The 110,330-nt window shown below is 51.1% G+C and overlaps 5 protein-coding genes and 1 long non-coding RNA gene across 32 annotated transcripts in view; 4 read left to right on the top strand and 2 right to left on the bottom strand.

Annotated features, from left to right (window-relative positions):
- The first annotated feature begins 2,167 nt into the window (after window positions 1–2,167).
- On the top strand, window positions 2,168–46,223 carry NMT1 (N-myristoyltransferase 1). Its single transcript, XM_008012364.3, has 12 exons — window positions 2,168–2,335; window positions 21,300–21,408; window positions 26,182–26,326; window positions 33,899–34,017; window positions 36,430–36,521; window positions 37,342–37,458; window positions 38,582–38,752; window positions 39,599–39,707; window positions 42,613–42,783; window positions 43,373–43,540; window positions 44,525–44,662; window positions 45,843–46,223. The coding sequence occupies exons 1-12, from the start codon at window positions 2,205–2,207 to the stop codon at window positions 45,861–45,863; spliced, it is 1,491 nt and encodes a 496-aa protein (XP_008010555.2). The 5' UTR covers window positions 2,168–2,204; the 3' UTR covers window positions 45,864–46,223.
- A 5,883-nt stretch (window positions 46,224–52,106) lies between these two features.
- Window positions 52,107–73,955, bottom strand: PLCD3 (phospholipase C delta 3). Of its 2 annotated transcripts, none has more exons than XM_008012361.3 (15): window positions 73,664–73,955; window positions 61,990–62,151; window positions 61,681–61,909; window positions 61,125–61,254; window positions 59,642–59,870; window positions 59,130–59,331; window positions 58,832–58,976; window positions 57,156–57,308; window positions 55,811–55,990; window positions 55,553–55,703; window positions 54,690–54,806; window positions 53,884–54,050; window positions 53,564–53,699; window positions 53,307–53,456; window positions 52,107–53,215 (listed from the first exon to the last, which is right to left on the bottom strand). In XM_008012361.3, the coding sequence occupies exons 1-15, from the start codon at window positions 73,812–73,814 to the stop codon at window positions 52,881–52,883; spliced, it is 2,637 nt and encodes an 878-aa protein (XP_008010552.3). In that variant the 5' UTR covers window positions 73,815–73,955; the 3' UTR covers window positions 52,107–52,880. The 2 variants fall into 2 exon arrangements, with proteins under 2 accessions (XP_008010552.3, XP_008010554.3); XM_008012363.3 differs by having other exon boundaries at window positions 52,107–53,148; window positions 73,664–73,954.
- A 61-nt stretch (window positions 73,956–74,016) lies between these two features.
- On the top strand, window positions 74,017–85,099 carry ACBD4 (acyl-CoA binding domain containing 4). 21 transcript variants are annotated; one of them, XM_008012347.3, is made up of 12 exons: window positions 74,017–74,057; window positions 74,426–74,596; window positions 76,799–76,929; window positions 77,088–77,212; window positions 77,476–77,596; window positions 77,668–77,752; window positions 78,001–78,121; window positions 78,331–78,417; window positions 78,722–78,792; window positions 78,884–78,949; window positions 79,985–80,115; window positions 84,360–85,099. In XM_008012347.3, the coding sequence occupies exons 4-12, from the start codon at window positions 77,125–77,127 to the stop codon at window positions 84,538–84,540; spliced, it is 951 nt and encodes a 316-aa protein (XP_008010538.1). In that variant the 5' UTR covers window positions 74,017–74,057; window positions 74,426–74,596; window positions 76,799–76,929; window positions 77,088–77,124; the 3' UTR covers window positions 84,541–85,099. The 21 variants fall into 21 exon arrangements, with proteins under 21 accessions (XP_008010538.1, XP_008010540.1, XP_072861321.1 ...); XM_008012349.2 differs by lacking the exon at window positions 74,426–74,596 and having other exon boundaries at window positions 74,040–74,057; XM_037993510.2 differs by lacking the exon at window positions 74,017–74,057 and having other exon boundaries at window positions 74,078–74,596.
- Window positions 85,100–89,006: 3,907 nt separating this feature from the next.
- Window positions 89,007–93,033, top strand: HEXIM1 (HEXIM P-TEFb complex subunit 1). The gene has a single exon (XM_008012343.3). The coding sequence runs from the start codon at window positions 90,101–90,103 to the stop codon at window positions 91,175–91,177; it is 1,077 nt and encodes a 358-aa protein (XP_008010534.1). The 5' UTR covers window positions 89,007–90,100; the 3' UTR covers window positions 91,178–93,033.
- Window positions 93,034–102,701: 9,668 nt separating this feature from the next.
- Window positions 102,702–110,330, top strand: part of HEXIM2 (HEXIM P-TEFb complex subunit 2) — a 10,435-nt gene continuing 2,806 nt past the window's right edge. Inside the window, exons 1-3 of one of the 6 annotated variants that reach the window (XM_008012338.3) lie at window positions 103,254–103,474; window positions 104,360–104,467; window positions 105,280–105,389. In XM_008012338.3, the coding sequence (XP_008010529.2) occupies window positions 105,324–105,389 (66 nt within the window). In that variant the 5' untranslated portion in view covers window positions 103,254–103,474; window positions 104,360–104,467; window positions 105,280–105,323. Of the gene's footprint in view, window positions 103,475–104,359; window positions 104,560–105,276; window positions 105,390–110,330 lie in introns of all 6 variants that reach the window. The other 5 variants (XM_008012339.3, XM_008012340.3, XM_008012335.3 and 2 more) reach the window with 5 other exon arrangements.
- Window positions 103,504–104,061, bottom strand: LOC103243293 (uncharacterized). The gene is made up of 2 exons (XR_501059.3): window positions 103,992–104,061; window positions 103,504–103,710 (listed from the first exon to the last, which is right to left on the bottom strand). It is a non-coding gene; the product is annotated as an uncharacterized lncRNA (long non-coding RNA).

Here is a 110,330-nt window from a genome sequence, read left to right as displayed (position 1 = left end):
GAACAGCAGTCTTGGACCCCAGAGAGTTGAGTGTGATGACAGTTCTCAGACTGAGTGGGCATCTTTGACTGCCTTCCAAAGTCAAATATAGATGACAGGATTATCTGCCGCTTTGGATCATAATTACTTATGTTTATGCCACTGATATATAAACAGAGTTGACTATATTTAGTTCTGTGTTTTATTTGTGTTTTCTTTCCCTGAGTCAGGTGGAAACTGTTTCTTACCGCCCTGCCATTCTTCCCATGTTGAGATCTTTCCCAAAGGCAAAGATCATTTCCCTTTTTGGCCATGGAGCGCTCTGATGGTAAGAATTAGTCCTCTCATCACCCACCACACTCAACCCAAATAGGAAATTTCAACGAATGGGAAACCATGTCTTTGGGTGCTCTTCTCGGGATTCAGGTGAGATTACTCAATCACAAGAGTGAGACTCAGGGACTGAAACATTCAATCAAGGGTAAAAACAGATTAAAATGTTGCAGTTACCTTTTTTCCCCTGACATAGAATACACACTGGAGTCACAGTTACGTTTTAGTAACCGATTTCCTTGAGTGAATAGTGTATCAGAAAATGGGACTTTTATGGTGGCAAAGAATTCAGAGGGTCTAGGGGCACACAGATCCGGATTTGTATACCAATCTACCACTTAACCAGCTATGTGATTGTGCAATTTACCAACCTCTCAGGGCCACATTTTTCCATCGTCAAAAAGGTGAATATGGCTAGGCATGGTGGCTCACTCCTCTAATCCCAGCACTTTGGGAGGCCGAAGTGGGCAGATCACGAGGTCAGGAGTTCAAGACCAGCCTAACTAACATGGTGAAACCCTGTCTCTACTAAAATTACAAAAATTAGGTGTGGTGGCGTGCACCTTTAATCCCAGCTGCTCAGGAGGTAGAGGCAAGAGAATTGCTTGAACCCGGGAGGCGGAGGTTGCAGTGAGCCGAGATTGCACCACTGCACTCCAGCTTGGGCGTCACAGCGAGACTCTGTCTCAAAATAAAACAAAACAAAAAAGGTGAATAATAATAATAGGACCTATATTGTAGACTTGTTGAGAGGATTAAATGAGATAAGGTACGAAAGGCCTTACTACAGAATCTGGCATATCAGTACTTATTAAAGAAAGAGTCGATGTGGGCTGGGTGCCCTGGCTCACGTCTGTAATCCCAGCACTTTGAGGGGTTGGGGTAGGAAGATACCCCAGGAGTACCCCAGGAGTTCGAGACCAGCCTGGGCAACAAGGCGAGACCCTCGTCTCTACAAAAAATACAAAAATTAGCCGGGTGTCGTGGCTCACGCCTGTAGTCCTAGGTACTCGGGAGCCTGAGGTGGGAGGATAGCTTGATTACAGTGAAGTGTGATCTTGAGCCACTGCACTCCAGCCTGGGCGACAGACGGCAACCCTATTTAAAAAAAAAAAAAAAGGTCGTTGTGGAAGATTCTTGTGGGGAATTAAAGGGACCATGTGTGCGCGAAAGAGCTTGGCGAAGATCAGTACCTGGAGGCCAAGATGCGGCGAGCCCTGCCTCCCTAGCAGTAGGGTCTCCTGGCTTAGGGTCAGTGCATCGCACACAAAAATCCACTGCCTCTCATGAGACCTTGAACTGCCAATGACCGGGGGTTGCCCAGACTCCCGAGTGAGGAAGGCGGCCAGGAGTCAACTCGGCTTCTTGCAGAAAAGCCCACTCCAAGAAGGCCTGGGGCATTCTGGCTCCAGGCGGGTCACACCCGCTGGCCTCAGGCCCTTTCACTGACCCGGGAAAGGTAACGGTCCTTAACGGCAGTCAATAACGGCTCCCAGCGGCCCAGGCACTGGCCAGGGCAGGCTGAAATCAAACCTTGGATTTTGGAACCTCCACACCTGAAACCCTAAACCAGCATCGAACTACAACTCCCAGCATGCCAGGCGGCCGCCCGGTTCCGAAGGGTCGGTCCCACCAACCTTGCGCCCCTTCTTTCCTCAAAGCGTGGCCGAATGCCTAGGCTTCCGGGTATTAGTGGCCCCGCCCCTTGACCCGACCGGAGCCGTCCCTGGTGATTCCTGGGTATTGCAGTCAGTTTCCTGGGAAAGAGTCGCTCCTAGTGGCAGCTCCCCTCGCCAGAAAAACTACAAAACCCAGAATGCAGCGCAAATCCCCCTTGTCCAATAGGAACCCCCCATGTAGCGGGGCGCGGGGCCCCGCTCTCGCAACTCAAGATGGCGGACGAGAGTGAGACAGCAGTGAAGCCGCTGGCATCTCCGCTGCTGCAGATGATGGAAGGGAACGGGAACGGTCATGAGCACTGCAGCGATTGCGAGAATGAGGAGGACAACAGCTACAACCGGGGGTAACGAAATCCTCGGAGTCCAATTCCCGTCCAGCCTCCCACAACCTGGGTCTCTGGGGTGCGGGGAAGTCACCGGGAGCTTAGTCTAGCACCACCCTCATATTCTTATTGGCTAAGTCACTAGGATCCTGCCTGGCGATTGGTTACTACCTTTGTCATTTACCAAGGGTGGGTGCTCTGGATATTAAGGGCCGGAGACGTTCAGTACTTTTATTATGTAAAAGTTCTATGCTATGTTCCACTCGTGTGCTTCAGGCCAGTCCTGGGAAAAGAGCATGTTGGACGATGGTTTTCGATGGTACAACACAGGACAGTCTAGTAACAGTACAGTTCAAAGGGAACGTTACTTATAGACGTGTTGTTTGAGCAACGTGACTAGCAATAAACGAATAATAAAACATTTCGCAGCAGTTCACCCTCAGTGGGGAAATTCATCAGACTATACAAACTGTATATATAATTATATTGTAAAATATCACTACGAGAGAATCCCAAAATATAAACGCACCTTATAAACCCTATGTAATTAACGATATGACAATGCTTTGATTTACATAGTTTCCATTGCTCCAGTCATAAGTATCCTGAACAATATATTAATATAATTAGATCTTCGAACATCTTTGCCTTGTTAACTTTGCAGAGTAGCCCCAGGCTTCAAGAAATGAGCGATGTTGCTTCTTGGAGAGTATTTGGAATCCTCGGGCTCCATACTGCCTATCCTGTACTTTAGGGTCTTACCATTAGTTACTATTTGTTCCTAGGGATGAAGAAACGTACCAGGCATTTGAATGTTGAATTCTTTTTCCAAAATAGTTTTTACTTCTGTAAGCCACAGCTTATCCATCTTTCTTCACATGGTTAGTGCCTGGCACTGGCACTCACGCTCTCTCTCCCTATCTTCCTGTCTATATTTGTAGATGTATTTTTAAACTGAAAGTCGTGAGAGATTTTTGGGTGTATAACTTGCTGAGTTTGAGGTAGTCTGAATTTCATAGCAGCTTGTTATTTGCAGTATTGGTGGTAGTCCAGATATAAAGGTAGAAGATTGAGGTCTTTGTAGAAACTTAAAAAAAAAGAAAAAATCTGCTACCTTATATAGAGGGGAGAACAAAGTATTACAGTCATGCGCTGCCCAAGGATTGTGTAGAAGAGATGGTCCCACAAAATTATAGTACATATTTTTATTGTATCCTTTCTATGTTTAGGTATGCTTAGATACACAAATACTTACCATTGTGTTATAGTTGCCTGCAGTACTCAGTAACATGCGGTAGCCTATTGCTCCTAGGCTACAAACCTGTATAGCGTGTTACTGTAATGTATACTGTTTAGCCTAGGCACTTAGTAGGCTATACCATCTAGGTTTGTGTAAGTACACCCTATGATGTCTGCAAGACAAAAATCACCTAACCATGCATTTCCCAGCACATATCCCTGACGTTCAGTGAAGGATGACTGTATTTAAGTGGTTTATAACCTGCTTGTAGTGAATCTTAGGTTAAAAGATCTACCTAGCTTTTATGTTCTTCAACCAGCATTAAAAATCACAGGAAGGGCTGGGCGCAGTGGCTCATGCCTGTAATCCCAGCACTTTGGGAGGCAGGGGGGGGAAGATCACGAGGTCAGGAGATCGAGACCATCCTGGCTAACACTGTGAAACCCCGTCTCTACTAAAAATACAAAAAATTTAGCCGCGCGTGGTGGTGGGTGTCTGTGGTCTCAGCTACTCAGGAGGCTGAGGCAGGAGTATGGCGTGAACCCAGGAGGCAGAGCTTGCAGTGAGCTGAGATCACGCCACTGCACTCCAGCCTGGGCTACAGAGCGAGACTCTGTCTCAAAAGAAAAAAAAAAAAAATCACAGGAAGAATGTAGAGGAATAGGAAGGTTGCCAAATTTAGTTTTTATTGCTATAACTCACAACAGATCTAATGTAATAAAAGTCTTGTTTTGAAGTTTGATGTTCCTAAAAATGGAAGAGCTGAGAAAGAGGAAGTAGGAATAGGAAGAAGGGAAAGTGAAGCTCTCCTGAGTAGAGATCTGAATCACAGATGAGAGTTGGTGAATGTGAAAGTCATTCCAGAAGTGAAAGTGTGGCATTTTCTTTGCTCTTGTTATAGTTGCTTTTATTTTTCTCTTCTTAACTGTTGTCCTGACCAGTGTCCTTAGGTTTGGGCCCTGTAATCTGTGAATCACTTTGCAAAACTGTGTGCCGGAAAGTTATTTTATTGGCCTGGTGTGGTAGCTCACATCTGTAATCCCAGCACTTTGGGAGGCTGAGGCAGGCGGATCACTTGAGGTCAGGAGTTTGAGACCAGCCTGACCAACATGGTGAAACCCCCTCTCCACTAAAAATACAAAGTTTAGCTGGACGTGGTGGTGCACTCCTGTAGTCCCAGCTACTCGGGAGGCTGAAGCAGGAGAATCGCTTGAACCTGGGAGGTGGAGGCTGCAGTGAACTGAGATTGCACCACTGCACTCCAGCCTGGGCAACAGAGCAAGAACCTGTCTCAAAAAAAAAGGGTGGTGTGCAGTGGCTCATGCCTGTAATCCCATCACTTTGGGAGGCTGAGACGGGTGGATCATGAGGTCAAGAGATTGAGACGATCCTGGCCAACATGGTGAAATCCAGTCTCTATTAATAATAGAAAAATTAGCTGGGCATGGTGGTGCATACCTGTAGCCCCGGCTACTCTGGAGGCTGAAGCAGGAGAATCGCCTGAATCTGGGAGGCAGAGGTTGCAGTGAGCTGAGATCGCGCCACTGCACACCAGCTTGGCAACAAAGCAAGACTCCATCTCCCAAAAAAAAAAAAAAACAAAAAAAAAAAAACAAATAAAATTATTTTATTTGTAGCAGAAATAAGTAATAACCTTAAAAAAACGTTGACAGTTTGCAGTGGTGTTTCTGTGCATGGTTATGGTCTGGGTGAAAAAATTATGTTTATTAGCATCCCAAATCTAAAGGTCTGTGAAAATGAGTTTGGAGGGAGCCAGTGAAAAACCAAGGGCCTAGTCTGGAGGAGAGAGTCTAATTCTGGCACTAAGAATCCGGGGGAGAGTCAACATTTTTACATGAACTTTAAGAGGAAATGGTTTTGGGGAGAAGCAGCAATTTGGGAAAATGTAGCACGGCACAGTGGAAAAGCATGGACTTTGGAATCATTTAAATCTGGTCTCAGGCTAGGCGCGGTGGCTCACGCCTGTAATCCAAGCACTTTGGGAGGCTGAGGTGGGCAGATCACTTGTGGTCAGGAGTTTGAGACCAGCCTGGTCAGCATAGTGAAACCTCATCTGTACTAAAAATACAAAAATTAGCTGGGCGTAGTGGCAGGCATCTGTAATCCCAGCTACTCGGGAGGCTGAGGCAGGATAATCGCTTGAAATCAGGGGGCAGAGTTTGCAGTGAGCTGAGATCTCTCCACTGCACTCCAGCCTGGGCGACAGAGCAAGCCTCTGATCTGAAAATCTCATCTCAAAGCTTGGCTCTGACACTTAATAGTCCTGTGACCTTGGGAAAGGTACTTAACTCAGAGTTATAGGGATTAAATGAGATAACATCTGGAATGCACTCCTCTTCCTCCCTCCTCCTCTTTCTTCACATCTTCCCTAACCTCCTAGCTTGTCCCTCTGCTCTTATCACGTGCTGTATTGTAGCTTTTATCATAACAATAAATGTAACTACATATTTGGTAATGTTTCTTAATGTGTCTGGTACCTGTCTCATCTGACAGTAAGGTGCATGTAAACAGGATTGTGTCTTCAAAATGCCTAGCACTTAGTGGGCATTAGTGAATATTTGCTGTATGAATGAATGGCAGATATTAAAATACCTAGCTTAATATTAGTGGAGTTTTATCTCCCCTCACCAAGTGAGAGGATGTCAGATTTTTCTTACATACACGTTTTCTCTCCCCAAATAATTCTCATTGTAAGCCTTACTACAATTTTTATGAAATACCTACAGAGGCTGGGCGCGGTGGCTCACGCCTGTAATCCCAGAACTTTGGGAGGCCAAGGCGGGTGGATCACGAGGTCAGGAGATCAAGACCATCCTGGCTAACACAGTGAAACCCCTTCTCTACTAAAAATACAAAAAATTAGCTGGGCATGATGGCGGGTGCCTGTAGTCCCAGCTAGTCGGGAGACTGAGGCAGGAGAGTGGCGTGAACCCGGGAGGCAGAGCTTATAGTGAGCCGAGATTGTGCCACTGTACTCCAGCCTGGGTGACAGAGTGAGACTCCATCTCAAAAAAAAAAAAAAAAGGAAATACCTACAGAAATCAAGAAGCTCCAATTTGTTGTGGAAGCTTTCCACTGTGTTTTGCTTCTTGAAATGTTTTTTGTCTTTACTTAATATTTAAAATCTTCTCAAAAATCATGTAAGAGTTGACAGAAGTTTTCCTTTCAATGCTAGAGAGTCTAAAATGTGTAATATACAATAAAGGTTAATCATAGTTCAAGCTAACCTTTATTCTCTTAGGCCCTTTTTTTTTTTTCCTTTTTTTGAGACGGAGTCTCGCTCTGTTGCCCAGGCTGGAGTGCAGTGGCATGATCTCTGCTCACTGCAAACTCTGCCTGCCGGGTACACACCATTCTCCTGCCTCAGTCTCCCAAGTAGCTGAGACTACAGGTGCCTGCCACCACGCCTGGCTAATTTTTTTGTACTTTTAGTAGAGATGGCGTTTCATCGAGTTAGTCAGGATGGTCTCAATCTCCTGACCTTGTGATCTGCCCACCTTGGCCTCCCAAAGTGCTGGTATTACAGGCATGGGCCACCACGCCCGGCCATTTAAAAAAAATTTTTTTTTTTAAAGAGACTGTGTCTCACTATGTTGCCCAGGCTAGTCTCAAACTCCTGGGTTCAAGTGATCCTCCTGCTTTAGCCTCCCAAAGTGCTGAGATTGTAAGCATGAGCCACCACACCCAGCTTCCTGGGCTCTTTTTCAGGAACTAAAGTCACAGTGCTCTATGCTAATAAAATGAGCTAAATTCATGTACTGGATTCATGGGAAATGCAGTTGTATTATTTCCTTTTTTTTTTTTGGAGACAGAGTCTCACTCTGTTGCCCAGGCTGGAGTGCCGTGGCATGATCTCGGCTCACTGCAACCTCTGCCTCCCAGGTTCAAGAAATTCTCCTGCCTCAGCCTCCTGAGTAGCTGGGACTACAGGAGCACACTGCCACGCCCAGCTAATTATTCGTATTTTAGTAGAGACGAGGTTTCACCATGTTGCCCAGGCTGGTCTCGAACTCCTGAGCTCAGGCAGTCTGCCTGTCTTAGCCTCCCAAAGTGCTAGGATTACAGGTGTAAGCCACCACGCCCAGCCAGTTGTATTAATTTCTTATGTCTCTTTGTATATGAGTTTAATTCTTGATTTTTCTAGTCTTGTGTTTCCTCCATAATTAAATCAGCATAAACATTTGATGAATATAAAACTTCATGTAGTTGTGTGTAGTGACTCACGCCTGTAACCTCAGCACATTGGGAGGCTGAGGCGGAAAAATCACTTGAGCCCAGGAGTTCGAGACAAGCCTGGGCAACATGGTGAGACCCCATCTCTATAAATAAAAACAACCCCAAACCCTTCATGTATACAATACGTATATATGTATACATGCATACATATGTAATGTGTATGGATGCATCTCTTCAGTTTTTCTATTTAAAAAATTTTTAATTTAATTTTTTTTTTTTTTTTTTGAGATGGAGTCTCACTCTGTTGCCCAGGCTGGAGTGCAGTGGCATGATCTCGGTTCACTGCAAGCTCTGCCTCCTGGGTTCATGCCATTCTCCTGCCTCAGCCTCCTGAGTAGCTGGGACTACAGGTGCCCGCCACCACGCCCAACTAATTTTTTGTATTTTTAATAGAAACAGAGTTTCACCATGTTAACCAGGATGGTCTTGGTCTCCTGACCTCATGATCTGCCCGCCTCGGCCTCTCAAAGTTCTGGGATTACAGGCGTGAGCCACTGCGCCCGGCCTAATTTTTAAATTATTATTATTACTTTGGAAGCAGGGCCTTGCTCTGTTGCCCAGTACAATGCTGTCATCATGGCTTACTGCGGCCTTTGACCTGGACTCTAGCAGTCCTCCCACCTCAGCCTCCCAAGTAGCTAGGACTGTAGACATGCACCATCATCCCTGGCTAATTTTCTTTTTAAAAATTTTCTGTAGAGATGGGGTTGCACTATTTAGCCGAGGCTGGTCTCAAACTACTGGCCTCAAGTGATGCTCCTACCTTGGCCTCCCAAACGGCTGGGATCGTGGGCATAAGCTCCTGCGCCCAGCCAGTTTTGTTTGTTTTTTACTGCACTCAATTTCCCCCAGTTACATGCCTAGCATAATTATCCTGAACAATTTAGAGGACAGTCAGACTAAGATAATCTTTATGCAGCATCCCCCTGTACTTCGTGATTCATCTATATGGTTTAATTTGATTTTTTTTTTTTTTAATGAGAGTCTTTCCAAGAAGTATTGCCAAAGAATAAATCTCATCAGTTGGCAGATTTTAATGTGGGGATAATAAGTGAAGTTTGTCTGAGTGTTTTGGAACAAAAAAGAACTTTTAGACTATTATGTTCCAGGAGTCTTTCAGAATTTATTTTGCAATGTCTTCAGTATCATTGAGATCCTGGTAAGCATGGGTCAAGAGCCCTCTGACAAGAGGTGTCTCATCTCCATCCAGCTCTCTTACTCCTTGGGACAGGTTAACATGGATTCTTTATAAGTTCTCCTCACTTCCTGGTTACGAGATATTATCCCTTATGAAAACTTAGGAGGAAAGAAAACTCTTTCTGAAAATACATTCCTTAATGCTAGCCTTACTTGCTTTTGTTTTTTTCTTCAGCTTCTCCAAGAGTCCTTCTTTCCATATTTATTTGATGGTTTATAGCTGCAGCTAGCTCTTGGAAAGAAGAAATCTTTTTAGTTCCTTTTTAATTTCTCCCTTCAACTTTTGGTTTTTCAAAACTAGATCAAAGCAGAATGGAAAGAGAAACCTCATCACTGATATCAAATAAGTGTTCTAATTTTGTTTCCCAATTAAGTGGCAATTAAAAAGAAACTAATCAAGAGCTGCTTCAAAGAGAAGAGACTGGAAAGCAGAAGAAATGGAAAGTAAATGAGAGCCTATTTCAGGGACTCGCTGCTCATGGCAAAGCAGTTTTGCTGATTTTTCACATTGTTCAACTAATATGCTCACACTAAAATTCTCCAGCTTTACTGAGTTGGCAGTTAACCCTTTCCCTATAGAGCCCATAGATTCATGAGCCATACATTTAGTAACTTCAGGAAGATGCTGCTTTAACTCTTTCTCTTTAGCTTTTTATCTGAAATCTACCCTTCAAGCCTCTCTTCTCATTCCTCAAAGATGTCGTCCTTGTGATTGTTACATTTAAGGGACACAAAATATGGTGTTCTCTATTGAGAGCGCCAAAAATACTAAACCAGAATTCCTCCACAGCCTGAAAAATGTCCCAGCACTTTGAGAGGCTGAGGTGGGTAGATCACTTGAGGTCAGGAGTTCAAGACCAGCTGGGCCAACATGGCAAAACCCCATCTGTAGTAAAAATACAAAAATTAGCTGGGCGTGGTGGCGTGGCCCTGTAGTGCCAGCTACATGGGAGGCTGAGATGGGAGAATCACTTGAACCTGGGAGGCAGAGGTAGCAGTGAGCCCATATAGCACCACTGCACTTCAGTCTGGGCGAGAGAGAGAGACTCCATCTCAAAAAAATAGACAAAAAAAAAAAACAACTTTCTAGAACTGCTCTGAGAGGCAACTGAGGAGTCACTATGGTTAAGTGTTTAGTAAAAGTTACTATTATCGCTATGTAGTGGGCGTTGTGCTAAGCCCTTTACGTGGATTATATCCTCCATGATTTCACTTATGAAGACTTTAGGGTTTTTGTTTGTTTGTTTATTTCTTTTTTTGAGACAGAGTCTCAAAAAATGGTCTCTGAACAGCATTTGATTTTACCTTGGAGTTGCAAAGTCAAAGTCTTAACTTGCCAAACAAACTCAATGTGGAATTTACACATTTGTCTCATTCCAGTTTTTTTTTTTTTTTTTTTTGAGACGGAGTCTCGCTCTGTCGCCCAGGCTGGAGTGCAGTGGCCAGATCTCAGCTCACTGCAAGCTCCGCCTCCCGGGTTTACGCCATTCTCCTGCCTCAGCCTCCCGAGTAGCTGGGACTACAGGCGCCCGCCACCTCGCCCGGCTAGTTTTTTTGTATTTTTTAGTAGAGACGGGGTTTCACCGGGTTAGCCAGGATGGTCTCGATCTCCTGACCTCGTGATCCAGCAGTTTAGTATAGCAGAGCTTTTGTGACCTCTGAAAAACAGTTATCGTCCATGACAAGAATTGGCTTGTTCACCCTCAGTACTCTCAAAAAAAGACTGTGTCACCCAAGCTGGAGTGTAGTGGCATGATCTTAACTTACTGCAACCTCCGCTTTCCAAGTTGAAGCAATTCTTGTGTCTTAATCTCCCAAGTAGCTGGGATCACAGACATGCACCACTGTACCCGGCTAACTTTTGTAGTTTTAGTAGAGACGGGATTTCACCATCTTGGCCAGGCTGGTCTTGAACTCCTGACCTTGTGATCCATCTGCCTTCACCTCCCAAAGTGCTGGCATTACAGGCGTGAGCCATCATGCCTGGCCAGACTTTTTTTTTTATTTATTTATTTATTTATTTATTTATTTATTTATTTATTTCAGACAGAGTCTTGCTCTGTTGCCCAGGCTGGAGTGCAGTGGTGTGATCTCAGCTCACCACAACCTCCACCTTCCAGGTTCTAGCAATTCTCCTGCCTCAGCCTCCTGGGTAGCTGGGACTACAGGCGTGCGCCACCCTGCCCAGCTAATTTTTGTATTTTTAGTAGAGACGGAGTTTCACTATGTTGGCCAGGCTGGTCTTGGAACTCCTAACCTCATGATCTGCCTGCCTCAGCCTCTCAAAGTGCTGGCATTACAGGCATGAGCCACCACCATGCCCAGCCAGACTTTAGTTTTTTTTTTTTTTTTTTTTTTTTGAGGCGGAGTCTTGCTCTGTCGCCCAGGCTGGAGTGCAGTGGCACTGTCTCGGCTCACTGCAAGCTCCACCTCCTGGGTTCACGCCATTCTCCTGCCTCAGCCTCCCGAGTAGCTGGGACTACAGGCGCCTGCCACCACGCCCGGCTAATTTTTTTGTATTTTTAGTAGAGATGGGGCTTCACCGTGTTAGCCAGGATGGTCTCGATCTCCTGACCTCATGATCCACCCATCTCGGCCTCCCAAAGTGCTGGGATTACAGGCTTGAGCCACCGCGCCCGGCCGTCAGACTTTAGTTTTTATAGTGAGGCTTGAGATTTGCATCTCCGCTGGTCTCTTTGACACCTCAGAGGATCCATTCTAAACTTGCTAGATTTCTTTCCCCTGCTGAATTAACTTCTGCATCTTGAATCTGCAGCAGTGTGAATCCTATCTTTGGATCCATTTAACAGCCTATGGATGTTCCCAAACTTGGGAACCAGTTTGTCTCTCCATGATAGACAAATATTTTTTTCAGAAGTCATTCTAATCGCGCCACTGCACTCCAGCCTGGGCAACAAAGTGAGACGCCGTCTCAAAAAAAAAAAAAAGAAGTCATTCTAGTGGGTGAGATTTCTGCCAGCATTGAGCCACTGCTCAAAACATTCTTGATAATGGTCTCTGAACAGCATTTGATTTTACCTTGGAGTTGCAAAGTCAAAGTCTTAACTTGCCAAACAGACTCAATGTGGAATTTACACATTTGTCTCATTCCAGTTTTAAGCAGTTTAGTGTAGCAGAGTTTTTGTGACCTCTGAAAAGCAGTTATCATGCATGATAAGAATTAGCTCGTTCACCCTCAGTACTCTGGCTTACTATCCCAGGGAAGGCCGAGGGTGGCAGCGAAAGTGGTCTTTTGTGATCCCTTCTTATAACCTGCTGTTCTTTTCACAGACCTCCCAGGGTACCTTTTTGTGTGTGTGTGTGAGATGGAGTCTCACTCTGTCACTCAGGCTGGAGTGTGGTGGCGTGATCTCGGCTCACTGCAACCTCTGCCTCCTGGGTTCAAACGATTCTCCCGCCTCAGCCTCCCAAGTAGCTGGGATTACAGGCACCCGCCACCATGCCCAGCTAATTTTTGTATTTTTTAGTAGAGACGGGGTTTCGCTATGTTGGCCAGGCTTGTCTTGAGCTCCAGACCTTAGGTGATCCACCCGCCTTGGCCTCCCAAAGTGCTGGGATTACAGGCATGAGCCACTGTGCCCAGCCCCAGGGTACCTTGATGGCAGTACTAAAGTGTTTTTATTTTTCCCATCATTTGGGATTCACACGCAGTTTTTGATATGACTAATTGGTGGGAATGTGCAGAGTCGGGGGCAGAAGTACAGGGACTAGACAGCTGATACTGATTCATGCCATGTCGTTTCCTTCTGGGCATCTTTGCCATTTCTTTCACCTCTCTTTGGGCTTTCTGAGTACTAATAGGATTACTAGTGAACTTACCATACTTCAAGAGTTAATTGATTTGCAAAAGGATTTCCTGATGTCTAAAAGTAGAATCAAAAGGATATTAGAGGTTAGGGTTTATTTTAACAAGTTTCTCTGGAAAATTTGTATTTCAGCCCAAAAAAATTCACTTTTTTTTTTTTTGAGACAAGGTTTCACTCTGTCACCCCGGTCGTAGTGCCGTGGTGCAGTCCTCCTACGTCAACCTCCCAGGTGACCGGGACTACAGGCTAATTTTTTGGTCTCTGTATATAGAGACAAGGTCTCACTATATTGCACAGGCTGGTCTCCAACTCCTGTCTTTTTTTTTCAGAGGTAGAAAACACGTGGCGATTGGTCCAAGTGCAGTGGTGTCTACGACTAATTTGTCATAACCAGTTATAGATTTCTTTGTTCCTTTTCCACTCCCCCTGCTTCACTTGACTAGCATTTAAAAAATACAAGTAAAAAACAAGTGGCCATGAGATCTGAGAGCTACAGTGAAAAAAAAAAAAAGAAGTGGCCAAATTTGTGAATTTTATTTCCCAAACTTTTTTTTTCTTATGTTGTAAACCTGTGGTCTGTGTTTAAGACATTGAAACCATTAGAAATAGTTAGAGTGGAGCTTTTTTGTTTGTGTTTTATTTACTTATTAGAGATGGGGTCTCACTTTGTCACCCAGGGTGGAGTACAGTGGCTGTTCACAAGTGTGGTCGTGGTGCACTGCTACGTCATCAGACTCCTGGGCTCAAGAGATCCTCCCGCCTCAGCTTCCTGAGTACCTGGGACTACAAATTCACGCCACCACACCTGGCTGGACCTGTTTTAACTTTTCAAGGAGTAGGACAGAGCCTAAGAAGAGAGAAGACAATGAATAAGAAAATTAGGGCTAGACATGGTAGCTCACATCTGTAATCCCAGCATTTTGGGAAGCTGAGGCAGGTGGATAGCTTGAGCCCAGGAATTCAAGACCAGCCTGGGCAACATAGTGAAACCCTGTCTCTACAAAACGTATAAAAATTAGCCAAGTATGGTGGTGTACGCCCGTAGTCCCAGCTACTCAGGAGGCTGAGGTGAGACGATCGCTTGAACCTGGGAGGTTGAGGCTGCAGTGAGCCACGATTGTGCTACTGCACTCCAGCCTGGGTGACAGAGCAAGAACCTGTCAAAAAAAAAAAAAAATTCATTATATTTTTATTTGAGATGGAGTCTCACTCGGGCTGAGTGCAGTGGTGTGATCTTAGCTCACTGCAACCTCCCCCTCCCAGGTTCAAGTGATTCTCCTGCCTCAGCCTCCCAAGTAGCTGGGATTACAGGTGTGCACCACCACACCTGGCTAATGTTTCTATTTTTTTTTGGTAGAGATGGGGTTTCACCATGTTGGCCAGACTGGTCCCAAACTCCTGACCTCAGGTGATCCACCCACTTTGGCCTCGAAAAGTGCAGGGATTACAGGTGTGAGCCACTGCGCCTGGCCTATTTTTTTAAAATTAAAAAACAGAAAGTTGAGAATTTAAAATCTCAATTAGTAGCTCAAGAGCACAGCATTTCCATTGCTCTCATGGAATATTAACACAGCTGTCCTGTGCAAACAGTACTAAAGATGTTTTGCTGACCCTCTTTTGGGCTCTAGCTTTTCAAGGTCTTATTTTAGTCTATTATGCCTGTAAAGCATCAGTCAGGCATATAACTGTTGAACTGTTAACTGTGTGCTCAGCACAACTAGAGGTGCTGTTGGAAACAGCTGTATAAGATGTAGTCTGGCCGGGTGCAGTGACTCACGCCTGTAATCCCAGCGTTGTAGGAGGCTGAGGCAGATCACTTGAGGCCAGGAGTTCGAGACCAGCCTGGCCAACGTGGTGAAACTCTGTCTCTGCTAAAAATACAAAAATTAGCCGGGCATGGTAGCACATGCCTGAAATCCCAGCTTCTCAGGAGGCTGAGGAAGAGAATCACTTGAACCCAGGAGGCGGAGATTGCAGTGAGCCAAGATCACACCACTGCACGCCAGCCTGGGCAACAGAGCAAGACTCTGTCTCAAAAATAAAAAAGATGTAGTCCTTGTTCTTAGGAAATTTTTAACGTCATTGGGAAGCCAAGAAAGCAATATAGTATTATATGTAAAAGTGTTTTAGGAGATTATAGTTTTAAAACAGGCAGACATCAGAGAACTAGAGTAGTCAGAACTTTCTGGATAAAACATGGCTCACTTTCCTCATTACTTCTAATGCTTACTCCTCTCAAACACCAAAGCTGTGTTCTGTAGCCTAGTGTGAGGAAACAATATTCTCTTGGCTTTGGAGGATTCTCAAGTCAGTTCTTATAGGGAATGAAGCCATAGCCTTTGAGGGGAAATGGCCCCAAGTCTTTAGAGATTGATGGCTCCTCCCTAGATGCTAGTTGGTTAGTTGATAACCAATTTGCCTCACATTTCTGGGCTTTGGTTTCCTCATCTATAAACAACAAGTTAAGCCAGATGGTTCTGAGATTCCAGTGTTGGAGGCTCAGCTTCCCCTCCCCTGTGATAGAGCTTTTTCTTCCCAGGCATGCAGTTTTGAGCGGATTGCATCATCCAGTAAGACTGAGAGGAGGCCCTACATATGGACTTTCGCTGCTCGTGTTGTCTGGAAGTTCCTCTTCTCTTGCCATTCATCTGCCAGCTTGCCCTTACCTCCCACCCGCTCACATACCCAGCACTGCGTTCTATTTCTAGAAATAAGTACTGAAGTTCGTTTTCCATCTCCTCCCGAAGGTCTGAATTTATACAAGAGCGTCCTTAGGATGTCTTACATCTTTGAACTTGGAATATTTTGGCCTTCATTAAAAGATGACATTTCTTGATTGCTTTTCTGCTCTGTTCCTGGACCTTTTATTCTAATTCACCCTGTATTTGCTGGGTTGGTCATTGATGAATTGATCGACTTTAGAATATAAGTCGCATAATTTTTCTATGAACTGCCATCTCCCTTCTTGAGGAGGAGGCACTTCTGTCACTGCACCAAGGCAAACTTGACTTAATTCTCTACTCTTGTTTTGGAACCAAGTGAAACAAGTTGGACTTTGATTTGCTATGTTCTAAGATTCTGGTTCTGGCCAATCTCAGTTTGAATTAAGGTGAGTGAAGCTTAGATCTCTGAGAGAGTTCTGTTTCAGTGTGCTGAATCGTAGCATGTCCTAGGATTCCTACCCAGTGGTTGTGGACTTCAAATCTCTTTAAAAAGGATGCCAGCCAGACACGGTGGCTCATGCCTGTAATCCCAGCACTTTGGGACGCCAAGGCAGGAGGATTGCTTGAGCCCAGGAGTTCGAGCCCAGCCTAAAAGTAGCCAGGCATGGTGATGCAGGCCTGTAGTCGGAATTACTCAGGATGCTGAAGCAGGAGGATTGCTTGAGCCCAGGAGTTGGAGGCAGGAGTTGGAGGCCGCAGTGAGCCATGATCGTGCCACTGCACTCCAGCCTGGGTGACAAAGCAAGACCCTGTCTCAAAAATGAACAAACAGGCAGGTGCAGTGGCTCATGCCTGTAATCCCAGCATGTTGGGAGGCTGAGGTGGGTGGATCACTTGAGGTCAGGAGTCCAAGACCAGACTGGCCAACATGGTGAAACCCTGTCTCTACTAAAAATACAAAAATTAGCTGGGCCTGATGGTGGGTGCCTGTAATTGCAGCTACTAAGGAGGCCGAGGTGTGAGAATTGCTTGAACCTGGGAGGTGGAGGTTGCAGTGAGCCGAGATCACACCACTGCACAACAGCCTGGGCAACAGAGCGAGACTCAGTCTTTAAAAAAAATAAAAATGGCCGGGCGCAGTGGCTCACGCCTGTAATCCCTGCACTTTGGGAGGCCAAGGCTGGCAGATCATGAGGTCAGGAGTTCGAGACCAGCCTGGCCAACATGGTGAAACTTTGTCTCTACTAAAAGTACAAAAAATTAGCCGGGCATTGTGGTGCGTGCCTGTAGTCCCAGCTACTCGGAAGGCTGAGGCAGGAGAGTCACTGAACCCAGGAGGCAGAGGTTGCAGTTAGCTGAGAACACGCCACTGCACTCCAATCTGGCAACAGAGCAAGACTCTGTCTCAAAAAAAAAAAAAAAAAAAAGGCCAGGCATGGCACTCACAGCCTGTAATCTAATCTTAGCACTTTGGGAGGCCGAGGTGGGCAGATCACCTGAGGTCAGAAGTTCAAGACCAGCCTGACCAACACGGTGAAACTCCATCTCTACTAAAAATACAAAAATTAGCCAGGCGTGGTGTTGTGTGCCTGTAATCCCAGTTACCCAGAAGGCTGAGGCAGAAGAATCGTTGGAACCTGCGATGAGGAGGCCGCAGTGAGCTAAGATTGTGCTGTTGCACTCCAGCCTGGGTGACAAGGCGAGCCTCCATCTCAAAAACAAAAAACATGAATCAACAAACAAACAAAAAATGATGCCAGATTCCTGGAGAAGGATTAGCCTGGCTTCTGTGGGGTCCTCTAGTTTTGTTTTCCCTTAGTCCAAATTGAGGCCATTCTTCTGTGAAATGGCATTGGCTTGCTAGGATGCTTTTTGAAGTCCTACTTTCAAGGCCTCTGAGCTTGGTTTCCTATGAATAATTAAAATTATTATAATTACCATGAAAGCTAACTGTAGCAGACTCCTTGCAATTCTGGTTTTGCTGAATTGGTTGTCCTCTGTTTGGGGGTGTTGACTGTAAGACTATGTGAACTCATAGTGTGTCTTCATGGATGGGGCTCAATACTTGGTAGCTCAGTGAAAATGACTCATTAAAGGAAAAAAAAATGCAGCTAGAAGCAGTGGCTCACGCCTGTAATCCCAGCACTTTGGGAGACTGAGGCGGGTGAATCACCTGAGGTCAGGACTTTGAGACCAGACTGACCAACATGGTGAAACCCCGTCTCTACTAAAAATACAAAAATTAGCTGGGCGTGGTGGCACATGCTTGTAATCCCAACTACTTGGTAGGCTGCGGCAGGAGAATCCCTTGAACCTGGGAGGCGGAAGCTGTAATGAGCTGAGATTGTGCCATTGCACTCCAGCCTGGGCAACAAGAGTGAAACTGTGTCTCAAAACAACAACAACAACAACAAGACTTCCCTCTGTTAGCCATGTACTTGATATACAAGTTGAAACAGGATTGTTGCTTAGTGACTGGCTGCGTGTACAAATTCAAGCCAATATAAGGAAAATGAAATTTGCTCTCTGATTTTATTTTCAGTCTTGGAGATTTCTAGACATTTGTATTGGCAATGCATAAAGCAGAACAAGAGTTCAGCCCAAGATCCGTACACAAAAATTGGATTCATGAGGTGATAGCTACATGGAAGTATCTCCACACAATAGCAAGAACAAAGGCAGGAAGGTAGTTTTTACAGTGATTTTGCATATTTGTAAAGACTTTTAAAGTTGAAAGAAGTAATTTCTTCTATTTTCCCTGTGTGAAATTAATGTTTAGTAAGTATCCAGTTGGTTAATCTACAGCAGTTCTTCACCTTACCTTTTTGATTCTTTCTTTTGTAGAATTATAAAAAGTTACTCGTATGGTAATTCATATGCTGGGACCAGATAATTTGTTCCATAAGCTGATATGAATAAGAATTTATATTATAAATTGTATCCAACAGTGGTACACTGCTTTGTCTCCTAATGTCAGGCAGGGTTTTTTTGTTTGTTTGTTTGTTTTTTTGAAACAGAGTTTTTCTCTTGTTGCCCAGGCTGGAGTGCAGTGGTGCAATCTTGGCTCACCACAACCTCTACCTCCCAGGTACAAACGATTCTCCTGCCACAGCCTCCCGAGTAGCAGGGATTACAGGCATGTGCCACCACGCCTGGCTAATTTTATATTTTTGGTAGAGATGGGATTTCTCCGTGTTGGTCAGGCTGGTCTCAAACTCCTGATCTTAGGTGATCTGCCTGCCTCGGCCTCCCAAAGCGCTGGGATTACAGGCGTGAGCCACCGCACCTGGCCTATGAGCAAGTTTTTAAATCTGTTTTTTTTTTTTTTTGAGATGAAGTTTCGCTCTTTTTGCCCAGGCTGGAGTGCAATGGCGTGATCTCAGCTCACCGCAACCTCTGCCTCCCGGGTTCAAGCGATTCTCTTGCCTCAGCCTCTCGAGTAGCTGGGATTACAGGCATGCACCACCACGCCTGGCTAATTTTTGTGTTTTTAGTAGAGACGGGGTTTCTCCATGTTGGTCAGGCTGGTCTTGAACTCCCGACCTCGGGTGATCTACCCACCTCAGCCTCCCAAAGTGCTGGGATTACAGGCGTGAGCCACCGCGCCTGGCCAAGTTTTTAAATCTTATAATACTGCACATAATCCTGAGACTGATGTGAAAATATCTGGAGTAGGAAAACCACAGAGTTGTCCTAGGCTGCAGATGGTCCTGTGTGCGATAACAAAATTGAGTTATTAAGAAGAAGTTATCTTTAGGCCATAAATGACTCTATGGTTTCTGTTCTTTGCCATGGCTTTGGGGGTTTTGCTGAGCATCTGGTTTTAAGGAAGTTACGTTATTTCCCCTTTGAATGTTCTCAGTCTTCCTTCTATGTTAATGCCTTCTGGGTCTCATTAATATCATACCAAGTAGGTGCACTTGTATCTAGACTTCATTACCTTATGCTTGGACTAAAGGAACCTCCAGACTTAACTGGATCTCTCCCTGTCACAGTCTTTTTGCATCAGGGACATTGAGAGGCCTGGCCAGATGGAAGCTGTGGGAGGCAAGGGTGGACAGCCTAAGTGGGAACTGAGGGTGATGGGCCTAGGGAAAAATTGGGCTTGACACCTTCCAAGTTAAGAAGCTGCCGTCACTCTAGGATTTCAAGCATGAGAGAGACACATGGAAAGCCGTTTTCACAGAGGTAAGTCCCACAGCTATATAGAGTTCAGGTGATACAGAACGATTGTGAAGGCAGAGAGATCCAGAAAAGGCTGGAGGTAACTCCAGGGGTAAGGTCATGAAGTCTGGATGTGAGCCTTTCTCCCAGGAACAGGAAGAGATAGGAGAATCTGAAGACGTTCTATGATGGGAAATGGCAGCATGTGATTTCAGATCACTGTCTCCCTGTATATATGCATATATACAGTATCTCTCTGTGAGATGAGAGTAATATTTATAATAACTCCCAGGCATTTTGAGACTCTGAAGTCTTTCTGAATTATAAATGGTATTTACCATAATGTTAATGGAAAAATGTATTTTATGTTGTTTTAATTCTTGGGGTTTTGGGTGGTTTTTTTTTGTTTTTGTTTTTTGGTTTTTTTTTTTTTTTGAGACAGTGTCTGGCTCTATTGCCCAGGCTGGAGCATAGTTGTGTGATTTTGGCTCACTGCAGCCTCCTTCTCCCAGGCTTCAAGCCACCCTCTCAACTCAGCCTCCCAAGTAGTTGGGACTACAGGTGTGCACCACCACACCTGGCTAATTTTTGGATTTGTGGTAGAGATGGGGTTTCACCATGTTGCCCAGGCTGGTCTCAGACTCCTGAGCTCAAGTGATCTGCCTGCCTCGACCTCCCAAAGTGTTGGGATTGTGGGCATAACCCACCATGCCAGACCTTTCAATTCTTTGAGAATTGGTTATCTAGAATATACAGTTAAAATTATCCCTGCATTTAGCTGATCCTACAGATTAGGATTCACTGTACTCAGGTTGGACTCCTAATTTTGACTTTTCTTTTTTCTTTTTCCTTTGCTTTTTCTTTTTCTTTTTCTTTTTCTTTTTTTTTTGAGACGGAGTCTCGCTCTGTCGCCCACGCTGGAGTGCAGTGGCCGGATCTCAGCTCACTGCAAGCTCCACCTCCCAGGTTTACGCCATTCTCCTGCCTCAGCCTCCCGAGTAGCTGGGACTACAGGCGCCCGCCACCTCGCCCAGCTAGTTTTTTGTGTTTTTTTTTAGTAGAGATGGGGTTTCACCGTGTTAGCCAGGATGGTCTCAATCTCCTGACCTCGTGATCCGCCCGTCTCAGCCTCCCAGAGTGCTCCCTTTTCATACTGTGTGCTCCAGATCCAACTGGGGAAAATCATGAAACCTAATACATTTGGGAGGTGGAGGAAGGAAGGGCAACGCATTCCAGAAAGCCCACCACTGCCTTTTGGCTGTCATCCTTTTACATTCAGAGTTCAAGGAAGTATTGTGGTATGAATGCCTTGTTAACAATTATCATTTGCGTTTGGTGCCATTACCCTGGCAATCTAAAGAAAATAAGCAACATAAAAGCAAGAACGGAAAAGGCCCTTTCACACAAATAGGACATCCCTTGCCCTGCACTCCCTCCCTGAAAGCTGAGGGGGCGCGAGTCAGGAGGAGTGCTGGCGTCCTCCAAATGCCCTTTCTGGACCTGGGTTCTTCAGCCTGCTTCTGAAGCCAAAGGCTTGATTAAGGAAGGTCTGACTCCACAGAAAGCTCTTTGTCATGGGTAGCACAAAACAGATTTTTTTTTTTAAATCCTGCATCAGTATTTACTTTTTGTTGCAGTGGTTTGAGTCCAGCCAATGACACTGGAGCCAAAAAGAAGAAAAAGAAACAAAAAAAGAAGAAAGAAAAAGGCAGTGAGACAGATTCAACCCAGGATCAGCCTGTAAAGGTAACAAGGAGGCTCTGTTTTTTGTGACTGAGTCACTTTTTCACATGAGAGAGTTTTGAGGTGAATGTATAGGAACAACTTGGATTGACATTCTCCACTGGTATTACTTCAAGATGGAAGAGTTGGATCCCACTGCTGTCCTCTGCTGCCCTAGACCTAGGTGACGAAACTGCTCTCAGTACCCTAAAAGACACGGCAAGTCAGACACTGACTCCCAAGCATGGTGCCCATCAGAATGGACAGGTGCATACTGCATGTGCTGCTGTGCCAGTGCCCCGGGGAGCTACGTGTGACAGCTCCTGGTGCCTAGAGCAGTGGTTCTCTGTCTTAAGTCCCCACCGCTCTGACAATGAAAGGCCCCCCTTTCTTTTTGAGACAGGGTCTTACTCTGTTGCCCAAGCTAGAGTGCAGAGCATGATTATAGCTCACTACAGCCTCCACTCCTGGGCTCAAGTGATCCTCCCACCTCAGCCTCCCAAGTAGCTGGAACTGCAGGTGCATGCCACCACACCTGTCCAATTTTTTTTTTTTAATTTTTTGTAGAGATGGAGTCTCACTGTGTTACCCAAGCTGGGTCTTGAACTCCTGGGCTCAAGCAGTCCTCCTGCCTCAGCCTCCCAGAGTGCTGGGATTACAAGCATGAGCCACTGCATTCAGCCAGAGACCTCTTCTTAAGACCTTTATATATTTGCAAACATTCTCTTAATGCCATAGCCCTTATAATGAAAACCATGAGTCCCACAGAGTCTTTCTGAGTTCTACTCCATGAGAACCACTGGCCTAAGGCTTACAACCCGAGAGTGATGCACTGGCATGAAACCCAGAGATATGGGTAAGGATCGTTTTGTTTCTTAAATAAAACATCATTACAAAATAAAACAATTTCAGGTAAGTCTTGTCTTCCTCAAAGTAGCTGACAGGGGCAAGGGGACAACTCAAACATATTCATAATTCACCTTTTAAAACTGTCTCTGAGACCAGGCACGGTGGCTCATGCCTGTAATCCCAGCACTTTGGGAGGCCAAGGCGGGTGGATCACCTGAGGTCAGGAGTTCAAGACCAGCCTGGCCAACATGGTGAAACCCCATCTTTACTAAAAATACAAAAAATTAGCTGGGCGTGGTGGCAGGCGCCTATAATACCAGCTACTTGGGAGGCTGAGGCAGGAGAATCGCTTGAACCCAGGAGGCGGAGGTTGCAGTGAGCTGAGATCATGCCACTGCACTCCAGCCTGGGCAACACAGTGGGACTCTGCCTCAGAAAATAAAAATTAAGTGGCCAGTCACGGTGGCTCACACCTGTAATCCCAGCACGTTGGGAGGCCAGGGTGGGTGGATCACGAGGTCAGGAGTTTGAGACCAGCCTGGCCAACGTGGTGAAACCCCATCTCTACTAAAGATACAAAAAAAAAAAATTAGGCGTGGTGGCGCGTGCCTGTAATCCCAGCTACTCAAGAGGCTGAGGCAGGAGAATCGCTTGAACCCAGGAGGTAGAGGTTGCAGTGAGCCGAGATTGCACCATTACACTTCAGCCTGGGCAACAGGGCAAGATTCCATCTCAAATAAATAAATAAATAAATAAATAAAATTTTTAACAACAACAAAAAAAAGAACTGCCTCTGAAACAGTTTATAAGCCTCGTAAAAGTCCATTCTCATTCCGGTATACCCACGTTTTGCTTTCTGCCTCAAATGTTATGCTTCAACTTGAATCTACTACCTTATTGAGATATGACTTCAAGTAATTTTTTGCTATTTCAAATATAAAACCCACTATGAAAAAAATACCATTATTATTTAATATCATGTTGCACTTCATTTAAATTAGCTCCAAACCAACCATCACCATCCCTACAAGGTAGGTGGGGGTCTTCCCTTTTTTTTTTTTTTTTTTTTTGAGACGGAGTCTTGCTCTGTCGCCCAGGCTGGAGTGCAGTGGTGCGATCTCGGCTCACTACGAGCTCCACCTCCCGGGTTCATGCCATTCTCCTGCCTCAGCCTCCTGAGTAGCTGGGACTACAGGCGCCCGCCAACATGCCTGGCTAATATTTTGTGTTTTTAGTAGAGACGGGGTTTCACCGTGTTAGCCAGGATGGTCTCGATCGCCTGACCTCTTGATCTGCCCGCCTCGGCCTCCCAAAGTGCTGGGATTACAGGCATGAGCCACCGCGCCCAGCCTGGGTCTTCCCTTTTTATTTATTTAGTTTATTTTTGAGACTCTGTCGTTCAGGTTGGAGTGCAGCAGTACGAACATGGCTGACCGCAGCCTCATCCTCCTGGGCTCAAGCAGTCTTCCCACCTCAGCCTCCCAAGTAGCCGGGACTACAGGTGCACACCACAACACCCGGCTCATTTTTTGATTGTTTGTAGACACGGGGTCTCCCCACGTTGCCCAGGCTGATCTCTAACTCAGGCTCAAGAGATCTAGCTGCCATGGCCTCCTAAGTTGCTGGGATTACAGGAGTGAGCCACTATACATGGCCGATAATTTATTTAATAAACAGCAAGGGGAAGAAAATTAAAATGCCACCTCCCAGGACTAAGCAATATGAACATACTAGTTTATATTGTTGCTTTCCTTTATAACCTAAGTGAAAAATAGAAAAGTAAATAAAAGTATTAGAAGAAAGTGTATGTATTTTTATTAACTTAAGTCTGACATAAGACCCAGAAGCCATAAAACAGAAATTGACAAATATAAAACTTTGTAGAAGTCAAAAGATAAACAACAATCTGGGAAAATATTTGCAACATACATATTAGTTTAAAATGATTGAATAGGCAGTTCAAAAAGAAAAAAATGTTTAATCAGTGAATAAGATGGTTAAAGTCATAATGGAAGAAATGACCATTAAAGCGATAATTTTTTCTCTTAGATTGGTATAGATTAAGGCTTGGTAAACTTTTTTTTTTTTTTAATCGGGACAACGGTCTCACTATATTGCCCAGACTGGCCTTGAACTCCCGGGCTTAAGCAGTCCTCCTGCCTCAGCCTCCCAAAGTCCTGGGATTACAGGTGTGAGCCACCACGCTCAACTGAGGCTTGGTAAATATAACGGTGAGGGTCTGGAGCTACTCTCTTACACTGTTCATTGGATTATTGATAGTCTCATTTTAGAGAGCAAATTGATGATAAATAATTTCAAAAGTGCATACCTTTTGACCCAGCAAGCCTCTTTCTTAACTTCATCCTACAGAAATATATATCCCAGTGGGTAAAAATAGATGTATAAGAAAATTTATGCCGGGTGTGGTGGCCTATAATCCCAGCATTTTGGGAGGCTGAGGTGGGCAGATTGCTTGAGCCCAGGAGTTCGAGGCCAGCCTGGGCAACATATTGAGACCCCCATCTCAACAAAAAAACAAACAGAAAAATTATCTGGGCCTGGTGGCACATGCCTATAGTCCCAGCTACTCAAGAAGCTGAAGTGGGAGGATCTCTTCAGCCCATGAGGTTGAGGCCGCAGTGAGCCATCATTGTGCCACTGCACTCCAGCCTGGGCGACAGAGTGAGACCCTGTCTCGAAAAGAAATTCACTGCAACGTTGTTGTATTACTGAAGAACAAAATCACTAAAATGCCCATGAGTAGGGGGCTGGCTAAATATACTGTGGTCCATACATACAGTGGATACAGCAGATTTAGTTGGTAGAATGGGTAGGTCCATGTGTTTTCACCTGGAGAGGTCTCTAAGACATAGCTTTAAAGAGCAGTTTGTACGATAATATTATATGATCCACTTTTAGTTTTTGAAAAGTGTGTGTGCATTTGGAACTTGCATGCAAAAAAGTCTGGAATTATATTTGCCTCTTCTCACCTTCCCAAGTGAAGACTGTTGATGACAAGCATTATATTTGGGGGATGGGATTGTTGGATGTTTACTTTCTGTGTGTCTTACACATTTCTGCATTATTTGAAATTTATATTGAGCATGTATTACTTTTGCCTTCAAACAACATAAGACTAGTAAGGAGAGAAACCCTGCAGGCAGCACCCACCCATCATACAGCTCATTGTCAACCACTTTTTCTTCGGTTGTAATGACCTCTGGGATTAGGACAGAGGAACCAAACCCCTTTAAGTTGTACCTCGTAACTCTTTTTTTTTTTTTTTTTTTTGAGATGGAGTCTTGCTCTGTCACCCAGGCTGGAGTGCAGTGGCGCAATCTTGACTCACTGCAACATCTGCCTCCCAGGTTCAAGCAATTCTGTCTCAGCCTCCTGAGTAGCTGGGATTACAGGGACATGCCGCCATGCCTGGCTAATTTTTTGTATTTTAGTAGAGACAGGGGTTCACCGTGTTGCCAAGGCTGGTCTTGAACTACTGAGCTCAGGCAGTCCACCTCCCTCGGCCTCCCAAAGTGCTAGGATTACACCACCGCGCCCAGCACTCTTTTTTTTTTTTTTTTTGAGACAGAGTCTAGCTTTGTCACCCAGGCTGGAGTGCAATGGCACCATCTCAGCTTACTGCATCCTCCACCTACCAGTTTGAAGTAATTCTTCTGCCTCAGCCTCCCCAAATCGCTGGGATTACAGGTGCCTACCACCATACCTGGCTAATTTTTGTATTTTTAGTAGAGACAGGGTTTCACCATGTTGGTCGGGTGGGTCTTGAACTCCTAACCTCAAGTGATCCACCTGCCTTGGCCTCCCAAAGTGCTAGGATTACAGGCATGAGCCACTGCACCCAGCCCCCCTTAACTCTTGAACTCGTAATTAATCAAAAGTCATACTAATATAATGCGCCTTTTCTCTCCCCAACTTTGTCTTGTCCAGATGAACTCTTTGCCAGCAGAGAGGATCCAGGAAATACAGAAGGCCATTGAGCTGTTCTCAGTGGGTCAGGGACCTGCCAAAACCATGGAGGAGGCTAGCAAGCGAAGCTACCAGTTCTGGGATACGCAGCCCGTCCCCAAGCTGGGTATGTATATGCTCGCTTTCTTTGCCAGGTCGGGGTGATGGATTTGCCTTGGCTGTGCCTTCATGAGGGTTTCATGCTGAATTATTGTAGGGAGGGCAGTAGAGTCCTAGAATTCCTTGGTAGTTTTTCAGAGGGTGGTCTTTAAAAACGCAGCATAAAGGCCGGGCGCGGTGGCTCAAGCCTGTAATCCCAGCACTTTGGGAGGCCGAGACGGGCGGATCACGAGGTCAGGAGATTGAGACCAACCTGGCTAACACGGTGAAACCCTGTCCCTACTAAAAAATACAAAAAATTAGCCGGGCGTGGTGGTGGGCGCCTGTAGTCCCAGTCACTTAGGAGGCTGAGGCAGGAGAACGGCGTAAACCCAGGAGGCAGAGGTTGCAGTGAGCTGAGATCCGGCCATTGCACTCCAGCCCGGGCGACAGAGCGAGACTCCGTCTCAAAAAAAAAAAAAAGGGCAGCATAAAGACTATCATTCAGAGACCTTAGCATTTTATAGCAGCACACATTGAGAACAAATAATGATTCTTGCCAACAGCAGTGGCTCACACCTATAATCTCAGCACTTTGGGAGACTGAGGTGGGAGGATTGTTTGAGCCCAAAAGTTCGAGACTAGCCTGGGCAACATAGTGAGAACCTTGTTTCCACAAAAAGTGAAAAAAAAAAAAAAATGCACCTGTAGTCCCAGCTACTCAGGAGGCTGAGGTGGGAAGATTGCTTGAACCTGGGAAGTCAAGGCAGCAGTGAGCTGAGATCACACCACCGCACTCCAGCCTACATGACAGGAGTGAGACCCCCAACTCAAAAAATGAACAAACCAAAAAACCCCCCAAAAAACAGAACTGTTGGCACATGAAGAGTGGAAATGTCTGCCCAGAGGTCTTTTTTCCATTTAGGTTTATAGAGAGTTTGTCTTGTTTGTCTGGGCACATGTTTATTCCTGGAATGGGCAAAGTCCCCAGCCTCTTCCCCTTTGTCTCCTAGCCAATGCATGCTTACTAAATGCAAAGTGGTTTGAGATTTTGCTTGGCAGTGATGGTTCAACACTGGGAATATCATATATAGGTTTCATCAACACCCCTTAAAAAGCTATAATGAACTGCTAAAGGGGTAGAATAAGCAGATTGTCTAAAAGGATTTAGAAGGAACTGGATCCTGTTAGACGTGCCTGCCAAGACTGAGCCAAGCCAACCTTGATGGCTAACTTCAGGACTCAGCTGACAAAGTTTCTGAAGTGGTTGTATCATGATTCTGGAACCATTGGTGGCCTAGTTCCTGTTTTCTTTGTGACTGGGAAAGTAAGTATGTTGGAAAAAAAACATGTTCCAACACCAAATGTAAATGACTTTCAGCTCGTCCACATTACTACTTCTCTCCAGAAACACAATGAGACATGACTGGTGTGTTCAGTGCAGAGGAGGAGGTTAGGGCAGGGCCAGGCAGGGTAGGGCCAAAGACTGGTGAGGGGAAGAAGGCAGCTGTGCCCAAGGCGATTTGTCTGCTGCGGAGGTTGGGAGCAGCTACTCCATGAGGCCTGCAGACCTGCAGGATGGGCATTGCCTAATTGCTAGTAGAAATGCAGTTTGTCGAGCCCCCACCCCAAAGCTGCAGAATCAGAACTGCCAGAGGATTTCTGTCCACTTTGAAAGTTTGAGAAGCTCTGCTCTAGAGCAGATGCAGTTCTCAGAAGCTTCTTCACAACAGAAGCAAACTGAGTAGGTGCATCCTCACAGGTGAGGGAGAGCAGAGCACTGCCCGGGTGGACAAGAGGGGTGCCGATTCCCCCATCACCTTGTGTGTTTGGCTGCCCTCATCGGCCAGGTCCCAGGCCCACTGGCTAAGCCCTCCAGCAAGGCTTTGGGCCATAGGGTGGGGTCCCAGTGACCAGGTTCTCGCTGAGGAGCAGGAACGATGTAGAGAGCCACACATCTTATCTCCAAATGAAATCCCTGATGAGGTGTTATGTGGTGGCTGCCATATATCTTGCTGTGTTTTCAGATGGCATTTTGGAGTTTTGGTTTGATTTTATTTTTCCTGAGGAATTTGCAGATGAGTAACCTTGCTACATTCTTCACAGATAGTGTCTCCTGGTAAAGAGGCAGATTGAGGCCAGGCGCAGTGGCTCATGCCTGTAATCCCAGCACTTTGGGAGGCCGAGGCGGGCGGATCACCTGAGGTCAGGAGTTTGAGACCAGCCTGGCCAACATGGTAAAACCTTGTCTCTACTAAGAATACAAAAACTAGCTGGGCGTGGTGGCACGGGCCTGCGATCCCAGCTACTCGAGAGTCTGAGGCTGGAGAATTGCTTGAACCTGGGGAGACGGAGGTTGATGCAGTGAGCTGAGATCACACCACTACACTCCAGCCTGGGCAGCAGAGCAAGACTGCATCTCAAAAATAAATTTAAAAAAGAAAAAAAAAAAAAAAAAGAGGCAGATTGGGATTAATTTGCTTCTGTTCCTCTTCAGCCCAGCAATACTTTGTTTTCCTCTCACCTGTAAATGTAGAAAGTGCTTCAGTTTAGTTCTCAGAAAGCTCAAGAGAAAACCACACAGTTGCTCATACGGGCCCTGACACTTTGAGGAAGGAGGAACAAGGTCTGGGTTTATTTCTTCTGGTTTTGCCTCCTGTGCAGTGTGTGGTGTGGGACTCTGTGGAAGAGCGGTTGCCCTGAGCATCTGACTAGTCTGTCTTTGAGGTCCAGGGTCAGTCAAGCCCCAGTTAGGTTCCTTTGTGTCAGCCTGTAGAAAGTGCCACCTTGGCAGGCATGTTAGCCTGCATGGCTGAGGCATCACCCTAGTTCTGAGTTTTCTCAGGGGTGGTGTTACCTACAGCTTCTTGCCCTAATTTTTTTTCACTTAAATGGAGGACTAATGATTATAAATCTCATGCATTGTGTTTTTACAGCACTCCCCACCTTCTTGGGAGAGTTTTAATTAGATGGTATTCCACTAAAGAGACCTAGGAGTCTCTTTGTCTCTCTTATTTATTTATTTATTTATTTATTTATTTATTTATTTTTGAGACAGAGTCTCACTCACTCTGTCACCCAGGCTGGAGTGCAGTGGCGCGATCTCGGCTCACTGCAACCTCTGCCTTCCGGGTTCAAGCTATTCTCTGCCTCAGCCTCCCAAGTAGCTGGGATTATAGGCGCCCGCCACCACGCCTGGCTAATTTTTGTATATTTAGTAGATACGGTGTTTTACCATCTTGGCCAGGCTGGTCTTGAACTCCTGACCTCGTGATCCACCTGCCTCAGCCTCCCAAAGTGCTAGGATTACAGGCATGAGCCACTGTACCCAGCCCTCTTTTATTTTCTTGAGACAGGATCTCGTTCTGCTGCCCAGGCTGGAGTGCAGTGGCATGATATGGCTTTCTCCAGCCTTGATCTCCTGGGCTCAAGCAGTCCTCCTACCTTAGCCTCCTGAGTAGCTGGGACTACAGGTGCCTGCCACCATGCCTGGATAATTTTTAAATTTTTTGTGGAGATAGGGTTTGACTCTGTTGCCCAGGCTGGTCTCAAACTCTTAGGCTCAAGCTGTCCTCCTGTCTCAGCCTCCTAAAGTGCTGGGATTACAGGTGTGAGCCACTGCACCTGGCTGAGACCTGCAATTCTTTAGAAGCTTAAAATTATCCTAGGTTTTTTATTTTAAGCTTGGAAAGGCCTTCTTAGGCTGGGTGTCATGGCTCAATGCCTGTAATCCCAGCACTTTGGGAGGCCAAAGCAGGAGGATTGCTTGAGCCCAGCAGCTCAAGACCAGCCTGGACAACAGGGTAAGACCTCGTCTCTACAGAAAAATTTAAAAATTAGCCAGACAGACCGGACGCGGTGGCTCAAGCCTGTAATCCCAGCACTTTGGGAGGCCGAGACGAGTGGATCACGAGGTCAGGAGATCGAGACCATCCTGGCTAACATGGTGAAACTAAAAAAAATACAAAAAACTAGCCGGGCGAGGTGGCGGGCACCTGTAGTCCCAGCTACTTGGGAGGCTAAGGCAGGAGAATGGCATAAACCCGGGAGGCGGAGCTTGCAGAAGCTGAGATCTGGCCACTGCACTCCAGCCTGGGCGACAGAGCGAGACTCCGTCTCAAAAAAAATTAGCCAGACATGGTAGCACATGCCTGTGGTCCCAGTTTCTTAGGAGGCTGAGGTGGGGGGATCGCTTGAGTCCTGGAGGTCGAGGCTGGAGTGAACCATGATTGTGCCACTGCCCTCCAGCCTGGGTGACAGAGCGAGTCCCTGTCTCAAAGATGAAAAAATAAATAAAAATGAAAGGCCTTAGCAGAACTGTTGTAGTCTGTATAACAACTGTAAGAGCCCTCAGATGAACTTTTGATCCCCCCCTTCAGATCATGTCATTCTTCTTTTTAAAGTCACCCCTTTCCCACTCATGTCAATGGATGCAGTATCCTTTTCTGTCTTTGGTCAGTGTAATGCAGTGTGGCCACTCTGTTTTAAACAGTAACTGTCACAGGGGAGGATGTGCACTCACCTGGTTTCCATGGGTCCCAGAGGGAAGCTTCCCCTCTCTTTTCCCTCTCCCTGGTTTTTGTTTGGTTTAATGTTTTCATTAAAGCATCTCAGACATTCTCATTTATCTGAAGTCCTTCACAATTGCACCGCATTGCTTAGTTTGGGGTCTTTGATGTTTGATGTCACAGAAGGAATTTTGGGGGAAGAGTGTGCAGAAAGAAACCCATTGAAAGCTCAGGGTTTTCTTTAAACTTCCAGATTATTTTAAAGCAAGTTCAAAGTGTCATCCTTAGTCATTTATTTGTTCATGTCGGCCTTGAGAGAATTGGCTGCATTCTTGCTGTGCTCTGCAGAGCAGCCTTCCACCCCTGCTCAGCAGGAGGTACTCAAAGGCCGTCGTAAGGGAGAGGGCAGGCTGCTCCCCACAGAGCAGGACAAGCAGAGGCCGTGATGCTGGCACCAGACCAAGGACAGCACAGGAGCCTTGGGCTGCTTCTTGGCATCAAGGGCACTCCACAGTGGGAGTCTAGTAAAAGTGGCTGCTCCCTTCTCAGTGTTTCCTGTAGCTCTACTTTTTCACACCCACCCTGCCCCACGTAGTCCACCTGCAGCCTGACTGACTCCTAATTATCCTCGAGGTCTTGCCTTTACATATTTCCTCTGAGAGGTCTTTCCTGACACACACAGACACAGGTCCCGTAGCACCCTGTACTTCATTCTTACTGGCCCTTGCCATGCCGGGTGGGACGTGCCTCCTCGCTTGTCTCTTTGGTGTCCATGATGGTGAGGTCCGGTGTCTGTTGCATTTGCCAGCCCCTGCCACAGAACTGGCACATTCTAGGATTCAGTGAACACTTGGTGAAGGAGTGAGGGAATGGAAGTGCCTATTGCGTGTAGGACCTAGTAGCCAGCCGAAATGAGAAAATTTAGCCTTGAGGTTATTTTAGTACAGTAGGGAAGACCATCAGTATTCTTGGCCATGGAAATAATTAAGGGGGGGAAAAAAGGTTCTAAAGTATATAGGAAAAGGTATAAATTCAATACAAGTTGGGAAATCAGCACCTAGATAAGACTAGAGGGTCTGGCCCTCAGCTTTGTAGGCTCAAAAGTGTTTTTTTAATATACATAGCTGTCAGTTGGAAGCAGATTGACTTAAATTCACAAGAGCTACTTTATGAATAATCAAATGGTGGGTTTTGGCTGGGTGTGGTGGTTCATGCTATAATCCCAGCATTTTGGGAGGCCAAGGCAGGAGGATCACTTGAGTCTAGGAGTTCGAGACCAGCCTGGGCAACAGTAAGACCTCATCTCCCCTCTATGAAAAGTAAAATTAGCCAGGCGTGGTGGCACATGCTTGTAGTCCCAACCCCTGGAGAGGCTGAGATGGGTGGATCGTTTGGGCCTAGGAGGTTGAGGCTATAGTGAACCAGGGTTACGCCACTGCATTCCAGCCTGGGCAACAGCAAGACCCCGTCTCACCCGGTCATGAGCTTCCTGACTAGGGAAGAAAAATATGACCTCTCTCCCAAGCAAACCTGTTGGGAAGCCTGATTACCAATAGAGCAGGCTGCTTCCCTGCTGTGTGTCCCTGCCCTTTCCAGATCCTGACCCTCAGCACGTGGATAATGACTCATTTATTTACTTTTCCCCAGAAGATGGTATGTCTTGTGAGGACAGGGACTTGATCCTTTTTCCTGCTGTACACTAGGGGCTGCATGGTCACTGAGTCACTGGTGCATGGTTGGTGCTCAGTAATGTGTCTGATGAAGAGGGTGAGATGATCAGTGCTGGCGGTGGTGTCGTGCACTGTGGCCTCATGCAGCTCTTTCCACCACCCTTGCCCCACAGATTCATTCTGGGAAGGTCTAGAACTGCCTGTTACATGTTAGAATGAAATGTTTGGACTTTGGGAGGCCGAGGCGGGTGGATCACTTGAGGCCAGGGGTTTGAAACCAGCCTGGCCAACATGGTGAAACCCCATCTCTACTAAAAAAGAAAACCTCCAAAATTAGCCAGCGTGGTGGCGGGCACCTGCAATTCCAGCCACTTGGGAGGCTGAGGCAGGAGAATCTCTTGAACCAGGGAGGTAAAGGTTGCAATGAGCCAAGATCGCACCACTGCACTCCAACCTGGGCGACAGAATGAGACTCTGTCTCAAAAAAAAAAAAAAAAATTAGATCAGGAGTCTATAAGTCAGTAAAAGCATGAATTGAGTGCCTAGTCTATACTGAGGCCTTTGCTAAGAACACTTACTGAGTTGGTCCTTTTTGAAGACTCTTGTTTTCCAAAGTGCACTAAACATTGCATTCTTCCCAATGTAAACATGAGTGAACCCATTGTGGAACTGAAATCATCCCAAGGGTGAAAATTCAGTGTGAATCTCTCAGCATTTATGAGTCCGATTGAGCTCTGATAGGAATGAGGGCTGTGTCTTTGGAGCACTTCTGCAGAGGAGGGGCCTATGCTGCTCAGGGAGGGGATGTTGTGTCACGGTGACTTCCTGGCAGCACTGTGTAGACTTGGTGATTCAGCCCAAAGGCACTTGCAGGACTCTAAACACTGAGGGCCTGAGTTGGCAGGAGCAGTTAACTGGCTCACACTGCTGAAAGCCAAGGCTGGCAGGGCCACAATTGAGCCTGGCGCCTAGAAGCCATCATCTGGTTCAGAAATGGGCCCAGTACATTGTTGTTGCTGTTGACACAAAAGCAGCCTTGTTGTGACTCCTTACAAACCCATCCAGATTGATGGGCCTGGGCCAGGGCCCTGACAGCACTCTTTACACCAACCAGGAGGCAGGAAGCCAAATTACTAAAGATAAATGTTTGTCATTCAGTGACCCAAGGGAGATTTAAATGGATTTCCCAAACACGAACCACCTTGGATCCCAGTGATTGTCCTGAGGTTTTGCCATGAATTGGCCCTCAGTTAGGGGCTAAGGGTAGCTGGAAAGATGGTTTGCAGTTGCCAAGCACAGAATGTTCTTCAGATGGAGGGCTCCTAGGGACAGGAGGAATTTGCTCTGGTTGAGTTTTGAGCTGAGCCATTTACTGCCCTGAGGGGGCAAAGGGTGAGGCTCACAACTGTGTTCTTCTTTCAGGCGAAGTGGTGAACACCCATGGCCCCGTGGAGCCTGACAAGGACAATATCCGCCAGGAGCCCTACACCCTGCCTCAGGGCTTCACCTGGGATGCCTTGGACCTGGGCGACCGTGGTGTGGTGAGTGGGCCCTCAGAAAGTTACACCTACAGGTAGGAGCCACTTTCACAGTAAGCCCTGCAGTCTCACCAAGACCACGTCTCCTTGAGCTGTAGAGAGCTGAGCCAAGGAGGTCTGAACAGACCCCCTTCTGTAACTTCCTAGGGTAAGGCCAAGACTCCACATAAATAGCTCTTAGCTTTTCTGGCAGGTTGAAAGTTAACCTCTATAGCTCCCCAACGTGGATACCTGTTTTTCATTTATTCTTTTTTGTTCATTCATTTATTTCCTTGTTTTCTTTCTAGTCTGTCTCCTGACTAGAGCAGCTGGGGCTGCTAAATGAGGCCCTGTCCTCCCCTTTCCACCCCAGCCACCCAGAGCCACTTGTTTTGACCTGAGGGATTTATTTCCCTTGTAAAGAATGATGAAAATGTCGCCTGGCAAATCCCACCACTTTGAGAGTCCGAGGCAGGTGGACCATGAGGTCAGGAGTTTGAGACCAGTCTGACCAACATAATAAAAGCCCGTCTCTACTAGAAATACAAAAAATTAGCCAGGTGTGGTGGTGCACGCCTGTAATCCCAGCTACTCAGGAGGCTGAGGCAGGAGAATCATGTGAACCTGGGAGGGGGAGGTTGCAGTGAACTGAGATTGTACCACTGCACTCCAGCCCAGGCGACAGTGCGAGACTTTTTGTCTCAAAAAAAAAAAAAAAAAATTCTGTTGACATTTTCTTTTTTTTTTTTTTTGAGACGGAGTCTTGATCTATTGCCTGGGCTGGAGTGGCAGTGGCATCATCTCAGCTCACTGCAGTCTCCACCTCCTGGGTTCAAGCGATTCTCCTGCCTCAACCTTCCGAGTAGCTGGGATTACAAGTGAGTGCCACCACACCCAGCTAATTTTTATATTTTTAGAAGAGGCGGTCTTTCACCATGTTGGCCAGGCTGGTTTTGAACTCCTGACCTCAGATGATCCTCCCGCCTCGGCCTCCCAAAATGCTGGGATTACAGACATGAGCCACTGTGTCTGGCCTTTATTTATTTATTTATTTATTTATTTATTTTGAGACAGAGTCTGGTTCTGTTGCCCAGGCTGGAGTGCAGTGGCACAATCTTGGCTCACCCCAACCTCTGACTGCCGGGTTCAAGCGATTCTCCTGCCTCAGCCTCCCGAGTAGCTGAGATTACAACCATCTGTCACTGTGCCTGGCTAGTTTTTGTGTTTTTAGTAGAGACGGGGTTTCACTATGTTGACCAGTCTGGTCTCTAACTCTTGACCTCGTGATCTGCCCGTCTGGGCCTCCCAAAGTGCTGGGATTACAGGCGTGAGCCACTATGCCCAGCCTTTTTTTTTTTTTTTTTTTTTTTTTGATGTGCAGTCTTGCTGTCTTTCAGGCTGGAGTGCAATGGCACCATCTCGGCTCATGCAACCTCTGACTCCTGGGTTCAAGCAATTCTCCTGCCTCAGCCTCCCCTGTGGCTGGGATTACAGGCGTCTGCCACCACACCCAGCTAATTTTTTTATTTCTTAGTAGAGATGGGGTTTCATTTCATTGGCCAGGCTGGTCTCGAACTTCTGACCTCAGGTGATCTGCCCACCTTAGCCTCCCGAAGTGCCGGGATTACAGACTTGAGCCACCACACCCGGCCAACAGAATTTTTTAATACCAAAGTTGGGCCAGCAGATGGAGATAGCTGAGAAGGCAGAAAAAGGCCTTTGTGGCTAGGTGTGGTGGCTCACACCTGTAATCCCAACAATTTGGGAGTCTTAGGTGGGAAGATCGCTTGAGCCCAGGAGTTCAAAATCAATCAGCGTGGTCAATATAGTGAGACTGGCCCCCCTACAAAAGAAAAAATAATAATAATTAGCCTGGCATGGTAGTATGCACCAGTAGTCTCAGCTACCCAGGAGGCTGAAGTAGGAGGATCGCTTGAACCCAGGAGTTGGAGGCTGCAGTGAGCCATGATCACACCAATGCACTCTGGCCTGAGTAACAGAGTGAGACCATATCTCGAAGAGAAAGGAAAGAAAGGCCTTTGTTTGAGCCAGATGGTAAAAATCAGACAATGTGGGAAATAGCAGTGACTCTCCATGGAGTAATTTCTTGACTAGCTTTGAGAGTCATCCCTGCACAGCACTTCACAGAAGTCGAGACCAGTGGCTCTCCCCTGTGGATGGCGCAGAATGATGAAGTGGTTGGTTAGGTGGCATTCTCGGTCTGCCACTCTGCTACGTGATGGCTCCGTTTTCTACTCTAACTAGGGTGCCTGCTCCAAGAGTTCCTACCATGCCAGGGGGCAGAGGGATTTGTGAGACTCCACGTCGTTTTTGGTGGTTTGTTTCATCCTTCTGAAAAGCCTAGAGCCCCAGGGTATTGGAGTTGGTCTCCTTCCTGGCAGAATACCTCCAAGTGAGCTGCTTATTTCTTTACAGCTGAAAGAACTATACACCCTCCTGAATGAGAACTATGTGGAAGATGATGACAACATGTTCCGGTTTGATTATTCCCCAGAGTTTCTTTTGTGGTAAGTTGTAGGGGCTTTCTTGAGGTTCTTGAGGGCAAGGTGTAGAGCGGAACCACCACAGGGCACCAGAGTTTTCATCCCTGCCAGGGGCCAGCCTTTGAATGGCAAAGTAGTGTGTCATTTTTGAGTTCCTGCATCTGAAGGAGACTTGCTTTCACTGGCGCTTAGAATTGCAGCCTTGTTTAAGACAGTTGACTGGGTGAGGGAGACCTTCGTAGAGTTGGTACCCAGGGAAGAGGTGTTCATTGTCTGGTGACTTTATATAAGAAAGGAAAGCGCATGAGACCTACTAAGACTGAAAGAAAAGAAGGCACATTTTCTACCTAGTTCCTGAGCATGCTGAGCCATCCACCTGCCCAGGCCACGTTTAATATCCAGGAAGAGAGAGGCATGGGCCGAAATAGAAAGGGACTACCTGAAAGGGAAGGAATAATTTGCACCAGAAGGAGGGAGACGGAGACCAGAGCTCCAGGGTTGCCACAATCAGCTCTCAACCATGGGACCCACTGTCCTTTGAACCAAAGATGCCAGTCCCTTGGTTCAAGCTGTCAAAATGAACACACAGAAATTGGATCAGGCATGAAATCCTCAGTATGATAACCTTGGGTTGGATGAGTAACTAGGCCAAGTGGGATGAGTAGCCAGAAATGGTGATGGCTCGATTCTGTGTATCCAGGAGGGCTTGGCCCTAAAGAGAATTCAGCTATTAACCCCCAGGGAGGTGGTAGCACCAGGTCAAAACCAAATTTGACTGTGGAACCCAAACAGCTTGTCCAGCCTGCCGGCAAGCAGCACAACAACCCCAGCCTCTCTTTTCCAGGGCTCTCCGGCCACCCGGCTGGCTCCCCCAGTGGCACTGCGGGGTTCGAGTGGTCTCAAGTCGGAAATTGGTTGGGTTCATTAGCGCCATCCCAGCAAACATCCATATCTATGACACGTAAGCACCAGCACCTACCCCCAACCCCCACAACACCGCCATCCTGCTTGGTCTGGGAGGGAGGAGAAAAAGGCTGAACAATGTGCCCCATTAAAGAAAGAGGGACAGTCTCCGGAAGGGAGGACGCCCAGCTGCTGGGACTGCAGATTCATCTTAGGAACCACCTGTTCTGCTCAGAGTCCCAGTTGGCTCCCTTGTTCATGGCCCAGGTTGGAAGGAGCCCAGCCTGAGACCTGGTGTGCCTGCTCAGCAGAGGCTTGTTTTTATTATTTTTTAAATTTTATAGAGGCAAGGTCTTGCTATGTTGCCTGCGCTGGTCTCAAACTCCTGAGCTCAAGCGATCCACTCACCTCTCTCTCCCAAGAGTGCTGGGATTATAGGCGTGAGCCACCGTGCCTGGCCAGAGGCTTTTTTTAGTCTCACTGTGTTGCCCAGGTTGGAGTGCAGTGGTGCAAATCTTGGTTCACTGCAACCTCCACCTCCAGGGTTCAAACAATTCTCCTGCCTCAGCCTCCCAAGTAGCTGGGATTACAGGCATGCACCACCATACCTGGCTAATCAGAGGCTCATTTTTGAATGCCTGTACCAGTCACACATGGAAGCACTCGAACAGCAGCAGAAATGGGCCAGAGCCAGTGTGACCCAGATTCAGATAGTCCTTGGGGCCTGTGATCTCTGCTCTTCATTTTCCCTGGAAGTGTCCAAACCATCTGCCTGCCACAGTCTTCAGGGCTTATCAGCTGTGTTATTGAGGGAATCAGAACCTTGAAACCCTAGAATGGCCTTGACCTGCCCCACGGCTTCCCTGTGCTGCTTCCCTGCATGCTAACGGTGGGATTCCCCAGCCGACTCCTAGGGATTCGTCAGGGAGATGCTGGTGGTGCCTTCAAATAAAGGCGTTTGCTTGAGTCCCACCTTCCTTTGGAAATAGACTCTGTTGAAGTGAGGCAGGCTCCTGGCCTGGTGGAGCGTGGTGGGGAGTCCCAGTACTGAGTGCAGGTGGCAGCTAAAAGCACACCTGTGCTGCAGACCTGGTCCTTCCAGGTGTGGCTGCACGTGCTTGAGGGGATCACCATTCCCTTCCCTGTTAAAAACCTTGTCACCTGGATGTTTCCCCTCTTAGAGAGAAGAAGATGGTGGAGATCAACTTCCTGTGTGTCCACAAGAAGCTGCGTTCCAAGAGGGTGGCTCCAGTCCTGATCCGCGAGATTACCAGGCGGGTTCACCTGGAGGGCATCTTCCAAGCTGTTTACACTGCCGGGGTGGTACTACCAAAGCCCGTTGGCACCTGCAGGTAAACCTGTCTTCCTGTAAGTCCTTTAAAATACTGGTGTCTGCACTCTAGTTGAGGAGCATGGGCCACTGTGAGTCACAGCTCCGCCTTTAGCATCCCACCTCTGGAGTATCTGGTAAGGCGGGCACCTGATGCCTGCAGGAGCCAGATCGGGAGTGTGGAGAGGGCAGGAGGGTTGTAGGGATGGCAAACTGGCAAGTCTGTCCCTACCTTGTCTGGAGGGCTCTTGGTGTCTGCTGGCTGCTGCTATTTGGAGATGGTGGGGGTGGCACTGATGGTTTGTGTTTGTTTTTAGGGATGAGCTCAAATCTGGATTTTTATGGGAAATGTCCTAAAATTTTAAATGGTTGGCTCAATTTGTTTTGAATATTGTGTGCACCAAATAGAGCAAGTCTGCTATGTGATCTAAGGGCAACCTCTGCCTTAGAAAGTTGTTTGAAACAATTGAATAATCTCTCCCTAGAGAACTTTAAAAGTAAAAACACCAGGTGTGAAGGCAGAAGAGTAGGGAGGAGGGTGAGTGCCTCTGCCATCATCTTCTGGGCATGACTACAGCCCTTTTCCGTTGACTTGATTCTAGGAGTGAGGATTGCTCTCTCCAGACAACCGCTGTAGCAAAGGAATAGTTTTGGAAATGGAGCAAGAAAAATAGGGAGAAAGAAGATCTAGGAGGAGGTTTGGCAGCACTCACTGGGGGGAGGCTGGAGAGCAGGGTGACACCACTGGCTCCGGAGGCACCTGATGTGTGTCTCACGCCACCTGCTGGCCAGCTGGGGTCTCCCTGCCATTGTTCTTGTAATAGGGATTGGCCAGAACCCTGAGGACAGGACATTTGTGTCCCCACAGGTATTGGCATCGGTCCCTAAACCCACGGAAGCTGATTGAAGTGAAGTTCTCCCACCTGAGCAGAAATATGACCATGCAGCGCACCATGAAGCTCTACCGACTGCCAGAGGCCAGTGGTGCCCCGGGTGGTGGACAGAGAACAGAGAGAGGGCAAGGAGAGCCTGGCTGTCAGCAGGAGAGAAGGGCTCTGGGTGGAGAGGGGACTTTCTCCTACCAGAGGCCAGTGGTGCCCTGGGTGATGGGCAGGGGGCAGAGAGAGGGCAAGGAGAGCCTGGCTGTCAGCAGGAGAGAAGGGCTCTGGGTGGAGAGGGGCTTTCTCCTACCGGAAAAGTGAACCAGCCCATAGTCTTCAGATTTCCTGGACTTTCTATTTCTGTTATCTGCAGCAGGATTTTATTTTAGTTTAACTTTCTCAGTTCCTCTGAGCCTGTGCCTGGACTAGCTTCTCTGCCATCTGTTGAAAGGCTCAGAGAACACCTATTCTCTGTAATTTTAGCCTAAGTAAAGCTTAAATAGAATGATGAATCCACTTAGTGAACCTTCATACACATGGCAGCGTGTTCCAAAGCCCTGCGCAGATGCACTCGAGGGTCTGTGGCACCCCTCTGCCAGGCCAGGTGAGGGGTGACCTGAGCTTGTGAGGGAAGCCCTGATTTCTAATCCCAATTTCCCTACCCAGATTTGGCACTGAAGGACTGGGCAGCTTTAAAGTGAGCTGCTTTTCTCTTCTGGGTCTCAATTTTCCTAGTTTCCCAAAGAAACAAATGCTCCAACTGTGGCTGGCTTCAGGTAGGGAGTCTTTTTTTTTTTTGAGACAGGGTCTCACTCTGTTACCCAGGCTGGAGTGCAGTGGCAGTCACAGCTCACTGCAGCCTTGACCTCCCAGACTCAAGTGATTCTCCCACCTCAGCCTCCCAAGTAGCTGGGACTACAGGTGTTCGCCACCATGCCCAGCTAATTTTTGTTTCTATAGAAACGGGGTTTTGCTGCTGGGCACGGTGGCTCACGCCTGTAATCCCAGCACTTTGGGATGCTGAGGTGGGCAGATCACAAGGTCAGGAGAGCGAGACTATCCTGGCTAACACGGTGAAACCCCATCTCTAGTAAAAATACAAAAAATTAGCCGGTCATGGGGTGGCGGGCGCCTGTAGTCCCAGCTACTCAGGAGGCTGAGGCAGGAGAATGGCATGAACCCAGGTGGTGGAGCTTGTAGTGAGCCGAGAACGCACCACTGCACTCCAGCCTAGGCGACAGAGCGGGATTCCGTCTCAAAACAAAAGAAAACAAAAAAAGAAACAGGGTTTTGCCATATTGCCCAGGCTCATCTGAACTCCTGGGCTCAAGTGATCCACCCACCTCCAGCCTCTCAAAGTGCTGGGATTCCAGGCGTGAGCCACCTTGCCCATCCCAGTAGGGATTCTTAAAATTCCTTCTCAGGCCGGGCGGTGGCTCACGCCTGGAATCCCAGTACTTTGGGAGGCTGAGGCGGGCAGATCATGAGGTCAAGAGATTCACTGCCAACATGGTGAAACCCTGTCTCTACTAAAAACAAAAATTAGCTGGGTGTGGTACGTGCCTGTAGTCCCAGCTACTTGGGAGGCTGAGGCAGGAGAATCACTTGAACCTGGGAGGCAGAGGTTGCAGTGAGCCGAGATCGCACCACTGCACTCCAGCCCGGCGACAGAGCAAGACTCCGTCTCAAAAAAAAAAAAAAAAAAAAGGAAAATCCCTTCTTTTTCCTCGAAGTGCTTCTGGTTGGCCATCAGTCCACACAGTTACTGAGTTCCTGCTGACGTGAGGGCTGCCTGCCTGGACTTCTCAGCCTCTAAACAGGATTGATCACTCTGAAATCAGGCTAATCCACCCATGGATTGAGGTCATTAGTGTCCCATCTTGAGAGACTGCTGCAGTACCATTAGACACTGCCAAAAGCACAGGTTTGGGGGACTATGGTATGTGTCTTCTGCCTTCTGTTCTCATGACGAATCTGCCCTGCGTTCCAGGCCGGTGGGCAGGCAGGCAGAGAGCATTCTTAGAGTGCCACAGCAGCCAGAAGACTGCCTCACCCCTATCGGGGTGGAAACCCCAGCATGGCTGTGTTTTCAGTCCAGGATTTGAGGTATCATTATGGGAGCTGCCGTGTAGAATGAGGTCAGTGAGTGTTCCCTAGAGAGACGAGGATTTAGCAAGGAATTTTAGAGGCTGGAGGTTCTAGAACTGAAGTTTTAAAAGCAATTCCTGCACTGGGAAGCATTGTGTCAGGCACTGACTGAGGCCTGTAAACTGTGACACCACCCTGTTTGCAGATTGCCCCAAGCCCACCTTTGTGTATCTGAGCCTCTGGGAATGTTCTGCCAGCCCGGTATTTGCTCCACAGCATCATATGGTTTCATTCCACTGAAGCATTTTTCTAGCAAAAGCAGCTGCCGGGTGGGACGCTGACTGGGGATGAAATCCTGGGAGTATGCTGCTTTTCTTCTGCATTTAACTTGCAGCCATGGCTCTCTGGGAAGTACTGGTGTAACAGTGTCTGGGCGGGCAGACCCTGGCTAGGCCCTGGGGTCTGTGAAGTGCTCTAAGTCTAGCAGAGAGAGAGCAGTGAGTATGGGATGGCATCAGTCACAGTTCAGTGAGAAGCCTGTGAGGACCGCTGGGCCGCATGAGCAGAAGGTACAGCTAGAAAGGCCAACCTGGCCCAAGGGTAGAAAGTCTTGTGCTCTGGGGCGGGGAGTTTGAAACAAGGGTGAAGCATGAAGGGTTGTGTTTTCTTAGGAAGTCAGTCTGGGGCCATGTGGATGATTGACTGATGCAGCAGCCTGAGTCCTCCTGGACTAGGAGGGAAAGGGCCAGAAGATATGGAAGAGGCAGGCCCTGTGCCTGAGGAGAGATGCACGGGGGTGCAGGGAGCCTCCACATGACCAGGGATTCTCTCTTGAGGGCCTGATCTATCCTCACCATGGATAGACCCAGGGTGATCAGCTCATCTCACTCCATCTCTTCTGTCTTACTTCCAGACTCCCAAGACAGCTGGGCTGCGACCAATGGAAACAAAGGACATTCCAGTAGTGCACCAGCTCCTCACCAGGTACTTGAAGCAATTTCACCTTACGCCCGTCATGAGCCAGGAGGAGGTGGAGCACTGGTTCTACCCCCAGGAGAATATCATCGACACTTTCGTGGTGGAGGTGAGTCAGGGAGTGGTGTTCCAGGCCTCTAATGCATTTCCAGAGAGGCATCCCCCTGAGTGGCCGGGTTCCCAGGGCTTGAGTGTTGGCACCCTAGACTTCCTTGACCATCCGTGTTTGGTCCTCCCTAAAAACAAGGAGTTGGTGCTTGAATTTGCTGAAAAGATACCTTTGGATCTGGCTTGAGCCCTTCTCCCCCTCTGCCCCACTTTGATAACACAGAATAGAGAGAACTGAGCCCCGCTTAATCCTTCAGGAAAGCCTGCAATTCCCTGCCTGTCCCAACTTAACCCAGTGCTGACCAGACGTAGGAGACACAGTCTAGGGGGGATGTGAACTGCAAGAAGAGGTCCCTAGTGGTGCCCCTGCTGGGAAAGAGGTTTGGCAGTTTCAGTCTGCGATCACGGCTCTGTCCTCAAGTGCCCTGAGCCAACATCCCTCCTCCTCCCCACATGTCCTGTTGCAGTTTCCACCTGTTTATCTAGAGGGGCAGAGCTGCCTGAAGGCAGAGCGAAAGAAAACATTTTGTTCCTGGGCCACAGTGCTACTGTACATGCTTGACATTGCCTCTTTATTGCCTTCCCTTCAGAACTCAAACGGAGAGGTGACGGATTTCCTGAGCTTTTATACGCTGCCCTCCACCATCATGAACCATCCAACCCACAAGAGTCTCAAAGCTGCTTATTCTTTCTACAATGTTCACACCCAGACCCCTCTTCTAGACCTCATGAGCGATGCCCTTGTCCTCGCCAAAATGGTGAGGAGCAGACCAGGGGCTCTCTGGAGATGTGCGGGGAAGGGGCAGTGGAGCCATGGTGAGCACAGCTCTCAGGACGCAGCCTCCCATGGACTGGGAGGCTCCGAGTCCTCCTCACCTCCAGTTCTGCTTAGGCAGGGTTCCTACAGTTTTTAGCCAGAAACTCAAAACTCGGAAGGAGCAAGGAGCATCCGAAGTGAAGGCATTGAACTCCTCCTGATTCATTTCAGTGAGTTTCATTCTCACAGGAGGCACCACCAAGGAGCCTGAATAGCCAGGCCTGCCCTGGGAGGACACGGGTTCTCCTCACAGCTTTCCCAGCGTGGGAAAGGGGTGATTGCTCTCTGTCGTGGTGAGTCATCGGAGTGTCTGACTGCCAGCAGTGGGTGGAGAGCCCGTTGGTCAGTGCTTCGCTGTGGGTTCTGGTGACCTCCTGCACCCAGCCCAGCCTGCTGTGGGCAAGCTGGTCCCTGCCCTGTGAGAGCTTCTGCTCCAGTTGGTGAGGTTTAGGAAGCATCTTCACAGTCTCCAAGCGACACAGCAGGTGTCACATAACATGAGGTGCACTGAGGGCCTGAGAGTTGGGGTATACATGGAGTAAGGAAGCAACACAAACCCCAGGTAGCTGATGGGAGCCAGCTTCTCAGAGGAAGGGGCTCAGGACTTGGACTCCAGAGAGGACTGTGGAAATGACTAGAGTTTCAGGGAGGCATAACCAGGAATAGCAAGAGCCCCAGTCTGGACACTGAGTACCTATGTGTATACTCAGAGGGAGACTGGGCAGAGGCCAGGCTGGAGGGGGCGCCCAGAGTGTCCTGAGAACCGCCTGGAGAGCTGGGAGTAATGCGGAAGCAGCAGAGCTTCTGAGGGAACCTTGTTCTTGTGGCTGCCCACAGGACAGCTTTGAAATGGCAGCAAAGGGTTAGGAAGGAGGCCATCCCCACCTGTCCTCACCTGTTCTTGTTTCTCCCTGCTGCTTTGCAGAAAGGGTTTGATGTGTTCAATGCACTGGATCTCATGGAGAACAAAACCTTCCTGGAGAAGCTCAAGTTTGGCATAGGGGACGGCAACCTGCAGTATTACCTTTACAATTGGAAATGCCCCAGCATGGGGGCAGAGAAGGTGGGCACCATGCAGCCAGAGTCCAGGCTGCCCGACCCAGGGAATCAGTGTCTGCAGCAGAAACCGGGCCATGGGTTGGGGAGACAGCTGCAGTCTGGGTCCTTGTTACCTGGAGTTGAGCCTTTGAAAATGCCCTCCCTCCCATCCTGGCTTACACTGTGAAACCCCTTCTCTACTACAAAAAAAATACAAAAAAAATTAGCCGGGCGTGGTGGCGGGCACCTGTAGTCCTAGCTACTCTGGAGGCTGAGGCAGGAGAATGGCGTTAACCCGGGAGGCGGAGCTTGCAGTGAGCCGAGATTGCGCCACTTCACTCCAGCCTGGGCGACAGAGTGAGACTCCATCTGAAAAAAAAAAAAAGAAAAGAAAAGAAAATGCCCAGGCCGGGCGCGGTGGCTCAAGCCTGTAATCCCGGCACTTTGGGAGGCTGAGACGGGCGGATCACGAGGTCAGGAGATCGAGACCGTCCTGGCTAACACAGTGAAACCCCGTCTCTACTAAAAAATACAAAAAAATAGCCGGGCGAGGTGGTGGGCGCCTGTAGTCCCAGCTACTCGGGAGGCTGAGGCAGGAGAATGGCGCAAACCCGGGAGGCGGAGCTTGCAGTGAGCTGAGATCTGGCCACTGCACTCCAGCCTGGGCGACAGCGTGAGAGACGCCCTCTCAAAAAAAAAGAAAAGAAAAGAAAAGAAAATGCCCTCCCTCTGCCCTCTGCTGGCCAGACCAGCAGGTCAGCGTTCCCCTCTCAGCAACTGGTGTGAGGATGGCAGAGGGGACAGAGCCACACAGGAGCAGGAAGGCCTTCCCACCTGAGGGAACCGTGGAAGTTGAGTTGCCCACAATTTGCCAGGAGGGTAGGGCTGCGGGGTCTCTGAGGAGGTTTCCTCTCCCAAGCTGCTGCCCCCTTCCTGGCATGACACTTTCTTAGCCCTTCCTCCCCCAGCGCCACAGGGGACATGGGGGTGAGCTGGAGCGTGGACCAGTTTTGCCTGGGAGGTCTGATGGACATGTGAACCCTGGTGTGGAGGTTGAGCACGGGGCCAGCTGGGTGTGAGTCTGCTCCCACAGCACAAGCGGTGGACCCCAGGCCCAGCCAGTCGGAACTTCGGGGATGGGGGGTGTGGGAGAGTCTTTGGACCACTGTCGACTCAGCTCTGCCTCTCCCTGTTGGCTCTCCTAGGTTGGACTGGTGTTACAATAACCAGTCACCAGTGAGATTCTGGATAAAGCCACTGAAAATTCAAACCAGGAAATGGAACCCCACCACTGTTGGTCCAATTTTCACACATGTGAGAATCCCTGGCAAAGGGAGCAGAACTGAACCGGCTTTACCAAACCGCCAGCGAACTTGACAATTGTATTGCGATGGCGTGGGCTGCGTGACGTCACCTCCGGTCGTGTCTCTGGTCTCCGTGTTTTCCAATTAATTACATCTTCATGCAGCCGTGATCAAGGGAATGTAACTGCTGAAAACTAGCTCGTGATTGGCATATAATGGAGTTAACGGGTGAATAATAAAAGTATATATATATATTATATATATATAAATATTTTAAATATCTTTCATGTTCCAAATGTGCAAGAATGTTTGGTCTTTAATGAAAAGCTGAATCCAGATCATTCCTCAGAATGAGGACCCGAGGACAGTGGCAGACAGACGCGTTGGCACAGTCATGGTTTCCTCCAGAGGAGACATTGACTTATCTTGGGGAAAAAGAGGATCTGGAGAACCGCATCCAGCTCCCCTTCTGAATCAGCTGGGATGACTGGCTTTGAGAAGGAAGGGAAGGTGGAACAGGCTCAGATCTCACTGGATGGCACATGGAGCTCTTGGCTGGGGCTGACGCTGGGCAGGGACTTTCCTGCAGGGCCAGACCTGCCTGCATTTTGAGATACAGCAATGGGACGGTCCGCAGAAGCAGACCTCATTGATCGAGTCCCTTCTTCCATCCCCTTGACCTGCTCCCTGTAGGAAGTCATCCTGCCAACTGATTCAAAAGGGCTCTTTAGCCAATTGTTGCCAACCTTATAGGGATGAGTCCCCTGTGAGATTTTGCTTTTCCACTGCCTGGGATGACTGGCAGTTTGAAGAGGCCCTTGGACCCCCTTGTAGCATCAGGGACCTTTGGAGACCATATCAGTGTAAGCCCTGCTTAGCTCATCTTAGAGCAAAGAGCCAGCACCCTGATGTCCCCAGGGTGGCTGGGCAGGAGTGGCATGGGGCCAATGCCCAGACCCCTTCAGCCACCAGCCCCTGGCCTGTGCCTTCCAACCCATTAGCCATTTCTTGTGCCCCTTTCCAAGATACAGCCTGCAAGTGGCAGCAAGAAGTGGTGATTAGAGGCAGATCTGGACTTGGCAACAGAAATGGTTTCCCATCACCATTGTCTGAGTCTGACTTTTGCTGATGCTGTTTTGTGGATTTTGATGGTAGTGATGGTTGTTGATGCTGCCAGTTTCCCAAAAAATAATCAAGCCTCTGGCCACATGTCTGTCGATGTAGGCATTCTTGAGTGGTGTTCAGCCACGCGGCCTGGGCAGAATTGGGCTGTGGAATTGTCAGGAACCCACTTCCAGGCTTGGATGTAATTTTTGCTCTAGAGAGAAGTGGTGGGGAGGAGGTAGCATGACGTGTGGCGTGTGGGGCGTCCTTGCTGCCATCACCTCTCCGCTCATACGGGAATGAAGCCTTAGCCAGGAGGCCAGGCTCAGCCCTGTGCCACTCACCAAAGCCACACTCTGCAGGCCGGCAGGGGCTTGTTTCAGGTTGTGGGTTTTAGTGTGGTTTGTCAGAGGCTAATTCTGCAGAGTTGCCAAAACCAGAAGACATCGTATGCTTGGGATGAGGGCTGTGCCACCTGTGGGAATGCTGCCCGCTCTGCAGATTGCTGCTAGAGCCAGCAACTTCACTAAGGTGGATTTTTGTCAGAGGCCTGCAGGGGCCTCCCTTTTCCCATTGTTCCTGTGCTGCAAACTAGGCCCCAGCAATCGTGACTGACGTTTGACTCCTTGACTCCAAGAAACCGAGACCAAAGAAGCTGCTGTTCTTAGCAAGATGCGCACTGCATTCCGCAGACGGAGGAGTCGGAGAGGCAGGGGGCTTGCTTTCAGCCTCACAGACAACAGTTGCACAGCGCCTCAAGTCCCAGAGTGACTCACCCTGTCCAGACCTTTGAGGATATCAAAGAATAAAGTGCCCAAGTCTTTCCTACCTTGGAGGAACCTGGAACTTGGAAAGGCTCCCTGTCCTAGTCTTGGTCTGTTCTGGGCCAGGTCCCAGCTTGAGCTGCCTCTGAGATTTGGGCTGTGCGGATCTCTGGAGTAAGCTCTGTTTCGGTTGACCCAGGTCATGGAATGGAAACGATGAGGCCCCAGTGGCTGTTCTGGAAGAAACAGATCTCCTGGCAAAAGCCCAGGCATCTCCCTCACTGAAATCAGGTTCCTTGCTCCTTGGACTCTGCTTTATCTCACGGTGAGAACCCTGCCCAGGTGTGCAGGGGATGGCTTGGGGGCTGCTTGCTGCTCATCTGATTTTTGTCCCAGTACCTGCGTTCTTCATTCAAACCCTTCTGGGACTTCAGGTCACAGAGCACCATCCCGGGGGTCAGGGCCTCCCCACAGGAGCCCTGCAGTGTGGTGGCATCATGGCTGGCTTGAACCAAGCAAAGGAAGGACCCTGAAGCCTTCATGCTAACCCTCCTTGAGCAGCCGCTGTTGGATGGCCCCCCGGGCCTGGCCCCCCCTCTGCCACCCAGTCCTCCCAGCTGCCATGTTTCAAAGACGACTTTACCTCCTGCCTTTGGATTGACTGCATTTGACCACGGACTCCAGTCTGTGTAGGGAGAGAGCTGAGTAGGAGGCCTCCGCTCCGGATCGAGGTTTGTACAGGGCTCGTTTCCCCACACATGCCTGTTTCTGAAGAGGCTCCTGTCTTATTTGAAGGCCGGCCCACTTTAACATCAGGTTTATGGAAAATGTCAGGCCTTCCCCACAACTCCTGTGTAACTGGTATCACTCCCCTACTTGCTGGCTCTCGGAAGCCCAGGGGAGTCCCTGTGCTCCTGAATTCTTTCCCCAGAGATGACCAGCATTTAACCAACCTAAGGGCCCAAAGGCCTTGGACAGCTGCATGGAGCTGTGGTCTAGGAGAGGGAGGGGCACCAGATGCTAGGTCAGGGGAGGGGGCAGGAGTGTCCCTCCCGTCAGTGCCTACCCACCTATGAGGCGGCCTTCTGACGGCCTGGCCCACATTCCCCAGAACCAGGGGAGGCCTGAGGCTTCGGTTTTGCTCTGCTGCAAAATGAAGGCAGGCCCACAAGCCGACTGCACCTAGGGAGGCTGTTTAGGACAATTTCATTCCATTAAATTAAAAAATACTGACTGGCTGGCAGGCAGGTGCCACATCTGGGAACAGGGAGGGGGGAGCTTCACCTTTTTGTCTTGGCTTTTCATTGGGCTGTGGGGGGGGCATCCATTCCCAGGGTGGGGGAGGAAATACCAAATGCATTGTTGTTCTGCTCAATACATCTCACTTGTTTCTAATAAAGAAAGCAGCTGAACAAACCCTTTTGTCCTGGTATTCCTGGTCAGCAGGTGACAGTGGAAGAAACGGAGTGCTGAGGCCTAGGCTGGAGCCAGGACAACAGGACTCAGCCACAGAGGCCCTCAAGCCCACAGCATCAGGCCAGCTTCCAAAGGCCTTCCTTTAAGGCTGCCCTTCTTCCAGGGCAAAGTTGGTGTCGTCAGACCTTTCCCACCCGCCAGAGACGAGCTGGTATTGACCCAGGTTCACTCCAAGTTAGAGCAGCAGCTGGGCTCTCAGCCAGCACCTGAGCACCTCAGTGCAGGAGCCGGCCCAGGCTTCCCCAGCTGAGCACAGAGCAGCCCCCTTGGTCCAGGTCAGCAGTGGCTCCTCCGGTGGAGGTACAGGCCCCGCACCTTCCCACTATGCCCAGGTGTCATGTCTCTCCTCCTGCGCCATTGGCCAGGTGGTTCTTTGAGTCACTAGGGGTGCATTTTAACATGGCAAGTTGCTGGGCCCCAGTAGCTGTGTTTAAGACTTCCCATTCCCCCTGTTCTCATCCTCTGGAGCTTACCCTTTCCCTGACCCCCTGATCCTTTCAGGTCCATGGCTGGTGCCTCCAAGCCCCTTTCCAGGGAAGCTGACAAGACACAGGACCTGCATGACCCCTCTAAAGCCCCCCAACCCTCCTGTCCCAAACCAAGTCACTCGGGCTCCTATGGCCCACACCTTCTTTCCTGCCCTTAGCTTTGGACTGAGAGAACATAGCCCTATGTGTGGTTTCCACCCATGGGCCTCGGGGGTAAAAAGCTGTGATTTTGGGCTGGGCGCAGTGGCTCATGCCTGTAATCCCAGCACTTTGGGAGGCCAAGGCAGGCAAATCACAAGGTCAGGAGATCGAGACCATCCTGGCTAACACGGTGAAACTAACAACGGCTAACACTGTCTCTACTAAAAATACAAAAAATTACCCGGGCATGGTGGCAGGCACCTGTAGTCCCAGCTACTTGGGAGGCTGAGGCAGGAGAATGGTGTGAACCCGGGAGGCCGAGCTTGCAGTGAGCCGAGATTGCACCACTGCACTCCAGCCCGGGCGACAGAGTGAGACTCTGTCTCAAAAGAAAAAAAAAAGCTGTGATTTCTCCCTCACTTCCGCTTCCCAGTTCACTTCCTTAAAGACTCTTGCCCTTTTGGCAGGTCAAGGCGGGTGGATCACCTGAGGTCAGGAGTTCAAGACCAGCCTGACCAACATGGTGAAACCCTGTCTCTACTAAAAATACAAAAATTAGCTGGGCGTGGTGGTGCTCGCCTGTAATCCCAGCTACTGGAGAGGCTGAGGCAGGAGAATTGCTTGAACCCGGGAGGCGGAGGTTACAGTGAGCCGAGATTGCGCCATTGTACTCCAGCCTGGGGGACAAGCAAGACTTTGTCTCAAAAAAAAGACTCTTGCCCTTTCAAGGCAGCTTTCTCAGTGTTGGGCCCTCGTCCTAGCCTTCACTCCTTCCTCTTGGTACCATATACGAAACCAGAGAGGCCAAACAGGATGGGGACCCAGACCCCCCAGCCAGAGCTGGCTCTGCAGGGGCTGGGCAATGCTAATAGTTCTTCATTTGCTAAAACTGGACTTAGCCTCCCTGTGCCTCCCATCCTGAGGCTGCAGTTTGGCAGCCTGACCCTCCTGACAGCCTGGAGTGCCAGATGCCTGGGCTGCCTGGCCTGGCCCATTCCTTCTGGGCCCTTTTGATTCTGATTATCCTCTTTCTTTTTTTTTTTTTTTTTTTTTTTGAGACGGAGTCTTGCTGTGTCGCCCAGGCTGGAGTGCAGTGGCCGGATCTCAGCTCACTGCAAGCTCCGCCTCCCGGGTTTACGCCATTCTCCTGCCTCAGCCTCCCGAGTAGCTGGGACTACAGGCGCCCGCCATCTCACCCGGCTAGTTTTTTTTGTATTTTTTAGTAGAGACGGGGTTTCACCGTGTTAGCCAGGATGGTCTCGATCTCCTGACCTCGTGATCCGCCCGTCTCGGCCTCCCAAAGTGCTGGGATTACAGGCTTGAGCCACCGCGCCCGGCCTGATTATCCTCTTTCAGACAGACAAATTCACCAGAGCCAAACACCACTCCCAGCATGAAGGAGCGGGGGACATTGCCACTTTCTGCATCCGTTCTTGGAGTTGCTAGAAGGTGGAGTCTGCCCCAGCCTTGTGTTTTGGTTTCTGCAGGGCTTGGGGCCAGTTCAAGGCCTATCCCAGCCCAGTTCCAGGCCACCCTCTGGGGACTAATGTCAAGTTCTGCCCTTGTTCAGTGCCGGCACTGTCGCCTGGCAAAACCTAAAACACCAGGCCTCCACATTGTCACCCTGATGGGGGGTGCAGGATTTTTTCCGGATTCTGCTGTCTAGTGTCCAGTGCGTGCTCCCAGCATTCCTATAGAGGCGGCCCAAGCAGTGTTTCCAGCCTTTGTGTAAAAGGCTGGCTGGCTGGAGGAAGGAAGGAAAGCCCGTGTCCTTCGGATTTGCCCTACTGAGCAGACAGGGGCCTGCCTTGAGCCCAGCCAAGCGTGGGAGTGGCAGTCTGAGGGTCCCTCAGACTCCTGTCCCCTCCTCATTCAAGGCCCCTCTGTGTGTGTGTGTGTGTGTGTGTGCGCGCGCGCGTGTGTGTGTGTGTGTGTGCGTGCGCATGTTGTGGAGAGGCGCTGACCTTGTAAATTGGCATCCTCAGACAGTCTTGTGATACTCGCAGGAGCTTTAAGCCAGGAGCAGGGGTCAGGCTATTTTGAGCTGTGGCATCTCCTGCTGCCACCCCCTGGCTGTCTTAGACAAGTCCATGCCCTGTTGAGGGGAGAGGGCCAAGGGACTCATCCAGTCCTGTCCCTCCTCATGGGCCTGTGGGGGTGGCAGCATAGAGGTGATCAGGGAGTGGCAGTGGTAAAATAAATGAGCTTCTTTATTTTTTAAACTAGATAGGCTCATTCTACTGTCTTCTCCAGGGCTCTTCTATGAAACAGTTACAAACCTACTGCTAGGCCGGGGCAGTGGCTCACACCTGTAATCCCAGCACTTTGGAATGCCGGGGCAGGAGGATCACTTGAGGTCAGGAGCTCGAGACCAGTCTGGGCAACATAGGGAGTCCCCCCCATCTCTACATAAAATTTAAAAATTAGCCAGGTGTGGTGGCCTGTGTCTGTAGTCCCAGCTACTCAGGAGGCTGAGATGGGAGGATCACTTGCGCCTGGGAGTTCAAGGCTGCAGTGAGCTGTGATTGCAACATTGCACTCCAGCCTGGGCGATGGAGCGAGACCCTGTCAAAAAAAATAAAAACCAAAACCTCCTGCCAGTTTCCCCAGGGCTTCATGCCTCAGCGCTCCCTTCTTGCTTTGAGAAGGGAAGGGGAACTCAGGTTCCAGAGCTGGAGGGAGGAGTCCAGGAAGGCCTAGGGTAAAGGAGGGCTTAGGGGCTAAGCCCAGGGTCCGGGCCAAGTGGGGCGGACTGTTCTCCTCTGGGGGAAGGAGGCTGGGATGGCCCACGGGAGGACAGAGGGGAACTGAGGGCCCACAGGTGGCCTGCTCCTCAAGTCTCCTGGCCGCAACAGGCTTGGCTCCTCATAAGTCACAACGAGGGGCAGGCTGAGGACAGGAGCTGGGGCCATCTCAGGGCCCCAGGGTTGGAGCTCACTGAAGTCACATGAGCACCTGTTGATTCTTCAGGAGGGGCCCAGGCAGCCCTCAGCACCCAGGTGAGACCAGCGCCTGGTGAGTGGGCTGATTGGGCCAAGTGGGTGGGCTGGGGGCTGGTACTCCCACCATCTGACTCCAGAGGAGAGGGCTCTGCAGGGGATGTGGACTGGCACTCGCAGAACCCCAGGGCGGGTGAGCTGGGCCCTCAGGGGCGCTGGATGCGGATTTGAATGAAGAGCGTAGCTGGTGACAGTGAGGCCCCGTCCTTGGAAAGCAGGTGTATGTGGCGGTACCCTGTGGGGAGGACAGCCAGGCCTCAGGTCCTCTGCGTACCCTGGGGGTCTGGTCCAGCCTGGGCATGCTTCAGGGCAGGAAATTCGAGGCACAAAGGTGAACAGGGTCTGCAGGGCCTGTACCCACATCCCTCTCCATCCCCACCAGCCTCCACCAACCTTGCTTTAGGCTGCTAAGAGGCAGTGTAAACTGGCCCACAAAGTCATTGGGGGAGGTGGCGTCATAATCTTCCACCACAAACCGGACCAGCGCCAGCTCCGGAGCCCGCAGCTGGAACTGCAGGGTCTGCCCCCAGTGAGGGTTGAAGCCTAGGGCACAGGGGTGGCAGTCAGAGCCCCAGGGCCCCAGGATCCACCCTGCACCCCCCTTCGCTCTCTGCAGTCTCCCCCCGACACTTCTGCCAGCAGCTGCCCACCATTGTTGAGCACATAGTCAGTCTCCTGCCGGGCACAGTCTGCGGGCACCCCATGGATCTCAACGCGCACCAGGGGGTCCACAATGGAATGTGGCTTCTCGGCGTTCAGCTTGGGCAGCTGCTGTGCAGTCAGCACCTGTGGGGTGAGGGAGGGAGCAGCTGGGGCCCACGCCCACCTTGGCCATCCCCTGATGGGCCTCAAGCTCAGACCACCCGTCACTTCCAACCTGTCCCCAGCCTCTCTTGCCTTCTCCACCTCACAAAGAGCCTCTCTAGAACCAGTGTGACCCCAGGCTGGGGCCCATTCCAGCCCTGCTGACCTGGATGCTGAGAGTGGTTCTGGGAGGTCCCGGGTCCTCAGGGTCAAAGGTCGAGTCAGGTTGCCGCAGGCAGGCAGGTTTCAGGACGTAGCCACACTGCCCATTGACCAGGAAGCGGCCGGCATTGAGGTCCATCTCGTAGCCTGGCGTCTGGAAGTTCAAGGCCACTGTGGACACAGCAGGGTCAGAGCAGGGGCTCTTAGCAGCCCTGTTCTCACTACTCAGTTTCAGGGGACTGCATTGCTCTCTACAAAGGGCCTGGGGTTCCACTGTCTGCTCAGTGCTGCTCTGCCCCCACCATGACTTTAGGGGAGAGGGTCATGGACTCAGCCCCCACTGTCACCTGTACTTCCGCCCTGGGATCCCTCCAGGCTGGAAGGTGCTGGAAAAGCCCCCACCCTCAGGGCCAGGCTTGGGTCAGAGCCAGGGGTCTGAGGAAGCCTGGGCTTGTTTCCACCCTTCCCCAAGGAGACGATACGGCCTCCTTTGGTGGGGCTCAGCGTCCCCCAGAGCCCACCCTTATCAGTGTTGACTTAGTGGGACTGCCAGGTGTGTGGGGGTTGTGTGTGTCCAGGGGACATGGGAGTGGAGGTTTTAATTTCTACCATCATAAAAATGCGAGACCTGTACACTGTCAAGAATAAGCGAGCCTGATTTGATTTTCCCACCTACATTGCTGGCAACTTTAAAAATAATCAACAAAATGCGTGTTTCCACCGTCTGGAAGGCTGTGTGGGCCCTCACTGCTGAGGCCTCTCCCACACCGCGGCACCCCGCCTGCTCCCGCTCATGTGGCCCCCACTCACCCAGCTGACAGCCCGAGTTCCACATCTCCTGGGGACTATAGTTGGCCGAGTTCATCCGCAGCCCCAGCGGGTACACGCGGGTCAGCTGGCGGGCATTGTGCCTGACGAAGCTGTTCCCTGGGGCAGAGTTGGGGTGAGACTGTGACAGACCCCGGGGGTCCCTCACCCAAAGCCCCGGCCTATAACCTCCAGGGAACAGAGGCCAAGCCCATCCCCAGCTCACCCTGCCCCTGCTCCTCACTCTCTTCTGACCTAGGCTGAGAGGGGAGCTCACTGAGGAGGCTGCAGGGATCCCCTCCACCCACACAGCCCAGCTCCACCTCCCCAGTCCCCAGTTCCCCGCTCCTGACAAAGTTCCAACCAAGTACAGTGAATGCCCACAGCCCTCCAGCTCCACCGTGGTTCCTGGAACTCTTCTCCAGGCCAAGCTTCCAGGCCTTCAACAGCCTGTTCCTCCTGTCTGGAAAGCCCTCCCTCCTCTTCTCCTGGCTGCTTCCTAGTCCTCCAGGTGAAGTGTCTTCTCAGCATCACCTGCCCCAGGAATTCCTCCCCAGGGTCGCAGCAGCGGCTGGGCTCCCCCAACCCCCAGCCCAGCCTGGCCCATCTCCCTCTATGGCCGGCCCCACCACAGGCCTCTGAAGGCAGACAGCAGGCTGCAGACAGCAGGCCGCCCTCAGCTTGCCACTCTCCCCTCCATCCACCCTGGCATGTGCAGGGCCCTCATTCCCTCAGCCCAGCCCCTCTCTGGGGTCCTCTTAACCTCTTTACTGTCCCCCAAAGCCCCCTCAACTCCTTTCCAGGCCCCCTTCAGGAGGTGCCCCCATCGCCCTCTCACCCCAGACACCCAGAGCCCTGGCTCCTACCTGCTTCCCGGATGAGTTTCTTGGCTTTGCGCTCGCTGAGGGAGCTGACCTGGCAGGGCTGCGGGGCGTCGGGGGCAGGGTGCAGGGTCCGCAGGCGGGTGGCGTGGCAGTACACGACCAGGGCCGACAGCTCCGGGGAGATCTGCTTAGCCTAGGAGACCAGCCTCAGCAGGGCTCAGCTGGCCCCCGCTGTCCACACCCATCCTCCCACCTTACCCCGCTTCCCCACCCCACCCACCCCAGCCCACCAGCTCTCACCAGCCGCCTCTGTGCTGCAGTCTCCGCCTCCTCTTCTTCCTCCTCGTCATCGTCCTCCTCCTCCTCCTCCCGGTCAGAGAGAGCCCGGCCATCCTCGCTCCGGTCTGACAGAGCCCGGCCATCCTCGCTCCGGGCAGCAGGCAGCTTCTTCCCCTTCACCAGGACCCGGCCCTTCAGCTGCTGTGGGGGCCAATGTGGAGGATGAAGGGTTAGGCCTTCTCGCCCCTGTGGCGGCTGGTCAGTCAGTTATTCAACCACCACCATGTGAAGGGCTGGCTAGGGATGGGAGGCAGGAAAGGAGACACAGAGATGAGTGTCTAACAGGAAAGAGTGGAGAATGGCCTAGGAAGCCATCAGGAAGGGATGCTTAGTAAGGTCCCTCAACATCAGAATATACACAGCAGCCACTACGATGCACGCGACAGCTCAGGACTGAAAGGGAAGCGACCCTCTTCAAAAAAGATCTTACGTGGAAGAAGTGAGACTACAACGTGGAAGAAGTGAGGCTGCAACCTGGAATCACACAGTCCTTTTTTGGTACCATTTAAAAGAGAAGACAGTACACACATGTACACAGGTAATGAATGTGTGTGGGGAAATTCTCGAAGCACATGCAACAAAGTTGTAGATGGTTACTTCTTGTGAAAGAGGACAGGTCAATGGAGGAAGGGAAGCACCGTTCATTGTGTCCCTTGGTACAGCTCAGTTTTCTTTTACCATATGGGTGTGATTGTCATACTAATAACAAAAATCACGTCTCACACACACACACGAGGGTGAGTCAACCGTGCCTGCATGTTGGGGATTGGAAGTAGGAGGGGAGTTTTCTCAAGGAGCCCGACAGGATAAACGTCTGGAGAGGGCCGAGGATGCACTCGGCAGTCTGTGGGAGAGCAGCAGGCTGCCTCAGACCTAAGAGTTGGGGAAGTGGATAAGGCCACAGGAAGAGGCGGCTGAAGTTGAGCTGAATTCTAAGCAGGTGATGTTGGCAAGTGTGGATGGCTGGGAAGGGACTTCCAGGTGGAGAAACTGTCAAACGGGGCCTTGCAGGACGGAATGGCAGAGCCTGCAGGACTCTACCAGCAGGGACACAGGGCCAGCAGGGCAGAGCCAGGTCATGGAAGAGGGTGTGTGTGTGGGGGGAGTCTATTCAAGAATGGAGAGCCAGAGGGCAGCAGAAGGACAAGACCAAGGGGTGGCAGACGTCAGATGAACAGAGGAACAGAGAAAGGTTAAGGCAGGGAGAGGTGAGGGGTCCCGAGCCAGAGAGGTAGCACAACCAGTTGGGGGAGGCGGACTCCCACCAGACCTCCCTCCATCCAGGCTGGGGGCTGGGGTGCATCACCTCTGGGGAAGGCAGCTCCTCAGGATTTGGGGAGTCCAGCGCCTGTGTCACCAGCATGTCCCCTAGGATGGTGCGGAGGTGGCGCGCCATGGCAGCCTGCTGCTCCAGCCCGCAGTGGTTCTCCAGGGATAGGATGACAGGGTAGGGGGACAGCTGTGTGGGGAAGGGCAGTGGCTCAGAGCCACTCCCCTCCCTCTGCCAGTACCTCCCAACGTCTGGCTCCCAGACCCTTCAGGACAAGCAGGCAAAGCAGGGCTCTGGAGAACCCAGGGAAGGGCTAGACTGTCCAGGAGGCTGAGGGAGGCTGCAGGAATGATTTTTTTTTTTTCTGAGATGGAGTGTTGCTCTGTCACCCGGGCTGGAGTGCAGTGATGCAATTTCAGCTCACTACAACTCCATCTCCCGGGTTCAAGCGATTCTCTCTGCCTCAGCCTCCGGAGTAGCTGGGATTGCGGGCACCCACTACCACACACAGCTAATTTTTGTATTTTAAGTAGAGACGGGGTTTCACCATGTTGGCCAAGCTGGTCTCAAACTCCTGACCTCAGGTGATCTGCCCACCTCAGCCTCCCAAAGTGCTGGGATTACAGGTGTGAGCCACCACGCCCAGCCAATTTTTGTTGTTTATGCTTTGGTCTAGCTCCATCACCCAGGCTAAGTGCAGTGGTGCAGTCAGTATCCCCGCGTTCTCCAGTCCTGAGCTCAAGTGATCCTCCCACCTCAGCCTCCTGAGTAATTCAGCCTACAGGCACATGCCCCCACACTCAGCTAATTTTTATTTTTGTTGAGACAGGATACAGCTATTTGCTCAGGCTGGTCTGGAATTCCTGGCCTCAAGTGATCCTTGCATCAGCCTCCCAGAGTGCTGGGAATACAGGTGTGAGCCACCGAACCTGGTCCGATAAATGCTTTTTACATGTGAATGACATTGACCATGTCAATGATGTTGAAAACTCTCCTGCCATCATTTGCTGATGGGAAGATCTGCACACTGTGACCGAAGCTGCAGTGTTTATGTAGGTGCCACTGGTGAGCTTCTCTTACAGCTTATTCTTTGGAAGTCATGATTCAAATGTCCTTCCCAGCCGGGCGCGGTGGCTCAAGCCTGTAATCCCAGCACTTTGGGAGGCCAAGATGGGCGGATCACAAGGTCATGAGATCGAGACCATCCTGGCTAACACAGTGAAACCCCATCTCTACTAAAAAATACAAAAAACTAGCCGGGCGAGGTGGCGGGCGCCTGTAGTCCTAGCTACTCGGGAGGCTGAGGCAGGAGAATGGTGTGAACCCGGGAGGCGGAGCTTGCAGTGAGCTGAGATCTGGCCACTGCACTCCAGCCTGGGCGACAGAGCGAGACTCTGTCTCAAAAAAAAAAAAAAAAAAAAAAAAAAAAAAAAAAAAAAGGCCTTCCCTCCCCCAAACGTTTTCGTCTGGACACTCTGTGATTTTAAGACATTTTCCAAATATGAGAGGGAACATATTTCCCAAATATGAGAGTGGCATCTCATTCAGCTTTATTCCACCCCATTGGCCACTTATCCCAGCAGCACTTGGTGAATGAATAATTCTCTGGGCAAGGGCTTCCCCTGGAAGGACTGAGCGCAGCTGGCACGTGGGTGTGGACGGAGGTCATTGTGACGGCTATGGGGCTGGGGCTGGGCATCCCAGGGGCTCACCGTGAAGGCATGCTCACGCACGGCTTGGACCACATCCCGGAAGAGAATCTTGGAGGTGAGAGTATGTCCGTGATAGATGACGGGCTCCCCTCCTGGCCCCTCCCAGCAGTCCAGCTCCACGCAGCGGCATCCCTGGGCAAAGGCCCTGTGGGTGGACAGATGGGTGGACGGGCAAGGTGTTGGGAGAGTGCCACAGAGCAGAGCAGCAGGCAGGCTGAGCCAGGAAGGCCCCAGGAAGCCAGCCCCATGTCTCTCTCCAGGTGGGGCTCCCGGGCACATTCACCCCCTACTACAGTACCTAATGTAGGCCTCGGTGCTGCTGGGCCCCCCAATCTGGGAGTCGGTCAGATAGGTGTTGTGGGAGGAAGAGATGAAGTAGTGGGCGAGGGGCTGGTTCATGTCCTGGAACACACACGTGTGGGTGGTGTCCAAGGCAGCCCCCTCCGGCGACAACAGGTACATCATGAAGCCATCCAGTGTCATCAGCTCGTGCTGCTTGGCTGCAGGGGTGGCAGGAGAGGGCATCAGGCCACATGGGGATCCCCCATGTCCAGCTTTCAATGCCCCCAAGGCCCACTCAACTTAGGAATAATGACTAGACAATCTACTGACTAGACTCTATGTAAGTCATGCCACTTAACCTTCGACCAGACCCTGGGAGGAAGGCACGCTGTTGTGCCATTTTACACATGTGGAAGCTGAGTCTGGAGAAGGCAAGCTAATCTGGCCGAGACAGTGCCCGCAGCAGAACCCACTCAGCTGGGAACACAGCCCTGTCAGGTGCTACGACCTGGCCATGCCGCCCCCCACCTGTCTCGTTGAGCTCGTAGGTCTGAATGAGCTGCTGGGCACGGGCCAGCGTGGCGCCCTCCTCGCCCTGGTCCTCCAGGAACTCCAGCAGCTCAGGGGCACTCAGCACGCGGTCCTCGCCCGAGTACTGATGGAAGATCTCCTCCAGCTCCGGCCGCTTCAGCAGCCGCCGCAGGAACTCCTCAATCTCAGCCCCCTCTAGACGGTCATTGTTGGAGTGGTCACACTCCTGGGGAGCAGATGGAGAAGCTCAGAGGAGGCAGACACTCCAGGAAACCTGGCCCCTTTAACCCATCTGTCATCTACCACATCTGAGAAGGCAACGTTCCCCATTTCACAGGTGGAAAAACAGAGTAAGACTTGTGACTCCAGCTCTGTTTGTTTTTTGGGTTTTTTGTTTGTTTGTTTGGTCTTGCTCTGTTACCCAGGCTGGAGTGCAGTGGCATGATCATAGCTCACTGCAGCTTCCAACGTGTGATCTCAAGTGATCCTCCCACCTCACCCTTCCAAATAGCTGGACAGCTGGGACCACAGTTGTGTACCACTGCATCTGGCTAATTTTTGTATTTTTTGTAGAGATGGGGTCTTGCTATGTTGCCCAAGCTGATCTCAAACTCCTGGTTTCAAGCAGTCCTCCCGCCTAGGCTTCCCAAAGTGCTGGGATGACAGGGGGTGAGCCACTAAGCCTGGCCTGCAGGGCTGGACTTTAAGGGAGGTCTCTCTGGTTCAATGCCTGCCCCTCTGCACCATGACCTACCCCAAGAATCAAGATGTGGAAGGAAAAATGGTGACCCTGGGCTAAGACAGGACCCCTGGGCCCTCACACTCCCCTAGGTGGACATGTTACTATGCTGACGTGCACATATTCACACCCAGGGTCACTGAACAAGTCAATGAGAATTCATGGAGCATCCCTGTGAAGCTGTGGCCCAGGGGTCCAGCTGCCATGGGCTCTCCTGTCTTTCGGGGTCACAGGTGGGTCCCATTGTCCACATGCACACAGAGGTCTGCCAGGGGCTCCAGCTGGGCCGTAGCTGCAGAGCCCACTCCTGTGTGCCCCTGTGCTCCCATGCATGAGGTGCCAACACGTGCCACAGTGGAGGGTCTGCGTGGAGAAGGGTGCACACGTGTATCTGTGCACATGCACGCCTGTAGGCTGGCTCCTACCTGTGCCCCTACATGCAAAAGGTGCCCTGCAGACTCAGGGAAATGAGAACAGCTTTGCTGCTCACTTTGGAAGGGTAGGAACTGAGGGTGAGGAAAGTTCTGGGCCCTGGCTCCCCACTCCCTTCCTGGCCCAGTGGCCTCAGGGGAGGCCAAAGGCTAACTAAACCCAGATGTTGCCTTTATGCAGGGAAAGGCTGCTTCTCCAAAAAAGCTGCAGGTGGAGAGGGCAGGGGAGCTGATGACTCAGATGGCTGGGGGCAGGCAGAGGTCAGAGTGATGGCAAAGCCAGGGGCTGGGGTTCAGGGCAGAAGCCCACCTTGAAGAGGAGGTAGGCGTACATGTCGTTCATGTCCACGTTGACCATTCTCAGCAGGCTCTTGATCTCCTTGAAGCTCATCTTGCTGTCCTGGTTGGAGTCAGCCCGGTGCAGATAGGAGTGGATCCAGGTGTGGGTGCTCAGGAAATAACAGTAACACACCAGGCTGCCCCCAGCCCCCAGGTAACTGGCCAGTAAGTCATCCCCACCTGGATCTGGGGGCTCCTGGTTTAGGGGCTGTACTTTCCCCTTGGCCTGTGGACTCCCCCAGCACGGTAGCAGTGTCTCCTCCGCAGGACTGGGGCTCACCAAAGACAGGAGGCCCTGTCTCCATCCTCAGAAGGTCTCAGGCCTCCCTGAAGGAGGGGCCGCGCCACCCCTCCTGGTGGGAGCTCGGACCTAGCCAAGGCACGTGTCCCCACTCTCAGTTTCAAAGACCTAGGGCTCCGACCCAGACTGTGCGCCCTCAGACAGGGGCCCTGCCTCCCCTGGGCCTGGGGGCTCTCCAAGGATGGGGCCCTCCCTGGGTCCCTCCCTCCTAGCCCCGGCAGGATATTGGTCCAGCCGCTCGCGCTGGCTCATGGCGTCCAGGCGCGCGCGGAGCTTGGTCAGACCGCGCACCCAGCGCTGCGCTTCCTCAGCCGTGGGCGCCGCCAGGTCCAGGTTCTTGCGGCGGCCCTTGAAGGCGATGGTGAGGCAGCGCGCCGGGGCGAAGGCACCCCCGAAGCGCCGCAGGCCCTCGGACTGGTGGCCCTCGCGGACTGCCTCGATGTGCTGCACAAAGACTGCGGGTAGGGCCGGGTCAGGGCGAAGGACCCGGCCTGTCCCCACCTCCCTGCCCACCCGGCGCTCCCCGGCCTCTCACAGATGTGCTGCGACGGCGCGCGCGGGATGCGCCGCTGGAACCACACGCTCAGGCCGTCCTCCTGCAGCCGGTACAGCCGCTCCTTGTGCCACGTGCGCGAGCGGATCTTGCGGAGCCGGGAGCCCAGCAGCATGGCGCGCACGTCCTCGTCCTCCGTCAGGCCTGCCGGGGCGGGAGGACCCGGGTTTCAGGCCGTCCCTGCCCGGAAGCTCCCCCTGCTGCCCCTTCCTCCAGCCTCTCCAAACCCAGGCCTTCGCTCCACAGTGAGCTTCCCTGCCCCTCGCAGGCCTCCCCTCCTCCCCGATTGTAAGAAGCCTCCTGCACTGGCTCTGGCTTTAGGCTTTGGAGCGTTAAGCGTCCCCCAACCCCCACCTGTACCCCATCTCCCTCCTTCCTTCCAAGCAGCTGCCTCTGCTGTCCCTCAGTGTGGAACTGTCCTCGGGCAATGCCTGGGACTCAGGCCTCACTAAAGGTTGTCCTTTCTGGCCAGGTGCGGTGGCTCACGCCTGTCATCCCCAGCACTTGGGAGGCCCAGGAGGGCGGATCACTTGAGGTCGGGAGTTCAAGACCAGCCTGGCCAACATGATGAAACTCCATCTCTACTAAAAATACAAAATTAGCCGAGTGTGGTGGCGCATGCCTGTAATCCCAGCTACTTGGGAGGCTGAGGCAGGAGAATTGCTTGAACCCAGGAGGCAGAGGTTGCAGTGAGCCAAGATCGTGCCACTGCACTGAAGCCTAAGCAACAGAGTGAGACTGAGTCTTAACAACAACAACAAAAATTGCCCTTCTGCCACTGTTCCCCACCACATGGCTTCCAGCCATCAAGTTCAGAATTTGCCACCAACAGCCTTTTTCCCTTGATGTGAAACCACAGCCATCAGGAAGGTCTCATCATCTAACCTAGATCTCTCTTGCTGTAACCCAAGCACCTTGCCTCTGCTTTCCCAAAGACAAGGAGGACAGCAGAGGCCACCCTAGCCCCAGGGTCACAGGCCAAGGACTCCAGGATCAGCCCTGCCCGGCTGATCTCCAGGTGTCCTCTTTGTGCCTGGTGGGGCCCTGCCAAAAGGAAGATGTCCTGTGACATTTGGTGCTCCCTCTTGCCCAGCCAATGCCACCCACCACATGACCCTTCAGCCCACATGCACTCTGCAGCCACAGTGTCCACCTTCCTTAATAAAAGCAAATGTTGGCTGGGTACAGTGGCTCATGCCTGTAATCCCAGGTACTCAAGAGGCCAAGATGGGAGGATCGCTTGGAGCCAGGAACTGGAGAACAGCCTGGGCAACAATGCGAGACCCTATCTCTACCAAAAAAAAAAAAAATTTTTTTTTTTTTTTGAGATGGAGTCTTGCTCTGTTGCCCAGACTGGAGTGCAAGTAGTGCAATCTCGGCTCACTGCAACCTCCACCTCTGGGTTCAAGCAATTCTCCTGCCTCAGCCTCCCAAGTAGCTGGGACTACAGGCACGTACCACCATGCCCCAGCTAATTTTTGTAGTTTTAGTAGAGACAGGGTTTCACCATGTTGGCCAGGATGGTCTTGATCTCCTGACCTCATGATCTGCTCTCCTCGGCCTCCCAAAGTGTTGGGATTATAGGCGTGAGCCACCATACCCGGCCCCTAGAAAAAATTTTAAAGTTGGCTGGGCATGGTGGTTCATGCTTGTAATCCCAGCACTTTGGGAGGACAAGGTGGGCGGATCACTTGAGGACAGGAGTTCAAGCCCAACATGGCCAACATAGCGAAACCTCATCTCTACTGAAAATACAAAAAAAATTGGCCAGGCATGGTGTCATGCACCTGTAATCCCAGCTACTCGGGAGGCTGAGGCATGAAAATCACTTGAATCCGGGAGGCGGAGGTTGCAGTGAGCTGAGATTACGCCACTGCACTCCAGCTTGGGTAAGAGTGAGACTCTGTCTCTAAAATATAAATAAATAAAAGCACCTCCTGTATGCAGGCCCTGCTCATATATTAACAGACAAGGAAACTGAGGCTCAGGGAAGCTTAAGTAAGTTGTCAGAATTCCATATTGGTAGAAGCCACTTTGGGCTCTGGAGGTCGGGCTCCAGCACTTCTGCCCTTGGGCCCTGCACTGCATGGCTCTTCTAGTGCTTCTAAATTCAGAAGTCTGGGGAATAAGTCTCAACTCTGTCACTTCCCAGCTATTTAATACATAGCCCCGGTGGCACTAACCTGGCACTAAGCCTCATGTTCTCCATCCATAAAATGGAGACCACAATCCTACCTGCTGCAAAATCCAAAATTCAGAGGTTTCTACAGCGTGACCGACACTGTACCCCAGAGAGTTTCGGCCTTCCTCTGGCTCTGGCCCCCTGGAACACGTGATGCCCAGCCCAGATGGTGCCATACCCTGCTCTACAATGCCTCAACGAGAGTCACAGCCAAAGATTTTTGAGCCATGGGACAATAGAGGAGGTGGGAACTGGGTAAACGGAGAGTCCATGGCCTTTGGAGGTGGGGCACAGCCCGGAGTGAATGAGGGCCCAGAGTTTCCAGAGAACCGGAATCTAGATCTGTGTGTGAAGCCTCCAGATATTCTAATGTTGGCAACGAAATCAAATTGAAAAAGACAAAAACCAATAACCCCTGTATGGGCCAAAAGAAGTATGACAGTGGGCCTCTCTTCCTCCCTTTATTTCGACAGACCCTTAATACTGGGTTTGGCTTTGCGACCCCAAGGCCCTTGCTTGCCCAGTTGCAAACTCTGACCTAAGAAATTGAGTCTATATCTCTAGACCATCTCCTCTCACCCTCTCTTGGACCCTTTTGTAGGATCCTTCTCCCTTCTCTTCCTCCTATCTGAGTCCTTGAAGGACCAGTTCAGATATCACCTCCTCCAGGAAGCTTTCCTTGATTTGTCCTCAAGTGGGCGTTCTCCCTCTCTGACCACTAACAGCACTTTTTGCTTTAATTAAAACACAAAACCCACCTATAAACTTTAATAAATCTGAGGCCAGAGTGAGGTCTTATCTCCTCACCACAGTGCTCATCCCAGAGCCAGGCTCCCAGCTAGTGTTGACTGAAGGGGCAGGCAGGTAGACAGGCAGATGGGGGGACTGAGGGAATTCTACCCCCAGCTCTGCCCCATCTGTCCGGAGTTCAGGGCAAAGGCCTGGCAGGTCAGGGTTTCTCAACCTTAGCTGTGCATCGGAATTACCCAGGGGAGGCTGCAGACACCATGGCCCAGGGCATCTCACCCAGCTGGTGTGGGATGGGGCCTGGGCATCTGTATTTTTAAAAACCACTCAGACCATGACTGAAAATCAGGGTCTCAGGGGCAAGAGGAGAAATCCACCTCCTTAAGAGGCCATGACCCCTCTGGGGCCAGCCTGTGGCCCTAACGGCTCTAGAGGGTCCCTCAGGGTCTAGACTGTGGCCCTCTGAGTGAATGCCCACTTGGTGCCTCCTGGTCAGGAAGGGGAAAGTGGAACCCTCCTCTCCAGACAAAGAACTGGGCATACATGGCATGTGCCAGGCCGAGGGGCTCACCAGACGCCCCCCACCCACCAGGTCTAGGTAGCCTCTAAATGGTCCCATCCTGAACAATGACAGGGTGAGGGCAGAATGGTTAGGGGGAGCCTGCAGTGCCACCACACTTAGGCACACCCTCCTACACCCCCTCCACCGTGGGAAAGGGGACTGCTCGTTGCCACGACAACCAGGCTCTGCAGCCGGGGCCACCTCCCCTACCTAGGCCAGCCCTCTGATGCCAAGCCCATGGGTGTGGGGGAGGTGAGTGACTAAGACCGGAAATGGGGGTGAGTCACCGGGGCCTGCTCTGTCCAGAGCCTTCTGCAAACAGGCCATCAACATAGGCAGCCTGAACGCCTGACTGGGCCCCCACTGGGGCAGGCTCCCAATGGAGGGGGCCCCTACTCCTGGCCCCTTACCCTCAGCTCCGCAGGAACCTGTTGGGGTAAGGGGTGACATTCCAGGCTGCCCCACAAACTGGCACTGCCCCCCAACCACTGCCCCCCAGCCAAACAGAAGGAGGGTGCAGTCCCAGGCAGGGCCAGGTGCTGAGTCCCTAGTGGGTGCTTCTGTTTCCCCACTGTTCATGCTTCTGAACCCTGGAGCAGTGAGAGGACTAGGGTGTCCAGCAGGAAGGGCAGGACCAACAGGTAAGGAGGCAAGGTCAGAGGGAGGGTTCAGGGCCAGGGCAGTGATGCTACGAGGACCGTGGCTCTCCGTCCAGCCACCCAGTAAACATTTCTAGGTCCTGCAAGGCCCAAACCCACAGATGTTGCCTTGACCTTGTTCCTACCTGCTCTGAGCAGGTGCACAAGCCACCCACCTCCTACTGTTCCCGTGGGGTTTCTGTCTACTTGAATCATCTCTGCCTTGATCCTGCAGCTGCTGGGCCAGTGACTGAGTGGGTGGAGACAATCACAAAATAACAGCGGTGAAAATGAGGGTAAATGAGAGCCAAAAGGTGGAAACAACCCGAGTGCTCATCAACAGATGAGCCTGTAATCCCAGCACTTTGGGAGGCCAAGGCAGGCGGATCATTTGAGGTCAGGAGTTCAAGACTAGCTTGACCAACATGGTGAAACCCTGTCCCTAAGAAAAATACAAAACATTAGCCGGGCACGGTGGCTCACATCTGTAATCCCAGCACTTAGGGAGGCCAAAGCAGGTGGATCCCTTGAGGTCAGGAGTTCGAGACCAGCCTGACCAACATGGTGAAACCCTGTCTCTACGAAAAATATAAAACATTAGCCGGGCATGGTGGCTTAACCCTGTAATCCCAGTACTTTGGGAGGCCAAGGCAGGAAGATCATTTGAGGTCAAGAGTTCGAGACCAGCCTGACCAACATGGTGAAACCCTGTCTCTACGAGAAACACAAAACATTAGCCGGGCATGGTGGCCCACACCTGTAATCTCAGCTACTAGGGAGGCTAAGGCAGGAGAATCACTTGAAATCGGAAGGCAGAGGTTACAGCGAGCTGAGATTGTGCCACTATACTCCAGCCTGGGCAACGGGGCGAGACTCTGTCTCAAAAAACAAAACAAAACAAAACAAACAAACAAAAAATGAGTGCATAAGCAAAATATCGTTTATCAATACAATGGAATAATATTCAGCCATGTAAAGGAGTGAAATCTGATGCACACTACCATATGGATGAACCTTGAAAACATCATGCTAAGTGAAAGAAGCCAGACCCCAAACGACAAATACTATGTGATTCCACCCATGTGAGGTACCCAGAGCAGACAAGTTCATAGAGACAGAAAGTAGCTGGGAGGGTACCAGGGGCTGGAATGGGGAGGTAATGGAGAGTCACTGCTTGATGGTTAGTTTCTGTTTGGATGATGAAAAAGGTTTGGAAACAGGCAACAGTAATGGCTGCACAACAGTGTCAATGTAATTAATGCCAGTGAATTAACCACTTCAAAATGGTTGCAATGGCCAGTTTCATTATATATATTTTGCCATAATTTTTTTTTGAGATGGAGTCTCGCTCTGTCACCCAGGCTGGAGTGCAGGGGCGCAAACTCAGCTCACTGCAAGCTCCACCTCCTGAGTTCACGCTATTCTCCTGCCTCAGCCTCCCGAGTAGCTGGGACTACAGGTGCCCGCCACCACGCCCAGCTAATTTTTTTTGTATTTTTTAGTAGAGACAGGGTTTCATCGTGTTAGCCAGGGTGGTCTCGATCTCCTGACCTCATGATCCACCCGCCTTGGCCTCCCAAAGTGCTGGGATTACAGGTGTGAGCCACCGTGCCCGGCCAATTTTTTTTTTTTTTTTTTTTTTGAGACAGAGTCTCGTTCTGTTGCCCAGGTTGGAGTGCAGTGGCACGATCTCAGCTCACTGCAACCCCCACTTCCTGGGTTCAAGTGATTTCCAGGTAATTGTTGTATTTTTAGTAGAGACAGGGTTTTACCATGTTGGCCAGGCTGGTCTCGAACTCCTGACCTCAAATGATCCACTCGCCTTGGCCTCCCAAAGTGCTAGGATTACAGGCGTGAGCCACAGCACCCGGCCTACTTTACCACAATTTTTAAAGTATAATGATACAATATGCTGGAAACCATTGTATACATTATTTTTTTTTTCTGAGACAGGGTCTTGCTCTGTAGCCAGGCTGGGGTGCAGTGGTACAATAATGGCCCACTGCAGAGCCTTAAACTCTTGGGCTCAAACAATCCACCTGCCTCAGCCTCCCGAGGAGCTGGGACTACAGACTTGCACCACCAGGCCTGAATAATTTTTAAATTTTTTTGTAGAGTTGGGGTCTCACTGTGATGCCCAGGCTGGTCTCAAACTCCTGGCCTCAAGTGATTCAACAGCCTCTGCCTCCCAAGGTGCTCCCCACTGTGTACTTTCAATGGATAAATTATAAGGTATGTGAATTAATATCTCAAAAATGCTGTTAAAGAGGCAGACAGCCAGGTCGGCATCCGGTGGAGCTGAAATGTGGTAGAAGTTGGGGGAGTCTGACCCCAAAGGGCTGCGAGTGGCCACAACAGGCACAAGCACATGGAGCCTGGTTTAGGCCCGGCCCATAATAGGTGCTTAGTAAATGATCACAAAGAAGGAAACTAAGACAGGGCTCTGGGGAAGTGAGTCAGTGCCCCAGGTGGAAAGAGGCACCCACACGTTGTGATCTATCTGTCCCCTTAGTCCCATGGCCTCCAGCTGGTACCTTCCCCCCGACCAGGACAGCGGCACCTCCCGCCCAATTCAGTGTTGTCAGCTGGGGCTCAGACACCTTCCCAAGCTGCCCGCTTATCTCAGCCTCCAGAGAGGGGTCAGGCGTGGTGAGGAAAGGGCAGGCCCAGTTTCTCAACTTCCACAGGCAGCCCGGTGGTTTGGGGCGTGGATGGTCTGGGGCCTGAGCAGTTCTGTGAAGGTAGCCAAGACCAGGGACCAGAAACTACCTCATGTCAGAGCCGGAAGGGGCCCCAAATCCCACCCTTTTCACAGGTGCACCACTGAGCTCAGAGAGGACAAGCCCTGTGTGCTAAAGACAGTGCAGGCTGCCCCAGGCAGGGATGGATACAGAGGCTGTGCGGTGGAGACGGGCGCCAGGGCAGCTGGCGGAGAGGGTGGGAGTTCTGTCCAGACATGTCCCGGAGGGGTGGCCTGCAGGGCGGGGTGTGTGCGGGGTGTATACATAGACAGGGTGTGTGTGTGTGTGAGGGGGAGAGAGAGACAGTGAGTGTGTATGAGTGTGAATGTGAGTGTGTGTGCGTGTGGGTGTGATTGTGTGTGTGTACAGAGTTCATGGGTGGAGAGGGTGGGCGGTGGGCCAGCCTGGGGGAAATAGGCGGCTCGCACTTGGGAGGTGCACACAGGACTCCGCAGGAATTCGAGTCATGCAGGGAACTGCTACAGCCAGCAGCCATGGCCAAGGCCGAGCAGGGAGTAGAGAAAGAGCGTTTCCAGGTGGCCGGGACCGTGAGGCCCTGGGAGAGGACACAAAATGGTGAGGGGTCCCAAAGACCCTCCCACCCTAATCCTTTAGCCAGCAGGCAGCCTCCGAGCCTCAAACACCAATCATGTCCCCCATGACCCAACTGGCTGCCACACCCAGGGCTGGAGCCTGGCAGGGGCTCAGTGCCAGAGTCCATAACATTCCTTGGAGGATCAACAAAGTCAGGAAGGGCAGGCGGCGCTTCCCTTGGCCCTGGGCCGGACACAGCAAGGGGGGTGGCAGCACCCTTTTCTGTGGGGCCAGAACAGGCATGAAGCCTGGTTGGGTGCAGAAGTCAGGGTGGGGGACAGGGAAAGATGTGAGGGAGACCACAGGGCCTGGCAGAGCCAGCCCCCTAGTCCCACCTGGCATGCCCCTGCTTAGCCTGGAGGGCCACGCAGCTTACCCACCACGCAGGCCAGGCACCTGCCAGGGCTGGGGGTTGTTCTGAAGACCCTCACCTGTCAAGCCCACCCACAGCAGTCCCACTCACCCTGCGGGAGACATCCCAGGCAGGCCATGGGCCGAGCCCTCTCGCTCAGGGGCACTTCGTAGTGTATGCAGGCTGGGCAGGGAAGGGGGCGGGATTCTGCCCACTCAGGCCTCTGCCCATGGGGAGGATGAGGGGCAGGGGCGGAGCATCAGGGCAGAGGCACACACAGGGCTCTGGGGATACAGGGCTGCCAGAGAAAATCCAGGACACACGTTAAATGTGAAATTCAGATAAAAAATAATTTTTTAGTGTAAATACATTCCAAATTTCACGTTTAGTGGAATTCCAAACTTAACTGGGTGTTCTGTATTTTATTTGGCAGCCCTGTGAGGACACTCGTGGGGGCTGGCAGGTGCCCCGTGGGAGAGGAGCGGCCAGCAGGCCCCCTGCAGGTATCAGCTTCTCTATCAGTCACTGTGTGACAAGCACAGACTCTGGGCCACACTGCCTGGGTTCAAATTTTCTCTCAGCTACTTCCTGGCTCTGAACCCTAGGCAAGTTACCAAACCTCTCTGAGTCTCAGTTTCCTCATCTGTAAGAGAAGACTACTGGTACTACCTACTTCATATTATTGTGAGCATTAAATGAGATAATATGCGAAAAGCACCTGGGACAGTGACAAAATTGTTCATTAGTATTCACCAGGCTAGCCAAGAATGGTAGCTCACACCTGTAATCCCAGCACTTTTGGGAATCCAAGGCAGGAGGATCCTTTGAGCCCAGGAATTCAAGACCAGCCTGGACAACATAGTGAGACCCCAACTCTACAAAAAATAAAAACAAAATTAGCTGGATGTGGTGGTATCCAGTCTCCCAGTCTCCCGAGTCCCAGCTACTCAGGAGACTGAGGTGGGAGGATCACCTGAGCTCAGGAACTTGAGGTTGCAGTGAGCCATGATCATGATCATGCCACTGCACTCCAGCCTGGGTGACAGAATGAGACCCTGTCTCATAAACAACAACAGCAACAACAAAAAGTGTTCACTGGGAGCCATCATGGAAAAGTAGGCTCTGGCAGTAGGCAGGCATGTGGCCTTGGGCAGTGATTTCACCCCTCTGCCTTGAGCTTCCCGTCTGTAATGTGACATGAGGACAGCACCTCCCGCACAGGCATGCCTGAGGATTAAGCAGGATCAGGTCTGATGCAAGCTCAGCACAGTGCCTCGCGCATGGCAGGTGATCACTGGGCTCTAGCGCTCCTCTCTCTTCAACGATTCCCTGCAAGTCAGCAGCCCAGCCCAAGAGCGGGAGACTGGAGCGGGGACAAAGGACTCCCACTCACTGTGGGGGTGTTTTCTTCCTCCTTCTCTGCTTATCTGGGTTTCCCTAGTGTGGCCCTAAAGGTTTTTCCTTCCTCAGGCCCCTCTGAGCCACTCCCTGCCCTAGTCCCTTGACCTGATTTGACATAAAATCTATTCTCTGTTAGGCTAAGAGGTGTGGTGATGGCAGGAGCAGAGCAAGGCGGGGGAGGCTACCTGGGTGACAGGCCTAGGTCTTGGCCCCTGATGGCCCAAGGGGCTGGGCCCCAAGACTGGGTTTCCTTCTCCACCCTGTCCCTGGGCTCCCTATGGCCTGGGGAAGGGACATTCCCAACAGACTCGGACTCAACATTCCTCTCTCTGCAGTCACTCAGCAGGACAGGGCAGTGGTGAGGAATGAGGGTGGCTGAGATGACATTCTGATACCTACGTAGTTCCCGAGAGTGTCACCTTGATGGGATGCCCAGAGCTCCCATGCAGCCTTACTCAGCTGACGGGTACTGAGGCCCAGGTTCAGCTGTAATTATTTGTCTGAATGTGACTCTGCCCACTAAACTGTGCACTTCCTGAGGGCAAAGCTCTGTGCTACTCATCTCTGTAGCCCCAGGCCCTGGCACAGCACCCTGACCCACTAATGCCGCTCAAAAAACGTGTGGGATGAAGAGGCCAACGGGCACGGGGCCACCCCTCAGCCCTTCTGTGGCACCCATGACCCTGCTGGGGCTGACTCTCAGGGCTGCCCTCAGCTATCCCCAAACCACACCATTTCTTAGCCCAGAGAATGACACCCGTCGATCACAGAGTCCAGCCCAGTCTATCTCCTGGGAGTTCTGGGGTCCATCCTGGGTATCCCCCAAGTCTGGTCCCCACCCCTTGCCCAACTAACTCCTCAGCCTCCCTCCTTGGGTCTCCCTGTTTCTCCCCTGCCTTCGTCCAACCTGCCCCCCACTCTCCACACTCACTCCTGCCTGAGCCCTTTCTGGGGCTCCTGATGCCCTCCAGATAAAGTCCATGACTCTCCAGGGAGGGCCTGGAGGAGCTCCTCCCACCCCCAGCCTCTCCCCTTTGCCACTCCGGTCTTCCTCAGCTGGGGCCAGCCAGGGCCCTCGCTGGCTCCCCAACCCCTCATGCACTGTCCCCTGTTCCCCCATCCCCAGGGTCCTATTCTTTGTTTCACTGTCTGATCTCCCTGCTGGAACCTCAGCTCTCTCATGCAGGAGCCCCAGGGTGGAGCATACCATAGGCACTCCACAAGTGCTTGTACCATAGTACCATACCATGGGCACTGCATAAGTGCTTGTTCAATGCATGCGCAGTTGAATGGATTGCAGGGTACAGACGGTGTCCTATGTCTCAGTAAACCAAGTGCCAGGCACAGCACCCAGACATAGTCAGCACTCAGGTGGAATGAGTGAAGGTAACAAGAAGGCAAAACTGGCAATCAGGACCCCTGAATTCTGCCCCAAGTTTCACACAGGGTCCCTGGCAGCCTTGTCCTTCTGTTCCAGAGCTCCACACCTAGCTTCTCCATCACTGACTACTCTACCAATGGCAGGTCCAACGCAGCACTTCAGTGGTGCGGTCCTTTCCACGTCAGACAACACTCTCGCATGCACCCTCTCATTCAAGCCCTCCACCACCCTGCGGGTCCCACTTTTCCCAGACTCTGAGAGAGTACCAGGGCCCATGTGGTGGGGCACCACCAGCGTGCCAGTCACACTTTGCCCTTTGTTGGCTGTGTGGTCACAGGCAAATTCCTTGCTATCTCTGAGTCAGTTTCCTCACCTGTGAAATGAGGATTCACCTCCCACCTAGGAAGTTGAGGAAGATTGCAAGACACCACCTGTGTAACCACCGAGTGCCAGCTGCCTCTGTGATGTTCCAGTGAGCCACGGTTACATTCCTTCTCCGCGACTGACTTCCCCAAATCTGACATGAGAGCCTTGGTTTTCGGGCTTTCTCACTGGTTAGACCAGTCCTGCCAGGGCAGTGTGGCTGTGGTTGCCCCTGTGGGGCGGCGGGTTGGAGGGCTGCTGCGGAGGCCAGCCTCTTCTGCGGAGGCCAATCACAAACTCGCATCCTTCCTAAGGGCTGCCAAGACCCCGAGACACCCTGGCAAACCCTAGATACTGCTGGGGAGCCGGGCGAGGGACACCCCAAGCCTCCCTCTCCCGCTCCACTCTCCCTGGGGACCCCACCAGCGTCCCGTGCCCGAATTCGCGCTCCAGACGCCCCGCGGGCGCCCCCTGGTGGGAAGCAAAGAGCATCCTAGGCGCCCGGCTCGCCCCGGGACTCTCGCGGATGACCCCAGGTGCGACCCCCGGCTGGACGGCGCTGGCCCTCCGCCCCTAGCCATAGCCTCCCAGCCCCGTACAGCCTGGGGAGTCCATGAACTGCTCCCTGGAGCGCCCCAGACTGGGCCCCTGGGAACGGTCCGCGCCCACCCCACCGCCCCCTGCCCGTCACTGACCCATCTTCTTCAGCGCCCGCAGCCCGGGCCTCTTGGTGCCGCCATCGGAGGGAGTCGGCGGGGACGGGAGCGCGACCGGCGCCGCGACTTGGGCGGCTACCGGGGGCTCCTCGGGCGGGCGGCGGCAGCGCCTCCAGCGGCCGCACAGCATGGCTTGGCAGGGGGCCGGGGCCGGGCCCGGGGTCTGCACACGGGGACAGGGCAGCGGGTCGCCGCTCCGGCCCGGCCCCGGCTCTGAGCGCGGCGGCGAGCGAAGAAACTTAGCAGCGCTAGAGAGAGTCGGAGGAGGCAGCAGGAGGTGGGGCGGGATGGGAAGGGGGCGGGTCCAGGGCGGTGCGGGGGCGGGGCCAGGCGGTGGCCTGGACCCTCGGAGCCTCAGCGCTCACCCCAGCTCGTGAGTCCGCCTCCCCTTAGTCCCGGCGAGCCTCTGATCTTGGCCGTGACGGTGACCAGAGCCCCCATGCTGCGGGGCTGGGGTTGGGAGCCGGCACCGGGGACGAGGGCCGTCCTCTGGCACAGACACCCTCTCCTTCCCGGGGACCCTGACTCGAGGCGGACGCAAGACCCCCTCCTCCTTCCCTTCCGCGTCCGCGTCGTGCCGCAGGCCTCAGCAGGGAACCAGACCCGGGACGGGACGCGGGGCTGGGAGCGAAGGCAGAACCCCAGAAGCTGAGCCGCGCGAGGCAGCGCGAACCCGAAGGGATGGGCATGGGGGTGGGGGAGGTTGGCAGTGACGTCATAGGATTAACCTCCCTGTGCCAGGCCAGGTGCTGCCCCCTCGGAGAGCCACAGTCTCGGAGCTGACGGACCTGGGAAGCGTGAGGCGGAGCCAAGCCTGGAGTCCCCAGCAACTGGTTCTGGGTTCGAGGCTTAGACAGGCCGGCACCCCAGCCCGGCACCTGCGATGTAGTTGTCCGCGACGTCAACCCGTGGGTGGGCATCCGCGTGCGAGTTCTGGTGGCCGAGTCGGGTGTGCACTTATTAATTATATGCAAGCACCAGAGTGCGTGCGCGAAGTGGGGGACGTCCAGGTGGCCGCGTTTCTGCAGTCGGTGGCCTGGGTCCGGCAGAGAGATAGGCGCACACCGCCACTCAGCGGCGGCCAGCGGCGTGGCATCCTACAGAGAGGCTAGTGCTCAGGGCCTGGATTTGCCACCTGCTTGCCCTGCTCTTCCCCAGCCTCAGATCTCCCACGCCCAGAGATTCCGCACTCTGGCTTGGGTCCCTACGCCACTCTGGGGTCCTGAATTTTCTTCCTGATTGTCGTCTTCGCCTTTGTACTTTTGATCCTACCATTCCTTCCTCCAGGAACAACCCTTCCTTTTTCTCCTGGTTTACTCTTTTGTTGTTGTTGTTGGATAAGCTAAGTCTACATTTCTTTTAATTGTTATGGATACTTAATAGCTGCAGAGAATTATGGAGATGCATGTGATGTTTTGGTACAGGTATAAAATGTGTAATTATCAAATCAAGGTAATTGAGGTACCTATCACCTCAAGCATGTATCATTCCTTTGTATTAGGAACATTCCAATTCCACTTTTAGTTATTTTATTTGTATTTTATTTATTTGTTTATTTATTAGAGACAAGTTCTCACTACTTGGTTGCCCAGGGTGGAGTGCAGTGGCATTATCAGAGCTCACTGCAGCCTCAAAGCAATTCTTTTGCCTTGGCCTCCCAAAGTGTTGGGACTACAGGCCTGAGCCACCACGTCCCTCTAGTTATTTTGAAATATACAATAAATTGGCCGATGCGATGGCTCACGCCTGTAATCCCAGCACTTTGGGAGGCAGAGGTGGGACGATCACTTGAGGCCAAGTATTGAAGACCAGCCTGGGCAACATAATGAGACCTCTGCCTCTACAAAAATTGTTTTTAAAATAATTAATTTTAAAAGATACAATACATTATTGGTAACTATAATCGTTGTATTGTGCTACCTAATACCGAATACTGGATCTCATTCATTCTAACTGTATTTTTGTACCCATTTCCCCCCCTCCCCAGTACCCTTCCCAGCCTCTGGTAACTATCATTCTGCCATCTACATTTTGCTTTTTTTTTTTTTTTTTTTTGAGACGGAGTCTCGCTGTGTCACCCAGGCTGGAGTGCAGTGGCCGGATCTCGGCTCACTGCAAGCTCTGCCTCCCGGGTTCACGCCATTCTCCTGCCTCAGCCTCCCGAGTAGCTGGAACTACAGGCGCCCGCCACCTCGCCCGGCTAGTTTTTTGTATTTTTTAGTGGAGACGGGGTTTCACCGTGTTAGCCAGGATGTTTTTTTTTTTTTTTTTGAGATGGAGTCTCACTCTGTCGCCCAGACTGGAGTGCAGTGGGGCAATCTTGGCTCACTGCAATCTCCACCTCCCGGGTTCAAGCGATTCTCCTGCCTCAGCCTCCCCAGTAACTGGGATTACAGGCACGCACCACCACGCCCGGCTAATTTGTGTATTTTTAGTAGAGACGGGGTTTCATTATGTTGACCAGGCTGGTCTCGAACTCAGATGATCCGTCCGCCTTGGCCTCTCAAAGTTCTGGGATTACAGGCATAAGCCACGGTGCCCGACCATCTTCCAAAACTCAGCTGTGATGTCCCTCCTCCAGAACGCCTGACGACAGGACATGACTTTTTTTAATCCCCAGTGCCTAAACGTCTAAAGAGCTGAGTGGGTTACCTAGGATCGGCCAGGCCTGGATATCAGCGAACAGATGCGGATTTCCACCAGGGGGCGCTAGGACGCCACGACCTTTCACTATGTGCACCAGGGGGCGCTGCCGCCCGCCTTGGCCATCCCGGACTGGGAAGTCCGACCCTAGCATTAAGCCCCGCCTAATTGGGAAAGGCTCTGAGAAACTATTTGCATTATCTTGAAAGGGCCGTGCTGAATGGTTGAGGTAGATAAGCCGACTGTGAAACAAGCTCTTTCATTGGCTTAAGTTTCCCCCCTCGCTCTGCGTCGCCATCCCGGCCCTGCTGGACCCCGGGGACAGTAGGAAGCCGCGGGGTGGTGGTGAGAGAGGACCCAGGTGTCCCGGCAGTGGGCGCCGCGGGGCGCAGGCTGGGCCAAGGTGCAGGCGGCCAGGGTGGGAGACTGTTCGCCCCGCCCTGACTCCTCCTCTCTTCTCTGCCTGTCCAGGAGTTGGAGATGTGCAGCTAAAGAAAGCGCATCTGATCTGGGGACGGACGTATCTGGCACTGCAGCCCTCGCCACCTGCCTCTCCACCCACCGAGGCCCTGGCGACCCTGGCCCCACCACGCTACCTTGAGGTAGGAAAAGGAGGCTCCTCAACCACAACTTCTGACCTCCCAGGGTGTCTCCCTCGGGCCTCTGAAGAGCTTAGTTTGCCCCTCTGGGAAGTGGATCCTTGGCTTATGGTGCCGGGGGTACCCTGGAGGCCCCCTCACACGAAGGCTGCTTCTTACAGAGTCGCTCAAAAGTAGGGCCCCAGGGCTCGCAGCAGCATGGGCACCGAGAAAGAAAGCCCAGAGCCCGACTGCCAGAAACAGTTCCAGGCTGCAGTGAGCGTCATCCAGAACCTGCCTAAGAACGGTGAGGCTGCGGGGACTCGCATTTGGACTCGCATTCAGGACGCCTGGGGTCTGACTCTGAAGAAAGAATGGTCCTGATCATTGCAGTTTTTACAGACGCCCCTGCCTGAGCTGTCCTGGGGGTTCCCTCCACTTCCTGCCCCAGTCTAGATGCCCTGGGTGGGACCCATCTCCACCTCTGCCGTTTCCAAGCGGGGTTCTCCCGCCCCTCCGCCCCTTGGAGCTGGGAGTGATGTTCTGCCCTGGCTTCCCAACTCTGCCCAGGTTCTTACCGCCCCTCCTATGAAGAGATGCTGCGATTCTACAGTTACTACAAGCAGGCCACCATGGGGCCCTGCCTGGTCCCCCGGCCTGGATTCTGGGACCCCATTGGACGATATAAGTGGTGAGCTCCCGGCTGGCTGGGCAAACAAGCCTCAGCTGTCAAGCAGCCCTCTCACAGCCCTCTGCCCCCAGGGATGCCTGGAACAGTCTGGGCAAGATGAGCAGGGAGGAGGCCATGTCTGCCTACATCACTGAAATGAAACTGGTGGCACAGAAGGTAGGGGCTGCAGGTTCTCTGTCCCCAGGCTCCTGGACAGGTGGCCTGCCCCTTGCCCTTCCAGTTCTGACCCCCACTACATTTCCTAAACATGGACCCCCTCATGGGAATCACCACCTTCATGTTACTCCCAGCCCTGCCTATCTTTGGCCCCTGACTGGGCACAGGGTGGAGGTGTGTGACAGGGCAGGAGCAGGGCGGAAGGGACAGGAGGCCACTCTCTCCCCAACAGACCCCCTCCCCCACAGGTGATCGACACAGTGCCCCTGGGTGAGGTGGCAGAGGACATGTTTGGTTACTTCGAGCCCCTGTACCAGGTGATCCCTGACATGCCGAGGCCCCCAGAGACCTTCCTGAGAAGGGTCGCAGGTCAGACTCCCAGACTGGGAGCTCCAAAAGTGCTGAGTGAACTCAGGCTAGGTCTAGCCTGAGGTGGGCTGGGGGCAGAGGGCTCCAGGTGACATCCCTGTTAGAACCCCCACACCCCTGAGAGGTGGATCATCCCGAATAGGGGCTTGATCACACTGGGAGGTGCCAACCTCTCCCCAGCCCCACCTCTGGGTGCTGTGTCTTGGCAGGCTGGAAAGAGCAGGTTGTGAATGGAGATGCTGGGGCTGTTTCAGAGCCTCCCTGCCTCCCCAAGGAACCGGCACCCCCAAGCCCAGGTTAGTGCTTAGGCAGGAGGGGTGGACCAAACCAGGCTGGGGGACAGCTGGAAGGGAGAAGGCTGGATGCCACGCTGTGCCCTCCACAGACACTGAGACTTCCTGTGCTCCCAAAGGCAGGGACTGGGGTCTAGGATTCCTGTTCCAGGGCCTTGCTTCTGGTGCCCATCTGTGCCTCAGGTGGTGATACCTCCAGTTCCTCGTATCTCTAGTATCTCCTAAACAGGTGCTTCTGTCCAGTGCACACCCCTGCTCTCCGTCCGCAGCTTCCCTCTGGGCAGTAACTCTACCAATCCCTCCACAGAGTCCCATCCACCCAGAGACCTGGACTCCGAGGTTTTCTGTGATTCCCTGGAGCAGCTGGAGCCTGAGCTGGTGAGACCAGTCCCCATTCCCCTTTTTCCCACTCTACTGTGCTCCCACTCCCACCCTCAGCCCTCCGACTCATCTCAGCAGGGTTGGGCAGAGCAGCGGGCAGCATCTGGAGGAAAGTGTGATCCCAGGAACAGCCCCGTGCCCCCTACAGAGAAAGGTGAGCTCCTGCCCAACCTTTCACCCACTTCTGCCTTTTCTTGTGGTCTTGGCATCCCAGGCCTTCTCTTGGCTGCCTTCCTAGGGCAGAGGTGAAAGTCCATTGCTGGGCACTGAGCGAGAAGCCTCTGTCCAGGAGGGGCTGCCAATCAGCCAGATACCTGCCTGGGTGGGCAAAGTCCCCGCCCTCCCTCCTATCCCCAAAGGGCACCCAGGAGTCTGTACCCTCTGCAGGTGCTGAGTAAGGCCAGCGGGATGGGAGTCGTAGCCCAGCTCTCCCACCTACAGCTGCACAGCCTCGGGAAGTCATCTATACTCTCTAGAACCCCCGTTTGGAAATCTCAGAAGACAATGAGTTCTGCCCTCTTCCCTTCTAGAACTCCTGTTGTGTGTTAGGTCCTGTATGGACATTTTCAAAAGTATCTCCTTTATTCCTCTGAGCAAGCAGCCCTGTGAAGGAGATGACATCTTCTCCTAATTTTTAGATGACAAAATGATGCCCAGAGAAGGTAATGACTTTGGCCGGGCTTGATGGCTCACGCCTGGAATCCCAGCACTTTGGGAGGCCAAGGCAGGCAGATCACCTGAGGTCAGGAGTTTGAGACAAGCCTGGCCAACATGGTGAAACCCTGTCGCTACTAAAAATACAAATATTAGCCAGGTGTGGTGGGCACCTATAGTCCCAGCTATTCGGGAGGCTGAGGCAGGAGAATTGCTTGAATCCAGGAGACGGAGGTGGCAGTGAGCCGAGATCATTGTGCCACTGCACTCCAGTCTGGGCGACAGAGCAAGACTGTCTCAAAAAAAAAAAAAAAAAAAAGTTAATGAGTTGACCTGCGTCATAAGCGGCCGTGCTGGGATTAAACCTCCAGCAGCCCATTACTCAGCTACATAGATGGACTTTGCAAGAATTACACTTGGTCTAAGGATTGAGTTCCACTCCCACACTTTCCTGGGCTTGCCCCAGCCTGCCGCCCCACTTCCCAGAGCTGAACTGCCTCCTGAGCCCCCTTCCCTGTGTGTCTGTGCTCTGCAGAGGGGAGCACAGCGGGGCCCCAGGAGTTGGACGTGTGGCTGCTGGGGACAGTTCGAGCACTACAGGAGAGCATGCAGGAGGTGCAGGCGAGGGTGCAGAGCCTGGAGAGCATGCCCCGGCCCCCCGAGCAGGTGAGTCCCCCACCCCATCGGACAAGATGACGGCAGAATCTGGTCTCTGTTCTGGGCTCCTCATCCAGCCACTTTTGTTTTAGTCCTCACGCCTCCACCTGCCCACCTCTCTCTCCAGAGAATGGCGTGGCTCCTGCAGCAGACAGGAGGTGGGGGTGAGGGTGGAGGGGGCTGACGTGCTTCCACTCTGAAGGCAGAGTGGGTGGGGCCTTTTGCCGTTCTCCCCTCCCTCTGCCTGGAGAGAAGCTAAGCCTCAGGACTAATCCCGTGTGGGAAGGGTCATGATGTGTCTGCTCTGGGCATTGAGGACGCTGGTCCCTGTTGTCCCTCTGTCAGGTCTTCCATTCCCAGAATTAGGATTTGCCCCAAATGGTTCAGCCCTTGCATCCCTCTCACCTCCTAGCTCTGCTTGCCCCTGACACTTGGGCTCCTGGGCTTCTGCAAACTAAATAACAGCTGCCATTGCTGGAGCCCCGCTAGGCGCCAAACACTCATGGGCATCTTCCCACTGAATTCACACAACAGCCCTAGGGATAGAGTTTCTTTTCACCTCCCTTTTAGAGAGGGAAACTAAGGCTCCAAAGGGCTAATTTGCCTGAGGGCACACAGCCTGGGACAGCCTCTCTGAGCTGCTGTGAGGATTCAACCATGCATGTTCGTGCTTCCGTGGTGCCCACCACACAGAAAGCCTTCTCCAGTCGGTTCTGTTGCTACTATTGCTGTTAATATTAACACTAAGCGATGGAGTTGGCAGTGGTCCCTAGTCTGTCTGCCTGCAAAGCTGGTACCCACCATTAACTCTGAGTGGGTCTGTTCTTGAAAAGCCTGAGGTGGTGGGGGCAGGAGAGGGCTGGATTCCAAGATGTGAGGGGTCTCTGGGGTGACCTCTAACCCACTCAGCACAGCAGGGGTGAGCCCACAGCAGCAGGATTTCCTCAGATCCACGATGGCTAACTTTTCAACACTGCCCCTCCCCCTCAACAGGGCTTGCTTTCTTTTCTTTTTTTCTGTTTTTTGTTTGTTTGTTTGTTTTATTATTTTGAGATGGAGTCTTGCTCTGTCGCCCAGGCTGGAGTAGAGTGGCATGATATCGGCTCACTGCAACCTCCGCCTCCTGGGTTCAAGTGATTCTCCAGCCTCCAGAGTAGCTGGGACTACAGGTGGCACCACCATGCCCGGCTAATTTTTGTATTTTTAGTAGAGACGGGGTTTCACCATGGTCCCCAGGATGGTATCAATCTCTTGACCTCGTGATCCACCCGCCTCAGCCTCCCAAAGTGCTGGGATTACAGGTGTGAGCCACCACGCCAGGCCCCCTTTTCTTTTTTTCCTACCATTTACTACTTTTAAATGTTGAAGATTTTAAAGTAGATTACAGGCCAGCATGGTGGTTCACACCTGTAATCCCAGCACTTTGGGAGGCTGAGAAGGGAGGATCTCTTGAGACTGGGAGTTCAACACCAGCCTGGGCAACATAGCAAGATCCTGTCTCAAACAAACAAACAAACAAAAACAGATTATAAACATCATGATGTTCCACCCCGAAAGAGTTGGGTTCATATCTCTCAAAATAGGCCAGGCGTGGTGGCTCACGCCTGTAATCCTAGCAATTTGCAGACCAGCCTGGCCAACATGGCGAAACCCCGTCTCTACTAAAAATACAAAACTTAGCTGGGCGAGGTGGCAGACACCTGTAATCCCAGCTACTCAGGAGGCTAAGGCAGGAGAATCACTTGAAACTGGGAGGCAGAGGTTACAGTGAGCCGAGATTGTGCCATTGCACTCCAGCCTAAGTTACAGAGCAAGACTCCGTCTCAAAAACAAACAAAAAAACATATCTCTGAAAATAAGAACATTCTACCTAGCCCAAACATCATATTATACACAATTATTAATTTCTTAATATCATGAAATATCCAATCTAAATTCCAATTTCTCCAGTTATCCTGAAACCACCTTTTCCAGCTGCTGTTTTTCCAGTCTAGGACCACACATTGCATCTGTTCCCTTTTCAATTCTCTGTTAATCTAGCTTAGTCCTTCTTGCTATTGACTTGCTGACCAGTCTGAGCTGGTGTCCTATAGAATGTTCCACCTTTTGGGTCTAATTACATCCTCATGGGTGGTTCCTCGATATACATTTCCTATGAACTGGAGGTTAGATCTAAACACTGGATTAGAGTCAAATTAAACATTTGGGCCGGGCATGGTGGCTCACGCCTGTAATCCCAGTACTTTGGGAGGCTGAGGCAGGCAGATTGCTTGAGCCCAGGAGTTTGAGATCAGCCTGGGCAACATAGTGAGACCCTGTCTCCACAAAATATATTTTTAAAAATTAGCTGGGCATGGACTGAAGCAGGAGGATCGCTTGAGCCCAGGAGATTGAGACTGCAGTGAACTATCATGGTGTCATTGCACTCCAGCCTGGGCGACAGAGTGAGACCTTGTCTCAAAAAGACACAAAACACAAAAAACCGCAACATTTTGGACCAGACAACATCAGAGGTGATGTTTTTTCATGGCAGAGGACACATGCTATCTGGATGTCCCACCATTAGTAACTCTAGCATGGACCACTGGCATGGTTGAAGGGAGTCTGATCCCACCATTGTAAAGTCATGTTTTGCTCCTGCAGTCAGATAATATCCAGTCCCGCATCAACTTCATTTGCCAGTTTTTGACAATTGCTAATCCTTGCCTGAGTCAATAATTTAGTGATTGCCAAAAAAAAGCTGACTTTTAAATGCTACGATTCCTTTAACATCTATTAGCTATCATTTGTGTACTGTTTCCCTCATCATCTTGGGTTTCCCTGAAATACAGTGGAAAGGAAGGGTAAATGCTTCATTCTTTATCTTTAGTTATCTATTTTTAAAGTAAGAAATTAATTTAGGCTGGGTACGGTGGCTCACACCTGTAATCCCAGCACTTTGGGAGGCTGAGGTGGGCGGGTAGATCACCCGAGGTCAGGAGTTTGAGACCAGCCTGACCAACATGGTAAAACCCCGTCTCTACTAAAAATACAAAAATTAGCTGGGCATGGTGGCAGGCCTCTGTAATCCCAGCTACTCAGGAGGCTGAGGCAGGAGGGCAGGAGAATCGCTTGAACCCAGGAGGCGGAGGTTGCAGTGAGCTGAGATTGTGCTGCCGCATTCTAGCCTGGACGACAGAGCTAAACTCCATCTCAACAAAAAAGGAAAAAGAAAAAAAAAAAAGGAAAAGAAAGAAATTAATTTAAAAGCCACCTACCTAAATGGTGACAAAATTCCAGTTTTCTTTTGAGTATCACTGTGGGCTCATGGATTTCACAGATTCCATATTCCCAGGAGCCACAGTCATTCTTCTTCTTCTTCTTCTTTTTTTTTTTTTTTTTTTTTTTGAGATGGAGTCTCACTCTGTCAGTCAGACTAGAGTGCAGTGGCACGATCTTGGCTCACTGCAACCTCCGCCTCCCAGTTCAAGCAATTCTCTGTCTCAGCCTCCCGAGTAGCTGGGATTACAGGTGCCTGCCACCATGCCCAGCTAATTTTTTTGTATTTTTAGTAGAGACAGGGTTTCACCATCTTGGCCAGGCTGGTCTTGAACTCCTGACCTCGTGATCTGCCCGCCTCAGCCTCCCAAAGTGCTGGGATGACAGGTGTGAGCCACCGCGCCCAGTCTGCCACAGTCATTCTTTTTGATGCTCAGACAGGCACAACTTTGGCCATTCGAGACCCTTTCAAACCAGGTCCTATGTTCTTATAACACGACCTGATGAATCTTTAAAAGTGCCCTTGCTTTCCTGGTACAAGGTGCCCCACATTCACTCCCACCTTCCCTGCCCTAGGCCTGGAATCAACCACTTCTCCAAGGAGCCTTGGCTCCTTTTTAGTGGAGAATGATAGTTGGAAACTAAAATCTGGGTACCCAGGGTCCTCATTTGAAATATGTGGCACATCCTTAACAACAGAAGTCTTCAGGTAATACCAATGGTCATTGCTTTGTGGCCCAGAGAAGATGGCATGGAAGCCGCTCCCTCTACCCACAGCCTTTCCAGCCTCTCTTGACACTGGGATTGCCCTGGGAAGGAAGATATGGGAGGGAGTTGGCATTCAACCTGTCAGGACCACCTGGAGGCCACTTCCCTTCTAGTGTTGCAGACTTGGGGCAGGGTCCTTCCAGTCTCCCACTGAATTGGAAGCAGGTTCCTAGGGAGGTTGTGCTGAGGCCTGGACTGGCCTCTGACTCCTTCCCTCTTGGCTGCAGAGGCCGCAGCCCAGGCCCAGTGCTCGGCCATGGTCCCTTGGGCTCCCGGGGCCCACGCTGCTGTTCTTCCTCCTGTGGCCCTTCGTCGTCCAGTGGCTCTTCCGAATGTTTCGGACCCAAAAGAGGTGACTGTCAGTGGAGGGGTCTCTGCAGCCAACTGAGACTATCTTGTGTGCCATGAGCCTTCCTAGGGTTTAGAAGAACAGCATTCAAAATTCCCCCTCCTGTCAGTGTTTGCCTTCGCACCTCCTCCCCTAACGCAGCGCGGGGTGCAAATAAGACCCCACCCCTCCCTGCACCTTCATAGGGACGCTTCCTTCCCTCCCCGCAACCACCCCAGGCTTCCCTGGGAGGCTGCAGTTGTGCTGCACATCCCCGGTGCTGGGTTGGCCGTGACTCGGGGGCGGGGCTATCGGGTCTCAGCCCCTGCCCTCCCCACCCTCTGGGTCACCTGACTCTCTTCCCACCCCTGCTTCTCTCCGAGGAGGTTCAGCTCTTGGGCAAGTTGGGACTCGGGCCGGGGCCTGGAAGAATGATTGGCTGGGAGGCTGCGGGAGGGAGGCCAGGAGGCCCCGACCAGTTGGGAGGAGGAAGCAGGCCCCGGGGGAGGGGGATGAGCGCAGTTTGCTCGTCTTCCTCCCCTGCCGGCCCCCTCCGCCCCCACACACACTCAGGACGTCTTCACTGAAGATTCACTTACAAACGAATGTTTCACTCAATAAAAGAAAACCGTAATCTTCTACTGTCTGGTCCCCTACGGAGGGAGCGGGGAGCGGGGCCTGGAGCGGGAGAAGCACAAGTCCCTTTCCTGCTCCCCACCCAGTGCCCCCTTGATGGCCCTGAAAGAGGCCGGCGGTTGGTGTTTCTGAATGGGGAATATTTTCCCTCCTCCCTGGGCAAGCGAAGGGAAACCAGGCCTCGGTGTGGAGGGGAGAGGGAGGGGAACCAAGGCCCGGGGCGGGAGGGGGGGACACCCTTGGGAGGGCGGAGCCCTGCCCGCCGCCCCGTCGGGACGCGGGGTCCGAGCGAGCTGGGGGTGGCGGGGAGGAGCGGAGCAGGGCTGGGCGGGGTCGAGGAGCTGGTTTGGCCCCCGCCCGAAGGGAACGGCGGCAGCTCCAGCTCCGCGCTCCGGGCGTAGGGATGGGGTTCGGAGCCCCAGGCCCCAGAAATGTCCGCTGCCCCCTCCTCAGCTGCCTGTTCCTGGTGCCCCACCTTGACCTCTGGGCCTGGGCCTTCCCAGGGAATTTTCTGGAAGGCCAAGGCCCGGCGAGAACCTCGTCGTCGCCCAGCCCTGAGTAGAGGGCAGGACCCTGCGCGCCTGGAAGCCCCCGTCGGGGTGGGCCGAGCGCCCGCGTGCACTCGCCTTCGGGGGGTTCAGGCCAGAGGCCTTGGCCTCCCTCTGTCAGCACCAGCTCTGTCGTCCGTGGGCCGCCTTGGCTCAAGCCACGGCCCGGCCCGTATTCAACGGCGAAACTGGCCGCTCTGGGCGCCGCCTGGTGCCAGTGCCTCCAAGTCCACTGGCCAGGGTCCCTACCAGAGTCCCCCGCCGCTGCCACCACCTGGGCCCTAGGACCTTCCTATCCGCGGGTAAGGAAGAGGCAGTTCTGAAGGTCCCTGGCTGAGATCCTTAAACTCTTGAGTTCCCTGACAGCGTCTAGTCTTGACCACCGCCCCAGGCTTGGCCATCACTGACCCCACTGGAAGCCACAGTCACTCTTTAGTCGTCAGTCCTCTCCAAGCCGGGAAGGCATCCCTGAGGCTAGACGGCGCACTCTGCACGGCTCAGCCCAGGGTCACAAGCACAGGCTGAATAGCCCCTGTGATATGGCTGGACTGCAGCAAGCAGGACAGACAACAGCAGGGCCACCTTGGTGGGGGATGCAGGCCCAGGGCTGAAGCCAGCTCCACCACTTGCACAGTAGCTGTGGAACTTGGGTAAGATTTTTTTTGAGACTGAGGCTGGCTTTGTTGTCAGGCTGGAGTGTGGTAGTAAGATCTGGGCCCACTGCAACCTCTGTGGAACTTGGGCAAGATTTTTTTTGAGACTGAGGCTGGCTTTGTTGTCAGGCTGGAGTGTGGTAGTAAGATCTGGGCTCACTGCAACCTCTGCCTCCCAGGTTCAAGCGATTCTCCTGCCTCAGCCTCCCTGGAGTAGCTGGGACTACAGGCACGTGCCACCATGCCCGGCTAATTTTTTGTATTTTTAGTAGAGATGAGGTTCACCGTGTTAGCCAGGATGGTCTGGATCTCCTGACCTCATGATCAAAGTGCTGGGATTACAGGCGTGCTCCCCAGCGCCCGGCTCTTGGGGAAGATTCTTAACTGCTCTGGGCTTGGGTGGCCTTGTTTGTGAAATAGGGTTGATCTCTTCTTCATAAGGCAGTCCTGGGGTTTACCAGTGATGGGGCATGTTAAATGTCTGGCAAAGGGTTAGAACCCAGCTAATAGTAAAGTTGCCTGGCCCCTTGACAGAATTCTAGAATTCCACAAGCTATTCCTGAGTCCACCTCTCCCCCAGTATGACAAATGAGACCATACAATGGAGCCCAGTCCAGGACACTGAGGCTGGGCTCAGCTGTACCTTCCAAATGCCCCAAATTGGGGTACCCCAGAATCATCTGGAGTCTGAAGATGTGGTAACAATTTGGAGGACTCTGTGATAACCAAGTTCTCTGCAAAACCCCTTTTTCCTCCAGGAGTGCTCTGAGGGGCAGTTCTTGCTCTCAGGAAGCCTGCTAAGAGATGAAGCCACACAGAGCGGGGAGCTTTTCAGGTGGACCGGAGTTCTTGGAGGCCCAGAGAAAACAAACGGAAGTGTTCATTTTCAGAACATATAGCTGTGCCCAGAGGCCCGCGTGCTTGCGGCTCCCCTTAGAGGCATCTACATTGGCCATGCCCATCACCACTGGCCCCCGCCCGCCCCCCCATATCTCACACTGCCCCAGAGCCACCAAGGTCCCAGACTAGCCCTTTCCTGGCACATACTGCTTGGTCTTCCTAAAATGCCCCTCTTCATGCCACTTTGCCTGAAAGTTCTTCATCCTTCAGAGCCAGCCAGGAAGTCACTTGCTCCTGACACTTGTCCATAATTCCTAGCTCCCACGCACTCAGCTCATTGGCTCCCACTGGGATTTCCCTCACTTGCCATTTTGGCTGGCTGTGGTCTGATGGCCTCTCCACAGTCCATGAGCAACTTGAAGGCAAGGATGGCATCCCACCCCTCTTTGTACCCTCCTGGGTGCCAAAGGATATAGGGGCCGAATAAGGTTGAAGTTGTTGGGAATGAAAAGAACGAAATCCAGAGTTTTCCCCGATTTTAAGAAAAAACGGGGTTTTGTGTTTGTGACAGAAATATGGCATGGGGAGGTCACAAAGACCCGCGCTGTAGCCAGAACTGCCTCCTGGTTGTCATGTGACCTTGGACAAGTCACTTATTTTCCGGGTGTCTTAGAGATGCCTTATCTGTAAAATGGAGACAGTCATTCCTATCGTGCCTAACTCGCCAGGCTGTGGTGAGGTCACATGGTTCTGTGCGTAAAAGGTGCACAGTGCAAACGTGCTGGAATGTCAGGGATGCTATTAAGGAAGCAGTAAGAAGAAAGGGTCACTGGGTGTGTGGCGAGGGAGAAGTGGAAAGGGCGCCAAGATTTTAGGTCCCAGTGACTGGTATGGAGGGTTCTCTGGGTCCTCTCAGTCCCTGTTTATGGAGGGCAGGGCGCTTGGGTCTGGAGAATTTCTCTCTGAGAAACTATGCCCCCGGGGGAATCGGCCCCCCAGCCCTGCGTCAGAATCCCCTGCCGCAAGTTTCGGGGCAAGGTCTCCACCATGCTTCCCTCCCAGTCTTGCCCAGCGCCCACTTATGAAGAAAGGCCTCTGCAGGTGAGACCGGCTTCCCTCCCGGATAGCCAGGGTTGATGATTTCAACTCATTAATCATTCCCAACCTTTCCCAACAAACAGCCTCATGGCCGGCCCAAACCTCCCCTGTCCCGGCTCAGGAAATGATCTCGGTCGGAAGTGAAAAGACCAAATCGGCCCCAGGAGACCATTTTCTCCGACAGAAGCTGAGGCCTGGGGGCGAGGCCTTCCCCCTGCTTTCCTTCCATTCCCCCGCCCCCACGCTTTCCGATCTTGGCCCAAAGAAGAGGCTTGGCCGCGAATCACCGGTTTGCATTGGCCCCTGGGGCGTGGGCGGCTTTCTGAGACCAGGCTGGGGCTGGGACTCCGCCACCTTCAGCTAAGGGTACCGAAGTCTGTCCGGGAGTCGGCGTCACCGGGACTCGAACCTGCCTTTTCGTCTTCCGAGGCCTAGTGCGAACCTGCTGCGCTAAACTCAGTCACACTGTCCCTTTAAGGCGGCACTTTTTATTCTTCATTTGTTTACTTCTTCATGCGCTTTTCGTTCTTTCAAAATGTGCTCGCGATATCCTTCCGCAAGTGTCAATCTCAGGCACTCACCAGCCGCCTTGAAGCCGTTTCTGCAATCTTAAGAATCGCGAGTTACCAGCCGTGGGCCGACATCTCTCTTTATAGGATTTAATTCTTATACATTTTAGGGACTACTTTTTAGGAATAAACCATTCTTGTGTTAGTTAATAAAGGTTCATAGCCTTCGGAACCCTTCCGCTGAGAACAGAATAGGATAGTAGCCTTTATAACGCACCTTTTCATAAAAATATTCTGTGTGGACTCTCATAGGCCATCGAATCTTCTCGTATTCCTGAAACAGAATGGTACGGTCCAGAACCCGCCCCATCTTCTCTGCGATTGGCTGTCCTTCCTCAGTGAGTCGTGTGATTTTTCACCAATGGCCGCTCGTGTTTCTTTAGCGAGGGCTAAGCGATGGAAGGAGGTGGCCAGGGAGACGCCCCCTACGCGTTCTAGGATTGGCTACGTCGCACGGCGCGCGAGGACGGCGGGCCCGAAAGATAAGAACTACGACTCCCGGCTCCCCGCAATGGGAACTCCATTACGCATGCGCATGGGCGGGGCGAACAAGCTTCTATATAAAAGGGGCGCAGAGGGCTGGGAGGCAGCAGTTGGAAGTTGGCAGGTGGAGAGGCAGGTTGGGAGGGAAAGTCGGGGGAGGAGGCGGAAGAGGAGCTGTGGGAAGCGGGAGGAGGGAGGGAGGAAAAGAGGAGGAGGCGGAGGAGAACTGAGCAGAGCAGAGCATCGAGCCAAAGGGGAGATGAGTTTGTCTGTCCTCTGCTGAGGCTCCGGCCGGGCCTAGGGAACTGGGAGCTTAGGTGGAAGCGACACCCGTGGAAGTGGGAGGAGGTGGCTCCGGGACTTTAACCCCTTGTGGGCTCTGCGGCAGGGGATTTAACCCTTTGTGGATCTGGCCCCTCGGAGGCAGCGTCATCGGTAGTTTTAACCCCTTCGGGGCTGGGTTTCACCCACTGGACTTACCCTCATCACCTTGCTTACCAATTCCTTTATTGGGGTGCTCCGCTTGGAGGTTTGAGGCCCACCTCCGCACATTACGTACTGTTCCTGCCGCTGCACCCCCTTGGACCCGCTAGCTGGCCGCACTGTGGACGCTTAACCCTTTACTGACTTGAGCTCCCCAGATTGCAATTGGAGTTTGCTGATAGAAGGACTAGATAAAGGCGTCACTGCAAGAATTACAAACTGAAGAGGACTCTGTTGGACTGTTTTTTTTTTTTTTTAAGAAAAACTCCATTTTTTTTTCTTGAGGACTTAGTAGCCAAAATTTCTCAAACTTCGAGGACTCTACTAGCCATGGCCGAGCCATTCTTGTCAGAGTATCAACACCAGCCTCAAACTAGCAACTGTACAGGTGCTGCTGCTGTCCAGGAAGAGCCGAACCCTGAGCGCCCCCCAGGCGCGGAGGAGCGGGTGCCCGAGGAGGACAGTAGGTGGCAATCGAGAGCGTTCCCCCAGTTGGGTGGCCGTCCGGGGCCGGAGGGGGAAGGGAGCCTGGAGTCCCAACCACCTCCCTTGCAGCCCCAGGCCTGTCCAGAATCTAGCTGCCTGATAAAGGGCGAGAAGGGCCAGAATGGGGACGACTTGTCCGCTGGCGGCGACTTCCCGCCGCCGGCAGAAGGGGAACCGAAGCCCGAGGCCGAGCTGCTCGCCCAGCCTTGTCATGACTCCGAGGCCAGTAAGTTGGGGGCTCCTGCCGCAGGGGGCGAAGAGTGGGGACAGCAGCAGAGACAGCTGGGCAAGAAAAAACATAGGAGACGCCCGTCCAAGAAGAAGCGGCATTGGAAACCATACTACAAGCTGACCTGGGAAGAGAAGAAAAAGTTCGACGAGAAACAGAGCCTGCGAGCTTCAAGGATCCGAGCCGAGATGTTCGCCAAGGGCCAGCCGGTCGCGCCCTATAACACCACGCAGTTCCTCATGGATGATCACGACCAGGAGGAGCCGGATCTCAAAACCGGCCTGTACTCCAAGCGGGCCGCCGCCAAATCCGACGACACCAGCGATGATGACTTCATGGAAGAAGGGGGTGAGGAGGATGGGGGCAGCGATGGGATGGGAGGGGACGGCAGCGAGTTTCTGCAGCGGGACTTCTCGGAGACATACGAGCGGTACCACACGGAGAGCCTACAGAACATGAGCAAGCAGGAGCTCATCAAGGAGTACCTGGAGCTGGAGAAGTGCCTCTCGCGCATGGAGGACGAGAACAACCGGCTGCGGCTGGAGAGCAAGCGGCTGGGCGGCGACGACGCGCGTGTGCGGGAGCTGGAGCTGGAGCTGGACCGGCTGCGCGCCGAGAACCTCCAGCTGCTGACCGAGAACGAACTGCACCGGCAGCAGGAGCGAGCGCCGCTTTCCAAGTTTGGAGACTAGACTGAAACTTTTTGGGGGAGGGGGCAAAGGGGACTTTTTACAGTGATGGAATGTAACATTATATACATGTGTATATAAGACAGTAGACCTTTTTATGACACATAATCAGAAGAGAAATCCCCCTGGCTTTGGTTGGTTTCGTAAATTTAGCTATATGTAGCTTGCGTGCTTTCTCCTGTTCTTTTAATTATGTGAAACTGAAGAATTGCTTTTCTTGTTTTCCTTTTTAGAAGATTTTTTCCTTAATGTGAAAGTAATTTGACCAAGTTATAATGCATTTTTAACAAATCCCCTCCTTAAACGGAGCTATAAGGTGGCCAAATCTGAGAACAATTCATTTTAGTTATAATAAATTTAATATTTGTAAATGTAACATAGTTTCAGTGTGATTTCTAGAGCTAATTCAAAATAGTATTATTTTATGTGATTGCATTTTTGGGGAGGGGTACCGAAATCGTTAAATTTGTCAGTTTGCAAAAATATCAGTCTTTAATGGGAGAATTTTCAATTTGCCAATTTTTTCCTTGAATGGGTTTGGGTTTAAGTATGCTACAATACACAGTTCAGGCAAAATATAAAGATTTAATTATCTTCAATACTTAAGTGTGCTTGCTTTCTAGTGCCTTGGTTTTCTTTCTTGATGCTGGAAAAATAAACCGGTGTTGAGTGTTTAGGTGACTGGAAAGTGGCTACAATCCAAAATTTTAAATTTAAGTCTGCCTCGGTCATTCAAAAGTCTAATAACAAAAAATGTAAACCTAATTTGACAGTTTGTTACGTTAGACAACAAACTGTTTCATTCCTACAAGTTGGTTTTCAGTGATCTCTTCCTTCCCCCCAGTAAGGCTGGAAGAAGTTCCTGGACGCCTGGAAGAGGCTCTTAGCAAACTTCTTAGTGCAAGCAATGGTTAGATTAATTTGTGGGGCAGCTCTTTAAGACATTCAGAGGTGGGAAGTACTGGATTTATAAAGGAAATGGCTGTTTGGGGGATTCCAAGGACTTACCCTAATTGTCCAATACTACGTGCTCTGTATACAAAAAAAAAAAAAAGGGAATAGGAGCTATCCACCTTTCCATGTGGGTCAAACTAAAATTAGAAATGTCCCCTCACTGCAGATCAAATGTAAAGCTTCCAGTTAAGGAGCTAAATGAGGTCCTCAGCTGAATGAGGAACCCTGTACATTTCCTTCAACAGCCCTATTCTAAATCGCCTAAACTACGCTGATAGCTGCCTAGGTTCTTGAGTAGTTCTTCTCTTAAATGTAGGGAGTCCCTGAGAACTAATTTTTGCCCCAAAATAAAAATAGAAAGAAATTATGAGATTATTCCCTCCTGTCACTTTGGTTAACCCAGTCCTTCACCTGCCCTGTGTCAGTGTTTCCTGAGGGCAACTGCGTTGCTCAAATCACTAACACAGAGGTTCCTTAAACTTGGGGCCTTAGAAACCACTGTGGGCCTTGGGGTCCATGAACCCCATGAGATTATTTGTAGACTTGTGTTATATGTACATTTTTCTGGGGAGAAGGTTCAAGAGATTCGTAAGATTGTCCAACTCCTTGAAGGTTCAGAACCCCTGCAGGGAAGGGGGAAGAAAACCCTCCCATTAGGAAGCATGCTTTTGCAGTTAAATGGCGGTGATTGAGGTGATAGGGACTTCAAGAGTAAAATGCACCTTGTGATGCATAAGAAGCATACACAAATCAATAAATCAAGGGAGATTACACCAGTAGGACTGAATCAGGGCCTTCAAAGCTGGACTGAGTTGGTCCTGTTCTGGCACATATGGTCCACTGGAGACAATGTATGATTGTGTTTTTCTTTGGCCTAAAAATTATATTAAACATTTATTTTGAAATAGTTTTCTTCGTGTTTTTAATTTTTCTTCTGCTATGACGTCATGCAGCAGCCCCAGAAAAACAGCTGCTTGGAAAGGCAGCAACAGTGCCCTCTGGCTTTACAGTGCAGAGCTGAAGGCTCATTTTGACTTAACTGTAAGATGCAGTAGTGATTATCTCGGATATAAGACCCTCTTTTTTTTTTTTTTGAGATAGAGTTTCGCTCTTGTTGCCCAGGCTGGAGTGCAATGGCATGATCACCGCAACCTCCGCCTCCCAGGTTCAAGCGATTCTCCTGCCTCAGCCTCCCTAGTAGCTGGGATTACAGGCATGTGCCACCACGCCTGGCTAATACTGTATTTTTAGTAGAGACGTGGTTTCCCCATGTTGGTCAGGCTGGTCTCGAACCCCGACCTCAAGTGATCTGCCCACCTCGGCCTCCCAAAATGCTGGGATTACAGGCATGAGCCACCGCGCCCAGCTAAGACCCTCTTCTTAAAGAGGGATTCATCTATGAAAATCTTGTTTCCCCTACTATTAGAAAAATATTTACAAAATGAATCTTAGAAAGACTATAAATGCATTTATCATCAGAAAAAGTATGTTTTAGAAGACAAATTCAGTCTTCAAATATACAAATATCTAGGCTGGGCCCAGGGGCTCATGCCTGTAATCCCAGCACTTTGGAAGGCTGAGGTGGGCAGATCACCTAAGGTCGGGAGTTAGAGACCAGCCTGACCAACATACAGAAACCCTGTCTCTAATAAAAATACAAAAATTAGCCGGGTGTGGTGGTGCATGCCTGTAATCCCAGCTACTTGGGAGGCTGAGGCAGGAGAATTGTTTGAACCCGGGAGGCGGAGGTTTCAGTGAGAAGAGACTGTGCCACTGCACTCCAGCCTAGGCAAGAGCGAAAATGTCTCAAAAAAAAAATATATATATATATACACACACATACACACACACACACAAATATCTAATTATAAGTAACTTTTTTTTTTTTTTTTTTTTTGAGACGGAGTCTCGCTCTGTCACCCAGCCTGGAGTGCAGTGGCAGGATCTCAGCTCACTGCAAGCTCCACCTCCCGGGTTCACGCCATTCTCCTGCCTCAGTCTCCCGAGTAGCTGGGACTACAGGCGCCCGCCACCTTGCCCAGCTAGTTTTTTGTATTTTTTAGTAGAGAAGGGGTTTCACCGTGTTAGCCAGGATGATCTCGATCTCCTGACCTCATGATCCGCCTGTCTTGGCCTCCCAAAGTGCTGGGATTACAGGCTTGAGCCACCATGCCCGGCTATAAGTAACTCTTATACATTACATCAGTTTACCTTAAGCTATGCATGTCTGAATTTTGCTTTCAAAGGCACTAGCATTTTACCTTATTTTGCATTTATATTCTTACAATGATGAGGCTTATTCAAAATTTCAATTTTGTATTAATACTTTCTACACTTCTTTTTTTGAGATGGAGTCTCATTGTCGCCAGGCTGGAGTGCAGTAGCGTGATCTCGGCTCACTGCAACCTCCGCTTCCTGGGTTCAAGCGATTCTCATGCCTCAGCCTCCCGAGTACCTGGGATTACAGGCGCACACCACCACGCCTGGCTAATTTTTGTATTTTTAGTAGAGATGGGGTCTCGCCATGGTTGCCAGGCTGGTCTCAAACTCCTGACCTCAAGTGATCTGCCTGTGTCAGCCTCCCAAAGTGTTGAGATTACAGGCATAAGCCACTGCACCCGGCTTTTTTTTTTTTTTGAGATGGGTCTCTCTGTGTCTCCTAGGCTGGAGTGCAGTGTCGTGATCTGGACTTACTGCAACCTCCATTTCCCAGGATAAAGCGATCCTCCCACCTCACCCTCCCGAGTAGCTGGTACTTGCCACCATGCTTAGCTATTTTTTTTTTGTTTTTTTTTGGTTTTTTTTTTTTGAGAGACAGGGTTTCACCCTGTTGCACAGGCTGGTCTCAAACTCCTGGGCTCAAGCAATCGCCCTCCTCAGCCTCGGCCTCCCAAAATTACAATTGTGAGCTACCAAGCCCAGCCTATTCCTACACATTTTTTGTGGGGGATGGGGGGGTTGAAGTCTTGCTCTGTCGCCCAGGTTGGAGTGCAGTGGCACGATCTCGGCTCACTGCCAGCTCCGCCTCCCGGGTTCACGCCATTCTCCTGCCTCAGCCTTCCAAGTAGCTGGGACTACAGGCGCCCGCCACCATGCCAGGCTAATTTTTTTGTAATTTTAGTATAGACCAGGTTTCACCGTGTTAGCCAGAATGGTCTCGATCTCCTGACCTCATGATCCGCCTGCCTCGGGCTCCCAAAGTGCTGGGATTACAGGTGTGAGCCACTGCACCCAGTCTCCTAGTTCTACACTTTCTATTGAAATATTTAACTAGCATATTGCTCTCCTGGCAGAGAGGAGAATTAGTTACCTATATTTTAATTTAGAAAAAAAAAAAGTTAGGCCGGGCATGGTGGTTCATGCCTATAATCCCAGCACTTTGGGAGGCTGAGGTGGGTAGATCACCTGAGGTCAGGAGTTTGAGACCAGCCTGACCAATATGGAGAAACGCCATCTCTACTAAAAATACAAAATACAAAATTAGCCGGGCGTGGTGGTGCATGCCTGTAATCCCAGCTACTCAGGAGGCTGAGGCAGGAGAATCACTTGAATCCGGGATGCAGAGTTTGCAGTGAGCCCCAGCCTGGGCAACAAGAGTGAAACTCCGCAAAAAAAAAAAAAAAAAAAAAAAAAAAAGCCGGGTGCAGTGGCTCACGTCTGTAAACCTAGCACTTTGGGAGGCCCAGGCAGGTGGATCACCTGAGGTCAGCAGTTCCAGACTAGCCTGGCCAACATGGTGAAATCCTGTCTCTACTAAAAATACAAAAATTGGCCGGGGGCGGTGGCTCACACCTGTAATCTCAGCACTTTGGGAGGCCAAGGCAGGTAGATCACAAGGTCAGGAGATCGAGACCATCCTGGCTAACACGGTGAAACCCTGTCTCTACTAAAAATACAAAAAATTAGCTGGGTGTGGTGGGTGCCTGTAGTCCCAGCTACTTGGGAGGCTGAGGCAGGAGAATGGCATGAACCCGGAAGGCAGAGCTTGCAGCGAGCTGAGATCGTGCCACTGCACTCCAGCCTGGGCGACACAGTGAGACTCCGTCTCAAAAAAAAAAAAAAAAAAAAGGCCGGGCGTGGTGGCTCAAGCCTGTAATCCCAGCACTTTGGGAGGCCGAGACGGGCGGATCAAGAGGTCAGGAGATCGAGACCATCCTGGCTAACGTGGTGAAACCCAGTCTCTACTAAAAAAAATACAAAAAAACTAGCCGGGCGAGGTGGCCAGCGCCTGTAGTCCCAGCTACTCGGGAGGCTGAGGCAGGAGAATGGCGTGAACCCGGGAGGCGGAGCTTGCAGTGAGCCGAGATTCCGCCACTGCACTCCAGCCTGGGTGATACAGGGAGACTCTGTCTCAAAAAAAAAAAAAAAAAAAAAAAATTAGCTGGGCATGGTGGTGGGTGCCTGTAATCCCAGCTACTCGGGAGTCTGAGGCAGGAGAATCACTTGAATTCGGAAGGCAAAGGTTGCTATGAGCTGACATCATGCCACATTGCACTCCAGTCTAGGCAGCAGAGTAAGATTCTGTCTCAAAAAAATAATAAAGCTTTTTTTTTTTTGAGAATTGGGGTTTCAGCTGGGCCTGGTGACTCACACCTGTAACCCTAGCATTTTGGAAGGCCAAGGTGGGGAGAATGCTTGAGCTCAGTAGTTTGAGGCCAGCCTGGGTAACATGGTGAAACCCCGTCTCCAAAAAAAAAATTGGAAAAAAACAAAGCTGTGGTCTCCCTTAGTTGCCCAAGTTGCCCAAGCTAGAGTGCAGTGGCACTATCATATCTCACTGCAGCCTCAAATTCCTGGGCTTGAGTGATTCTCCCACCTCAGGTTCCTGAGTAGCTGGGACTAAAGGCGGGTACCAACACACCCAGCTGATTTACCTATATTAAACAGGGGGCTTTGATGACAAATGATCCCCAAGGCCATGCTAGCCTTTCACTTAAGTCCTCTGTCAAGCATTTTAACTGAGCTGCTCAAAAGACCAGGTTTACAAATTAGCAATTTCAGTTTGTTCCCTTTTTCCTACTGGGGCCTAGGTATTCAATCAGGAAAAACTGCTTCCCAAACTGACACAACTAGCTGGACAGCTTTTCTTAGAGCCCTTAGGAGACAGGGTCCTTTAGACTTCAGAGTTTTAGGAGAGAGAGCCAGGGAGTTCCAGATTGGTTTAGTTCTGAAAAATATACTAGGTATCTCTAAAGAGGGGAGGCATAATAAAGATTAGACAGGCCAGGCACAGTGGCTTCATGCCTGTAATCCTAACACTTTGGGAAGCCGAGGCAGGAGGGTCACTTGAGCTCAGGCACTCGAGACCAGCCTAGGCAACATAGTTACCAACACAGGCAACAAAGACCAGCCTCCTTTCTATTAAAAAGTAAATTTAGGCCAGGCATGGTGGCTCACACCTGTAAACCCATCACTTTGGGAGGCTGAGGCAGATGGATCACTTGAGGTCAAAAGTTCAAAACAAGCCTGGCCAACATGGCAAAATCCTGTCTCTACTAAAAATACAAAAATTAGCCAGGCATGGTGGCGGGCACCTCTAATCCCAGCTACTCAGGAGGCTGAGGCAGGACAATTGCTTGAACCTGGGAGGTGGAGGTTGCAGTGAGCCGAGATTGCACCACCGTACTCCAGCCTGGGCAAAAGAGCAAGACTTTGCTTGGAGAAATGTAAATAAATATACTCTGCCCTAATGACTGCAAAAGTTAGAGAAACCAAAGAGGGACTCCACAGACTTAAACAACGAAAGCCACAACCAAATAGTCTACCTACTCAAGGTAAATAAGCTAGCTATATTTAGTCAAGCATTAGGTAATGCATCAGTTGTTCCCTTGATCACTTATACCCGTAACAGCTAGCAACAAATATTCACAACAGTGTGGTGGAAAAGTTGGTTACAGTTAAATAGTATGTGAAAATTAAGTACTCAAGTACACTTGAGTTTGTGGGGTTTTGAGGTTTGTTTTTTGGGGGAAAGTACTATTTTTCACATTTGCACAACATCACTGCAATAACAATTCCACTTTATTCTTTCTCACACAAAGTGTAAATGATTGAGGCTAGAAATAAAAGTTATTTTTTTAAAAAAAGAGAATGTTGTCAGGCATAGTGGTTCACGGCTCTATAATCCCCGCACTTTGGGAGGCCAAGATGGGCAGATCACCTGAGGTCAGGAGTTGGAGACCAGCCTGGCCAACATGGTAAAACCCCATCTCTACTAAAATTGCAAAAATTGGCCGGGCACAGTGGCTCACGCCTGTAATCCCAGTACTTTGGGAGGCCAAGGTGGGCAGATCACAAGGTCAAGATATCGAGACCATCCTGGCCAATACGGTGAAACTCCATCTCTACTACAAATACATAAAAAATTAGCTAGGCATGGTGGCGCCCGCCTATAATCCCAGCTACTCGGGAGGCTGAGGCAGGAGAATCGCTTGAACCCAGGAGGTGGAGGTTGCAGTGAGCCGAGACTGCGCCACTGCACTCCAGCCTGGTGACAGAGTGAGACTTTGTCTCAAAAAAAAAAAAAAAAAAAAAACCTCCAAAAATTAGCCGGGTGTGGTGGTGAGCTGCTGTAATCCCAGCTACTTGGGAGGCTGAGGCAGGGAGAATTGCTTGAACCCGGGAGGCAGAGGTTGTGGCGAGCCAAGATCGTGCCAAAAAGAAAAAAAAAAAGAATGTCAAATTTAGCCCTAAACTGCTGACCAAAGGATAGTAATCATACTTTGCAACTGGAGCAAAATATATGCTCCAGGAGGCAAAGTTTCAATCTTTGGCCAAATTTTCGCCAAAAAAAAATCAAGAACAGGATGTTGGGGCCTAAACAAAGGAGCATGAAAAATTAACTGGCCAGGCACTGTAGCTCACACCTGCAATCCCAGCACACTGGGAGGCCGACCGAGGTGGGCAGATCACCTGAGGTCAGGAGTTCGAGAACAGCCTGGCCAACATGGTAAAACCCCATCTCTACTAAAAATACTAATACAGGCCGGGCACGGTAGCTCATTGACTGCAATCCCAGCACTTTGGGAGGCCGAGGCGGGAGGATCATCTGAGGTCGGGAGTTCAAGACCAGCCTGACCAACATGGAGAAACCCCATCTCTGCTAAAAATACAAAACTAGTTGGGCATGGTGGCGCATGCCTATAATCCCAGCTCCTCAGGAGGCTAAGGCAGGAGAATCGCTCGAACTTGGGAGGCGGAGGTTGTGGCGAGCTGAGATCATGCCATTGCGCTCCAGCCTTGACAACCAGGCGAAACTCCACCTCAAAAAAAATAAAATAGGCTGGGCGCGGTGGCTGACGCCTGTAATCCCAGCACTTTGGGAGGCCGAGGCGGGCAGATCACAAGGTCAGGAGATTGAGACCATCCTGGCTAACATGGTGAAACCCCGTCTCTACTAAAAATACAAAAAATTAGCCGGGTATGGTGGCAGGTGCCTGTAGTTTCAGCTACTCGGGAGGCAGGAGAATGGCGTGAACCCGTGAGGCGGAGGTTGCAGTGAGCTGAGATTATGCCACTGCACTCCAGCCTGGGCAACAGAGTGAGACTCTGTCTCAAAAAAATAATAAAAAATAATAAAATAAAATACAAATACAAAAATTAGCCAGGCATGGTGGCAAGTGCCTGTAATCCCAGCTACGCAAGAGGCTGAGGCAGGAGAATCGCTTGAACTCAGGAGGTGGAGGTTGCAGTGGGCCAAGATCGCGCCACTGCACTCCAGCCTGGGTGACAGAGCAAGATTCCATCTCAAAAAAAAAAGAAAAAAGAGCCGGGCACGGTGGCTCACGCCTGTAATCCCTGCACTTTGGAAGGCCGAGGCGGGCGGATCACGAGGTCAGGAGATCGAGACCATCCTGGCTAACACGGTGAAACCCCATCTCTACTAAAATACAAAAAATTAGCCGGGCGCGGTGGCGGGTGCCTGTAGTCCCAGCTACTCGGGAGGCTGAGGCAGGAGAATGGCGCTAACCCGGGAGGCGGAGCTTGCAGTGAGCCGAGATCGAGCCACTGCACTCCAGCCTGGGTGACAGAGTGAAGACTCCGCCTCAAAAAAAAAAAAAAAAAAAAAAAAAAAAAAAAAAAAAAAAAAAGAAAAAAGAAAAAAAATTGATTAACTGTGGAAACCAAAGAGAAGCAAGCATCTTCATCCCAAAGAGGGGGAATCACTGTAAAGAATCAGTCCTTTTCTGCAATTATACAGGCAGTAGGAAAAATAAATAACTCCTACCTCTGTCAATAAATCCTACTCACACATAGTCACTGGTCCCTAGGATTTGGCCATCAGGCAAAATGAGCATCCATGACTTCATGGAAACAACCAGTGGGCACCCTGAGAGACTGATCCTCCTTCAGCCTACTTGGATGGCTCTTTTGTGGTGCTATGGACAACTAAGGCCACACTTTGGTAAGGCAGGCTTTCCAACTGCCCCAATGATCTTTGAAGCATTGGTTGTGAAGTTCTCATATAACAAAGTTACAGGAAGTAGGTGTTTACATAGCGACTTAAGACTAGTTACTCCTCTAGGTATTTATGAGGGACACAGCACTGATACCATTTTCAAATGAGGAAACTTATGAACATAGAGTTTGTAGAATTTGTCATAAAGAACATGAGTTTGTAGAATTTGTCATAAAAGCATAACACAACTCATCTCAGAGGGGACAGCTGAGGAGGAAGTTGAAAGTCTGGTTGAACAGTAGATGAACAACAGACTAAGCAACAAAATGACCAGCTTGGCCTCATCATCAGTATTTGGCCTCTGGCCAAGCCAACCAAGTCAATGGCAGCACACACAGAAATAGAGCTTGGAGTTCCTAATTTTCAGTCCTTCAGTCCTGTGTTTTCTTTAGATAACCAGGAGGCCATTAATATGCTGGTTTTATTCCCAATTTTACTTTTTTTTTTTTTTTGAGACGGAGTCTCGCTCTGTGGCCCAGGCTGGAGTGCAGTGGCACGATCTCAGCTTACTGGACCCTCCGCCTCCCGGGTTCATAGCTGGGAGTACAGGCGCCCACCACTGCGCCTGGCTAATTTTTTTTCTTTTATTTTCTTGAGATGGAATCACGCTCTGTCGCCCAGGCTGGAGTGCAGTGACATGATCTCAGCTCACTGCAACTTCTGCTCCACGCGCCCCCTCCCCCGTTTCGAGGGATTCTCCTGGCTCAGCCTCCCAAGTAGTTGGGACTACAGGCGTGCACCACCACACCCAGCTAATTTTTGTATTTTTAGTAGGGACCGGGTTTCACCATGTCTGCCAGGACAGTCTCAATTTCTTGACCTGCTGATCTGCCCGCCTTGGCCTCCCAAAGTGCTGGGATTACAAGCCTGAGCCAGCACGCCCGGCCTATTTTTTTTGAGACAGGGTTTCAACATATTGGCAACGCTGATCTCAAATCCTGACTTTGTGATCCTCCTGCCTTGGCCTCCCAAAGTGCTGGGATTACAGGCGTGAGTCACTGCACCTGGCCTATTCCCAATTTTTCTTAGCAAAGAATGGAAAAGCTTATGGGTCAACCTGAAGGACAGTAACTTTCATTTACAAATGAGTTAACAAATTTCTGCTGCTGGTACCGTATTTGCCACTCAGTAGCATTCAAAAGTTTCACTAGATTATAATGGAGGATGAATCACAAATGTCTAGGATCCTCCCCCATTAAATTCTTGACAGAAGACCCACAAAGATCATCTTTAAACCCCTTTTCTGCTCCTATGACTATTTAAGTCCCACCAAGTTAGTTAGCTTTTTAAAGCTCACATCTCTTGATCAGTGTAGAGGCAACATGCCATATGTAGGTAAAAAATCAACCCACGGTAGGGATCAAATGTACTGAAGCTTCAGTTAGGAGTAAGTGGTTCCAGTTTTGGATTGAGGACCCTAGTCAATGATGATCCTATTTTGTAATCCAGTTGTAAGATATCTGGCGAGCAGAGCGAAAAAAGTTAACGCTATGGAGTTGTCACTCCAACTGAAGAAAAATTATTAATAGGAGCAGCAGAACTTCAGTTCTGGAAAACTTTTTTTTTCTTTTGAGACGGAGTCTTGCTCTGTCGCCCAGGCTAGAGTGCAATGGTGAGAGGCTCATGGCAAACAGTGCCTTCTGGGTTCAAGCAATTCTCCTGCCTCAGCCTCCCGAGTAGCTGGGATTACAGGCACGCACCACCACACCTGGCTACTTTTGTATTTGTTGGCCAGGTTGGTCTCAAACTCCTGACCTCAGGTGATCCACCCGCCCCCGCCTCCCAAAGGGCTGGGATTACAGGTGAGCCAGTGTGCCGGGCCAAGTTTTGGAAAACTTTTAGTAAGGCTGAAGGCTTAGGCATGTTTTGACCATTTGTAACTGATAATGACACTCATCACAAGGTACCCACAAAATTCACTGCCAGTCACCCTGCTACGTCAAAGCCTCTCCTACTTCAGAACCTACCTAGCCATAATTTTAACTGACATTTTAGCAACAAAACTTTTATTTGAAGATATCCTTGAGCCACAAATCTCTCTGGATTTAGATTTCAAGCAGTAGAAAATAAGATGGTTTAACCTGCAATTCAGTAAAAGAACTTCACATCAAACTTCAATCTTTAAGAAGCTGCTACAGCTATACTGTAAGATTAAGAGTTTATTCTTTCAAAGCAGGTCTTCTCATCTCTTAAACGCTATATATATTAAGTAGATAAAAACTGCAACTTCTATTTTGGTAGCATTTAGGATCTACAAAAATGATCTTTCAATTACTTGGAATTTCAAAATAGAGGTTACCTATTAACAATGCATCAGTAGAACACAAAATACTCTGATTTTGTTTAGTCTGTGGGGAAAAAAAAATCTTTAAACTGGAAAGATTCTGTAGCCTTACGAAGATTATTACACTGGAATTGGAATTACTGTAGTTCGTTTTTCCCTCTAGGAGGGCAGCCATTTCTCTACAAGTTTTGTAAAAGTTAAGACTCGGATTTCAAAATGCAAGCAGATGTTGATGAAGCATACGAAATGGGCAACTCCATTTCTATTTCGGAGCCGCAGTGACTCCGACTTTGTGCCCCAAGCCTGTAAAGCACAAAACCTCATCCCTTTGGTGTAAACCTTCAAGAGAAGTGGGGCAGCACACTTCAGGGTTTTCACCAACAGGCTGGCGACATGCTAGGTCAGGGTGTCCGGAGAATCGGGGCTGAATGGGAGAGATCTTGAGGGCAAGAGCCTCAGAGACCTTCAGGCACCGGGCTCGTGAAGGTTTCCACGTGCCCCTATCTAGCTGGTCCCAGGGGGAATTAGTGGTTGCTACAGTAGTTTAAGACGGCCGTGGTTTTTCGCACCCCAGGCGGCGAGATGGCGCTTTGGTGTAAGCGAGGTAAGGTGGGTGCACTGGGATCTCCGCTCTCGGAGCCTCCAGTTGACTGCCACGCCGACTTGCGGCCAGACCTGCGACCTCCGCCCTCCCCCGCGGCGCCAGTCTCTGGAATCTGGCGTCGCCCCCACTTCTCCAGTCGAAGTGGGAGTCCCTCTGTGCGGGACCTCGCCGCCATACCCAGGCCGAATGGGGGTGGGGAGGGAAGTTGACAGAGCTCGGCCTCAGGATCCGCGCCCCTGTGGAAGGACGGCAGAGGAGAGCCGTTTCACCAGCCTCTCCCGTGCTAGGGTCTCGGGAAACACGCGGTAATTACCGAAGAACCCCGCACTCTGTGAAAGGCGAGGCTGCGGGGTTGCCGGGACATTTTGAGGACCGGGCTCGGCCGGGGAGACTCCAACCTTCACCCTCCCTGGCCCCCGGTCCCACTTCCCGCCTTCTCCCGGCGCCGCCACTTCAGGCAGCCCACTCGGCCCGGCCTCTCCCCGCGCCCGGACCACCCCCCACGGGGTGCTCTCACTGCGCAGCGAGTCCCTCCGCTGCCTCCTCCCAGCCCAAAATGGCGGCGATGGCCGCCGATCTTCTCGTCGCCTTCCTCAAAGGCCAAGGATCCCTCCGCGCATACTGCCCCGCCCATCTTAGCCGGATCTCTTTTCTGCCCCGTAAAGATTAACGCCATCAATGAACTCTTTAATTGAGCTCGGAGAAGGCGGGTCCAGTTGTGCCTCCTCACAGCTAATCGTTGCCAAAAGTGAGAATATTGGCAGAAGGCTTGACCAATCAAAGAAGGCAGCGATGCACGCGCAGTCTGTCCCCGCTCAAGGGTAGATGGGTTTCGGAGTCTCGGGTGTGGCTGTTGACGTGACAGGCGCTTGGATCGCTTTTCAGGCTAGAAGAACTACAATCCCCAGCAGGCACCGCGCGTCCAGGCTCTCTCCTCCCCCCATCTTAGTGGCCTGAGCGGCTTGACTACAGCTGCTGCAACTGCAGCAAGAGGTAGGGCTGAGGCGTTGGGAATTGCACCGACAGGCAGTCGCACAGAAAGACACACAGGTGTAGTGGTGTGCATAGCCCTTGACAGCGAATAGGTCAGTTCCACTTTTGCAAAACCTCTTTCCATGACTATCTCCCCTCTTCCAAGAAATCCATCCTTATCCCAGTTGGGTTTCCCGCTCAGCTGCATGTAGCGCAAAGACCTCTTTCCCCTTTCCCCTGTTTCCCTTTCTGAGAGGAAGGAGGGAGGCAGGCCATGACCTTAGAGGAAAAGGCCTCAGCACTAGGCTTGGCCCAGGTCCCAGCTGTGCTTCTGGCCTTTGGAGCCCAGCTTGGGGAGAAGGTTGGGGGTGCAGGGCTGCATCAAGATTGAGGCCCCGGAGACAGTGGGAAAGGACTCCTGAGCTTGCTCCATGTTCTTCCGTGGCAGCAGCAGCCCCGCTGCACTCCCAGCCTCCCCAGGCAGTCCTCCTTTTCCCCTTTGGTGGTTGGGGAAACAAAGCTTACACCTGGCTTCCTGGCTGCCAGCCTGGGCCTCGATGACTTCCAGGAGGACAGTACAGGACATGAGCCCTGGTGAGAGACCCGAGGAGCAGGACAGGGAAGACGGCCCCTGAATCCCATTTGGCCCCTTGCTGGCTGGAGGTGTGAAAACCAGTGGTGGAGGCAGCCTTCGGGGCTTGCATTTGAGAATAAGGGTATGAAGAGCTGGGGTACAAAATGGCTGCCGCTGCCTGGGCAAACAATTCTGGGCAGCCAGAGTCTTCCTGAGAACGTTCCTTCAGAACTTGGATTTCTGATGTTGTTCAAAGCAGGTGTCACTAGTTCCAGGTGTCTGCTGAAAGATTTGGAACGGAAGATGATGGCCACTCCGAACCAGACCGCCTGTAATGCAGAGTCACCAGTAGCCCTGGAGGAGGCCAAGGTAAGCCCCTGCCCTCCTGCCCACCCGAGTACCCCGAGCATGGGTCCCACAGCTGAGATCCAAACTTCTTGTCTCAGATATGTTGGTAGATTTGGAAAACCAATATTTTGATGAGTCCCTACTATGCACTAGGCAATAGGCCGGAATCCCAGTCTATGCTAGCTTATGAAATCTTAGTAACTGGCTGGGTGCGGTGGCTCACACCTGTAATCCCAGCACTTTGGGAGGCCTAGGTGGGTGGATCACCTGAGGTCAGGAGTTCGAGACCAGCCTAACCAACATGGCGAAACCCTGTCTCTACTAAAAATGCAAAATTAGCCTGGGGTGGTGGTGGTGCATGCCTGTAATCACAGCTACTTGGGAAGTTGAGGCAGGAGAATCACTTGAACCCAGGGGGCAGAGGTTGCAGTGAGCCAAGATCTCGCAGTTGCACTCCAGCCTGGGCGTCAGAGCGAGACTCTGTCTCCAAAAAAAAAAAAGGAATCCTAGTAACCCTTTCAGGCAGGAATTACTTCCAATTCCCAGAAGCCAAGGTTCTGAGACCTGAAATACCTGTTCCAGAATCATGCTGTCTACAAGCAACAGACCCAGGGTTTAAACTTAGGGCCTTCTGACAACTGAACATTGCCTTGACCTCAAGTTCAAAGAGGGCATGGAGGGACTGGGTTGAATGTTTGCGTTTTGTCCAGGCCATGAACCAAGTCTGAAGCAGGAAGAAGAGTTTTTGGTTTATAATTTGAATGGACCCAGGCAGGCAATTCACTTGAGACCAGGAGTTCAAGACCAGCCTGACCAACATGGTGAAACCTCATCTCTAGTAAAAATACAAAAATTAACTGGGCATGGTGGCACATGCCTGTAATACCAGCTACTCAGGAGACTGAGGCATGAGAATCACTCGAACCCGGGATGCAGAGGTTGCAGTGAGCTGAGATCACACACTGCACTTTAGCCTGGGCGACAGAGTGACACTCCATCTCAAAAAAGAAAAAAAAAAAAAAACAGGCCAGGCAGTGGCTCATGGCTGTAATCCTAGCACTTTTGGAGGCTGAGGCAGGTGGATCATCTGAGGTCGAGAGTTCAAGACCAGCCTGGCCAACATGGTGAAACCCTGTCTCTACTAAAAATACAAAAATTAGATGGGCGTAGTGATGGGTGGCTGTAATCCCAGCTACTCAGGAGGCTGAAGCAGAAGAATCACTTGAACCCATGAAGTAGAGGTTGCAATGAGCTGAGATCGTGCCATTGCACTCCAGCCTGGGCAACAAGAGCAAAACTCTTTCAAAAAAAAAAAAGAAAAGAGCTCGAAGCTGGGCGCAGTGGCTCACGCCTGTAATCCCAGCACTTTGAGAGGCCGAGGTGGGCGGATCACTTGAGGTCAGGAGTTCGAGACCAGCCTGACCAACATGGAGAAACCCCATCTCTACTAAAAATACAAAATTAGCCGGGTGTGGTGGCGCATGCCTGTAATCCCAGCTACTTGGGAGACTGAGGCAGGAGAATCGCTTGAACCTAGGAGGCGGAGGTTGCTGTGAGCAGAATTTGCACCACTGCGGTCCAGCCTGGGCAACAAGAGGGAAACTCCGTCTTCAAAAAAAAAAAAAAAGAGTTCGAGACCAGCCTGGCTAACATGAGGAAACCCCGTCTCTACTAAAAATACAAAAAAATTAGCTGGGCATGGTGGCGGGTGCCTGTAATCCCAGCTACTCAGGAGGCTGAGGCAGGAGAATTGCTTGAAACTGGGAGGCAGAGGTTGCAGTGAGCCGAGATCACGCCCCTGCATTCTAGCCTGGGCAACACAGTGAGACTCCATCTCAAAAAAAAAAAAACAAAACAACCCTGAAATTAGCCCAGTGTGGTGGTGCATGCCTGTAATCCCAGCTGCTTGGGAGGCTGAGGCATGAGAATCACTTGAACCCAGGAGGCAGAGGTTGCAGTGAGCTGAGATCACGCCACTGCACTCCAGCCTGGGTGATGAAGTCACACTGTCTCAATAAAATAATTTGGAATGGAGGTGGGGGGTTAGGATATAACCTGCAAAAGAGGAGAGAGAAAGCTCGTATCAGACCCTCAGAGGATGCCACTTTCCAACTTGGCAACAGGAACCCATGCTTGTTCAGCCCGTGTTCTCTCACTACCTGCCCTTACCCATTCTTCCTTAGTCCATGCCTCCCTATAGATGAGCAGGGAGCTTAGGAGAGGGGTCAGAGAGCTTCTGACCCATGCTGCCTAGCCTATTCCGTGTTTTCTGGATTGACTGAATTTGGAATTCATGACGTGTCAGGGCTACAGTGTTCAGCCAGGTCACACAGCTTATCTACAGTAGTGGTCATGGTGGTAGAGGGCCAAGTCTTCAGGAGGGAGGCAGCAGGTAGGGCTAGGGGGCTGGGTTTGCTTGGGTGAGGGTGGAGGATCAACAGGGCACTTTTACTGAGGGCTGGGAACATGTGACTGATTGTGCACACCAACAAGCCACCCTGCCTTGGCATCCCAGTGGCCTTGCCTGTCCCAGGTGGGGTGACAGCTCTATCTCATTTGGCCCAAGCCACTGGTGGAGACAAGGGCTATTGCTTATATTTAGTGATCTCCCTGCAGGTGAAGTAACACAACAAACTCCACATACATACATACATACCCCATACACATACACAGCCTGACATACCTCCTTTTCCCTGAAATTCTCTTCAGGGTCTGCAAAACACACATGACATATGCCTGGCTCTTAAGGACTGCGCACACACCACATTCCTCAGTACACACCCTGTGTGCATGGACCCATGCTCACATGTCTGTGAACTGCATTGCATATTACTCAACAACATACCAGTGGTAGTGGTTATTATTAGAAATTGTCCAAACCACAGACTTAGAGCAATTCATTTCCCATCTCCCACACCCAGTACTCCCACCCTTCCCACAACAGAGATAAACAGATGCCCTGAGCCTATACTGTCTTGACAGACTCTTTCTACCTCTTAGATAAGTTCTGGAACTCTCTTACTACAGACTGGAGGCCGACCCTCCCTCTCCTTGGAGAGGACCTCTTTCCTGCCATTCATATTGGAGAGTGATGCCAACTACCAACTTCTGCCTGGAATAAATATGTTCCATCATTTTATTTTATGTTTTAATTTAATTTAATTTTTAAATTTAATTTTATTTTTTGAGACAGAGTCTTACTCTGTTGCCCAGGCTGGAGTGCAGTGGCACGATCTCGCCTCACTGCATCCTCTGCCTCCCAGGTTCAAGCGATTCTCCTGCCTCAGCATCCCGAGTAGCTGTGATTACAGGTGCCCACCACCATGCCCGGCCAATTTTTTTGTATTTTTAGTAGAGATGGGGTTTCACCATGTTGGCCAGGCTGGTCTCAAACTCCTGACCTCAGGTGATCTGCCAGCCTCAGCCTCCCAAAGTGCTGAGATTACAGGCATGAGCCACCATGACCAACCTGCTACATCTTCTTTATGCCAGAAGGATAGAGAGGGGAGTCTTATTTGTCTGTTTTTTTTAAATTATTATTTTTATTTTATTTATTTATTTTTTGAGACTCCAATTCTGTCACTCAGGCTGGAGTGCAGTGGCGTGATCACAGCTCACTGCAGCCTCAACCTCCCACTTCAGCCTCCCAAGTAGCTGGGATTACAGGTGCTCACCACCATGCCTGGCTAATTTTTTGTAATTTTTGGTAGAGATGGGGTTTCGCCATGTTGCCCAGGCTGGTCTTGAACTCCTGGGCTTCAGCAATCCACCTGCCTCGGCCTCCCAAAGTGCTAGGATTACCAGCATGAGCCACCGTGCTCGTCTGTAAGTCTTATTTCCCAATATCTTTTGGATCTCCCTATCTTATAGGTTTTAGGCCACTTAACAGATATTTACTGAGCACTGCCCTTGTGCTGTGCATAGGAATATAGTGGTGACTTGGACAGACAGACAAGATGCGTTCTTACATGAGGAAGACAGATGTTAAATGGCCATATGCTAAATGCTGTGTGCTAACTGCGTGACATGATAGAATCACTAGGGAGGGTAGATGGGGAGTCTACTTTAGGTAAGGTGGTCAAGGAGGGGCTCCCTGAGGAAGTGACATTGGAACTAAGCTCTAAAAGGTTAAAAAAAGGTGGCTGGGGCAGTGGCTCACGCCTGTAATCCTGGTACTTTGGGAGGCTGAGGCAGGTGGATCACTTGACATCAGGAGTTTGAGACCAGCCTGGCCAACATGGTGAAACTCTGTCTCTACTAAAAATACAAAAAGTTAACTGGGCATGGTGCCTGTAATCCCAGCTACTCCGGAGGCTGAGGCAGGAGAATCGCTTGAACCTGGAAGGTGGAGGTTGCAGTGAGCTGAGATCGGGCCACTGCACTCTAGCCTGGGCAACAGAGGGAGACTCTTGTCTCAACAAAAAAAAAAAAAAAAAAAAAAAAGCCCAGGTGTGGTGGCTCACGCCTGTAATCCCAGCACTTCGGGAGGCCGAGGTGGGCAGGTTACTTGAGGTCAGGAGTTCCAGACCAGCCTGGCCAACATAGTGAAACCCCATCTGTACTAAAAATACAAAAATTAGCCTGGCATGGTGGTGCACACCTGTAGTCCCAGCTACTCAGGAGGCTGAGGCGGGAGAATCGCTTGAACCCGGGAGGCAGAGGTTGCAGTGAGCCGAGATGGTACCATTGCACTCCAGCCTGGGCAACAGAGTGAGACTGTCCCACATACACACACACAAAAAGATGAAGAAAAAGTCAGCCATGCAAGTAGCTGGAAGCAAGATCAGCTACATAATTTGTGGGGCCTAGTGCAAAAGGGCACCTTATTCAAAAATTATTAAAAAGTTAAAGATAGTGGCCGGGTGTGGTGGTGCATGCCTGTAGATCCAGTTACTTGGGAGGCTAAGGCAGGAGGATTGCTTGATCCTAGGAGTTTGAGGATGCAGGGAGTTGTTATTGCAC

Source organism: Chlorocebus sabaeus, chromosome 16, assembly GCF_047675955.1.
Source record: "Chlorocebus sabaeus isolate Y175 chromosome 16, mChlSab1.0.hap1, whole genome shotgun sequence".
NCBI lineage: Eukaryota > Metazoa > Chordata > Mammalia > Primates > Cercopithecidae > Chlorocebus > Chlorocebus sabaeus.
This window is presented reverse-complemented; position numbering and strand designations above follow the sequence as displayed.

What these genes read in the sequence shown, in the direction of transcription:
- HEXIM1 (XM_008012343.3), top strand. Translation starts at nt 90,101, where the DNA reads ATGGCCGAGCCATTCTTGTCAGAGTATCAACACCAGCCTCAAACTAGC.
- ACBD4 (XM_008012347.3), top strand. Translation starts at nt 77,125, where the DNA reads ATGGGCACCGAGAAAGAAAGCCCAGAGCCCGACTGCCAGAAACAGTTC. An exon ending in ACCGGCACCCCCAAGCCCAG is followed by an intron (nt 78,418 to 78,721) that starts GTTAGTGCTTAG and finishes ATCCCTCCACAG; the next exon opens with AGTCCCATCCACCCAGAGAC. An exon ending in CGTGCCCCCTACAGAGAAAG is followed by an intron (nt 78,950 to 79,984) that starts GTGAGCTCCTGC and finishes TGTGCTCTGCAG; the next exon opens with AGGGGAGCACAGCGGGGCCC.
- PLCD3 (XM_008012361.3), bottom strand. Translation starts at nt 73,814, where the DNA reads ATGCTGTGCGGCCGCTGGAGGCGCTGCCGCCGCCCGCCCGAGGAGCCC. An exon ending in AGGAGCTGCCTTCCCCAGAG is followed by an intron (nt 55,991 to 57,155) that starts GTGATGCACCCC and finishes TGGCCCCCACAG; the next exon opens with CAGCTGAAGGGCCGGGTCCT. An exon ending in GAACCACTCTCAGCATCCAG is followed by an intron (nt 53,700 to 53,883) that starts GTCAGCAGGGCT and finishes CTCACCCCACAG; the next exon opens with GTGCTGACTGCACAGCAGCT.
- NMT1 (XM_008012364.3), top strand. Translation starts at nt 2,205, where the DNA reads ATGGCGGACGAGAGTGAGACAGCAGTGAAGCCGCTGGCATCTCCGCTG. An exon ending in AACATCCATATCTATGACAC is followed by an intron (nt 37,459 to 38,581) that starts GTAAGCACCAGC and finishes TTCCCCTCTTAG; the next exon opens with AGAGAAGAAGATGGTGGAGA. An exon ending in CCAGCATGGGGGCAGAGAAG is followed by an intron (nt 44,663 to 45,842) that starts GTGGGCACCATG and finishes TGGCTCTCCTAG; the next exon opens with GTTGGACTGGTGTTACAATA.